Source organism: Microcaecilia unicolor, chromosome 7, assembly GCF_901765095.1.
Source record: "Microcaecilia unicolor chromosome 7, aMicUni1.1, whole genome shotgun sequence".
In the NCBI taxonomy this organism is placed as follows: Eukaryota; Metazoa; Chordata; class Amphibia; order Gymnophiona; family Siphonopidae; genus Microcaecilia; species Microcaecilia unicolor.
The window spans coordinates 108,327,228-108,429,420 of NC_044037.1; the positions used below are offsets into that span (position 1 = coordinate 108,327,228).

General features: G+C 44.6%; 1 protein-coding gene across 8 annotated transcripts; it reads left to right on the top strand.

Annotated features, from left to right (window-relative positions):
* Nucleotides 1-14,892: 14,892 nt before the first annotated feature.
* Nucleotides 14,893-96,442, top strand: CASP14 (caspase 14). 8 transcript variants are annotated; one of them, XM_030209511.1, is made up of 10 exons: nucleotides 14,893-15,028; nucleotides 15,439-15,557; nucleotides 17,383-17,421; nucleotides 30,904-31,231; nucleotides 45,930-46,061; nucleotides 66,283-66,429; nucleotides 73,467-73,692; nucleotides 82,098-82,202; nucleotides 82,302-82,411; nucleotides 96,187-96,442. In XM_030209511.1, the coding sequence occupies exons 4-10, from the start codon at nucleotides 31,061-31,063 to the stop codon at nucleotides 96,310-96,312; spliced, it is 1,017 nt and encodes a 338-aa protein (XP_030065371.1). In that variant the 5' UTR covers nucleotides 14,893-15,028; nucleotides 15,439-15,557; nucleotides 17,383-17,421; nucleotides 30,904-31,060; the 3' UTR covers nucleotides 96,313-96,442. The 8 variants fall into 8 exon arrangements, with proteins under 8 accessions (XP_030065371.1, XP_030065372.1, XP_030065370.1 ...); XM_030209513.1 differs by lacking the exons at nucleotides 14,893-15,028; nucleotides 15,439-15,557 and adding exons at nucleotides 15,616-15,703; nucleotides 16,254-16,423; XM_030209512.1 differs by lacking the exon at nucleotides 15,439-15,557.
* Nucleotides 96,443-102,193: the final 5,751 nt, after the last annotated feature.

Below are 102,193 nucleotides of genomic sequence, written 5' to 3' on the forward strand. Positions count from 1 at the left end.
AAACTTTGAAAATTATTCTAGAAGCAATAATTTGCGTTTTATTAATTTTCCTGGACAAAAAAGATGATACCTTTTTTATTGGACATAACTTAATACATTTCTTGATTAGCTTTCGAAGGTTGCCCTTCGCTAATCAAGAAATGTATTAAGTTATGTCCAATAAAAAAGGTATCATCTTATTTTCTTTTCCATGTTTTATTTTGTTTGATTTCTATTGATAACCTTAAGAGTGGACTAACACGGCTACCACACTCCTGGACAAAAAGCAATCTCACCTCGAGAAATGCTAAAAAATTACCTTAAAGAGGTCTTAGAGATTGGGGAGGATAATATCCACCCTTTTGCGCAAGTTTTTTTTTATCTCCCCATTAAAGGTGAAAATAAGAAACAATTGCAAGATAATCAACCATTAGATGTTTCAGCATTGCTGGAAACATTGGATTTGGAACAATTAACAACTACTACCCTGGTGGCTACTGTTGCTCTAGCACTGGATAAAATTTGGACCTTGAGACTTTTTTTTTTTTTTTTTAATAAAGACAAGTTTGTTTAAAGGATTTAAAGTCTGAATTTATCCTGATGTGTCGAGGGACACTCAAAAGAGACGTCAGCAATTTCTCCAATTAAAAACACAGACACTTCAAATAGGAGCAACATTATTTTTGTTACATTTGTACCCTGTGCTTGCCCACTCATGGCAGGCTCAATGTGGCTTACATGGGGCAATGGAGGGTTAAGTGACTTGCCCAGAGTCACAAGGAGTTGTCTGTGCCTGAAGGGGGAATTTAACTCAGTTCCTCAGGACCAAAGTCCACCACCCTAACCACTAGGCCACTCCTCCACATGTTTCCTTAAATATCCATGCAAGTGAAATAGGAGCAACATTTTTCCTTAAATACCCATGCAAGTGTCTGGTCAGTTACCAATCGCAGAAATATGCTTTCTATGACCCCTCTCAACTGACAACATTTATTTCAGCAAGACAAGATGGATCTAATGTCATCTAGTTGTACTCGTAATAGTAAATTAAATCTGTACACGTCCAGATATATTTAATAAGTTTGAAGAGGTTTTCTCCAACTTGTACTGCAATTTCTCCATTATAGGGCATCTTGGGATCCTCAATGTGGACTTATGAGAAATTAATAATTATTATTTTCTTGCATAGTTATAAATTTTCTGTTTTCTGATTGATATTAATTTCTCTTTTCTGTACAAGTATTATTGCTTGTAATATAATAGAAGAAATGATAATAAATAAAATAATAATAAAAAAATAATCAAATCCGTTTGTCGTAGTGACTGAGATGGTGGTTTTATATTTATTCAGCACAATAAAATATAAAAAATTATCGTGTTGCATATTAGTTTTGGAGAAATAGATTACACATTGCTTATGGTACTAGAACTGCGTCACACAATGCTGACATAAAGCAAAAGGGCTTCCTCCTGGAATATTTTAATTTTGGTATCCCACTGTTGAAGGGTGAAGAAAGCCTGATCCTTGGTTGGCCAAAAAGAGACCAAGCTGCACAGCACCAGTTTAAATACCTTCAAGTAGGAATTTTCTATCAATTAAAATTTTTTACAATCTCTTCAAATCATACCCTAAGAAAGTGCAATCTGTGAAGTACATGACATTGTTAACCTATTTTAATGATGCAGTGTCAGAAATTCAGGAAATGTGCCTAAATTAAACGGTGTAATATTTTAGTTTTTAATTTTATATAACATATGAAGTAGGGTGCTATTGAGGCGGCATGGGCATAATTATACATATATAAGAAATTATATTAAGTGTTAATTCTGTTTAAAAATCTGAGGTTTAAAAGCTTGGTGCTTGAATTCAACTTTTCACCTTGCAAGTAAAGTGAAGGAATGCCAGATGGTTCAGATTATTTAGAAATCTAGCTAAAGGTTAGAAAGGTCAGAGACAGAAACTTCTTTCACCCTTTGTGAGTGATGGATTGCTAAATGCTGGCACATCTGTATACTATTATGAATGAACAAAGCATGAGCCAGACATACTGTAGTTTAAAGCTGGTTAAATAATTCTAGATATTCTTGAATTCTGATTTCTGTGTATTTTAGAATATGTCTTATAAGGATGCTTATTTTAGAATATGTTTATTCTGTGTAGTTAATATGTAGAATACCTTTTTAAATCTAATGTTTGTTCAACTCTTTGCCTTACGTTCTGAGTAGGACTGCAGTGAAAAGGTCAGCATATGGTTTGAGTTTTCTGCAGTCCTGGCTGGTTTAATGTATGGAGCTGATAGGTGAAAAGGGTCAAGAAAAGTCTTGATTAATTATAGGTAAATGTAGGAATGGTCCTGAAAGTAATAACAGACTATATCTGTATGCTATTAAGTAAGACTGGCCCTTGACCCCTTAATGAATGCCAGAGTTCAGTTAGCAGTTAGTATGAAGTTGACTAGGAATATGAGAATGTCCCTTCGCCCCTAAATGAACTTAGTTTAAGCAATAGCTGAGAAATTAATCATAATGAAAATGTAAGAGATGGGAGCCACAATGTCTAGTGTGAGAGGCCCCAGGTCATAGGTCAGTTTAGGATATGTCTGGAACCTATGTAACTGATATTTTGAACATATGTATAGAGATGATTGGTTGAGACAAGGTAATTAATCTATTCTTTACCATCTGGAAAGTAAGGGGGGCTAGAGGTTAGAACTGTATATAAGAGGGAGCAGAAGCAGCTTACGTCAGAAGGAACAGATAGAAGAAGGAGAGCTGAAGGAAGACAGACAGCAGAAGAAGAGAAGCAGCTGAGACAGAAGCCATAACATCCAGAGAGCTGAGAGAAAGAGAAGAAGAGACTTAATGCTGATGTCCTACTTTGTTTGCTGGCAAATAAAGAAGATTTCTCCCTCATTCTGGTGTGTGCTGTTTGACTCCTGAAGTACCACAGATTCTGCTAACAATAGGGGTAATTCATGCATCAATTCCTGCAACAATTCTTGGTGTCAGAAGTGGGATCCTGAACCGGCACCCAACTGACTGAGGAACATTCGCCGGGTATGTATTCTGTATTCTGTATTGTAATCCTAGCTAGGAAACTGTAAACCAGACCCTCATAAATTGAGGGAAGGGGAGTCTGATCAACTCTCAGCGAAGGCCTTAGTAGCTTTTAGTCTAGTGGAGATTAGAAGCGAAACCGCTTGAGCTTATCTGTATCTGAGAAATCTGAAATTGTTGGGTGGGATTTTCTGTATGGAATGTGTGATGCTTGAATGTTAAATGAGTGCGGACTTCTTATAGCTGCGTTTCCAATTAACGCGAGTTCAATTGGCCAGCGACAGAAGGAAGCGATTGTTGTTTGTGTTACTTTGTGTCTCGGATCTGTGGACCCCTTACCACAAATCCAAAAACTCCCTTCCTTTTGTGTGTTGTAACTGTAAGCATTATGGGAGGGACATCATCTAGACAAATTGATACTCCCCTAGATTGTATGCTTAAGAATTTCAAGAAAGGATTTTTAATTAATGATTATGGACAGACTTTAAGCTCAAGTACTTTAAGAACCTTGTGTGAAGTTGAGTGGCCATCTATGGGAGTGGGGTGGCCCCCTAGTGGCAGCTTAGATATTGAAGTAATCCGGAAGGTCTACAGCATAATTGTAGGAGAACCAGAATATTCTGAACAACTCCCCTATATAGATTCCTGGGACAGCCTTGTGACTGACCCTCCCTCTTGGTTGAAAACTTATATGGGATCCCCAGTAAAGTTCATGTTAGGCCGTGTTCAAAGAAAGATTAGAAAATCTAAATTGGAAGAGGGAAAGAGCCCTAGGAAGCCTACCACCCAATCGGTGGCTTCCGCCCCTACCCTGTCCGAGAAACCCATATTCTCTGATGACCCCTCAGATCTTGAGCCACCACCTTATGGCCCATTGTTGGGGTTCCGTGCCACCCCCAGAGATCCACGCCGCCCAGCCCAAGCCTCTCCAGCACAGGCTTCTCCGGATAGCTCCTCTTCTGTGCAAACCCCGTCACATCCTAGGGTGGACCTTTCAGCCAGCCTCTACCCTTCTTTGCCACATTCTCCCCTGTTAACCTCCCAAGACCCGCTTTGGGCTGCACCCCCTGACTCCTCAACTCCCGACAGCCCAGCCTTTCCCTCTAGTACCCCTACCCACTCATCAGGGGCCCGGCATCCCTTTCAATGGACTGAATCACCTGTGACCACCTCTCAGTCTATGAGTACCCCTCCCCATCCCTCAGGGTTTCAACACACCTCCACTGAATGGGTTAGACCTGCTGCAATCACGTTTGAGCATGATAGGAGGATAGCTCCTAGCTCTACCTCAGGTTCCATTCCCACCTCCTCGAGAGTTCTGCCCCTGCGCCAGGTAACCACCACTCGACCGGATCCTAATAATGAGGGTCAGGTTATACAGGCACAGGCCTACCAGTATGTACCCTTCACAACCACCGATCTCCTGAATTGGAAGACGCATTACCCCTCTTATACTGAAAAGCCTCAGGCAGTGGTGGACCTAGTGGCTAGCATTATGGCCACCCATAATCCAACCTGGACTGATTGTCAACAACTTCTCCTGACCCTCTTCACAACTGAGGAGAGGCGGAAGATTTTACAAAATGCTGAGGCCATCACGCGAGCGCGTGCTCCCGAGGGGACACAGAACCTAGAGGAATGGGTTAGAGCTCGGTTCCCTCGTGCAGCTCCAGCTTGGGATCCAAATAATGAGCAGCACTATGAACTGTTGTCTGGCTATTGCCGGGACTTGCTGGAAGGTATGAGGAAAGGCATAAAGAGGCCCATTAATCTGGCAAAGGTCTCTGAAATTCTCCAAGGGGCAACTGAATCCCCTGGGGCCTTTTTAGAGCGACTAATTGAAGCCTACAGAACATACACCCCATTTGACCCTGAGGCACTAGAAAACCAGAGAATGGTGAATAGCGCATTGGTGGCCCAGAGTATGCCAGATATCCGGAAGAAGTTGCAGCGTCAGGAGGGATTCGCAGGGATGAATACCACCCAGCTAATTGAGATCGCAACCAAGGTTTTCATTAATAGGGATCAGGAGGTGCGCCGAGAGGCTGACCGGAAGATGCAGAAGAAGGCCGACCTTTTAGCGGCAGCCATTACTAATTCCACCCTTAACCGAGGTCGACCTCTAGCTAATGGGAAGCCAAAGTGGGACCCCGGACCACCAGCCAGGCCCCGAGATTCCTTCAATCAATCCCGGCCAAGGGGGGAGAATCCCAGACCAAGATTGGAGAGGGACCAGTGTGCCTACTGTAAGGAAAGAGGGCACTGGAAAGATGAATGCCCCCAGAGGCGCCAGGGACTGAGAAGGGGACCAGGAGATCGAGGAAGCCGAGGCCGAGTTCGAGAGGGAAGATATGAGCCTCCTGAATCTGACATCATCGGGATAGCCGAGATGGCAGAATGGGACGAATAGGACAGACCGGGTTCCTACAAACTGGGCTCCCAGGAACCTATGGTCAAGTTAACTATAGGGAGCCGCTCAATTCCATTCATGATTGATACAGGAGCTGAACATTCTGTTGTGACGGAGCGATTAGCGCCTGTGTCTGGAAAAACTGTCCGAGTGGTGGGAGCCACGGGGGTGCAGAACCGGAGGCCCTTTCTGACGACCCGTAGATGCCAATTAGGCTCACACACAGTCACTCATGAATTCCTCTATATGCCAGACTGTCCAATCCCTTTGTTAGGTCGAGACCTGCTGTCCAAGCTTAGGGCCCAAATTTCCTTTGACTCTGATGGCCAGACTTCAGTCTCCTTTCGGCCCCCGACATCCAGCCCTAAGGGTATATTGAGTTTCTGCTGCCCCCTTGAAGAAGAATGGCGGCTGCATCAGTCGCATGGCCAAGTTGACCTACCCCTGGCAGACAGCTTTCAGGTCAGTGGGGTATGGGCAGAAGATAATCCCCCAGGGTTGGCCCGAAATATTCCTCCTGTCCATGTAGATTTACTTCCAAGTGCCCGGCCAATCCATCTTCGCCAATACCCAATTCCCCGAAAGGCTCTGGAAGGGATCCAAGCACACCTGAATCGTTTGTTATCCCATGGAATTATTCGACCTTGTCAGTCTCCATGGAATACGCCACTGTTGCCAGTTCAGAAGCCAGGGACTGAGGACTACCGGCCAGTCCAAGACTTACGAGTGGTCAACAAATCCACTATTTCATTACACCCTGTAGTGCCTAATCCATATGTCCTGCTGGGATTGATACCTTCTGGAGCTACCCATTTCACGACACTAGACTTAAAAGATGCCTTCTTTTGTATTCGGGAGGCCCCCGCCAGTCAACTGCTTTTCGCCTTTCAATGGGAAAACCCAGTAACAGGAAGGAAGCTTCAGTATACATGGACCCACCTGCCACAGGGGTTCAAGAATTCCCCCACCATTTTTGGGACAGCCCTAGGACAAGACCTTAAGACTTTTAAATCTGAGCCTTCCAGGCGAGTTTTACTCCAGTATGTAGATGACCTCCTGATTGCAGCAGTGACCCAGGAAGAGTGTTTTGAGGCTACCAGAGAATTGCTGGAGCTACTCTTGGATGCAGGCTATAAGGTCTCACGCTCAAAGGCCCAACTTTGTCAGTCAGAAGTGAAGTATCTGGGCTTTTGCATTTCCCAGGGAAGTCGGAGACTGGATGTCAGTAGGAAGCAAGCAGTTGCTGCAATTCCCCAACCCAAGTCCAGAAGGGAAGTTAGGGAATTTCTGGGAGCAGCCGGATTTTGCAGAATTTGGATTCCAAATTTTGCATTGATGGCGAAACCCCTTTACCAGGCCACAAAGGGGGGTGAAAAGGAACCATTTGAATGGGGACCTACTGCTCAACAATCCTTCATTGCTATAAAGAAAGCCCTACTCCAAGCCCCTGCGTTAGGCCTTCCTGATGTGGAGAAACCTTTCTCACTGTATGTCCACGAGCGACAGGGGGTTGCTCTGGGTGTGCTGACCCAGATGATGGGATCCTGGCAGAGGCCTGTTGCATACCTGTCTAAACAGCTGGATGGAGTGGCTAAAGGATGGCCAGCCTGCATGAGGGCCATTGCAGCAACAGCCTTACTGGTCCAGGAAGCTGATAAGCTGACCTTGGGGCAAGACCTGGTTGTTAAAGTCCCCCATGCAGTTCTCACCCTCATGGAGTATAAGGGCAACCACTGGTTTACAAATAACCGCATGGTTAAGTACCAAGCTAGTTTGTGTGAGAATCCACGGATACACCTGGAAACAGTGGCTACATTCAATCCTGCCACTCTTTTGCCAGCATCTGAGGGACCACCGGATCATGACTGTATCCAAACCATGGATGAAGTGTACTCCAGTCGACCAGATCTTAAAGATGTTCCTTGGAGGGACCCAGATGTAATTTATTTCACAGATGGAAGCAGTTATGTGGAGAACTCCAAGCGATTGGCAGGCTATGCTGTGGTGACAGAGGACAAGGTGATAGAAGCAAGAGCCCTGCCCCAAGGAACTTCAGCCCAGAAAGCAGAACTTGTGGCCCTCATACGAGCTCTGGAGCTAGCAGCAGGACTGGTAACCAACATTTATACTGATTCCAAGTATGCCTTCACAACTCTACATGCTCATGGAGCTTTGTATAAGGAAAAGGGACTCATAAATGCCGCAGGCCAACCTGTTAAGTATGGACCTGAAATACTTCAGCTGCTAGAGGCTGTTTGGGCCCCTAAGAAGGTAGCGGTCATTCACTGCAGGGGACATCAAAGGATAGATACTCCAGTGGCTCGAGGAAATCGCCATGCTGATCGGGTGGCCAAGGAAGCTGCTCGAGGACCCTCAGCAAGTACTGTGACTCCCCTGTTCCAAATTCGACTGCAAGAATGGACGCCTATGTATACCCAAACAGAAGAGAAATGGGCTCAAGAGGAAGGTGCAGTAAGGAGACCTGATGGCTGGTTACATCTCCCTGATACCAGAGTTCTGGTGCCACGCCACCTAGCTTGGCCTGTAGTGTCTCAAGCTCATGATCTGTCACACTTAGGGAAAACAGCACTAGCCCGCCTACTCAGTCGAGTAGTGGTGCTGGAAGGATTGGATAGTCTGGTTGCCACTGCCTCTGCCCGATGTACTCTCTGTGCCCAGAATAATGCTCGTCAGGGACCCCGTATTCCACCAGGAGTTCAGTCTAGAGGACTAACACCCTTTGAGTCCCTAGTTATAGACTTCACAGAAATGCCCAGGAGCGGTAGGCTCCGATACCTCTTGGTCATGGTTTGTACTTTCTCTGGGTGGGTGGAAGCATATCCTACAGTCACTGAGAAAGCCACAGAAGTAGCTCGAGCCCTCCTTAGGGATGTCATCCCCAGGTATGGACTGCCCCTTGCCATAGGTTCAGATAATGGTCCCGCCTTTGTTGAAGCTACACTTCAGGCCCTGTCCCGCGCATTGCGCATTACCTGGAAATTGCATTGTGCCTATCGTCCCCAGAGTTCAGGGCAGGTTGAGCGGGCAAACAGAACCTTGAAAAATAGCCTAGCAAAGATTTGTCAGGAAACCCAACTGAAATGGCCACAGGCACTGCCATTAGCCCTCTTCCGCCTCCGATGCACCCCAACTAAAGGAACAGCCCTCTCTCCCTTTGAAATTGTGTATGGGAAGCCCCCAGCCATTTTGCAGGGAATTAAGGGAGACATAGGGATTTTAGGGTCTGCCCAGGTGCAGGAGCAGGTAGCCCTCTTGGGCAGGATAATTTCTGAGCTTCAGTCTTATGTGAGAGAAATAAACCCTGTCCCCTTCCAGGCTCAGGTACATTCCTTCCTGCCAGGGGATAGAGTTTGGGTGAAAGACTGGAGGCTCCAGCCTTTGGGGCCCCGATGGAAAGGACCTTTTACTGTTTTGCTTTCTACCCCTACAGCTGTGAAGGTCGCAGGGATAACTCCATGGGTCCATTGGTCTCGAATTAAGTCTGCTGGCCAGACTGAGCCCAGCACGGATCAGACGAAGCCTAAACAGTGGAGAGCAGAAAGTGATCCAGCGGAGCCATTGAAGTTGCGCTTGACCCGAACCAAAGAATCTACTAGCTGAAAAGAAGGGTCAACTGCATACTGCAGGAGCTGCTGAACTTCGGCTTCACACTGAGACTCTTTCTTGCCCTGATTCTGGCTTTCTTGGAATTTGAGAGCTTGATCCTTGTCAGTTGAGGGTCTATCCCAACTGGTATAAGAACTCAAAGACTGAGAACATTATATTAGAGTAATCTGTGATTAGCACAGATTGTTGAAATATTATTGCTTAATTAGTTTGCTGTATTTGTTTTAGATTAGGAAGAAAGAAAATGTTAGTAGTTTGGATGCTTTTGTTGTTTTCTACTCCTTGCCTCCTTTTTCCTAATACCCCAACTCGCTCCAACCTTTGGTTACACTCTGTCCAGGAACTAATTAGCCAGGCAAAGATTACTTCCCCTTGTATTGTGTGTTCCCGATTTTCTCCTTATACTACAGATGTCCCAGCTGTACCTGTCCCTGTGCAGCTCCCAGCTCTTATACCTCCCTACTTTTTGAGTTCAGGCCCTTGGAGCCAGGATTATACTTGGTGGTCCTTTTATAATGCTACTTCCCCCTCTGAATCTTCTCTAAGGCCAGTCTTTACATCTCCCTATCCAGCTTCTGGAGTGTTTTGTTTAACAAGAAGCATCTCAACTGTTCTTCCCATTCCCTGTAACTATACTAATGTTCTCCCAGAAAAGGGGGAATCTGTGTGGGTAGTCTCTCCAGGTACTCCTATGTGCCCTACTACCATACCTGCAGATTATGACCAAGGTGATTATCTGGCTCCTAACCGTACTACTGAGAAGACTATAGTGTCCCGGCCTATTTTCTACTTTCATAAGTCCCCGGGGTATGAAAGGGTTGCAACATATGAGCAGCCTGTCACAATTGGGGATTGGCACCTATGGTGTACAAAGTCTCCATTTCTTCTTAGTTCCCCCTGGGATAGGGGCTCGCATTATGGGCATCCTAATGTCCATCCTGTGCCAACATTTATTGGGAACTTTCCTCGCCCTCTCCTTGGTCATTACTGGCTTTGTGATAATGTCCTCCACATGATTCTTCCCCCCACATATGATTTTTGTGTATTGGTAACCTTGAATTATTTTCCTAAAGTTATTCCTCTCCTCAAGCCACCATCCCCGCACCGCTCTAAGCGAGAGGCCTTGTCCTTACCTTCCTCCGTTGCCACAGAGGATGAGGCGATTGAATTAGCCCTCCAGTATATTAACTCTACTTATCCTCTGACTAAAAAGAGTCTTGTAGCCCTTTCTGCCACGGCCTGGATTCCAATTGGGGGCCCGGTAGCGGGTATTACTGAACTAGGCATGGCTACCCGGAGACTTCAGTCCCTACTCCATGTTTTAGTTCATGAGCTGAACGTGGTAGTCAATGCATTGCAGGATCAAATTAATGAATTAAGTATAGTTTCTCGGTATAACCGTATGGGCCTTGACTACCTCTTTGCAGCCCAGGGTGGCCTCTGCACAGTGCTAAATTCTTCAGAGTGCTGTACCATTGTCATAAATAGGATGCATGTAGTTAGGCATGCTATGGATAAAGTCCTACAGTTGGCCAGCCTTAATGTGGAGGATTACCGAGGAGGATTAGACCTTACCTCCTGGTGGTGGTCATTGACCTCCTGGATACGTCCTTTGTTTATTTCCCTAATAGTCTTAGTTTTAGCAGGGTTGTTGTTTTGTTTCCTGGCCTCATGTGCTTCGGCAGTATGCCGTCGGACCTTAACAAGTAGGGTAATGGTGATTCACAAGTCTATTCCTAATTAGGATCACTATAATCTCCAGAGTTTGAGTTGTGAGACTTATCTCTGCATAAGCTGATTTTAGTCTCAAAGGGGGGAATGAGGCGGCATGGGCATAATTATACATATATAAGAAATTATATTAAGTGTTAATTCTGTTTAAAAATCTGGGGTTTAAAAGCTTGGTGCTTGAATTCAACTTTTCACCTTGCAAGTAAAGTGAAGGAATGCCAGATGGTTCAGATTATTTAGAAATCTAGCTAAAGGTTAGAAAGGTCAGAGGCAGAAACTTCTTTCACCCTTTGTGAGTGATGGATTGCTAAATGCTGGCACATCTGTATACTATTATGAATGAACAAAGCATGAGCCAGACATACTGTAGTTTAAAGCTGGTTAAATAATTCTAGATATTCTTGAATTCTGATTTCTGTGTATTTTAGAATATGTCTTATAAGGATGCTTATTTTAGAATATGTTTATTCTGTGTAGTTAATATGTAGAATACCTTTTTAAATCTAATGTTTGTTCAACTCTTTGCCTTACGTTCTGAGTAGGACTGCAGTGAAAAGGTCAGCATATGGTTTGAGTTTTCTGCAGTCCTGGCTGGTTTAATGTATGGAGCTGATAGGTGAAAAGGGTCAAGAAAAGTCTTGATTAATTATAGGTAAATGTAGGAATGGTCCTGAAAGTAATAACAGACTATATCTGTATGCTATTAAGTAAGACTGGCCCTTGACCCCTTAATGAATGCCAGAGTTCAGTTAGCAGTTAGTATGAAGTTGACTAGGAATATGAGAATGTCCCTTCGCCCCTAAATGAACTTAGTTTAAGCAATAGCTGAGAAATTAATCATAATGAAAATGTAAGAGATGGGAGCCACAATGTCTAGTGTGAGAGGCCCCAGGTCATAGGTCAGTTTAGGATATGTCTGGAACCTATGTAACTGATATTTTGAACATATGTATAGAGATGATTGGTTGAGACAAGGTAATTAATCTATTCTTTACCATCTGGAAAGTAAGGGGGGCTAGAGGTTAGAACTGTATATAAGAGGGAGCAGAAGCAGCTTACGTCAGAAGGAACAGATAGAAGAAGGAGAGCTGAAGGAAGACAGACAGCAGAAGAAGAGAAGCAGCTGAGACAGAAGCCATAACATCCAGAGAGCTGAGAGAAAGAGAAGAAGAGACTTAATGCTGATGTCCTACTTTGTTTGCTGGCAAATAAAGAAGATTTCTCCCTCATTCTGGTGTGTGCTGTTTGACTCCTGAAGTACCACAGATTCTGCTAACAATAGGGGTAATTCATGCATCAATTCCTGCAACACTATCAATTAAAAGCAGCAACAAAATAAAGCACAAAAGGGCCTCCAAGGCTAGAACAACGTAGAAAAAGGACAGGACACTGGCTGTGTTTCAGCACAATGTGCGCCTGCCCCAGGGGTCTGACAAAATACAATAAAACAAACAGACTACAAAATTGGAAATAAAAAAAAACATATATCCATACATATTGTGAGAAATATGTAAATATATTGCTTTTTAATTTAACATAATTGTGAAAATAACTTAGGCCCTGGTAGAAAGGAACTCTTTTGTGATGGAAGTATAACTATACTTCTGTAGGCCTGTCCTAACAGAAACTACCATATGATAGCTTTTTAAAATCATTAACAAAGGAAACTGCTAGTTTAAAGTAATGTGTGCAAGGTGATAAAATGTTGAGACAGGGAGAGGAAAGAGGTCCCCCTTTCCCCCCTGCAAGCAGACAGGCTTACTAGGGGAAAGGGGATGGGACTTAATATACTGGCTTTCTGTGTTTTTTTTCCAACTACATTCAAAGTGGTTTACATTCTCCAAAGACAAGCAGGCTGATATTCTCACAAGTGGGTGACGCCACGTCGGCCCCGGAGGATTTTAAAGCAAAATCTCAAAATCTCTTTACGGCGTTCCGTCGCGCGAGCGATCGTACTGCGCATGTGCGCACACCTATTCCCGCTCGCCGAGCGGACACGCCCCTCAGTTTTTCTTTTTCCGCGTCTGAGGAGACACGGAGTTCGTTAGGGCTTCGTGTTTTCTTCAGGTCTTCGGAGTAAATCTCTTTTTTATTTTTTCTTTTTATGGCAGGCTCATTGTGGCTTATATATACAGGTATTTTTTGTACCTGAGGCAAGAAAAAAATTTAAGTAATTGCCAGAGTCACAAGGGGCTGTGCCTCAACGAAGCTTATAAGCTTCTCTTTTTTTTTTTCTTTTTTACTACACACGGTCTGGATGTTGAGAGTGTAGGTTTCGTTGACTTTTCCAGAAGAGTGTCTCCCGACTCTTGCCTGCTTCCAAAAAAGATTTCACAAAGAGGTGTTATTCTTTTCATGGAAGAGGTTTGCCGTCTGGTGTGACAGCGAGGTCCTACATCCTGCCTCTAGTCTTATACAGACCTTGCTTGAGTTCTTTCCACACCTGTCTGAATCTGGTCTCAAGACCAACTCGGTCTGTATTCATCTTCGTGCAATAAGAGCTTATCATCAACGTGTACAAGGTCAGCCTTCAGCTGTCCACTTCATGACGTTTACTTCTCCCACAGTATTGAGAGAATTCCTTGTCTGTATCTAAGGGGGATTATTTCTGTTGGGCTTAGCACCCACAATAATTTTTCAAGTTGGCTCTTATGCTTCGGTCAGAGCCCCTATCACTCCTTATTCAGTATCTTGGGGTCTCAATGTCGTTTTCATCCAGCTGCTGCAAGCTCAATTCGGGCCACTGGATTCCTGTCATCTGAAGTATTGGACCTGGAAGGTCATTCTCCTTGGTGGCTGTTCCTTCAACTCGAAAGGTCGGTGAGCTTCAGACTCTAGTAGCTCAAGCTCCTTACCTTACTTCTCATCTTAACAGAGTAGTTCTCCGCATGCAGCCAAGGTTCTTACTGGCGCTGGTATCAGAGTACCATCTGATCCAGTCAATTGTCTTGCCAACATGCTTTCTCCCTCATCTTACAAGCCCTGGCGAAAGCAAGCTGCGCACTTTTTGCGTGGAGCAGACGAGCTCCCTCGGAAGGTCCGCCCAGTTGTTTATTTCTTTTAATGCCAGTTGCTGTCGGAAACCGCATCATTTCTTCTTAACTGGCAGATTGCATCTCCTTCATTTTTGTCCAAGCTGGACTGACTCTAGAAGGCCATGTCACGGCTCACAAAATTAGAGCCATGGCTGAATAGGTGACTAATCTAAAATCAGTCACTTTTGAAGGGATCTGCAAAGCTGTGGCGTGGTCATCAGTCCACACATTCACATCTCACTACTGCCTTCAGCAGAATAGCCGACGCGTCAGTCGGTTTTTGGGCAGTCGGGGCTGCAGAACTTCTTTGGGGTTTAGAATCCAACTCCAACCCTCCTAAGCCCATGTTGTTCTGTTCCAGGCTACACTCATTTAGATATTTCAGGTCAATGTTTATTCTGGCCTCGCCGTTGCGAGACTCTATTGACCACTGTTTGTTGTGTAAGCCTGAAAGCTTGGGATACCCCACTTGTGAGAATATCAGCCTGCTTGTCTTTGGAGAAAGAGTAGTTACTTACCTGTAACAGGTGTTCTCCGAAGACAGCAGGCTGCATATTCTCACAAACCCTCCCACCTTCCCCTTTTGGAGTTGTCTCCTCCATCTTTTGGATATAACTGAGGGGCGTGTCCGCTCGGCGAGCGGGAATAGGTGTGCGCACATGCGCAGTACGATCGCTCGCGCGACAGAACGCCGTAAAGAGATTTTGAGATTTTGCTTTAAAATCCTCCGGGGCCGACGTGGCGTCACCCACTTGTGAGAATATGCAGCCTGCTGTCTTCGGAGAACACCTGTTACAGGTAAGTAACTACTCTTTATATACAGGTACTTATTTGGACCTGAGACAATGGCGGGTTAAGTGACTTGCCCAGAGACAGGGAGCTGCAGTGGGAATTGAACCCAGTTCCCCCGGATCAAAGTCCACTGCACTAACCACTAGGCTACTACTAGCCCGCCGTGTCCACTTTTTTTTTCAACCTTCTTGGTGGCGACCTCCACGTGCAGCGGACGTGAAGACTGCCACACGCATGTGCTACTAGATCACATGACCGACCGCTGATTCTACTGGGCTGTTTGAGCCTCGCGCCGCGCGGGCAGAGAACAAGTGTGGCTGTGCTGAATTATTGAAGGGACAAGGTTGGAGGAGGCAGTACGTGCTATCATCCCCGCGAGGGGGAGGCATCAGAGAGGGTGAGAAGTTGTGTATTAAGGGACGGAAGGCTGCGGGCTAGTTTTAGGCATGAGTTTGACTGTTGTTGTTGTGCTGGTGGTGGGGGAGGAAGAGGAAGACATGGCAAAAACCACGGGGAGGGGGGATCAGTCTCCGAATGCGTGCAGACGAATTCGTGTGACCTGGTACGTTTGCCTGTATCCATATGAATGTTTATACTGTGCTCTTTAAATGTATGTCTGTGTGCTGGCTTGTGTGAATACCCTGGTACAAAATAAGTACCAGAATATATGTAAACCGCTTTGAATGTAGTTGCAAAAAAACAACTCGGAAAGGCGGTATATCAAGTCCCACCCCCTTTTCCTTTAAGCGCATAGGCGTCGGAATGGAATATGGCCTGGCCCCGCCCTACCAAAATTATTTTTGCCAGTTTCTACCTGCAGAGAGACAGGTGTTTTGTCTTGAAGCTACCGTCGCTCTGACTGTGCGTATCTGGCTGTGGCCCGCCAGCACCGGGCAACAAATCCAGAGAGCAATTAGAGGATACAGGTACTTTCCGATTTTATATCCACGCCCGTGCAGGTTGCAGCAGTGGAAATTCAAGTTCCTGTCTAAGCCGCTTTGTTTTCATTATTATTATATGTTCGTATTATTTCTCGTTATTGAAATAAAGGTGAACTGTGAACTCTTTGCAGGTGAGTTAAACATTCTAGGCAGGTAGGAGAAGGGGAACTGGTCACGGTGTTGGGAGTAGGGCTCACAGACAAGGCTAATATCAGTTGGGAATATAAAAGATGGGGAGCAGGGAGGGGTTGAGGGCTGACATGAGGGGAAAGGTGGGAACACAGACCTGGAGCTTGACGATGGGGCTGGGGACTTACAGGGGGCATGTGGGCTTAGAGATGGGGCTGAGAATGGGAAAAGGAGACAGGATAGCAGAAAGGGGCTTGTTCTGGTAGATGGAAATGGAAAGTTGAGGCTGATGGGGTAGGGAGAAGGGGACTGGGGATAGGTGCTGGAGAAAGGACCTAATGCTGGGGCTGCTGACAAGGGGACAGATGGGAAACTTGGCTGTACTAGGAGAGAGAGTAATATACTTGGGAGTAGGAGAAGTAAGCCATATGAGGGAGCTTATAGGCTGTATTTATATAAAAAGGGATGGGACTTTTTTTCTGTATGTCAGTTGAGTTTTGCCTTCTTTCATGGTTTGTTGGCTTTTGTGCTGTTGTCCATTGCTCCTTCAAGGCACCATTCCTTGGCTATTCGAAAACCTGAGCATTCTAGGCTTCACAATGCCTTTAAGGGCGAAATACTTGGAAATATTTGGTGTTCTCTGTCTCCTTCCACTGGTGGATGGACATAACCCATTAGTCTAGACTGGTTTGGTATGACTATAAATGAAAGAAAATTATCAGGTAAGACATAATTTAACCATTTCTGCGCATAGTTTTCTGGCATGCCCATGGTATGCCCATAGCCACGCCTCCATTTTGGCACTGCACAGTGCATGTAAATTCTAATTAATTCCAGTTAACGCTGATAATTTGCTTATTAAGCTAATCAGCTATGATAATTGGATGTTAACTAATTAAGTTGTGGTCACTGTTATAGAACATGATTTGATTTCCATGCCGGGATCTCAGCGAGATATATAGAGTCTAGGGCACTGGTCATCACATCTGAAAAAAGATAGTGGAATTAGAAAAGGTACAGAGAAGGGCGATGAAAGTGATAAAGGGGATGGAGATGACATCCCTATGAGGAAAGGCTAAATCATCTAGGGCTCTTCAGCTTGGAGAAGAGAGACTGAGGGGAGATATCATAAAGGTCTTTAAAATAACAGAGTGGAATGTAACAGGTAGATGTGAATTGCTTGTTTACGCTTTCCAAAAATATTAGGACAAGGGGGCACCTAATGACCCTACTAAGTGGTAAATTTAAAAGAAACCCAAGAAAATGTCTTCACTCAGTGTGTAATTAAACTCATTATTTGGCAGAGAATTTGGTAAAAGTAGTTAGCTTAGTGGTGTTTAAAAAAAGGTTTGGATACACTCCTAAAAGAAAAATCCTTAAGCCATTATTAAGATGGACTTGAGAAATTCCACTGATTATTTCCAGGATAAGCATCATAATGTCTGTTTTACTGTTCTGGGATCTTGCCAGTTACTTGTGACCTGGAAGTGGCCACTGTTAGAAATAGGATACTGAGCTTGATGGTCCTTTGATCTGTCCCAGTATGGCAATGCTTATGTTCTTATGTCTAATATCGTCATCATCTCTTAATTTATAGAATTCTACTCGATACTCGTCCAAGCCCAGGGCTTTATATAATGCACTTTTTTGATTGATAATTCTATCTCATCTTCTATGACAGGAGCATTCAAGAGGTCTTTATCTGCAGGTGTTATAAGGGGTAAGTCAATAGCTTTCAAATATGCCTCGCCATCCAGACCTAGTTCTGGTGGTGCAGCATATAGATTTTCATGAAAACTCTTAAATATAGTTGAAATTTCCACATCATTATGCGTTTTCAGACTGTTATCCTTTATCAACGTAGCTACCCTTCTGGGCCCTTCTCTGTTTTTAACAAGCCTAGCCAACAATTTTCAGTTTTATTCCCATATTTATACAACTGAAACTTTTATAACACGTCCAAGGACTTCTTAACACTTTGAAGATGCTCATTAAGAGTTTTTTGGGTTGTCAATAATTTGGACCTATTGGCTTCAGTAGGAAAGTGCCCATAGAGCTGCCTTTCTGTCGTCATTTGAGTTTCCAGTCTTAATATTGCCTTACTCTTGCTATTGCCTTTTTCTGGTGAATCTAGTATGATCATCACGTGATATGGTTTTATATAAGAGCAAAAGCAGAGTGCAGATACACAAAACTGAAAATGCTGGGTTTCAGACATGCTGGATTTCATAAAATGGGGTTGTACCTGAAGAAGGAACTGATGACTTGGGTAGGCGTAGGAGAAGTTGGAAGCACAGTGGTCCAAGTTGAAAGCTGCTATAAATACGGTAACAGATCTTTATACAAGGAAAGTAAACAAAAACAAGAGAAACAGGAAGCCTATATGATTTTCCAAACAAGTACCTGAAAAAATAAAGGCAAAATAGACTGCGTTCAAGAAATACAGAAGAATGCAAAGAGAATTGGGGAAAAGACTAATGGATTAAACTCAAAGAAGCGAATAGGGAAAAATACCTCTAGAGAGAGCACAGATGGAAGAAAAAAATGGCTAAAGATGTAACAAGAGCTGACAAGACCTTTTTCAGATATATTGGGGTAAAGAAAAAAAAGCTAGGAATGGAATTGTAAGACTGAAAGATGCTGAGAATAGTTATGTGAAGAGTGATGAGGATAAAGCAAATGTGCTAAACAAATACTTTTCTCTGTTCATGGAAGAAAATCTTGGAGATGGACCGCTGTTGGGAATGGAGTGGATATTGCACCATTCACGGAAGAAAGTGTTTATAAACGGCTTCAAAATCTGAAAGTGGACAAAGCTATGGGTCCAGATGGGATATATCCCAGGATACTGATGGAGCTCAGAAATCCTGGCGGGACCTCTTAGGATTTGTTTAATAGACCTTAAGAGATGGGACTGATTCTGCGGGATTGGAGAAGAGCTGATGTGGGAAAGTACAGGCTGGTAAGCCTCACATTGGCGGTAGGAAAAATAATGGAGTTGCTGTTGAAGGAAGAGTTAACTTTCTAGAATCTAACAGGTTGCAGGATCCGAGACATGGCTTTACCAAAAGAAAATCCTGCCAAACAAATCTGATTTCTTAGGGTGACCAAAGAACTGAATAAAGAACGTGTGTTAGATGTAATGTACGTGGATTTCAGCAAAGCCTTTAATACGGTTCCTCACAGAAGACTCTTAAATAAACAGAGGGCTGAATTTAGAACCCAAAGTGGTGAACTGCATTGGAAACTGGTTGACTGACAGGTGGCAGAGGGTGTGGTAAATGGAATCTGCTCTGAGGAAAGGAAGGTGAATAGTGGAATGCCTCGAGGTTGCTACTGGGGCCAATTCTGTATAATATAATTGTGAGAGACATTGCTGAAGGATTAGAAGGAAAAGTTTGCCTTGTTTGCAGATGACACAAAGATAGCCAATAGAATGGATACCCCAGAGGGAGTAGAAACCATGAGAAGAGATTCCAAAAATTAGAAGAATGGTCAAAGGTCTGGCAGTTAAATTTTAATCAACAACAAACAGTACTCCTGTTCTTTATAAATTACAAAATCTTTATTAGTGAAAACAAATCAGTGCATTAAAAGAATTACTAAATAATATCCCTGCAACTCACACTGCCATCCACACCAAACTTATACCCTGATCACATATGTAAATCCCACAAAGAACATTAAACATAAACCCTAAATTGCAGTTTCTTCAGTTTCTGTGTATCATCAGAGCACAATCTCAATAAAGATCAGTCGAGCCCTAAGAAAACACAAGGGCACACTAAACCCAGTTCTTAATAATTGTAGCAGATGTTGAACATTGCTGATCTTTGTATCCAACAAGTTCTCAAGTGAAGAAAGAAAAAACTCCACTGCAATATAAAGCCACTGTTTTTATCTCTGTGATAAAAAAAAACCACAGAGAAGTACTGGGATTTGCAAAGTCACACAAATCTTCTGTGATCCTCCTGCACACGGTCAAACCTTTAAATTAAAGGCAGCCAAAGAATGCGTCAGGTAAGTGGGAGGCTTCCAGGGATAAGTAAATTAAACCCACATAGTTGGTATACTCCAAGTTCCCCAATGTGAGACCGCATTTCGTAGGTCTTCTTCAGGGGGAACCACTCTTTATCACCAACGGGACCAACGTCCAGGCAAGGCATTGACCACAGCCAGAAGGATGCTATGCTGCCTTGAGAGGGGGTATAACCAGCAGAAGAACGGGGATATTGATGCCCATGTACAAGTCGTTGGTGAGGCCCCACTTGGAGTATTCTTCAATTTTGGAGGCTGTATCTTTCTAAGGGCATAAAAAGACTTGAAGCTGTTCAAAGAAAAACGACGAAAATTGTATGGGGTTGTCACAAGACTTATGTGAAGAGACTTGAGAACCTGAACTTGTATAACCTGGAGGAGAGGAGAGAGAGGGATGATATTGAACTCAAAATTGTTGCGGGAAAATGTGGGGTATAAATGTCATTAATAAATATGCTGCAGATATTCAAATATTTGAAAAGATTAATCTACAAACCTTTTTCCAGAGACAGGAAGGTGGTAGAACTAGAGGACATGAATTGAGGTTGCAGGGGGGCTGACTCAGGAATAATGTCAGGAAGTAGTTTTTCATGAAGAGGGTGGTAAATACCTGGAATGCCCTCCTTTGGTAGGTAGTGAAGATGAAAAGGGTGATGGAATTCAAAAATGCATGGGACAAACACAAGGAATCCTGTATATTTTGGCTGGAGAAAGGAAATGTTATCTTCCCTTCACATTACAAATAACTCTCCTCTTGCCCTGTGATCAGAGCTGGATCTATATTTACATCTAACCCTCCTGGACAACAAAGAAAAAGCCTACAGCAACTTGCATCAATTGGACCATCCAAGGATATCAGAACCAGAAACTATAAAGTTCATACCTGCAATCCATGAGTTAAAAATTTATTTTAACTATATAACTATTTCTAAAATTCTGAATCTGTTAGTCCTTAAAACTAAAGTCGGCCATCAATGCCTCTGCATTAAGTTTTCAAAGAAATTCACACAGACGTACTAAGTACAGCCATTTGTTTCTCTATTGCTGGAAGCCTTTGATCTCACAGGCCTGGTCTGAATGTATAGCTTTAAAAAGGTCTGTTCTTTTAGATTATTTAAAGCATTAACTCTTCATTGCCAAGTAGTAAGATTGCTGATCCACAGGGTGAACTCCACAGCCACCCAGTGAAATTTTGTCTAGGTAGCTTCTGACACAAAAAATGTGCCTTGGTCCCACAGACCATGAGACTTCGAGCATCCCAGTGGTGTGTGGGAGAGGAAACCATAATCCCCACCAACCAAAGAGAAGGCAAAAGTTCAAGAGGTCAAACACCTTTATAACAGTACAAAGATCACCTCATTGCCACACCAAAGCTACCCCCAGACCACCCTTGGGAACGATAGGACTGGTGAATGCCACATCAACTGCAAAGAAGTCCTCGGTGATCCATGATGCCATACATGAACAGCACCTTCACATCCTAGGAATAAGTGAAACCTGGCTAGATGAAAACGGGGGTTTACCACTGGCTGAACTAGGCCCAACAGGTTTCAACATCCAGCACCAACCAAGACCAGGAAGATGGGTGGAGGGGTAGCAGTCTTGATTCGGAATACAATCAAACTGCACAGAATATCCATCCCCCAGCTACATGAATCAGAATCTCTTTTAATCCAACTGGAAGCTATCTCATGGTATACCGAGCACCTCATAACAACACATTATCTGTGCAAGAACTCCTAGACCTGATTACTCAAGCGACCCTGAATTACCCTAGGCTGGTGATCATGGGAGATTTCAACCTGCACATCGAAACCCCAGATACCACCGCAGCTGCCTTTCTGGATATGACGACAGCACTAGGTTTTACACAGGTGATCCATTCTCCAATCCACAAAAAGGGTCACATACTAAACCTGGTATTCTACAAAGGGGTGGCTATCCCAGAATTCTGGGATAACAGTAATGAAATAACACTCCTATCATGGTCAGACCATTTTCTAATTCAATTTTCCCTAAGTGACCACCTGAAACAAAACTCACCTCCCAGAATTTGGAGGGAGATCAGACAAAAAAAAAAGTTTAACTGCGGAGAATTTCCTAGAGGCCTTGGACTATCCACATGTGGATGAAAAGAGAACCACAGTGTCGGAACAGACCTTAGAGAAAGCGGCACCACTGAAAAAGGTCTTATGCCCCACTCAAACGCTCACCTTGATTTTCTCCGGAACTTTGGATCCTTAAATGACAGAAACTGGAAAGGAGATGGTGTAAATCTTGCCCGGATGAAAACAGGCTAAACTGTAGGAAGCACACGACAAAGTACCACCAAGCCTTAACAGGTACCAAAAAACAGTATTTCTCTAATGCATTGCACAGGCTGCCAATTCAGCCAAGCAGTTGTTCATGATAGTAAACAGTCTACTGCAACCCCCACAACAGAACCAGCCTGCCCAGTCTAAACTGAACTGCAGTGATTTGTTAACCAGAGGTGCACAAACTTACCCACTCCTGACAAAGACAGATGGGACACTTTTAACCCAATGACTGAGGAGAGCCTTGTCAAATTCCTAAGAGACCTTCGACCAACTACCTGCTCCCTTGACCCCTGCCCATCAGAGATAGTGCAGCAAGCAATTATGGACCTCATAGAAGGTGCCACAAAAATTGTGAACGCCTCTTTCTAATGGGCAATTACCAACAGCATTAAAAAGGGCAGTGGTTCGCCCTTTTTGCTAAAGAAAAATAACCTTGACCAGGAGAAGCTTGAAAGTTACCGACCAGTATCCAACATCCCATTTCTAGGGAAACACATAGAACAATCAGTCTGAGTTCAACTTAATGATTGGCTAGAAGAGAGAAACTGGCGGGATCCACGTCAATCTGGATTCAGACTCGGTTATGGAACAGAAATTGTCCTCGTATCCCTACTAGCTGATCTCCACAGAAACCAAGACGGGATTCAACTTGGTGTTAGTACAGCTAGATTTCTCATTAGCTTTTGACACTGTGGATCATGATATCATGTTAGCACGACTTACAGAATACAAATGGAACAGTACTTGCCTGGTTCAGATCCTATCTATCAGACAAGCAACAATCCATAATGTTTGGCAGCAACTCATCACCCTCACTGTGATTGACTTGTTTGCATCACTACAAGGGTTACTGTTCTTCTGTTTGTTTGCTGTGAGCAACTCATCACCACCATGGACACTGACCTGCAGGGTACCACAAGGATCGATACTGTCACCTACTCTGTTCAATATCTACCTCAAGCCACTAGCTGAGCTGAATTGGTCAATGGACACTCAGTTCTACATCTATGCAGATGATGTGCAGCTACTGATACCCATTGAACCTGACTTACCTACAGCCTTGAATAAACTGATTACCTGTCTAACATCAATTCAAGAATGGGTTAAACAAAACAAACTTTGCCTGAACCCAAGTAAAACCGAGCTTCTCTGGGTCCCTAACACAAGTGGATACATACCTGACATCAAAATCCCTTTTGGGAAGTACGAACTCCCCCTAAAATCACACCAGGAACCTTGGAATGTAGTTAGATTCAACTCTTAACTATGATTCCCCAAATCCAAGCAACCTTCAAGAGCTGCTTCTACTATTTGTGACAGTTACGTTGCCTCTTGCCTTACATTGAGAAGGTAAATCTTATCCCAGTTGTGCATACCATGATAACATCAAGACTGGATTATTGCAATGCACTATAAAATGGTCTGACTACAAAGGGCCTGCACCAGCTCCAGTTGATTTAGAATGCAGTAGCAAGATTCGGAGAAGTTTTTGCAAAACCTTCATTAGCTACCAGTACAATACAGGGCTAAATTTAAAACTCTTTATGTCTGATCTTCAAGGCCCTCACGAAATGGCCCTGAGTACCTGAAGAATAGGATGATCCTCTACACACTGCCACTAAGGTCCTCTCAAGGACCATCACTAACCACACCCTCTCCAAAAGACATTATATGATGTGATACCCGCAAGAGAGCCTACTCCGGAGTAGCTCCCACACTCTGGAATCACTGCCTAAAGGCTCTGCTTAACACAAGACTATCTCTACTTCAGGAAGCAGGTGAAAGCTTGGCTCTTCAACCAGGCCTTTGATGGAAGAAGTAACTAACTTGTTAGTCTCACTCACACAAGGAGTGACACTGGCTGCACGTAACATGTTTATGCACTTCTATCCTAGCTGAGATAATATTTAACCATCTGTCTAACCTCATGTGCAACTTTCTTTAAATTAATCACATTACTTTCTAACTCTTCTTCCTCTCTTACTTATCTATATGTCCTATCTTTGCTTTACCCTTCACTATCAATTAAAATGGCCTATTATGTTGACATTGTAAGTAGTATACCATGTCATACTTTGCATTGTTATTTGAATATCTTTACGGCTGTAATTGCCTTATTGCTCATGTTTGATATATTACTACTACTACTTAACATTTCTAGAGCGCTACTAGGGTTACGCAGCGCTGTACAAATTAACAATTAAGGACGGTCCCTGCTCGGAAGCGCTTACAATCTAAAGGACGAAATGTCAAGTTGGGGTAGATAAGTTTTCCTGAGAAGAGGTGAAGTGGTTAGGTGCCGAAGGCGATATTGAAGAGGTGGGCTTTGAGCATTGATTTGAAGATGGGTAGGGAGGGGGCACGGCGTATGGGCTCAGGGAGTTTGTTCCAGGCGTGGGGTGAGGCGAGACAGAAGGGGCGGAGCCTGGAGTTGGAGGTGGTGGAGAAGGGTACTGAAAGGAGGGATTTGTCTTGAGAGTGGAGGTTACGGGTAGGGATGTAAGGGGAGATGAGGGTAGAGAGGTACGGAGGGGGCCGCAGATCGAGTGCATTTGTAGGTGAGTAAGAGAAGCTTGAACTGTATGCGGTATCCGATTGGGAGCCAGTGAAGTGACTTGAGGAGAGGGGTGACATGAGTATATCGGTTAAGGCGGAAGATAAGACGTGCGGCAGAGTTCTGGATGGACTGAAGGGGAGATAGATGGCTACGTGGGAGGCCGGTCAGGAGTAGGTTGCAGTAGTCAAGGCGAGAGGTAATGAGAGAGTGGATGAGAGTTCGGGTGGTGTGCTCGGAGAGGAAGGGGCGAATTTTGCTAATGTTATAGAGGAAGAAGCGACAGGTCTTGGCTATCTGCTGGATGTGCGCAGAAAAGGAGAGGGAGGAGTCGAAGATGACACCGAGGTTGCGGGCAGATGAGACGGGGACGATGAGGGTGTTATCAACTGAGATAGAGAGTGAAGGGAGAGGGGAAGTGGGTTTGGGTGGGAAAACAATAAGTTCAGTCTTAGACATATTCAGTTTCAGGTGGCGGTTGGACATCCAGGCAGCAATGTCGGATAAGCAGGCCGAGACTTTGGCCTGGGTATCCGCAGTGATTTGTGGTGTGGAGAGATAAAGCTGGGTGTCGTCGGCATAAAGATGATAGTGGAAACCATGAGAAGAAATCAGGGAGCCTAGGGAAGAGGTGTAGATTGAGAAAAGAAGGGGCCCAAGGACAGATCCCTGAGGAACTCCAACAGAGAGCGGGATAGGGGAGGAGGACGCACCATGAGAGTGTACTCTGAAGGTACGATGGGAGAGATAAGAGGAAAACCAGGAGAGGACAGAGCCCTGGAACCCAAGGGAGGACAGTGTGTCAAGAAGTAGGTTGTGATTGACAGTGTCAAAGGCGGCGGAGAGGTCGAGGAGGATGAGGATGGAGCAGTGACCTTTGGATTTGGCGAGGAATAGGTCATTGCAGACTTTAGATAGTGCTGTTTCTGTTGAGTGTAGGGGGCGAAAGCTGGATTGAAGCGGATCAAGAATGGCATGAGAGGAGAGAAAATCAATACAGCGGCTGTGAACGGCGCAATCTTGGAGAGAAAAGGTAGGAGGGAAATGGGGCGGTAGTTGGAGGGACAGGTAGGGTCAAGTGATGTTTTTTTGAGGAGTGGAGTGACCACAGCATGCTTGAAGGTGTCCGGGACAGATGCAGTGGAGAGAGGTTAAGGATATGACAGATGGTGGGGGTGATGGTAGGAGTGATGGTGTTGAGTAGGTTAGTGGGGATGGGGTCAGAGGAACAAGTGGTGGCTTTCGAGGAGGAGAGGAGATGGGTGATTTCCTCTTCGGTGATAGCAGGAAAGGAGGAGAAGGAGGCCTGGGTAGGTTGGATGACAGAGTGAGATATAGGCTGAAGAGGAGGAGAGGGAGTAGTGGAGAATTCGAGGTTGATCTTCTGGACCTTGTCACGGAAGTAGTGGGCCAGAGATTGAGGAGAGAGTGAAGGGGGGGTGGGAGCAGAGGGCACTTTGAGGAGGGAGTTGAGAGTGGCGAATAGACGACGAGGGTTAGAGCTGAGGGAATTGGTCAATTGGATATAGTAGTCCTGCTTAGCGAGGAATAGGGAGGATTGGAAGGAGGATAGCATGAATTTGAAGTGAATGAAGTCAGTAAGGGTGCGAGATTTCCTCCAGAGGTGTTCAGCCGAACGGGCGCAGGAGCGGAGGTATCGGGTGCAAGGGGTCAGCCAGGGCTGGGGATTGGTACGTCTTGTGGGCAGGGAGGTGGACGGTGCAAGGGTGTCAAGAGCAGAGGAAAGAGTGGCATTGTAAGTGGAGACAGCTTTGTCAACGGATGTGGAGGACAAGATGGAAGGGAGGAGATCAGAGATAGTAGAGGATAAGGTGGGGGGGTCAACAGCCTGGAGATTTCTGGACGTAGTAGTTAGTGTTGGGCGAGATTGAGGGGGAGGGTGCTGAAGTGTGAATGTGATACGGTGGTGGTCGGAGAGAGGAAGAGGTGAAACGCAGAAAGTGGAGGGTGAGCAAGTAGAAGAGAGGACGAGATCAAGACAGTGGCCAGATTTGTGAGTAGGGGTGGTGGGGCTCAGTTGGAGGTTGAAGGAGGAGGTAAGAGTGAGGGACTGAGAAACATACGAATCGGAAGGGTTGTCAGTATGGATGTTGAAGTCACCGAGAATGAGGGATGGGGATGAGGGCTCAAGAAAGACGGAGAGCCAGGCATCGAAGTCGGTAAGGAAGGAAGGGAGGGATTTCTCAGGGGGGCGGTAAATGACTGCAACTCTGAGTGGCAGTGGGTGGAATAGACGGATGGAGTGAACTTCAAAGGATGAGAAACTGTGAGACTGAGGTAGGTGGAGCGGTTGGAAGCTGCAGGCGGGCGAAAGTAGTAGTCCGACGCCGCCACCGCGGCCGACTGGGCGGGGCAAGTGGGAGAAAAGATAACCACCGTGGCATAGGGCTGCGATTGAGGCAGAGTTGTCCGGGGTGAGCCAGGTTTCAGTTAGGGCGAGCAGATGAAGGGAATGGGAGATGAAGAGATCGTGGGTGAAGGGAAGTTTGTTGCAGATTGAGTGGGCATTCCATAGGGCACACGAGAAAGGGGGGGAGGAGGGGAATAGGGATGAGATTGGAGATATCGCAGGATCGTTTGCATAGATGAGATGAGGATGAGGACAGGTGTGGGGGACCTGGGTTGGGATTGATGTCACCCGCGGATAGCAGGAGAAGGAGCAAGAGAGTGCGGAGAAGGGTGGGTGAGGAAAGGCGGCGAAGACGGGATGCGCTTAGGAGGAAAGGGGAAGGGTTCATGGCAGGAAGGAAGTGTTGAAGGTTGAGAGCTAGGAAGGAGGAGGAAGACAGTAGGGATGGTGAGGTGGTGGGGGACGGGTAGGTAGGGGAGGGCGGAAGAGGATAGGGATGGGTAGTGAAAGACAGCGGTGAGAGGAGGAAAAGATTAGGGAGGGACAGGGCAAGGAATAGGATGTGAATGGGGCCATGGGTAGTGACTGAGGTGTTCAAAGGGAAGGTAGGTGGGCTGGGAAACAGGCAGGTGAGGATAAGCAGTCGGGCAGGAGAGTGATGAGCTGGTAGGAAGATGGGCTGGGAGGCAGGCGGGTTACAAGGTGGGTGGTAGACAGTCGGGTGATTGGTGGAAAGTCAATGATTGGCTAGTAGGTTGAGAGGCAGGCTGGAGTGGTTTGAAGCAGGAGTTGGCGGACTAGGACAAGCTGATGCAGACAGACTGGAGTAGGCTGGGACAAGCTGAAGCAGACTGGAGTAGGCTGGGACAAGCTGAAGCAGACGGACTGGAACAGGCTGTATCAGGCAGACTGGAGTAAGATGGCTGGAGCAGAGGGCCTGGATTAGGCGGGCTGGAATGGCAGGAGCAGGTGGCTGGATTTGGCGGGCTGGAATGGCAGGAGCGGGCTGGAACAGCAGGAGCAGGTGGCTGGAGAGCTGGATCAGGCTGACTGGAGCAAGCTGGATTAGGCGGGCTGGAACAGCCGGAGCAGGTGGCAGGAACAAGCAGGAAGCGCTGGATCCGACGGAGGCTGGAGCAGATGGACTGGGATGAGTAGGAAGAGCTGGATCCGACGGAGCAGGGACGAGCAGGGGGAGCTGGATCAGGCGGGCTGGAGCAAGCTGGATTAAGCGGGCTGGAACGCGCAGGGGGAAGCTGGATCAGGCTGGAGCAAGCTGGGTTAGGCGGGCTGGAACAGCTGGAGCAGGTGGCTGGAACAAGAGGAAGAGGCTGGATCCGACGGACTGGGACGAGCAGGGAGAGGCTGGATCAGGCTGGATTAGGCGGAGTGGAACAAGGTGGGCGAGCTGGATTAGGCGGGCTGGATCAAGCTGTAGCATGCGGGAAGAAGCTGGAATCGATGGACTGGTAGAGGGTGGTGGAGATGGGCTGGAGCGAGCAGGGAGAAGCTGGAGTGGTACAGGCTGGACGAGCTGGATCAAGCTGGAGCAGATGGCTGTGATAAGCAGGCAGGTGGACTGGAACAACAAGCATGGAAGCAGGAAGAAGCTGGATCGTGCGCATGCAGGCAGATGAGGCAGGCAGGTGGAGCGGATGAGGCAGAGCAGGCAGGCAGGCAGGGAAGCTGGGCCTACAGACTGGTCAGGGACGAGATGTGGCTGATGGATTGTTTCCCACGGTCTCTGTCCCTGCCCCGGTCGGCCCGTACGCTGGATCGCCTTGAAGCCTCAGCAGATGTTGGATCGGCCGGCTGGAACGGGCTGGTGGACTCTCCTGTCTGCGCTGCGAAGCCCCGGGCGTCTCGGTCGCGTGGTCCGTACACTGCAAGTACGCACCCAGGACGTTCCGGCCGGGGAGTGCGGTGGCAGTGCCCAGGACCACGGTTGACCAGTGCGGCAGGCTATGGCCCGCCCGATCCCTCTGCGCAGGGACCCGAACACTCCGGGCACCCCGGACTGTGCTGGCCGAGGCAGAGAGACCGCGGGAGCTCTGAGCAGCCGAGCGACGGTGGGGGCAGGCCGCAGCCACGCGGCAGGCAGGCAACAGGGAGCCACCGCCGACCCGGACCGTCCGCCCGCGCCGGAGACCAACGACACCGTCACAAATGGACCCACGATGTTCCCCGTTCCCGGTAGTTCCCTGCCCGCAGTCAGCGGTCTCTCCTTCCCGCCCGCCGCAGCCACGTCCACCGCTGGACGCGTGGTCGGGCCCAGGTCGCTCTTCGCTGGCGCTGCGAGGTGGCTGCCCGAAGGTGCAGGCACAGCTCACCGGTCATTCGCCGCTGCCGTTGTTGATCGATCGGGCCTTTGCCGTGGTTCCGACGGCCCGATCAGTGCGGGGATGCACTTTCGGGTTGGGAGCTTTTCGCTAGTGCTCCCGTCTGTCCGCCATCTTGCCTACTACTATTCTTACTGTACACCGCCTGGAGTGAATTCCTTCAAAAAGGCAGTAAATAAATCCTAACAAAATTAACAAGGCATGGAATCAAACAAGTTTAGCGGTAATTAGATGGCAACACCAGTAATTGGGAAACAAAGCCAGTGCTGGACAGACTTCTACTGTCTGAGCCCTGGTCATGACTGGACAAATTCAGCTTCAGTAACTGGAGAATAAGGCCAATGCCAGACAGACTTCTACAGTCTGTGCCCCGAAAATGGAAAGGGCATATCAAGATACATATGTAGTATCACATCATACCTGTCTTCCAGGGGGTACTGGTAGGACAGTGCCTTTGTCTCACTGCATCCCTTCGATAAGAGCTTCAGCATGGATATGCACCTTAGATGTAGGAGTTTTGAGGACTATTGTGGTTTCTCCTGTCTGGTTGGAGTACATCCCAGTGGTCTGGCATGGACAATATGGAAGGGGAATTTTGGACTTACCTACCAGACTAGTTCAGTGCCCACCCATGGGGGCAATGACACTTGAGTTCTTGATCTGATAAATTCAGTAAGTTAACAAGTACCTATGTTGTAGCTGACTCTGAAGATACTTGTTTCCTTGGTGTATGAAATTCTCATTCCTGGGTTAGTGACCTTGAACGGATGATTTTGACTACACCAGGTTTGGCTTTGGGGGTGAATTGGAAACTCAAAACTTAATTGCCTTTAGTAGTCTTAGCTTTGTGTTAAATAAATCCTGCACATAATACTTGAAGGGCATGCTATATAGCAGGTCTATTAAATGTTATTAGTGCAAAGCATTTTATTTTGCTTTTCTGTTATGTGTTTGATGTTGCTTTTGACTCCTACTACTTATCATTTCTATAGCGCTACTGAACGTACGCAGCGCTGTACACTTGAACATGAACTTTTCACTTGTTTGTAACCTTTATCTTGTCTTTCTGTCTTCAATAGTCTGTTTTACCCTTATCCCTTATTTGTCCTGTCTGTTCTCCTGAATTAGATTGTAAGCTCTCTTGAGCAGGGACTGTCTCTTCTTCATGTTCAATTGTGAAGCGCTGCGTACGACTGGTAGCGCTATAGAAATGATTTGTAGTAGTAGTGCTCAAGAAACTTATATTGCTTACTTTTTAAATGTAACACTTTAGATTTTTCTTAATTTTCATTACCGTTTCTATTTGAGAAAACGACTTTGCCTGTACTAATAGTATCCATATGGATTTTATCCATTGCAAGCACCTGTTGTTGGGCTTTTCTAGCCTTGTCCAAAAAACTGTCCATCTCCCTAGTGAGTTACCAGCATAATTATCATTTATTCTCAGCATGGGAATATATTTAGGTTGAAGAATTTATTTCAGATATTGACATTTTAAGAGTAAATTTAATGTTGTTTCTATATTTATACCCTGATCTATTTTAACTATCTTATTTTTTTTTTCTAACTCTCTCTTAAATAGAGGCATATTCATCGTCCCTGGTCCTAGCTAAGGTGTCGCTTAGGCTTCAAAGCACCAGTGGCTGAAGCACTTCTGGTCACTTCACAGTTAAAGCCAGATCCCAGGAAGATTTGAGGAAGAAAAGGGTTCTGTACAGGCTGTTATCTCAAGAAGCAAGATGGTTGGACACGAGGAGATGGGTGCGGCACAGCTTTGCTGTTCTCATGGTCTGCCCTTAAAGTATTTTTGTGAAACAGATCAGCTTGATGTCTGCGCAGAATGCATAGCTGGGGGGCTCCACCGCGATCACCCATACCTGAACATGGAAGAAGCGTGCAAGAAACGCAAGGTGAGTGTTATGCTAGCACAGTAGACACAAGGTCTTAATTTTGTATAGCTGTTAGGCATTCAGCTACTTCATGGTGCGTGTGAATGGATTATTTTTCACTTGGAAGATTCCTTCTGCTGCTTTAGGATGTCAGCTTAAGTTAGAACCAGATTGACAATGGTTCCATAATCCTTGCTGCAGCTACCTGAATTTTATTTTCCATGGTTTCTGTCTTCCTCCTTCCTGTCTAGTCCTGTAATTGAAGTGAGAGTTCTTGGCTAGGGGCTGCCGACTTTGGTGTCCTCTGGAACTTGTGCAACATGAATATGAACAAGTGTCACTGTTGCATGATGACTGGAGCTCCTTTCCCCAAGAAGTTGTGAAAATTTGCCTCTGCAGTATCTCTGGTTGCAGGTGGAGGGAATAGGAGAGGGCTGTGATACCTGTATCTACAGCACTGCACAGATAGTGCTCTGGGGAGCTTACAATATAGTCAGCAGATGGACAGTGAGGATTAAACATGTTTCCTGAAACATACTCAGGATGATAGGCCAGTATTTCTCTCTTGGTCCTTCACGCCCCATTCATAGCTGTTCACATTGACATCTGTAGTAGCAAATTTGTTACAGAGGAAATAGAGCAAAATAGCTGGATTTAGAAAAAGTAGTTGTTACTACAGATAAACATTACCACGATGTCAGCACCCACAGAGGCCATCATGTGGCCATGGCATGGATAAACTCTGATAGCCATTGAAAGCGGCATTACAGAATTGGGTTTTTAGTCAGGATTTGAATGTGGCCAGGGGTAGAGTTACTTGCTGCTTCAGGAAGGTTGAGGCATTTGGTGAAGCAAGGTAAATGGTGCAAAGCTAGGATTTGGTAATGGGGAAGGTTGCAGATAATTTGCCTGAATAATCTAGGTAAGGAGCAGGAGGGTAGCGTGAGATGAGAGAAGATTTAAGGACTGAGCTCAAAAGCAGATAGTGATCCAATATAGTGATTTGAGAGGGGTTATGTGGTCATAGTGATGAAGACTGACGATAAGCCATCATCTGACTTCTGAATAGTTTGAAATGGCAGGAGATGATTTCAGTGGAAGTTGCAGTAGCATAAGCACAAGATGATGCGGGTTCTCATAGTGTGTTCAGTGAGAAAGGCACAGCTTTTGGACATGCTAGGTAACATTTTTTTTTTACTACCTAGGATAAGGCTTGGGATAGTTTTTAACATAACTATAGAAAGGAAGGGAAGTGTGTTTGGGATGAAATATGAGAAGTTTCATCATGGACATATTACGTTTTTGGTTTTTTTTTAAGTGGATCTTTTCGTCCAAGCAGTCAAGTTGAGATTTGGGCGTGAATGCTGGGAAAGAGTTCAGACGCAGAGAGGTAGATGTGAGAGTCATCACCATAAAGGTGGTACTAGAAGCTATGGAAGAATTGCAAGGAGACAAGTATATATAGAGAAGAGGGCCAACACCTGAGCCTTGAAGAAGTCTGATTTAAAGTGAGAGAACTCTGATGGAAGCTTCCCCAATGGTAACTGTGAAACAGCATTGGGAGAGATAAGAGGACCAAGACAGAGCTGAGTCATTAAAGCCAGGTAAGAGCAATGTGCCTTAGAAGGTGGTGATCAACAGTGTCAAAGGCTGCAGAGAGAGAAGGCAAAATAAGGATTGAGCAGTGGCCTTTCGATTTGATCATTGCAAATTTTTGTCAAGGACCATCTCGGTGGAATGAAGAGGGAAAGAGCCAGATTAGAGTGGATCAGAAATAGCTGAAGATGTCAGGAAATCAAGTTGGTGTATGTGAACAGAACATTGAAGGATTCTGGATGGAAAGGGCAGCTGGGAAATTGGACGGTAGATAGGGCATGTTGGATACAGTAACGCGAGGTGGGTTTTTTTCTTTTGGGGGGGGGGGGTTGCTTTTTAGAAGGGGTGTGATCATGGTATGCTTTAAAAGCTGTGAGCATTGTTGTAGTAGAATGTGATGGAGGATATGAGAGATGGGAGAAAGTGACATCATCCTTGATGGCAGTGATGTATTTAGGGGAGGTGCTTGGTGGCATATGCACCCCCTGTCGGACCCCTCCTCTTCCCTTCCCTTAAAACATTCTCAGCTTTAGTTTTAACCTGGGCAGTGGCACTTAAAGGCTGCCTGCAGCCTGCTCTGGGACTTCCTCCCTGAACCATCTCACCTTTTAGGGTAGGACAGTTCATGGAGGAAGTTTCATTACAGGCTGCTGCCTGGGAGAAGACTAAAGCCGAGAAGGTTTTAAGATGGTGGTGCGGGGGTGAGACGCACCCCCTGTAAATTAGTTCTTGGCTACGCTACTCCCTGGTGGTTACCTAATCGGTTTATGCCATTTGAATTTTACTGTATATACTTGAATAGAAACCTATTCAAATATAAACTGGAGGGGGGGGGGTTAGGTAACAATTGTTTAACCTGTCAAACAGAAACACACACAAAAGAAAAAGCTGTGGAAGTAAGCCAACTTCCTTAGCATAGCACAGATCAATCCAGGGCTTGTGGGTTGAGCCTGTCTGCCAGCAGGTGGAGAAAGAGGACACTGAATTTCACTACCCCTTGCTATCCATTTCCTGTAATGTGGCAGGGGTGGCCATTTTGGATTCACATGCGAAGGCTCCCCCACTACGCCCTAATGCTGGGGTGGATTCAGGGCCTGCTTTATCTGCCCTGGCAGCATCTGTGCTTCCCAGCAGCTCATCTGCGGGGGAGTGCCCTTTCTCCCCTGAATTCACCCTCGTGCATCAGGCATTCTCACTCAAGAGTACTCAGCCTGCTGAGTCTCCCCTTGAGGCTGGGCCTTCTAGGTCTCGGGGTGAGGGGATTGCTTTGTTGAAGAAGCCTCTGCCTTCTCAGCATTCGGACTGGGAGGTGGACTTTGGGAGGCCTCTTTAGATCTCTGCTGGGTGCTCGGATCAGGGGGACTCCTTGGAGGAGGGTGAGCTCCTACCAGATGTGGGTGGTGATCCCTCTGCGGCTTGCCTTTTTTGGACGGAGGAGCTTATGGCTTTTTTTTTTTTTTTAACTCGCTTTTGAGGTCCTGGATATTTCATCCCCGGCGCCCCAGCCTCCTTCTGCTTCTTCCTCCATCATGGGTTCTAAAAGACCCCCCCCCCCCCCCCAAAAAAGGCCTTTCATGTTCATGAGGCCATGTAGGAGCTTATTTTAGCCCAGTGGATGACTCCTCATTTGGGGCTTAAGGTAGCTTGGACCACGGCATGTCTTCTATCCGCTTCTTCCGGAGGATCTGGAAAAGCTTAAGCTGCCTGCGGTTCATTCCTTGGTTATGGTGGTAATGTAAGAAGACTATGGTCCCCCGTCCAGGGGGATACAGCCCTCAAGGACATGCATGATCGGAAGATTGAAGATGGATACAGGGGAGGGAAATATTTTTTCACGCAACAAATAGTTAAGAGGATGTGTAACAGCAGTTAACATATCTGGTTTCAAAAAAGGTTTGGCCAAGTTCCTGGATTTAAAATACATAGTCTGCTGTTGATATATAGTAACGTAGTAAGTGACAGCAGATAAAGACCTGAACGGTCCATCCAGTTTGCCCAACAGTTGCATTCATTATCAATTCAAAATTAAATCAACAATGAACATGATATTTTACACTTGATGATGGTCTTTGTTGTTTCTGGGGCATAGACCTTAGAAATCCGCCCAGCTCTGTCCTTATGGTCCAACTACTGGAGTTAACATCAAAGCTCACTCCAGCCTATCTGAATCCGTCTTGTCATATGCAGGACACAGACCATAAAAGTCTGCCTGGTACTGTCCTCACTTCCCAAATTACTGGAATTTCCGTCAAAGGTCTTTCCAGCCCATCCTAAACCAGATTGCTGTGTGGGACCCGGACTGTACAAGCCTTCCGAACACCGGCCTTAGTTTTTACAGCCAGAGTTGCCATCTAAGCACCACTTGACATGCAAGCACTCATTCAACCCTTTAATGTTTTTTTTAATACCATTCATTTTCTAATTAGAGATCCTCTGTGTTCATCCCATGCCTTTTTGAATTTCGCCACCGTTTTTATTTTCTCCACCACTTCCCTCGGGAGGGCATTCAGGCATCAACCACTCTCTCTCAGTGAAAAGTTTCTGATATTACTTCTAAGTGTACCACCCCACAACCTCAGTTCATGTCCTCTAGTTTTATCATTTTCCCTTCTCTGGAAAATATTTGTTTCTATATTAATACCTTTCATGTATTTAAATGTCTGCATGATATCTCCCTGGTCCTCCTTTCCTCTAGGGTACACATATTCAGGTCTTCCAGTTGCATTTTTGTTGCCTTCCTCTGGACCGCTTCAAGTTTTCTTAATCTTTAGCAAGGTACGGCCTCCAAAACTGAACACAGTGTCTCACCAACAACTTGCATAAGGGTATCAACACCTCCTTTCTTCTGCTGGTTATGCCTTTCTATACAGCCTAGCATCCTTCTGGCTACGGCCACTGCCTTGTCGCACTTTCATCTCCTTCAGATCTTCAGATACTATCACCCCAATGTCCTTCTCCCTGTCTGTGCATATCAGCCTCTCACCGCCTAACACATAACTCATTTGGATTTCTGCTCCATAAGGACATTACTCTGCGCTTCTTTGCATTGAGTTTTAATTGCCAAACATTAGACCATTTCCCCAGTCAGTTCTCGGAATATCTGGGGGAGCGTTTCAACACTTGGGAAGGCATGGTGTGCCTTCCAGAAGTGCGGATCCTGAAGATTCAGTTGCAGATTCGTTTGTTTCTTGTGGTCAAGGATCCATCCGCATGGACAATTATCCAGGTTCTCGGTTCCCTGGCGGCGACCATCGAAGTGGTTCAGTGGGCAAGGGCTCACATGAGGCCTCTTCAGTCTGCCCTCTTGACGCATTGGGCCCCTCAGTCGGATGCACTCTCTTGCAGGGTGCTGCTTCACAGGACAGTATGCCTCAGCCTTCAGTGGTGGTTGGATTGGTGTCGTCGGAGTCAAGAGCATGCGTCTGGACCCTTTGGACTGGTTGCTGGTGACTACGGATACCACTCTCTCCTGGTGGGGAGCCCATTGTCAGGGGCAAGTGGCCTAGGGCTGCTGGTCGGAAGAGAGATCCCACTGGTTGATCAACAGTCTGGAGACTTGGGTGATATGTCTCGCCCTGTTGGCCTTTCAATGGTTGCTTCACCTCCGGGATGTTTGCTTGCTCTCAGACAATGTGGCCGTGGTACATAGAAGTACCTACCATACATGTACCTCATTCTACCACAATATCACTGTGTATTTATTCATACTATGTATTTGTTCAGACCGGAATCGGCTAAAGCCGTTAACGGTTATATGTAAGCCACATTGAGCCTGCAAAAAGGTGGGAAAATGTAGGATACAAATGTAACTAATAATAATTATTGCCATACGGGGACAGACCAAAGGTCCATCTAGCCCAGCATCCTGTTTCCAACAGTGGCCAATCCAGGTCACAATAACCTGGCAAGATCCCCAAAAAAGTACAAAACATTTTATGCTGCTTATCCCAGAAATAGTGGATTTTCCCCAAGTCCAATTTAATAATGGTCTATGGACTTTTCCTTTAGGAAGCCGTTCAAACCTTTTTTTAAACTCTGCTAAGCTAACTGCCTTTACCACATTTTCTGGCAACGAATTCCAGAGTTGAATTAGTGAAGAAAAATTTTCTCGGATTCATTTTAAATTTACTACTTTGTAGCTTCATCGCATGCCCCCTAGTCCTAATATTTTTGGAAAGCGTAAACAGGCGCTTTAAATCTACCCGTTCAACTCCACTCATTATTTTATAGACCTCTATCATATCTCCCCTCAGCCGTCTTTTCTCCAAGCTGAAGAGCCCCAGCCGCTTTAGCCTTTCCTCATAGGGAAGTCATCCCATCCCCTTTATCGTTTTCATCACCCTTCTCTGCACCTTTTCTAATTCACTATATATTTTTTGAGTTGCGGTGACCAGAATTGAACACAGTATTCGAGGTGCAGTCGCACCATGGACCGATACAAAGGCATTATATAACGTATTCATTTTTCTTTTCCATTCTGTTCCTAATAATTCCTAATATTCTATTGGCTTTCTTAGCCGCCGCAGCACACTGAGCAGAAGGTTTCAATGTATCATCAACGACGAAACCTAGATCCCTTTCTTGGTCGATGACTCCTAACGTGGAACCTTGCATGACGTAGCTATAATTCGGGTTCCTCTTTCCCACATGCATCACTTTGCACTTGCACACATTAAACGTCATCTGCCATTTAGACGTCCAGTCTTGTAAGGTACTCTTGTAATTTTTCACAATCCTCCCGTGATTTAACTACTTTGAATGTTTGTGTCGTGAGCAAATTTAATTACCTAACTAGTTACTCCCATCTCTAGGTCATTTATAAATATGTTAAAAAGCAGCGGTCCCAGCACAGACCCCTGGGGGAAGCCCACTAATTACCCTTGTCCATTGAGAATACTGACCATTTAACCCTACTCTCTGGTTTCTATCTTTTAACCAGTTTTTAATCCATAATAGGACACTACCTCTTATCCCATGATTCTCCAATTTCCTTTAGAGTCTTTCATGAGGTACTTTGTCAAATGCCTTCTGAAAATCCAGATACACAATATAAACCGGCTCACCTTTATCCACATGTTTGTTCACCCCTTCAAAGAAATGAAATAGATTGGTGAGGCATGATTTCCCTTCTCTGAATCCATGTTGGCTTTGTCTCATTAATCCACGCTTTTGAATATGCTCTGTAATTTTGTTCTTTATAATAGTCTCTACCATTTTGCCCGGCACCGACATCATACTCACTAGTATATCATTTTCAGGATCTCCCCTGGAACCTTTTTTAAAAATCAGCGTTACATTGGCCACCCTCCAATCTTCCAGTACCACGCTCGATTTTTAAGGATAAATTACATATTACTAACCATAGTTACGCAAGTTCATTTTTCAGTTCTATCAGTACTCTGGGATGAATACCATCCGGTCCAGGAGATTTGCTACACTTCAGTTTGTCGAATTGCCCCATTACATCCTCTAGGTCTATAGAGATTTCATTGTTTCTCCGACTCGTCAGCTTCGAATACTATTTCTGGCACCTGTATCTCTCCCAAATCTTCCTCGGTGAAGACCGAAGCAAAGAATTCATTTAATCTCTCCGCTACGACTTTGTATTCCCTGATCGCCCCTTTTACCCCTCGGTCATCTAGCGGTCCAACCAGTTCTTTTGCCGGCATACTTGGTTTTCCTTGTCCCTGCCTTACCCCATTCCCCCTCCTCCCGGAGTTCCTCTGTGGCTGCCTGCCTCTAACTTTCCTCACAGTAAAAAAAAAAAAAAAAAGAAAGAAACAGAGAGAGGCTTTCTCCTGAGCTCCTGGTTCGGTGCAGCTTGACCGCAGCTTGTTTGACTTGGTCTCCTGAGGTGAGAGTGGTGCCCAGCTCCTACGGGGAGGTTCCCGCTGACAGCGCTCTGTGCGGGGTAAGTTTTGGTGCGATGGCGCCATTTTGTTTTCTGTATTTGATGGCTGCTGAAGGGGTTAAGCGCTGCTCCCACTCTGGGAAACGCAGATCAACAGCGGGGCTTCGCAGCACATGCTGCCTAGATGCTCATGCTGGCATGAGCATGGCGGGCGGTGATTCTTCCCACCCGCTGGAGTTGGCAGTGGCCTCCATCTTGGAGGCGCCGTGTGGCTCAACCCTCATGGTTGCGGAGGGGTCTGAGTTCAGGGGGATGCCTCGTTTCGAGATTTCTAGAGGAGCTTTTGCCTCCCCTTCCCCCAGTGTGGGGGGCGGATGTACAGGGTGAGTTTTTCTCCCCTGAATTTGTGCTGCTGATGCATAAGGCTTTTATGTTAAAAAGAGCACTGCCTGAGGCTCCTGACAATTCCTGTTGGTCTGGGTTTAAACAGCATTCACGCCTGATGTAAATTTTTGACCCTCGCAGCCACTCCTCTAAGGTTTTTTTTCACCGTTCTTCTAATTTTATCATAGTCTCCTTTTTTAAAGTTAAAACGCTAACGTATTGGATTTCCTGTGTATACTTACTTCAAAGCTAATATCAAATTTGATCATATTATTAACTGTTATCAAGCGTCCCCAGCACCATTACCTCCCGCACCAGATCATGCGCTCCACTAAGGACTAGGTCTAGAATTTTTCCTTCTCTCGTCTGCTTCTGTACCAGCTGCTCCATAAAGCAGTCCTTGATTTTGTCTAGGAATTTTACCTCCCTAGCATGCCCCGATGTTACATTTACCCAGTCAATTTTGGGGCATTTGAAATCACCCATTATTATTTTGTTGCCCAGTTTGCTTCCCTAATTTCCTTTAACATTTCTACATCCGTTTGTTCATCCTGGCCAGGTGGACGGTAGTACACTCCTATCACTATCCTTTTCCCCTTTCCACATGGAATTTCAATCCATAGGGATTTCAAGATGTGTTTTGTTTCCTGCAGAATTTTCAATCTATTTGATTCAAGGCTGTCCTTAACATACAATGCTACCCCTCCACCAATTCGATCCACCCTATCACTACGATATAATTTGTACCACGGTATGACAGGGTCCCATTGGTTATCCTCCTTCCACCAGGTCTCAGTGATGCCTATTATATCTAATTTTTCATTTAGTGCAATATATTCTAACTCTCCCATGTTATTTCTTAGGCTTCTTGCATTCGCATATAGACATTTCAAACTAGTTTGTTCCTATTTACATCATGCTCGGTACTTGACAGTATTAATTTGCAATTTTTTGTCTGATTTTTTTTATTTAAAGACACCTGATCTACTACGGTCTCTTTTGCAACCTCACTATCGGGATACCCTATATTCCCTGTTTTGGAAGCTTATGTCAGTCGCCAAGGGGGTACAGAGAGCGCAAGAAGCAGCCCTGAGCATGGCCTGTGAATCTACAATTGCTGTCTGCAGTGCATGTGGCGGGCTCTGCCAATCTCGAGGCAGATTTCAGTCGCCGTCGTCTGGATCTGGGGGAGTGGAGTTTGATTTCCTTCTTGTTTCAACTCATTGTTGACAGGTGGGTTCCTCCGATCATGTACCTCATGGCTACAGCCAAGAATGCCAAGGCCCCAAGATTCTTCAGTCATTGAAAGAAGCCATTGTCAGAGGGTCTGGATGTATTGGTTGAGCCCTGGCCGTCTCAGGGTCTACTGTTTGTGTTCCCTCCGTGGCCGCTCATCGGTTGAGTTTTTCAGTGCATTCAGGGTCACGGCGGTTAAGTAGTTCTGGTGGCGCATGACTGGCCACTCTGGCTGTGGTATGCCAATCTGATTCGGTTGCAAGTGTGCGATCCGATTCATTTTCCCTTAGAGGGTGGTCTGCTGCAGCAGGGTCCCATTCTTATGTCCGATGTGGCTCGTTTCTCACGGCTGTTGAGCGGGCGAGAAGGGTATTCCTCTGGAGTGGTTCATACACTCTTGAATTCTAGAAAGCGTTCCACCTTCTTGGCTTACGTGCGAATATGGTGTATTTTTGAGGCTTGGTGTGGAGAGAGAGAGGTGCTTCCCCTGCGGGTTTCGGTTGGAAACCTTTTGGACTTCCTGCAGTGTGAGTTGGAGAAAAGGTGGTTGTTGTCTTCCCTTCAGGTGCAGCTGGCAATTCTGGCTTGTTTTCGGTGCCCGATTCAGGGGATGTCATTGGCTCTCCATTCGGATGTTTCCCATTTTTTCCAGGGGGTCAAACGGATGAGACCACTGGTTCGGCCGGTTGTTCCTCAGGATTTGAATTTGGTGCTTTCGACCTTGGTTAAGGGCCCCATTCGAGCCTCTTCAGCAAGCCTCCCTCAAGGATCTTTCTGTCAAGGTGATGTTTTTGGTGGCTATTACATTGGCGCAGTGTATTTCGGCGTTGCAGGCTCTATCATCAGGAGCCATTTTCTGGTCTTCTATAGCGAGAAGGTGTCTTTGCAGCCAGTTCCATCTTTTTTTGCCGGTTCCATCCTTTTTGCCTAAAGTGATTTCTCCTTGCCATCCTTTTCACGGGAGGAGTCTTCTTCCTTGTATAGGCTTGATGTCTGTAGGGTGCTGAAGTGTTATGTTCGCCGGACAGCTGAGTTTCGTAAGTTGGATCATCTCTTTGTTTTGTTTTGGTGGTCCATGGAAGGGGGGAGGCGGTGTTGAAGGTCTCCATCGCTCGCTGGATTAACGAGGCTGTTGCGTCCGCTTATCTTTTGTAGTGTGAGGATGTGCCTGCCGTGTTGTGGGTGCATTCTACGCAGGCTCAGGCCACTTCTTGGGCAGAGTATTCTCTTATTCCTCCGCAGGACATTTGCCGGGCGGCAACTTGGTCCTCTTTTCATTCTTTTGTCAGGCATTACCGGTTGTGTGTTCAGTCCCGGCAGGACGCTTCTTTTGGAACTTCTACTGATTTGGGGAATTTCCCACCCTCGGTGAGTACTGCTTTGGTACTTCCCACTCATCGGGAATGGTCTAGAGCAGATGGTAAGGAAGGAGAAATTAGATCTTAGCTGCAAATTTGCTTTCCTTGAGTCTCTCCAGACCATTCCCGAACCCTCCCGAGAGGAGTGTGTCATCTTGGTGGGGTGCCTGATGCTTTGAGGGCTCCAAGTGGCTACTGTGATGTCACATTCTCATTTGGTTGGATGACTGGTGGGTCCCTTCCAGGGGTTCCTGAAGAGAGTTTAGTTATTTTTTTTTTCTGTTTTGGGGTTTTGTGTTTCTTTTTATGGTACTTGACTATTCGAAATACTGAGCAGGTCAGGGTTGCTTAGCCCCATAGGTGTCACTTCTCGATGGTTCTCAGTCTCCCTCTGCTGGTAGGAGTGCATATTACCCACTCGTCAGGGGTAGTCTGGAGAGACTTGAAGAAAGAGAAAATTAGCAGGCAAAATCTAATTTCTCCTTGGTTCCGCCCTCTCTGACACATCACATATGCTTCAGAGGGGTGGTACTAACAGGGCCTCCATGAGTGGATAGACTCGAAGATTGAGTGTTCTGGTGCCGGGCCTTGTACTAATTGATTGGGGCCCGGACTCTCAAGCAGGTTAGCAGGCAGCGAGAGGAAATGGGACTCGGGGGGTAAAAAAAAAAAAAAAAAAGTGCTGTTACGCCATGACGGCATGTACCGGCACAAAAAAGCACGGAGTTTTATCGGCCTTTTCAGAACGTTCTGAAACGTTCTGAGTCATCCAGAGATCTCCACATTTTTGGTGCAAGAAAAGTAAAGGTAACAAATCCCTTTTGGCTTTTGTTTCTTTTTCAAGGGCTGCATAAAGGTAAAGTGGCCTCCAAATCTTCAATAATCCAGTGCATTGAGGCTGCCTGCATTGTTCATGGAAAAAGGTTCTGGAGATCTTAAAGGCTTCTTCCTCCCGAGCTCAGGCAGCATTGTGGCTAGATTCCCAGGCGGTTGTGCCAGAGGATATTTGCAGTGTGGTGACTTGGTTGTTGCTAAGCATTACAAAGTTCACCTGAGCCTTTCATTTCATTTGAGTCGGAAAGCCAGCCGCAATTGATGCGACTTTCTAGTCCCCGGAAGCAGGCCGTTCGACCGAAACGCAGTCTTTAATATGGCCATCAGCATCGGGCAGTAGAGTTTTTCTATCGGCACTGAAACTGCAGATGAAAAGTAGTCACGATTCATTTGTCTCATGTTTTATTTTCTCAAGGTTTTGGTAGGATTTTATAACTAGAAAATGCTGTTTTTTTTCTTCTTTTTTTCAAAAAGCTAGTGTGTAATACAGTACACATTAATATATGGTCTTTCAATAAAGAAATATTTCATTTGCATGGAGGCTTGGTTCCGGAATGGCAAGTGGTTTGATGCTACGCAGTAGGCTCAAGGGTTTGGAATAGCTGAGTGCTATAGGAGACCTAGCCTGGCCACTGATTTATATCTGATACTTCCGGTTCCTTTTTTCCTCCTTTTTTTTTTTCCTTTTTATTCACATCACAGTTTCTTTTGTTCCTTTTTTCATATATGAAGCATTATAAACTTGACATACTTGGGGTGGTGATTCAGGGGCCTGCGCGCTCTCTCTCGTGTATATCATTCATCCAAAATTGGGGGCATTAATGATGGGCTTTCTTGATGTGTGCTTTGTGGACCTAGCTTAGTTTCTCTTCCTCCATCTGCTGATAGGAAAGGGCCACAACCCTCTGGTCTAGGAGGACTCGAGGAAAGGAAATTAATAGGTATGACTAAATTTCACCTTATGGAGGAGGCAGCATTGTTGGTTAATGGAGAGTACAGTGAATTCCTTTTTTATTCTGTTTAAATATAACAGATTTTCTCCAGGCTTACTTATGTTGGCCTGTGTTGTACTCAGCAGCTTGTAGAATGGGGGCATGTTTTGTTTGAAAATTTATGAAAACAATACCACTGAAGGCTGCAGGACCTCTTTCAGCATATGCCGGTTAAGCATTACTTAAAAAGAAAATGTTAAAGATGATCTGAAGGCTGAATCTCCTGTGTATAATATGCAAACCACTTTGATTATAACCACAAAGTCAGTATGTCAAATTCCATCCCCTTTTCTTTCCCGTTAATGAAAGTTTTAAAAAAATGTATACAATTCTTAATACACCCCTGAGCAAAAACTTAAGCATTTACTTAGGTGGGAGGTTACATAGACATTGAGAGAGAGCAATGACAATATACCTTTTTGAAAGAAGCTCAAGATCGGCACTTGTGAGCTGTATGGTAGAAAATGAGTATAAAATGTCATATAGATGGTATTACACTCAGAGGGGAACAAAGCTGTTGCAGAATTGATCACATTTGTAGTTGCTGCAGCCCACATGGCTATGGCAAGGCCTGGAAGCAGATGGGACCACCTGACCTAATCTCAGTTGAAAGGCTGCTCTAGCATGTCAACTGGATGTCTAAATTATCAGCATTAAATCTGGATAGAATTGAGCAATTCAATAAAATATAGGCCCCCTGGATGCAACTCTCTGATAATGATGTGGCAATAGACTGTAAGTATGGCAAGGCTTATTTTAAGAGCACGAAGAAAGATTATATAGGCTGGTGATTGTTTAGCAACCAGGGCTTTTTTTTGAGGGGGTACTTGGGGGTACTGAGTACCGGCACCTTTTCCATTGTCTGCTACAATTGGCCCATGGACCCCAAGTTTTAATGAAGGGAGCTCAGGCTCTACACACCAATTCTGCCTTGTCATAGATTCTGTGACTGGTTGGAGGGGGCCTGCCTATTGTGGGGTGGGTCCTTCAGTGGATTACCCCACCCCTGAAGGGTGGCCTAGCATTTGAGTATCGGCACCTTTCTTGCTAGAAAAAATACAGTGATAGCAACTGAGAGCAGCAAGGCTTTGGGGAGAAGTGGGGGGGGGGGGGGGAGGATGTTAAAATTGTTCAATAGCTTGACTCATGTGAATTCAGTGTTGTGTTTATGTAACATGACGGTAGATGCTGATGGATCTAGTAAAAACTTTAATGGAAGAAAGGAGGATGTGAGAGATGGAAGAGATTACTATAGCAGGGAGGAGAGTTGGTGGGGTGTCAGAACAATTAGTGAATTTTAGTGAAGGCAAGAAGATGGAAAATTTCCTCTTCAGAGATTTTAGAAAAAGCAGGAAAGTGTTTCAGGGGTTACAGGAAAGGGAAGGAGAGCATATGAAACTCTAAAAAGGGAGAGAGCTAACATCGCTGTCTTTTTGCTCTCAACTGTTCTTCAGCAAACTGAGGTGCATGCAGATGATGTAACCCAAGAATTTACACGCAGAACCCTGTTTCAGATTGATAGTGTATACAAAACTAGTCTGATGGCTCATACAGAAGTTTTTTTTTTTCCCATGTCAGGATGTTGCAGGACCAATATTCACAGCCCCTGGAGAAACTCTGTCATCTTACAACAGCACCACCTATAGAGCTCATGGTATATAGTCCCTAGCTGTACGCAGTGACTGGGATGAGTGAACTGTGAAGGGATATAATATAGAGGAAATATCACCAAGTAGTTGCAAATGAAGGCTTATTATACCAGATCCCATCCCTGGTTCTAAGTATGAAATCCAAAGGAATGGGGGACCATCCCCTCTTTAAAAAAAAAAAAAAAAAAAAAGTATCATCTTGTCATTAGTACTACTGATTTGTTTTGTTTATAATCAATTTATACAACTTCTTGGGGGAGGGGTCTATTCAAAGAGGCATATTTTCAAAGCATTTAGACTTACAAAGTTCCATAGTAACCTATGCAACTTTGTAAGTCTAAGTACTTTGAAAATGAGTTCCAAAGTGATTTAAGTGGCCAGAAACAGTTCTTAATTAGGGCTAACCAGTCATTTTCAGTGGCATTTAACCAGTTAGTGCCACAAGCAAAACTGGCTCTTTCAGGAGCAGAGTCGGCACTTGACTGATTAAATGCTGATATTCAGCACTTAACTGGCCAAGGTTACCACTTAAATTTGTCTGATTTTTATGCAGTCCTATCTTTATGTGGTGCTGAATATTGTATTTAACTGGCTAGGGTGTAAGTGGCTCCAGAAACCCAGAAATTTAATGCGAATGCCTGGACGTGACCCAGCGTGAAGTTTCTGGGCATAATGTCAGCGGCGAGCACAAAAATGCTGAATGCCACCTGCTGAAAATCAACCCCTTGGTTTATAAGTTTCATTTCTTAACATGTACATTTTTAATGCAGTTCCTTACTTGGAATTGATTTTATTTTATTTTATTTTTTGAGAGTACAGCAGCAAGAGCAAGTATGCATACCTCTGCAGCGCTCCATTTCGCTACCCCCTTCTTTCAACACCGGTCACATTACCTCCCTGGAGCAAACAGTACAGAGACAAGATAGCATGAGGGAGAAGCACAAAATTGAAGTGAGTTCAACTTTTTTTTTCTTCTTCACAGTATTTCATTAGTGTTAGAAAAAAATTGAACAGAGACTATGATGACAGATAAAGACCATAAGAACAATTTTCCTGCCAATCTACTACTTTTTGCAAATGCCATAGAGCCATGATCCTTACTATTTTTTATGCAGGCACCAATTTGGCAAAGAAAAAAATATCTAAATTTTAGAGCCGAAGCTGTCATAGGATAAGGTGGCTCTGGGCAGTGGGGCTAGGAGGTATTCCCCTTCCATGATGCAACCAGCATAGATGCTCAAGCACACTTCGAATAAATCATGTAACAAACATGAAGTCTTCTGTCTGCCTTTGTTCCTCAGCTTAATCTCCTTAAGACAAGGACTCTCAACTTAATCCTCGGACACACCTTGCCAGTCAGGTTTTTAGGATACCCTCAATGAATATGCATGAGATAAATTTGCATATAATGGAGGTAGTGCATGCAAATCTGCATCATGCATATTCATTGTGGATATCATGAAAACCTGGCTGGCAAGGTGTGTCCCGAGGACTGGGTTGAGAACCTCTGATAGTCTCCATCTTCTCAAACACTCCCATATACTTCCTCAGCCCCATCCCATCTAGTCTCAAGTCTTCCCTGCTTTTCTCAGTAGTCAGCTTCCTTCACCCTGTCTCCACACCCAACTCTTACAAATTAGCTTTCACACCAGTTTATTATTCTGCCCCTCAAAATCCTCAGAGGCTTACTGCCCTAAATCAGGTGTTGGTTCTCTTCTGGTACTGTGTGGCTATCTGCATTTGAGATGCCTGTTGCCTGAATGCTTCCACTGTTTGCAGAGTCCCACAATGATACTGTGTGGGAGCTCACGCACTGCATGGTTCTAGGGTTGCCAGCTAGATTTAGATTTGCCTGACAGGGTTGATCCAGTCCTGGGCTTACCACATTACATGCAGGGACTTGTGGTTCTGATTTTCCTATTGGATTCCCAAAGAAAAGCAAGGATACAAGTCCCTGCATGCATTGCGGTAAGCCCAGGACTGGGTGAGCCTTGTCAGGTAATCTGGATCCAGTTGGCAACCGTACATGGCTCGAATTTGCAGAGAGCTGTAGTGTTGGAAGACAACAGAGCAGTTGTTTTAGAGGGTTGGAGGGAGAGGTGTGTTAGAACAATGACATAAATCGGGGTCACGTGATGCCACAGGACTGAGCGGACGCCTGTTAGCTCAGCTCCCCTCCCCTCATCTTAGTTATCTACTTAAACCAACAAAAACGGTGTAGTGGCACTTTCTACATTGCCTTGTAAACCTCATTGAGAGCGAGGTGCTGCGGTTGGTACGGTTTCGGAGGGGCCCCGGGTATCGGAATGCCGGTAAGACGCTGAGGTCGGGGAAGGAGAAAAACAGTGCCGTGAAAAATTAAAATGGCGTTGCCTTCCTCACCCCAACAGCGCTCTGATCTGGCACCGGTGCAGCTGCACGAAGATACGGTACGGGTGTCCATGAGGCACATGTCACAGTTTCTGGATGATAAATTAGCTAAGCTGCATGCAGGACTGGATGAAATAAAGGATTGTATTGTCAGCCATGCTGCCAGAATACAGCATGCGGAGGAGCGGATCTCCACCCAGGAGGGTCACATGGCTGCGGCGGAGGGGCCGATAAAGTTAGAACTGAGGATTCAAACGCTTCTAGACAGAGTGGGGACCAGGAGAACGGGGAGAAGGAATAATATGAGAATCATTGGTATCCCTGAGTCTGTTCCTGACGCGGAGCTAAAAAGTATGGCGGAGAGCTGGCTCCCTAGGGCAAATGGGCCTCCACTCAGAGACAGAATGGTTTGCGGTGGAGTGGGTACACTGAATTGGCCCGAGAAGGGAAGAGCCTGGGAGGCTGAGGGCAGTGATTGCACAGTATCTGAACTATGCCATCAAAGCTTTACAAAAAACAGTGCATGGTGGAGTACAAGGGAAAGCAGTTGCTGCTGTTTCAGGATTTTTCTGCTAGGGTAACGGAGCAGAGGAAGATGTTGGCGCCATATTGTTCTAAGCTGTATGAGAAGGGAATCAAATTAGCTTTTCCAGTACCCAGCGAAGGTTTCAAATTACCTATGACAACCGCCTTTTACTCTGACAAAGGTAGAGGAATTACAAGCTTTCCTGGGAAAGATTCCATCCAGCCAAGAAGAAAGGGGCGAGGCAATGCAGTGAGATTCAAGATTGTTACAGTATTTTAGCTTGTTTGGACACAAATCAGTTTAACGCTTATCTCACAGAGGAATGGAGATGGCCAAGTGCGCTAGGCAAAGAGGCCGGTGCGCTTGGTTTCGCATGCTTTCAGGGATAATTGATTGCTCAGCAGAACCAGCGCTGGGTCTGTGGAGTAGTGGGCGTGGCTGAGATTCGCTGAGTGTCTTGTGCGTATAGAGAGGAGCAGTGACTTCTCCTTTTGCTATTTGGAGTGTTTACTTGACTCAGGTGGAAAAAGAGGGCGGAGTGCTGTGCGCGCAGAACAATGGATATCCGCGAGGCACCTATGACTTCACTCTGCTCGAGTGATCACAGTTGGGAGACACTGAAGCGACCGATCCAGCTGGCTGGCTGACTGCCTGCCTGATGAGATAATCTGCTGTTACATGGACTGAGGTTACTTATAGGCAATGTTTACTTGGTACTAATGGCTACTTTAATGAGGAGTCTGCCTGGTGTTTTGTTTAGTTGATTAAGTTGCTTATCTGGGGAGGGGGACGGCGCTGTTTGTTATCGGGAATAATCTTTAGGGTAGGGAGGTTACTAGAGTGGGTGAGAAGGGAGGGATAGAACAGTGGCAGAATGTACTAGTGGGGGTATGGGTTCTGGTAAGTTGTGTGGGGTGGTGGTGGGGAATGTATGTGGAACAGAATGGGGGCATGCATGAGGGGAATGTTTGGTTTGAAGGGGTAGATGAAGGCAGGGGTGTAGCCAGACAACAGATTTTGGGTGGGCCTAGGCAAGAAGTGGGTGGGCACCAAGTGTTCTCTTCCCCCCCCCCTCCCCCCACCCAAAAAATGATCTCAGCTGGCAGAAAAACGCTTCTTTCCACTTTGGCAGTCTGCAGCAGGCATGCGCAAGTGCTGGTATCATGGACAGTAGGGTTTTCATTGCCATCAGGAGGAAGTCTTCAGCTGGCAGAGCTTGGGATCCCCACCAACTACCGCTAAACGTGTGCTACTGTTAGGTGGGCCCCTGCCCACTCAGGCCCACCTGTGGCTAGGCCACTGGATGAAGGAGTTGACCAGCAGAGTTGTGTAGAGAGTGGAGGAGGGTGGGTTTTGGGGTTGAAGGGAGGGAGGGATAAGCTGGGTAACGTGAGGGGGGATAAAGAAGAGAGGCAGAGCATTCCTAAGGTTGTCAATGTAGTGTTGTTGCTATGTTCACAAATGGAGAATTTTCCTCAAGGAGTGGGGCTGCTGGGACGTTGCCCTGGGGAGCTATGCTTTCAGTACTTTTGTGTATTAGCTGCACTCTTGTGTTGGGGTATGGGTAGTATTAGGCTGGCATCCCTTAACGTAGATGGTATTCATTTTCCACTCAAACGTAAGAAAATCTTATAGTAAACACATGAAGGTGGATGTTCTTATGATTCAGGAAACCTATTTATCAACATCAGAACATCTCAAATTAAAACAAGGTTGGGTGGGACAGCTTGCCTTTGCTTCATATAATAGTAGGCAAAGATAGTAGGCAAAGAGGAGTAGCTATTCTCGTGCACAAATCACTGGATAGTATATGCCACAAAATTGTTCAGGATCCCGAGGGGAGATATGTTATCTGGGCAGATGTTTTGCAGGGTTTCAGGGTTGCACTGTGCTCTGTTTATGCTCCGAATGTTTACTCACAGAAATATTTCTCCCAACTATTGGCTGCTTTAGCATCACTACAGGATTATCAGCTGGTTGTAGGAGGAGACTTGAACATCACAGCAGACCCACTAATTGATTGTAAGCCATCGAAAATGCGGCCCAAGGGCCGGGCTTGGTGGATGTCTGGGAGGGTCTTGAACCCAGATGCACGGGAATACACTTCTCCCATATCCACAAGATCCAGTCTAGATTGGACTACATCCTGCTGCGGCCAGCTCTTTTTTCTGTTAGCTTCTCTGCGAGGATTGAGGATGGGGTGTTGTCAGCCCATGGGCTAGTGTGGGTGGATTTGAACCTCGTTCGGAACAGAAATAAAGCGGGCTGGTGCATGAATCCCACCTTGATGCGGGAGCCTGAGTTTAGGGAATTCCTCCAGAGGGAATGGGGGAATTCTCTGAGGACAAGCAGGCTGCTTGTTCTCACATATGGGGTGAGTCCATGGCAGCCCCGGGTCCGGAAAACCTTCTAAAACCTTTGAGCGTGTGGGTGTGCGGCCATCTTCCCGCCCATCGCGCAAAAGTCCCGCTTCAGTCTTCTTTTTTCCGCGGTCAAGAGCGGCTGTTTACGGCGGTTCTGTGCCCCAGAAAAGAAGAGCCTTCGTTTTAGTCGGCTTTTCGCCGGTTTTTTCTTCTCCGTCGTGCTCGTGCACGAGTGGTTTTGTTTTTTTTTTTTTCTTAAAAAAAAAGTAATTTTCCCTTTCTTTAGTTTCTTTTCGTCGCCGGGTGCGGCCATTTTGGCCGCCCGTACGGGTTTTCTTCCTTTTTGTGCCTTTTCTTTGGCACCATCGCGAATTTTGATTTCGCCGCCGCTTTTTTTCCCGTTGATGACATCGAGGCTCGCCAGCAGCTTCAAGAAGTGCACTCGGTGCAACCAGGTAATCTCAGGCACCGACCCTCACACATGGTGTATCCAGTGCCTTGGGCCCAACTATCGCCCAGACACATGTAAGTTGTGTCTTAGCCTTAAAAAGCAGACACAAGCGTCGAGACAAGCTCCACGGGAACGCCTGTTTGGAGCTTTGCCCGGTACTTCGGCGTCGACATTGGTACCAAGGTTGGCGGTGTTGTCGGCACCGGAGAGTGCATTGACCTCGGGAGCGTAGGTAATGGCTGTCCAGAGACCAAGACATGCTGGCAGCAGTGAACCATCGAGTGGGTCTCCACCTGCGTTGAGGGCTCCTGCGGTACAGGCCCATCGGGACCGACCCCTTTCGGACCCGACCCTGAGGAGGCGTGTGGATTCCACGGCCTCGTCGGTACCGAGGGGTACCGGTGACGTGCCTCGAGCGTTCTCTTGAGGCTAGAGTAGCAGAGTAACGCCCATTTTAAAAAAAGGCTCCGGGGGAGATCCGGGAAATTATAGACCGGTGAGTCTGACGTCGGTGCCGGGGAAAATGGTAGAGGCTATTATTAAAAACAAAATTACAGAGCACATCCGAGGACATGGATTACTGAGACCGAGTCAGCACGGCTTTTGTGTGGGGAAATCTTGCCTGACCAATTTACTTCAATTCTTTGAAGGAGTAAACAAACATGTGGACAAAGGGGAGCCGGTTGATATTGTGTATCTGGATTTTCAAAAGGCGTTTGACAAGGTACCTCATGAAAGGCTACAGAGGAAATTGGGATTGGAGGAAATGTCCTATTGTGGATTAAAACTGGTTGAAGGATAGGAAACAGAGAGTGGGGTTAAATGGGCAGTATTCACAATGGAGAAGGGTAGTTAGTGGGGTTCCTCAGGGGTCTGTGCTAGGACCGCTGCTTTTTAATATATTTATAAATGATTTAGAGATGGGAGTAACTAGCGAGGTAATTAAATTTGCTGATGACACAAAGTTATTCAAAGTCGTTAACTCGCAACAGGATTGTGAAAAAATTACAGAAGGACCTTATGAGACTGGGAGACTGGGCGGCTAAATGGCAGATGATGTTTAATGTGAGCAAGTGCAAGGTGATGCATGTGGGAAAAAAGAACCCGAATTATAGCTACGTCATGCAAGGTTCTACGTTAGGAGTTACGGACAAGAAAGGGATCTGGGTGTTGTTGATAATACACTGAAACCTGCTCGTTGTGCTGCTGCGTCTAGGAAAGCGAATAGAATGTTGGGTATTATTAGGAAAGGTATGGAAAACAGGTGTGAGGATGTTATAATGCCGTTGTATCACTTCATGGTGCGACCGCACCTTGAGTATTGTGTTCAATTCTGGTCGCCGCATCTCAAGAACTAACCAACTTCCGCAAACTACTGAAGACCCATCTCTTTAATATGGCATACCACAAAGATCAACAAATGTGAACATACACCACTCCTCCACAAATATATAGAACTGTCTTATAATATCTGCTTGTTATATTACTATCATGTTTTATCTTTATCATTATGTTACCAAAGATTCTTCTGTAACACTAAATGTCTATTTCCTAATATATTTCCACCATTCATGATGTATTGTAAGCCACATTGAGCCTGCAAAAAGGTGGGAAAATGTGGGATATAAATAAATAAATAAAGATATAATAGAATTGGAAAAGGTGCAACGAAGGGCGACTAAAATGATAGCAGGGATGGGACGACTTCCCTATGAAGAAAGACTAAGGAGGCTAGGGCTTTTCAGCTTGGAGAAGAGACGGCTGAGGGGAGACATGATAGAGGTATGTAAAATAATGAGTGGAGTGGAACAGGTAGATGTGAAGCGTCTGTTCACGCTTTCCAAAAATACTAGGACTAGGAGGCATGCGATGAAACTACAGTGTAGTAAATTTAAAACAAATCGGAGAAAATGTTTCTTCACCCAACGCATTATTAAACTCTGGAATTCGTTGCCGGAGAACGTGGTGAAGGCGGTTAGCTTAGCAGAGTTTAAAAAGGGGTTAGACAGTTTCCTAAAGGACAAGTCCATAAACTACTACTGAATGGACTTGGGATAAATCCACAATTCCAGGAATAACATGTATAGAATGTTTGTACGTTTGGGAAGCTCGCCAGGTGCCCTTGGCCTGGATTGGCCGCTGTCATGGACAGGATGCTGGGCTTGATGGACCCTTGGTCTTTTCCCAGTGTGGCATTACTTATGTACTTATGTAATCTGCTGTGCCGGCTACTTTGATAGCCAATTTTGTTTTGGAACCTGATAGAGACTGGGTGCTAAAGCTTTTCTTTCGTAATAGAGGTATTTTTGAACTGCAAAGTTCAGGTATTCCCGGATGTCTCATGACCCACTCAAAAGAGAAGACGGCAATTTCTTCTATTGAGATCTCGAGTATTATGACTCAAGACCTTGTTTTGATTGAATTATTCTTGTAAGTGTGTTAAGTATCAATCTGTGAAATGTCTTTTTTGAGCCTGATCAATTGTCTACTTTTTTTTTTACTCTAAGAGCGGCAAGTCTATGCCCTGTTCACCTGAACCAGTAAGGACTTCCACTCCATAGGATATTTTAACTGCCCTGTAACTTCTGTTAACCTGGTTTACTTTATTTAAGAAGGCTCTTAAAACTGATCTTTTTCAGCTATTTAATAAGTGATGTAATTTTGTTTCTTTACTTTTCTCTTGGTATTTAACTTTAGCTCCCTTGGAATTCCTAGTATTGTATTTGTAAACCACATGGAACACTAAAATTTGCGGGTTATAAATGTCTAAATGTATATGTATTTAGGTTATATTCTTAGGGTTTAATAATTTTTATTGATGAATGCAGATATAAAACAATTCCATGTCATATTTTGGCAAGAAACATTTCAAACCTATGCTAATACAGTTAAACTGCTATCAACTTTTCTTCGTATTTCTCCCCTCCCCCCCTTTCCGTTTTACTATATTAAGTAAAAGTGGCATATATATGCTAAAGCGCTGTACAGAACTATTATCAATAAAGCTGCATATTAACTTTGAAATGTATCAAATAACAACCTGAACATTATGCAACAAAATGTAAAAATAAAATATGAACTACCGGCGACATTCTGTAGCCTTGGTGTTTTATTTCATTGCTCTGTAATACTATAGCTCTGCCCGCCAACCAATTAACACCCACATAGCTGGAGAATCACATTGCATCCATATGGTGCCACTATCTCTGTCCCACTCCCATATTAGGTTATATTCTTAATACAATAATTTCCTGGGATTTTTCCTCCTCCGCCCACCTCTCTGGCTTGAATCCTTTGATAGTGGAGGATTTTGCTGCTTCATAGGCAGTTTCCGTCCAGGAACTTCTGCGTAAGTAGCATGGCGTTGTTTCCCTGCAGGAGTGAATGAGTGCTTACCTTCACACATCCACTTTTCCCATGAAGCATTTGAATGTGTGATTTACAGAAATGTCCAAAGGCTGCAGCTTGTAAGTCCACTGGGTATGATAGCGATGTGTGCCCCTGCACTATGTCCATGCCTGATTTAAAGATATAACCTTTGCAGCCGATTCTTTTAGCATCTTTTAAATTATTTTCTTCATTTTATCATAGTAGCCCTTTAAAAAATTAAATGGTGCTGAGTAATTTCCTTTGTGGCTTCTCTCCAGATATTAGCCCAAAGTTGATCATGTTATGATCATTGTTTCCCAGTAGATCCAACACACTTACCTCTTATACTATGCCCTGCATTCCACTAATGATTGGATCTAAAATGACTCCCCTCTCTTGTTGGTTCCTGGGTCTTTTTTTTTTGCTCTGAGAAGCAGTAATTTATTATTATATCTAGGAAATTTACCTCCATAGCACCCCCTGATGTAATATTTATTGAGTTAATATTGGGGTAATTGAAATCAACACTCAAAAGAACCTGTAGAACTAAATTACAAAACTATATAAAGAAAATTCTACCAAACTATCTCTATCGTAGGGATTTCTTGGCTACCACCCAAAAAATGTGGAGAAAAATGACCTCAGTAAGAAAAAGACACACCTTTACCACAAGGCAAGAACCTTGAAAACAAGGTGGCTTACAATAATCATTGGTCATTAAAAAACAAAACAAAACTCCACATATAAATACACAGTAACATTATGTCATATGGTAGTACCCGTGCAAAGAAATACCCAAACCATACAGAATACAAAACAGGAGAAATTGTCAAATGTATCAAAACCCAGTCTTTTAAATCAACACGTCTCAGTCATTACAGTACTTATCTTTAGGCGATAGAGCAGCTTTTAAACTAGAGACTGAGGGAAGGCCGACAGTCGCTCAGAAGCGCATGGTTCAGAATAAGGTATCTTTTAAAGATACCACCAAAACAGGGAAGATAGGGTATCCCGATAGTGAGGTTGCAAAAAAAACCATAATAGATCAGGTGTCCTTAAATAAAAAATCAGACAAAAAATTGCAAATTAATGCTGTCAAGTACTGAGCATGATGTAAATAGGAACAACAAACATAGTTTGAAATGTCTATATTCGACTGCCAGAAGCCTAAGAAATAAGATGGGCGAGTTAGAATACATGAAAAATTAGATATAATAGGCATCTGTGAGACCTGGTGGAAGGAGGATAACCAGTGGGACACCGTCATACCGGGGTACAAATTATATTGTAGTGGATCAAATTGGTGGAAGGGTAGCATTATATGTTAAGGAGAGCCTTGAATCAAATAGATTGAAAATTCTGCAGGAAAACAAGACACATCTTGAAATCCCTCCATGTGTAAAGGGAAAAAGGATTGTGATAGGAGTGTACTACCGTCCGCCTGGCCATGATGAACAGACGGATGTAGAAATGTTAAAGGAAATTAAGGAGGCTAACAGACTTTGCAACATGATAATGGGTGACTTCAATTAGCCTGATATTGACTGAGTAAATGTAACATCAGGACATGCTAGGGAGATAAAATTCCTTGACGAAATCAAGGATTGCTTTATGGAGCAGCTGGTACAGGAAGCCGACAAGAGAAGAAAAAATTCTAGACCTAGTCCTTAGTGGAGTGCATGATTTGGTGCAGGAGGTAATGGTGATGGGGCTGCTTGATAACAGTGATCATAATATGATCAGATTTGATATAAGGTTTGAAGTAAGTATAAACATGAAATCCAATACGTTAGCGTTTAACTTTCAAAAAGGAGACTATGATAAAACTAGTAAAAAAAAAAAAAAAGCCCCGTTTCTGATGCAAATGAAACGGGGGCTAGCAAGGTTTTCTTCAGAGTATGCATGTGGGAGTGTGTGTGTCCCTGCCCTCTGCCCTTTCTCCCTTCCCCTGTGCTGTCTGTCCCCTCTGCTCTCTGTCCCCCCCCCCCCCCCCCCCCCCCCCGAGTCCTTCAGTGTTAAGTTTCCTGCTGTTTGTGTTACAGAGAGAGTGAGGGCATCTGCCCTCTCTCCCCTCCCTCCTCAGAGTCCTTCACTGTTACAGAGAGCGCGATTTCGTGCTGTGCTGTGTTTTCCTTCACTGTTTGTGTTACAGAGAGAGCGAGGGCGGGGCAGACACTCATGGGGAAACTGGATATCTCTACCGCTTCACACTTCCGGCTGGAGGCTTCATTTAGAATGGTGGTGGTGCCTTTTATATATAGAGATGAGAACAACGGTTAAAAAAAAACGTAGAGGAGCAGCTGCGAGGGTCAAAAATTTACATCAGGCGTAGATGCTGTTTAAAAAAATACCATCCTAGAAGTCCAGGCCAAATATATTCCATGTATTAAAAGAGGGAGGAAGGGTGAGAGGTCACGTGATGGCGTAGAGGAGAGCAGCAGCAAGTTGTCTTTCCTCCTGAGCCCCTTCCCGGTTCTCCAACTTATACAATGCGAAGAGAGACGGGAAAGGAGGAAACAGTAAGCTTAACGTTTCGCTAGTATATGGATCCTTTCTTAATTCGCGCAGAGGCGGGCATGCCAAGTAAAACAGGGAAAAAAGAAGCAGCGAAGCCGCGCGGGCCTCCCGAAGCCAAGATGGCGCGGAGTCCCGGGGCTGAACCGTCATTGTTCAGCGAGCTTCAACTGCAGCAAATCATAGCCGCAGTTAAGAGCGCGACGGAACCGCAATTTGCGCTTTTGACACAACAAATGTCAGTAATAGATAAAACGCTGGAGGAAACAGTACGGCGCACAGGAGAACTAGAATGCAGAGTGGCTGAGACGGAAGATCGAGAGACAACAATGGCGTCGTCAGTGCAGGCCCTACAAAAGTTAGTAAGGGAGCAGGGCCAACTGATAGACGAACTGGAAAACCGCTCGCGTAGATCGAATATCAGACTTGTGGGCTTTCCAGAATCCGTTCCGGACCAAAATTTGTCGGCGGTTCTGGAGCGCTGGATAAATGCTGAACTAGCGTTGAAGGACAGCATAGGAAAATTATGCCTGGAACGGGCCATAGACTCGGCCGCAAACAAGAAGGTGCGCAGCGCCCCAGAGTGATAATAGTGAAGATCCACAACTTTCTACATAAAGTGGAAATCCTCCGGGGCGCAAGGCAGAGAAAAGACGATCTTAAATATGAGGGCCATACTGTGAAGATATTCCAGGATTATTCTTGGGCATTACAACAGCGTCGCCGAGAATTTAATCATATTTGCAGTGTGCTATACACCAAAAAAGATAAATTCATGTTGGTATACCCAGCTACATTAAAGATCCATCATAATGGGAAATGGCATGCTTTCACAACACCTAAAGAAGCAGCAGTTTTTCAAAAAGCAATGCATGTAAAAGCAGAATCTCACCAAGACTAAAACAAGATTCACGAGCACAATTCCTTGGAAAGGAGACCATGTGGATTACAGTAAATGGAAGAAGTTCATGAGTCTAAGAGGCAGCGACCAGGAGTGTGAATGGTGGCAGGCAGCCAGACTCAGACATATTCACAGCCATCTCCACCATAAATCAGACTTGGGAGGTGATGGAATATAATACCATTCTGAGTAAAGGATCGAGACTGTAAACGAAACAAGCTAAAGGTTCAAGTTTGAGTTACATGAAAGTGTTTGTCTGTTAAGTTAGCATGTTTAAAAATGAGAAATTGCAACTGTCTACAAATGTCAAGATCATATGAGGGGAGCATAAGGATTTGGGGGAGGACCGGGGGGGTTATCACAACGACCTATGATCACCCAAGATCTAGGGGGAGACGAGAAGGGTAAAGAGGGGCGTAAGGGAAGATTCGGGGTACTTCTGGGAGGGAGGGAGGGGAAAGAACTTAGAGGGAAGGATGGGGAAGGGATGGGAAATGAATGGAGGGGGGGAGGGGGATAAGGGAGGACAGGGACTACATTTAAGAGATCAGGAAAAGAACTTAAGTGAGCAAGGAAGGCTCTGTCCTTCAGACAACACCTTAGGTACACAATATAAACCGATGTCCTCAGATCAGGCAAAACAAAATAGAAAGGATCAGGGTGAGGCTGGGCGCCCGATCCTCCATTACAGAACTTTAGCATACAGGAACCTAATAAAGGATGTTAATGGCTAAAACCGTTAGATTTAATACCTGGAATGTAGGAGGAATTACCTCTCCTATCAAACGCGCTAAAGTGTTGACAGCGCTACGCAGGAAGCAAACCGATATAGCATGCATCCAAGAAACCCGCCTATCCCAAGTAGAAAACCAGAAATTAAAAAGGAACTGGGTGGGTGAAGTATATGCCTCTCCAGCAGAGGGTCGAAAAGGGGGTGTAACTGTTCTCATACGAAAAGGATTAGTATCAAAATCAGAACTAATAACAGTAGACTCGAAGGGTAGATATGTACTATTACATTTATGGCTGCAGGGCAGAGAACTACTACTGCTAGGCCTTTATGGGCCTAACACATACGACAAAAACTTTTATAATCATTTGATACAGTTATGCAGGCCGTACAGATCTCTGAAGCTTATGGTCATGGGAGATTTTAATTTGGTGGCGCGACCTATGGAAGACTGTTCAGATCCAAATAGGGCTCATAGGGGAGGCCCAAGGGCTAGGACATTATCATCATTTATGCGAGCCTTGAGCCTAGTTGATACTTGGAGAACTCTGCATCCGGGGCAGAAAGATTTCACTCATTTGTCGAGAGCTCACGGGACGTATTCCAGGTTAGACTATGTCCTAGTGGCTCGCTCATTGTTTCAGAATGTGACTTCAGTGGAAATAGGGACTGTGGACATATCAGATCACGCCATGGTTTGGTTAGATTTAGAGGCACCAAAACACTACCAACAGCATGGAAGGGGATGGAGGTTCCCGGCCTACCTATATAAAAATCAGGAATTTGTAAAATACATACAGGCAAAGTGGGATGAATATGAGAAATTTAATGGGCAACATAGAGATAACCCCGCATTATTTTGGGCTACGGCAAAAGCAGTGATGAGGGGTGAGGTGATCGCATATGTAAATAGTAGAAATAAGAAAATCTCTAGAGCTATTATAGATCTAGAAATGAAATTACGAATAGCTAAAAGGAAAGTTATAAGATCACCAACAGGGGCAAACAGAGACAATATGCAGTCGATGCAAGTAGCACTAAATTCCCTCTTACACGAGAGAGCTACACGGGGACTCTTATATAACAAATACAGACTCCAAAGATTTGGGAATAGGACGGGCCCAATGTTAGCGGGGATGGTTAAGACATGGGGGAACCACCAGGTGATCACAGCATTGAAAGATGACCAAGGGAAATTACATCATACGAGTGAAAAGATTGCAGAAATTCTTAGACATCATTTCTCGGGGATATATTCAACACCAAGTAAGAGTGATGTAGGAGAAATAAATCAATACTTGAGACAGGCTCATCTGCCAGAGCTAACTCAACAAGAGCTGGAGTCTTTGAATGGTCCAATTACGGGCAGAGAAGTACAGGAATGCATAAAGTTTTTAAAACTAAATTCAGCGCCCGGCCCAGATGGATTGTCGGGAGAGTTTTACAAATTGCTCAATGCAAAGTTAGTTAAACCATTGATATTAAATTATGAGCAGGCAGTACAACAGGGACAGGTGGCGGATTATGCCAACGAAGCCCTAATAGTCCTTATAAAGAAACCAGGCAGAGCAGAGGAACTCCCAGACTCATATAGGCCGATATCCTTAATAAATGTAGATTTAAAAATATTATCAAAGATAATGGCAAACCGCCTTTCTAGGATACTACCCAGGGTAATAAGTACAGAACAGGTGGGCTTTGTTAAAGGGCGGCAAACCGTAGGAAATGTCCGGAGACTTCTAATAGGAATGGCCTCATGCCAGGGATCTGAACAACAATCCCTGGCAATCAGCCTAGATGCAGAAAAAGCTTTTGACAAGCTACATTGGGATTATTTGTTTGCCACCCTACAGACTATGGGATTCCAGGGCTGGTTTGTTCGGGCACTTCAAGTATTATACACAGATCCAACAGCCGCAGTGTTAGTTAATGGGATTAAAACCATCATTTCACATAGGTAGGGGGACACGCCAAGGCTGTCCGCTCTCACCACTTTTATTCATACTATCCCTGGAACCGTTGTTAAGGAGGCTATGCCTCAGGACGGATATTATGGGAGTGGAAGTGGGAGATACTGTAATTAAAACACTAGCATTCGCAGATGATTTACTAGTCCTTCTTAAGAACTCTAGATCCTCAGTACCGGCACTACTACAGGAGATAGAATCCTACGGGAGGCTCTCTGGGTTTGTGCTGAACAGACAGAAGTCACAGGCACTTCCAGTATATGGGATACCATCTGAAAGGGGAGGAGGGGAGATACCAGTGCTACCAGAGGGGACGCCCTTGAAGTACTTGGGAGTATATATCCCTCAGAACTTAACTTATCTTTATGACAGTAACGTTCAAAAGCTGTTACGGGACACAAAAGATAGACTGACTACATGGCAGGGATACCCATTGTCATTGTTGGGCAGAATAGCCTTATACAATATGGCAATAATACCTCGCTGGTTATATGTTTTTCAGGTTCTGCCGTTGTATTTGAAATATAAGGATGAGAGGCAACTCAACAGGCAGTTGCAAAAGTTTCTGTGGAATGGGAAAAGGGCTAGACTCCCCTTAAAGACATTGCAGGTGCCTGTTGAGTATGGAGGCTTGGGCCTTTTAAGCATTAGGCAAATGACAATTGCAAGTGGGATGAGGCACATAGCAGACTGGTATAGGAACACGCAGGATTTTTCGGCCACCTCGGTGGAGTTGGCTCTGACTGATAATGTACATTTTAGTTGTATGCTGCATGAAACAGGGAGAACCCTGCCTTATGAACTTGGACGATCAATGATAATGCCTACAGCGAAGAAAGTTTGGCGATGGGTTTGCAAACTTCATAGATTCAATGCGGAAGCAACTCCATTTTTGTCCATAAGCGGAAACCCAGCTTTCCCAGCAGGAGATATGTATCAGATCTTCAAGAAATGGCAACAGCGAGGAATTGAGTATGTGTACCAGATTATAAATGAACAGGGACGCCTGATGCCCTTCAAGGAACTGCAAGATAAATATTCTCTTCCAAATACAGATATCTTTCATTATGGTCAGTTGAAGCATTATATTGATAGCCTGAAATGGCAAAACTTGGCTGAAGATGTACAGGAAGAACTGGCCGCAGCATATTCCTTATCTGCTCAACAAAAAGTTTCCTTGTCGCTCCACCATAGACACATCAGAGACACTGCAGCAGAACTGCCTTATGAAAGGCTAGCTCAGGCCTGGTCCGATGAACTAGGGGTAACCCTATCACAAGACATCTTCAAAACCCATGTTTTGAACTTGAAGAAATCTACAAGCTTTGTTTGGTGCTGGGAACTACAATATAAGTTTGCAGTCCGAATGCATATAGCCCCCAGACGGGCATTCCACATGGGCTTGTCCCCGGCAGGGGAATGCCCCAAATGCAATCATGTTGGGGCCACGTTGGGACATATGTTTTGGACATGCCCACATATTACAAAATTTTGGAGACAACTGTTAACAAATATATCACAGATGTGGGATACTCGCTGGATTTTGGATTACAAATTATTGTTCGGTCACGTTAAAATTGTGGCCCCAAAACCTAAAGGACTTAAAGAATTCACAAACAGGGCGGTCATTGCAGCCAAGAAGGTGATTCTGCTGGAATGGATGGCATCGAAAGCTCCAACTTTACAACAATGGAGGACCCAGATGATAACTTTAATGAGAATGGAGAGATTTGATATAGTGCAGTTGGACAATAAAAGAGGACAGCAATTTGAACGGAGATGGGCACCATTCTGGCAGACGTTAACGCCAGCAGCACGGGGACATCTGTTGAATATATAACAATGTCAAGGAAGGAGGATAGAGAAATATTGTGTAAAGTAGTCTCGGAGGGCAGGGAAAGACGGGTGGGAGGGTTAGGGAGGGACTGGGGGGGAAGGGGTGATAGAGGGAGGGGGGAAACAGAAAATGTATGGAACAGGATGATTATTGTATAGTCAGCTGAAAGTGCTGGAACTATCGTAATAATGTGCGCTTGAATTGGTGGTTGTTTCTAGCTGATGTGTTATGTTATGTCTTGTTTCAGAATAAACAGATTTAAATATAAAAAAAAAAGAGGGAGGAAGACCAAACGACAGCCGGCATGGTTAAGAAGTGAGGTGAAGGAAGCTATTTAGAGCTAAAAGAAAATCCTTCAGAAGATGGAAGAAGAACCGACTGAAAATAATAAGCAGCAGCATAAGGAATGTCAAGTCAAATGCAAAGCGCTGATAAGGAAGGCAAAGAGGGACTTTGAAAAAAAGATTGCGTTGGAGGCAAAAGCATATAGTAAAAATTTTTTTTAGGTATATTAAAAGCAAGAAGCTGGCAAAAGAATCGGTTGGACCGCTAGATGACTGAGGGGTAAAAGGAGCGATCAGGGAAGACAAAGCCATATTGGAGAGATTAAATGAATTCTTTGCTTCGGTCTTCACCGAGGAAAATTTGGGAGAGATACTGGTACCAGTAATGTTATTCAAAGCTGACGAGTCAGAGAAACTGAATGAAATCTCTGTAAACCTAGAGGATGTAATGGGGCAATTTGATAAATTGAAGTGTAGCAAATCTCCTGGACCGGATGGTATTCATCCCAGAGTACTGGCAGAATTATAAGTAATATGTAATTTACCTTTAAAATCAAGTGTGGTACCGGAAGATTGGAGGGTAGCCCATGTAACACCGATATTTTAAAAAGGTTCCAGAAGGGATCCAGGAAATTATAGATCAGTGAGCCTGATGTCGGTGCCGGGCAAAATGGTAGAGACTATTTTATAAAGAACAAAATTACAGAGCATATTCAAAAGCATGAATTAATGAGACAGAGCCAACATGGATTTACTGATGGGAAATCTTGACTCGCCAATCTATTACATTTCTTTTGAAGGGGTGAACAAACTTTTGGATAAAGGCGAGCCGGTTAATATTGTGTATCTGGATTTTCAAAAGGCGTTTTACAAACTATCTCATGAAAGACTCCAGAAGAAATTGGAGAGTCATGGGATAGGAGGTAGTGTCCTATTGTGGATTAAAAACTGGTTAGAAGATAGAAAACAGAGAGTAGGGTTAAATGGTCAGTATTCTCAATGGATAAGGGTAGGTAGTGGGGTTCCCCAGGTGTCTGTGATGGGACTGCTGCTTTTTAACATATTTATAAATGAGCTAGAAATGGGAGTAACTAGTGAGATAATGATTAAAATTGGACTTTGGGAGGCTGGGCGTCTAAATGGCAGATGATATTTAATGTGAGCAAGTGCAAAGTGATGCATGTGGGAAAGAGGAACCCGAACTATAGCTACATAATGCAATGTTCCACGTTAGGAATCACCGACCAAGAAAAGGATCTGCTCAGTGTGCTGCAGCGTCTAAGAAAGCAAATAGAATGTTAGGTATTATTAGGAAAGCAATGGAGAACAAAGTGAGGATGTTAAAATGCCTTTATCAGTCCTTGGTGCGACCGCACCTCGAATATTGTGTTCAATTCTGATCACCGCATCTCAAAAAAGATATAGTGGAATTAGAAAACGTACAGAGAAGGGAAACGTAAATGATAAAGGGGATGGGACGACTCCTATGAGGAAAGGCTGAAGCAGCTAAGACTCTTCAGCTTGGAGAAAAGATGACTGAGGGGAGATATGATAGAGGTTTATAAAATAATGAGTGGAGTGGAACGGGTAGACGTGAATTGTTCGTTTACTCTTTCCAAAAATACTAGGACTAGGAGGCATGCAATGAAGCTACAAAGTAGTAAATGTAATACGAATTGAAGAAAATATCTTCACTCAACGTGTAATTAAACTCTGGAATTTGTTGCCAGAGAATGTGGTAAAGGCGGTTAGCTTAGCGGGGTTTTAAAAAGGTCTGGGCGGCTTCCTAAATTGACTTGGGGAAAATCCACTTTTGTTTCTGGGATAAGCAGCATAAAATGTATTGAACTTTTTTGGGATCTTGCCAGGTATTTGTGACCTGGATTGGCCATTGTTGGAAACAGGACGCGGGGCTTGATGGACCTTTGCTCTGTCCCTGTGTGGCAATATTTATGTATTTATAAGTTCAACCTTGTTCCCGACAGGGGAAAAGGTCCATAAATGGCAGGAAACTGTTAGACCAAAATGTACCAAAAAGACCGCTGTAGACTGGAAACTTTTCTTTTGTTGGCGTCTTCAAGATGGTTGTGGGACATGCAAACATGCAGATAGTTAAAATCTCAGGGTGACTATGTCATTCACAATGAAATGACGTCATATATAACTCCTACTTACAGATTGTAAATATTAAAAAAAAAAAAAAAAAAAAACATGCTATGCATCCTTCATATTAACGCTTTCCATTCTATAGCAACATTTGATCCACGAGGGATAACAGACTGTAAGGAGAATATCCAACGCTTCTTATGCTGTCAAACAGATGCTGTCAAACAGCTGTTTGATCTCACCCCGACATTCAGTGACTATCAATTGTTCCAAAACCACATAGCATATGGATGAAAGCTCATGGTTTTTCAACGAAATGAGCAACTAAAGGTTCCATTAATTTCTTAGATTGAATTAAATATTTATGCTCAATAAGGTTCATCTTTAATTGTCCAGATGTTTGTCCCACATAATACACATTGCAAGGACAAATGAGTACTGTATGAAACAGTACATAAATAACATTGCAAGAATTGTAAGTAGTATTAGCATGTAAAGTGTATCTTCAGTTAGTATAGACATCCACAAATTCAGACATCCATGAGGGACACACTTCAAAAGGTCTGATCCTCGGATGGAATGTCAATACAACAGCCCTGTGCTAATGATGCACATTCTGGCCTGTGGGTGATGCTCACATAACATTATTATCCCCGCTGTTGTGACTTCAGGGGCCACAGGTTTGTTTCATTGACATCACACATAACAGAAAACACAGAGTAAGATCCACAACAGTGATGATGACCTTGTGAATTCAATTAAAATACTGCCTTCAATCTTATCTAAAGACCAAGTTTATTCCAAAGGTTCTGCATCGATATGGTATAAAGAATTCCAGATGGCTTGGATTAGAAAAAGTTTGGGAATTCAACTTCATCGACAATTATCATCACAATGCTGGGAACCTTTTTGGACTAATATTTCTAAAGTTACTAGATCTGCTTCACTGACTCAAATCTATATACTTTGTTAGCCACAGAGTTATTTGGACTTAAGTATTGGACGTTTGCTTGGGGTCTTGAAAAACCTGAAAAGGGCACTTTTCGTCATAGTTTATATGATTGTAAAGTAGTAGCCCTTTTTGGACCTAAGTTTGGCGTAGTATTTCACAGATATTTGCCTTGACTGAGCCCCTTTCCTTTGTTAACAGGATACTGGGCTCGATGGACCCTTGGTCTTTTCCCAGTGGCATTACTTATGTACTTATGTTCCATGCTTTTGTCACAAACATTGCTTGAAGATCATAGTAGTTTATTTGACTTTACTTGCTATACAAACTGTACTATTCTCTTGGAAAAATACAAGTGCTTTTGTTTATAATACACGGTGGAATACTGTCTAACTGCTAAATATTGAAAGGGTTTCAGCTGAAAAAATGAATACTTTGGATATGGGCTCCGCTACAGTCCTGTTGCGGCTGATCAGAAATTCCTTATATCTGTACACTGTCTTGTAAATCATTAATATGATGAATATATTTTCTGGCACTGTATTTGGTTGTTGTATTAAGGTTTGTCTCTTTAATTTTTGTTTGGTCACAAAGAAAATTCAATAAAAAATAATTTCAACTAAAAAAAACCTAAACTCACATTTATCAGTTTTAGATAATTATGGTAACTTGGTCTACAGAGAATTCTATTTCCTTGTTTATAAGTAGTTTACTTTTGTGATCTTTCTTTGACCAAAGGTATTATAAGAAATTCTAGATATTGCAAATAGTGCACCCTCATGCTTTTTACCATTTTGTTCTCCAGGTGTATGACTTTTCTGGGGAGCGTTTGGCCCTCACACTGTGTGTGACTTCAGGGAGAGCTGGAGCTGAGGCAGACATTTTTGCCCTCAATCAACTGTTCTTTCGCTTAGGATTTGTCAACAGGATTGTCCGGGATCCCACAGGAGAGGTAAAACTGTGAAAAAGCGATATGTATGTAAAAGGTAGTACCAGTTCCCTGAAGCAGCGGCAAAAAACTAGCTGTCAAACATTGGCTATTGTTGGAGTGTGCCTGATGGAGTGAGACTGCTGACTGAATAGCGATTTTTAAGCTAAGTGCTGTTTGCATGATTTAAAATACTTGTTTGTGCCTATGATAGAAAAGTAAGGTACAGAGGTTTTAATTCTAGAGGCTTTTTTTCCTTTTTTGGGGTTACATTGCATTTATAAAAGTAATAAGTTTAAAATTATAAAAGAATAAAAATATGATTCATACCAGTGAGAGTGTCTGCTGGATTGTGTTTTACTGTAAGTAATACTCTAGTCCTAATTGATTTATTATATGATGGATCTCACACACACGTAATAAGGGCAGTTTTCCAAAAGTTGTTTACCCAGTTAAATGATCTATTTAAAACTTGCCTGCTCTTCCTGTAGGTAAAAGTACGCATTGATGATTCAGTTTCTGTGGCTGTTGAGATATTTGCTGCCTGCCCGAATCTGTTTCCCTATGCAACTGCCTAGGTCTTGTTTAACGGTTGGGTTGACTCTGGGCACAGAAAGCTTGCCAACCAAGGTAGTTGTAGCCGAAACATGACATAATTCAGATAAATTTGGGAAAGATAAGAGGGCCACGGTAAGGACAGGTGAACAAGGGCGGCAATGTAAAGAAATAGAGAGGACAAGGTCTTGAATAAATATGGATATTATTATTTGTAGAGCATATACAGATAACACACTTTTCGGGTGTTATTGGAGTACCTGACACTTAGTAGAAATTCTGAAAGAAATGGGTCTCAAACAAGACTAACATTTAGAGAGTGAAGTGTCAGAAGCAAATGTGTTCCCCTTATCCTTGAATCCAAACCCACAACGCCCAAATAATAGAAAGAACTAACTCCACAGCCAAGTATTGTAAAATAGGGCAATTATTTTTTTTTACAATATCTGCGAAGATAACATGCAAGGAAGGCAAGAATATAGACACATCAGGTCTTATCATAGGAATAGCTCAGAGCAAACATACAGAAATCCCTAACTAGATTCCAAAGTAAAAATCACTCTGAACCCCCACAGGACGTATATAAAGGAACATGGTACACTAATACAACCTGATGCTGATCTCTAGATGGACCTGACTGACCATCTGAGGGACACGCTTCAAAAGGTCTGATCCTCGGATGGAATGTCAATACAACAGCCCTGTGCTAATGATGCACATTCTGGCCTTGTGGGTGATGCGCACATAACATTATTATCCCCGCTGTTGTGACTTCAGGGGCCACAGGTTTGTTTCATTGACATCACATTAAGGGGGCACCTTGGCAAAGGGCCAGGGTTTTATAAACAATGTGCAGTTTTTTTATAAACAGTGTGCAGTTTTGGCAGCCACAGTGTCTCTCCGGCTGCAAGGGTAATTTCAAGAGGCCTTGGTTGTTCTGGTCATGACGTTGATTCTGATAACAACCTTGTTATTCTAGTACATTGGGACCCTTGTCAGCAGTCTTTGTATGCAGGGTCAAGGCTTCATCAGATAACAGGCTTTAGAGATGAAAAGTCTGAGTCTGCATAAAGTCAGGTTATTAATGCCGGATAGTGCCATGTATTATAATCCCATATTTTTTTGTTACATACCTAGTGCTTCTATAAGTATGTCCACTTACCTGGAAGAATATAAAGCTAAAATGGGAGGGTGATAAAACTAACTTGTGCTGGGTGGTAGTTTGGCCATATCGAAAGTGGCAAGGTAGACCATCATGGAAGAGAGATGGACTTTAGCATGTTGAGTATAATGGGAGGAGTTTGTAGGCTGCTTTATAAGGGTGGAAGGATGACTTGGCTTATGTGCCTAATCTAATGGCAAAATGGGTAAGGAGGGGCTGACCTGGAGACTGATTGGCATTGTTGTACATTCCTAGGACAGGTATTCGGCTTCCTGGGTCATCCAGGGCTAATATTGCCTTGGGGAAAAGGATGCTCAATTATTCCATAGCAGTGACACTTAGTATTTGGATTTAGGACCCATGATTGCAGGGTTACAGTGGGAGCCTGAATGTGTGCCCCAAACTGAAGAGACTTTCTTGCTGCAGTGCCTGGGTTAGTTTAGTTAGTAGGAGATATAAAAACAGGGGCATGATCCTTAGGTAGTTGAAAACTAAGGGGCCAGCGCAACATGGTTAACTTGGCAAGAGGGCGTCGCCCGCTGAAGGGCGCTACAAGCCATGCTTACCGGCAGCTCCCAGTCCCAGCCCTCTTCTCAGCTGCTAGGTCAGCATGCAAGGACCAGGCCCCGAACCAGGTGGGAAAAACCGGAGTTCATAGTAATGGGACCTGGACAGTAAAGAACCAAATCGGACTCCACCAAAGAAGAGCTAAGAGGAACAAACTGGATCCAGGCTCTAAGCAGAGAATTGGGGCGTGCAAGAACCGGTTCCGCAACAGAGAAGTGGAGACCTGGAGGACCAAGAGATGAATGCCGCAGCCCCCAGTCTCTACCTGCCCACCCTCTGCCCCCTTCTCGTTTCTGCCACCCAGCACCCTACACTTTTAAAATCTTTGAATTACCAGTGCAGTGCCAGCATCTGTGAAAGAAGCAAGTTGCCTCTCGCTGTGTCCTGCCCTCCTGTGCTGTAACTTCCTATTTTCACCAGGGTGGGATAGTGAGGGAAGGCCCGAGGCAACTGGCTTCTTTCACAGACATTGGCTCTGTGCTGCTGATTCAGTGATTTTTAAAATGCAGGGCGCCAGGCAGTAGAAATGAGAAGGGGGGGCTGCTGAGGGGTGGGCAGGTGGGGACTGGGGGCTGAGGCTTGAACTAGCAGATAAAATAGGGGCTAGGACTGGAACTTGGGCTCAGATGGGGACTGGAGCTAGAACTGGGGGCTAAGAAGGGGGCAGATGGTAGAATGAGTCAGGGGCTGAATAGGGAGGCAGGTGGGAGAATGGGTCTGAGGCTGAGAATGGGGGCTGTAATGCAGGGCAGGTGGATGAAAGGACAAACTGGGGGGCTGAAAGGAAGGATAGGTGGGATAAGGAGGCTAAAACTGGAACTGGGGACTGAAAAGGGCTAGGACTGGAACTAGGGACTGAAAAAGGGATGGGGAGAAAGGGGATGGAACTCTGGACTGGTGGGAGAAAATAATGGGGCTGGAACTGGGGGCTGAAAAGGGGGGCAGGTGGGAGAAGTGGGCTGGGGCTGGAACTAGGGGCAGGTGGGATAATGGGGCTGGAATTGGGGGCTGAGGCTTGGCAGTGTCCCTGATTTAGGTGCTAGGAGAAGGTGGCTGGGGATGAGGTGGAAGGAGGAGTGATAGAAGTGGTCTGATGCTAGAGCTGGGGAAGCGAGAAGGGGAGATTAGGGCTATCAGACTGGGGATGTGGGTGGGAGAAGAGGTCTGAGCCCTGTCAAGGGGCAGTTGGGGGGGTTGAGAGCTGATGCAGAGGCTGGAAGATGGAAGAGAAGGGCAGATAGTGTGTGGGGGATGGGGAGAAGCAAGGGTATATGCAGGACAAGGTGAAGATGGCGGGGCAGAGGGATGGGTAGTGGGGGTTAAGGTAGAAGAAAGAGTAAATAAACATTGGAGAAGAAGGTAGGTGGATGGAGAAGAGGCAAGAGCAAGTGATAGGGAAAAAAGCAAAAGAGACATGGATGTGAAGAGGGTGAAGGACAAAGGAATGGAATAGATCTTTGAAGGAGGTGAGAAAGGATGGAAATAAAGTTAAAGGGAAAATGGGAGCCTGAAATAAGGGAATAAGATATAAAGGGACTGAAGAGAAAGTATGAGAGAAGAGGCAGGGGCAAATGATAGGGAAAGGGGCAAAAGAGAGTTATGAAGGATGAAAGGGATAGATCTGAGGGTGGAAAATTAAAGGGAAAATGGGAGCCTGAATAAAGGGGATAAGACATAAAGGGACTGAAGCTGGAGAGGGGATAAGTGGCAGGGAAGAAGCTGGAGGTTGGCAAGAGGCAGAGAATATAAGCTGGGGAGGCAATGAATACAGAAAATCGAATGGGCAACTTGAAAGTAAGTGAAATACTGGAAATAGGAGACGGGGAAGAATAAGACAGGTAGAAATGGGAGAACTAGGGAGGTAAGTGCAAGAAGAAAAAAGTTGGTAAGTAGGGGACTGATAGAGACTTAAGATGGGGGGGGGGAGGAATAAAATGTAGTTACCTGTAGGTTAAAAAAAAAAGCAGATAAGAGAAATGGAGACAAAAATGAGACGCATGGATTCGAGTCACAGGTAAATATAAGATTAGAGAAGATAGACAATGAAAAGCAGAAAGTGGAAATTAAATCCTGAAAAAGGACTTAGGAGAACACCAACAAGAGGATGTAGTAATGACAAACCACTACCAGCCCAAGTGGAAACACAAAATGGTCAGACAACAAAGGTAGAAAAAAATTTGATTCTTAGTATTTAGAGAAATGTAGATTTCTTAACTTTTTTTGCAAAAGGAAATGCCTTTCTTTTTCTCTTTGCTCAGTTTTCCACTGCTTATAATCTGGGTTCTGGGTTTTCAGTTTCATTTGTCTCTTTTTCTCTCTGTCAAACTAGGTTATGATGATTGTTCTCCTTTTGTAATCACAGAGAAGAATTATTTTAACATGTAGATTCTGTGTTCAGGTGTTCTTTTTCTAGTTGCAGGTATTCTGATGTTCTAGAATATTTGCCGTGCTGACTTTCATAGGTAGGGTCAGTGCAGCTTGAGTGCCTATTTGCAAGGTTTTGTGTTACTTCTCAGTGTCTGGTAGTGAAGGAGTTTTTCTCTCATTCATGTGACATCAGAGTTTGAACAGAATGTTTTTATAGTTATACTTCTGTTCTGTTCCTGCAAGTTTTATTTTGGTTGATATGGGAATGTTCCATGTAAGTGAATAATTACACTCTATGGGGGCAATTCTATAGTTGAGCATTACAATTTGGGTGTACTAATCCAGTATAATGGCATCTGTGCACCAAGATACTGTTAGAGAAATACTAACTTAAGTTGGCATTGATGCAACTAAATCTAGGTGTGTGTAAATTATAGAGTAGTGCCTATCTGTAGCAGTCTGTTATAGAATTAGAGAGTATGTGATTTACAAAAAAATTGAATAAATGTAAACTGATGTGGGAACTTGGGAACTGAAGGTGAAATGGGGGGAAGAGCTTAGATGCCCCCTGGAGGGGAGGGGAGAGAAGTTGCTAGATGGGGGGGTGTTGATTGGGAGGAGTAAAGAGAGAGGAGATGCTTGATGGGTAGGGGGCGCTGACTAATAAGCCACAGGGGGGTGCCCTTTCCTACCTGGAAATGGAGGTAAAGAACTTACTTTTCCAGCTAGTGCCTCTTGGAACTCTCCAGTATTTCTCTACTGCTAGCAGATGGTAAAGTTGTTCAGGCTGGTGATTCAGGTTCTAGACCTAGCTCCCCAGTATGCAGGTTAAGATCACACTGGTTGAGCTTAATGGCCTTGCTTCTGGAACTCAGTCTATGGACCTTACTCCACTAGAGCATGGAGCTTGTGAGCCGCCTCTCCAAGCCAAGCAGCTAAGGGTGTTCATCAGGCTCAGTCCGTATGGGGCCTGTGAATGTGGGGGTGGGAGACCCCATCCCTCCCCCCCTTTCTCACCCCATAGTTAGTTCCACTAGGGCTTGGAGGTTTAAAAAAAAAAGCCGCCTTAGCAGAGCTTTTTCCCTGTATGTTAGAGACATAAAACTCTTCCCAAAAAAGAGAGAGTGCCACAGATCCATCCTCAACCTTAAGGGAGTCAACGTGGCTCTCAAAGTTCCATGTTTCAGAAAGGAGACCTTGTTGTGTTTGGTCCTAGCCTCTGTGCATCCAGGCTTGTTTCTTACATCCCTGGACTTGGCAGAGGCTTACCTCCACATTCCTATCAGAGCCAGCCATAGGCAGTTTCTTTGGTTTTGCATGCTGGGCAGGCACTTCGTTTTAGGCACTCTTCAGGCTGGCAATGGCACTGCGCACCTTTTTCAAGGTGATGGTAGTGATTGCAGCACAGCTCTACTCCCAAATTATCTGGGTCCATCCATAACTCAATTGGTTGATCAGGGAGATCTCAGAGAAGGAGTCAGTCAGCACTTGAGCTGGGTGTTGAACTTTCCCCAAGAATCATCTCAACCCCCCCCCCCCCACACCCTACCGAGTTTAGATTATCTGGGAGTTCTGTTTGATATGGCAAGGGGGGGTTGTCTTTGTCACCAAGGAATGGATTCTCAATAGCACAGGCTGTGTGTGGTAGTCATGGGACTTTCTCCAGCTCCTTGGACCCATGACTGCAATCCTGGAAGTGGTTCCATGGGCTCAGCCCACATGCCAGAATTTTGAAGCCAGATTGTACCTGTCATTGCTACATTCCTTTGCAAAGAACTACAGTATTAATGTTCTAGCCAGAGACTGGATGGTATTTGGCAGCGCTGTCATTCAGGAGACCTTGTTTTTGCCTTCCAAGTAAGATTATCCCACTTGTTCAGACTAGTGTGTTAAGGGCAAGAAGAAAATTTACAACAAGCAATTACTTTTTGTTTGCTTCACACTCATGAGGACTTTTTCTTCTTCCTTTTTTATTTTGTTCAGTAAGGAAATTTAGTCATACATGTTAATTTCCTTTCCTGGAGGACTGCTGTACCAGTCTGGGAAACACTGTGGAAGACTGGCTATATCAAAGTCATTGAGTTCTCTATCTCTCAGTTAGTTTACATAGTGCCTTGTTTAGATAGGCTAATTGGTTAATTATGCTGCTGTGGTGGATGGGGCTTTGGTGTAGCACAGAGGACCTTATGCTGCTTTGGTGGTAGCATACTGGAGAGTTCAAAGAGGCATTGGGAAAACTCTGTTCTCTACCTCCATCTGCTGGTAGGAAAGGGTCGCAACCCACTTGTTTAGACTGGTGTGCCAGGACTCAAGGAAAGGAAATTAATATATATTTCACCTTATCTATTATGTTGCAATGACAGAAGAGATGGTGCTATGTATAGCTGATCTCCTATGCTCCCTGTACCAGGGATTCAAACGGGAGCTCCTGGCATTCCGCGGATGGGTTGAGTCTCGTGGTTCCTGTATCAGCTGTTGTTTTGTGGTGCTAATGGCTCATGGCAGGCCTGGGATCCTCATTGGTAGTGATGGAACCACAGTGAATCTAGAGCAACTCTTCCAAGCAATGGATAATCAGAACTGCCCTGCCCTACAAGGCAAACCTAAAATCTTTCTTATCCAGGCCTGCCGTGGAGGTGAGTCTTGATCAGTATGTGTATGAGAAGCTATTGATATTGTAAAGTGTTTAGAGGATTTGCAGCTGTGTATGATATTTTTAAAAAAATGCATTAAACAAATAGCTGTATGAGTGGTGGGACTGTTTATGAGGAAGGTTTCTGCTCGTAATGTACCTGTCATTGGGTGGTGGGGCAGTAGGCATGTGGGAAGAGAAATGAGGGTTTCCTTATCGGTGTCCGACCAGATAAATGGGTTGTGTCGCCCTGCCAGCATATGGTGCCAGAGAGTCAGTTCAGAGCTGACTCTACTCCCATTATAAGGGGCTGATGTGGCCTTCAGCAACTAAACCTTTCTCTGGCTCCAGCAGATGGTATAGACATGTGGCTGGCTGCTGCAGCTAAGAGTGGGCCACACCCTGGAAGGTTGTAGGGCGAGATTCCCAGTGGAGTCTAGATAGAGTACAGGGAATGTTGCAGACAACTGTCATTTAGGGCTGATTCCCTTCCCCTTGGGAACAGACTCAGCTGGAGGATGAGTTCCCGCATTTGGTGCCTGGTGACTGTTCACCCTGGGTGGGTCCAACAGCAAAGATTTAGACTTGGTCAGAATTATGAAGTGATTTGCAGTACACCTCTCTCTCCCTTCACTTGCTTCCAGTATGTCTGGAAAAAATAAGAGATGACACGGTGCAGGTAAGTTACAGCAGTTCAGTGTGTAATGTGCATGGAATAAGACTAGTCAGCATTCCTGTGTTGGTGAGATAAGCAGCTATTTTATTTGCACTTTGCACCAAAAATTCATAAGTGAAAATTGCCAGGCCCTTATCTCTCTCCTTTCCTTCTGATAGATATGGGGCTACATACCTACCCTCCTGCATGGCAGAGTCTGCACATCTTCAGTTCTCTACTGAGTTAATATGTCAGCAGTTGTCATCTGCAAATTGGTTCATATCACTAGTTGTTCCCATTTCCAGATTATGTATAAATGCTAAAAAGCCATCCAGAAAAAAGCATAAATTTTTCTGAAAGTCTAGCCGCCGCCTTCGATAATGTGCTCGAGCCGCTCACCCGCTTCTCTGCAGAAAACTTAAATTTGGCGAGCTTCTTCCACGCTGCCATCAATTCTGACGTTCCCTGTTGCTATTTTGGAACTGCAGCTGAATAATTTGTGTGCGTATGCTTAATTTTATCCCCGCTCCTGCGGAGCTAAGGAGTCAGGCTTCCATTCCTCTCCGTGACATCACTTCCTCCCATCCTGACAAGTGTTCTTAATGCTGAACTTCAAGCAGAAGATTAACTTTATAACTCGTGTCATCTTTTCTTATAAAGTTTCCATGGATTAACATAAGAATAGCCATACTGAGTCAGACCCATGGTCCATCTAGCCACGTATCCTGTTTCCAGCAGAGGTCAGTGCAGGTCACAAGTACCTTGGCAAAAACCCAAATAGCAGCAGCATCCTCTGGCAATGAACTCCAGAGCTTAACTATTCGTTGAGTGAAAAAAATATTTCCTCCTATTTGTTTTAAAAGTATTTCCATGTAACTTCATTGAGTACAAAGACAAGGGGTCACTTTTTAAAACAGTAAAAAATCTATTCACTTCTACTTATTCTGAAGCCCTCTCTTTTCCAAGCTGAAGAGCCCTAACCTCTTTAGCCTTTCCTTATATGAGATGATGTCAAAACACATACGGGTTGTGAAAAATTGCAGGAAGACCTTAGAAAACTGGAAGGAAGACTGGACATCTAAATGGCAGATGAAATTTAATGTGGACAAATGCAAAGTGATGCACGTGGGAAGAATAATTTGAATCATAGTTACCTAATGTCCACCTTAGGAGTCAGCACTCAAGAAAAAGTTCTAGGTGTCGTTGAAGACATTACGCTGAGGGTCTTCTGCCCAGTGTGCAGCAGCAGCCAAAAAAACAAACTGGATGGTAAGAATTATTAGGAAAGGGAATCAAAATAAGACCAAGAATATTATAATGCCTCTGTATCACTTCATGGTGCGACCTCAGCTTGAGTATTGCATTCAGTTCTGGTCACCGTATCTCAAAAAAGATATAGTGGAATTAGAAAAGGTTCAAAGAAGAGCGGCCAAAATGATAAAGGGTATGAACTCCTTCCATATGAGGAAAGGCTAAAACTCTTCAGCTTGGAAAAGAGACGACTGAGGAGGGATATGATTGAGGTTTATAAAATCCTGAGTGGTGTAGAACGAGTAGAATTTCATTCTTTCAAAAAGTACAAAGACTGGGGACTCTTAACGAAATTACATGGAAATACTTTTAAAACAAATAGGAAGAAATTATTTTTTCATTCAAAGAATAATTAAGCTCTGGAGCTCACTGCCGGAGGATGTGGTAACAGTGGTTAGCGTATCTGGGTTTAAAAAAGGTTTGGACAAGTTCCTGGAGGAAAAGTCCATAGTCTGTTATTGAGATGGACATGGGGGAAGCCACTGCTTACCCTGGGATTAGTAACATGGAATGTTGCTACTAATTGGGTTTCTGCCAGGTACTTTGTGACCTGGATTGGCCACTGTTGGAAGCAGGATTCTGGGCTAGATGGACCATTGATCTAACCCAATATGGCTATTCTTGTGTTCTGGGTTTGTTCATTGGGCAGCTGCTTTTTCTCTTTGATCTTTGGAAGGGGCTTCTCCTCTGAATGTTTCCCTCTTCTCCCTCCATTGGTATTTAAAATGGGGTTTAGGAGTCTTGCCTACTAGTACTTTGTCACCTCTAGAAAGTTCAGTGCCTGAAACCTCCCTTTCCAGAAGGAGGCGATTTCAACAGAAAGATGTTGCAGCGAGAAACATTCTGGATTTACTGATTGGATACAGTAGAACCCAAAGGGCTAAATACTTATGTCCATTGGGGCTGTTTCTTTTGATGGGATAGCTGGTGCGGAAATACCGGACAGCTGTTTCCGGTTCTGCAGTTATTAAAGAACGTCATCGCCATGTTGTAGGGTAAGAGAGAAGGAACACACAGACACTGCAGCCAGTAAGTTTGTAAGCCAGGAGCATTTTTTGTAAGTAAATGAGGAAGCGAGTAAGTGACATGGAGATTGATTTCATACTTTCTTTGTATCAACAGATTTGATGATACTCCCCCTTGACAAAGCGTAGCGACAGGGCCGATCTTAGCAAGTGTGGGGCCCTATGCAGACCAATTTGGTGGGGCTCCACCAAAGCTCTGCCCCCACTCTAGCTCCACCCTATTGATAAGATTATTCCATTTTTAGAAATTTTTTTTTATTTATGAAATTTCAAATAAAGACAAATGAAGCTAAACTTGTACAAAAAAACTGATTGAAATAATAAGCACAATGCTATCATGAACACCCCCCCCCCCCCCCCAGAAATTATTCAGTTCAAGTCCACTACAATTAGTAGTTCCAATTCTCATAACCCCGGGGGGGTCAAGGTGCGGACACACAATCTCTCCACTGCAAAACACTATACACAGACTTGTGCAAAAACACACTCATAACCTTACCAAACCATAACAGCACTAATTCCAAGGACAGGACGAGCTACAACCTTATGTGTGGAAAGGCAGAACTGTAATTACACCAGGCTCTAAAACACCATTACACTACCTCGTGAAAAAAACAAAACGGGCTGCAAATACTACACGCTAGCAGGATACTGCACCTTGATCACACATGAAAAACATATGACACAACAGATATGAAGGCAAAATACTGACTGGAAAGTTACCTCAAGAAGTCAGACTCAGCATGCAGCAATACTAGAAAAATTGAAACTTACATGCAAAATATCACAGATGCACATTTCCAAAAGCTGACATATTCCAGTTAATAAATTCTGAATAAAACTTTTTTCTACCTTTGTTGTCTGATCATTTAGTTTTTCTATTCGCTTTGGTCCCAGTGTCTTCTGTTTTATGCAGTGTCTTCTTTCCATTTGATATTTTTTCTCTCACCGTGTCCACCATCCTCCTGTGTCCTGTCTACCATCTGTAGCCCTGTCGCTATCCTTTCTCCAGTTTCAGCATCTGCCTTCAAAGTGTTCCGATCCAGCCCTTAAATTCAGCAATTTTCCCTCCAACCATATCCAGCATTTCTCCTCACTCCCCTCCATCCATGTGCATCTACTTTCCTCCCCTCCCCTGTTTCATGATGCAGCATCAAGGATTCAGTCCTAATATCCAAGTTTGCCTGCGTTGTGCAGTAGTCATCTGCATTGATGCCTTCCTATGCTTTCCTCCTCAATGCTTAACTTTGCATGCAAGAGCAAAAAAAATGCGGCACTATATTTTCATTTTTAAGCCAACGTTTTCAATCCTGCTCACAAATCCAGAGTTTGGTTTATGATTAACTTCAGTGCTTTGGCTTGAAAAGAAAAAAACCCACCACAAAATAAGCACTTTATTCTGTTAAACTCTCTCCATGCTTCTAGCCAAACTTAATGGAATTGATTAAATGGATGTCTCCATTGGCTATTTACGTTTAATGATAACATTTTGAATCATGTAGAAGGCATGTAGAACCAGCTGGAGCACTCACCTTTTTGCTTTTGCTGATGGTTGATCTCCATGGGAGCAGGTATTCAGACATTGATTTACTGCAGCAATCATTTGAAGTTGCTGTGCAGACCAGCATGGCTCAGAGTTTGAAAATGTGAAACAAATCCTTGGTGAGCTTGTCTGTGCCCTCCTCTGCTGCCTCTGCTCATGTCATTCCTCTTCCATATTAGGCCGCCTTCCACGCCTTCTCCTGCTGCTTCATCAGAAAGGCGGGTCCCTCCCAGAGCCCGAGGAAAAGGCAGAGGCTGGGGCAGGAAGGGAGTCAGGGAGCTATTGTTTCGCAGCCTCTTGCCAAGTGCGTGCCCCCCCTCCCCTCTGTCGGGCTCTTTGCATTCCAGCTTCCCCACTTGCTCCTGCAAAAGTTTCCCCCTCCAGATCCAGCAGGTCACAGGACAACTGGGAACTTTGCAGGGTGTGTGTAGGCACACGGGGGCCTATAGTGTGTGCAGAGGGTCACAGTTGTCCATTGGAGTTTTAATACTTTCCAAAAATTCCAGTTGCAGGGAAGATTTTCAACCAGCCCCTGAATGAAGCATACATCCTAGTCCTTGGAGCCAGAGGCTGGACGTTTTCTTTCCTTTGCCTTCCTTGGTTTGCAGCATGCTACTGAAATACAAAATGCACTTCCCTTCGCTCGTTCGTTCCCTCAGTGCCCCGTCTTCTTCTGACATCATTTCCTTGGGGGCGGGACACTGAGAGGGAACAACGAATGAGCGAAGGGAAGACTGGTGGGACGTCAGACAGCGTTTTTACTGACGCTGCCAAGCTGCCTGCAACGGAGGTAAATTAAATTTAAATACCGCCAGAGCGCTGGGAATTGGGAGCGAAGGAGGCGTGCCGCGCGGGGCCCCCTTAAGCGCGAGGCCCTATGAGGTTGCCTCGGTCGCCTTGGCCTAAGACCGGCCATGCGTAGCGAAACAGGCACCTGTCGGGGTGTAAGAGCACACCAATATTTATTTATTTATTTATTGCACTTGTATCCCACATTTTCCCATCTATTTGCAGGCTTAATGTGGCTTACAAAGACCTGTTATGGCATCACCATTTCAGGGTACAAAAAATACAATTGGTGTTACAAAGATATCAAGGCTAACAAATATGAACAGATAAGTGTTGTGTGACCAAAAAGTTATTATGAAGTTACAATTATACACATGTCTGAACAATTTGAAAAAGATAGAGATAGGTGGGGGAAGAGTCAATGATTGAAACATACACATGAGCAGAGATTCACCGTGAATGAAAACAGCCGTGTTAACTATATGAGACTCTACCTCACGTAGTAAATCTATAAAGCTAACTCGTTATATATTCTCTGCTATTTTGTATCTGTTTGGACTATCCTAGGAATAAGCAGTGTGGGTTTCCCCTAGTCCACCTTAATAATGGTTTATGGACTTTTCTTTTTAGAATCTTGACCAAACTTATTTTTTTAACCCTGTTATACTAACCACTTTTACCACATTCTTTGGCAGTGAATTCCAGATCTTAATTACATGTTGAGTGAAGGAATATTTTCACTGATTTGTTCTAAATGTACTACTTAGTAACTTTGTGCTTTTCGGAAAAGTAAAAGCTACTACCTCCCTTCATCTGTCTCTTCTCCAAGCTGAAGAGCCTTTCCTCATAGGAAGTCATTCTTCACCTTGGATAATTTTGTTTTCCCTTCTCTGTATCTTTTCTCATTCTATTGTATCATTTTCTTTAAGACGTGGTGACCAGAATATTCGAGGTGTGGTAACAGCATTGAACAATACAAAGGCATTGTAATATTCTCTGTTTTTATTCTTCATTCCTATTCCAATAAGTCCTACCATTCTATTTGCTTTCTTGGCTGCTGTTGCACACTGTTCCTGAATGGTAACTCATAACGTGAAGCCTTGCATAATGTACCCATAGTTTAACTTGTTCTTCATTACATGCATCACTTTGCACTTTCTCACATTGTTTCATTTGCCATTTGGATGCCCAGTCCCCCAGTGTCATAAGGTCCTCTTGCAGTTTTTCACAACTATCTTGTGACTTGACAAGATGACTTTGAGGCTTATTTTCGAAAGAGAAAAACGCCCAAATTCCGACCTAAATCGGGAGATGGACGTCTTTCTCTTGTGGGTGCCCAAATCGGTATAATCAAAAGCCGATTTTGGGCGTTTCCAACTGCACTCCGTCGCGGGAACGCATAAAGTTGATGGGGCGTGTCGGAGGCGTGGTGAAGGCGGGACTGAGGCGTGGTTATCGGCTGAGCAGAGATGTGCGTGCTCGGCCGATAATGGAAAAAAGAAAGGCGTTTTCAGAGAGAATTTAGGTCACTTTTGTTGGACCCGTTTTTTTCACGAACAGGTCCCAAAAAAGTGCCCTAAATGACCAGATGACCTCCCCTGACTCCCCCAGTGGTCACTAACCCCCTCCCACAAAAAAAAAACCGAATGTTAAACACTTTTTTCCCAACTTGTAAGCCAGCCTCAAATGTCATCCCTAGCTCCATGACAGCAGTATGCAGGTCCCCGAAGTAATTTTAGTTTAGTTAGTGCTGTGCGGGACCCATGCAGAGAGGAAAAATCGGAAGAAAAAAAAAAAACAAGCAAGTGCAGTCAGGGACGTCTAAATTACCAGGATAGTAAAAGGGGGAATCGAACCAGCAACCTTCTGATTACAAGCTCAGTGCTCTAGCCAGTGCACCACAGATTAGACGTCCTTCCCTTTCCATTAAGTCCCTCCAAGTTTCTGTCAGCCAATCACCGCTGTTTAGCTGACACAGATGTCAGCTAAATGAGCTGTGATTGGCTGACAGAAACTTGGAGAGACTTAATGGCAAGGAAAGGACGTCTAATCAGTGGTGCACTGGCTAGAGCACTGAGCTTGTAATCAAAAGGTTGCTGGTTCAGTTCCCCCTTTTACTATCTTTTAATTTGGACGTCCCTGACTGCACTTGCTTGCTTGTTTTTTTTTTTCTTCCGATTTTTCCTCTCTGCATGGGTCCCGCACAGCACCAACTAAAGTAAAATTGCTCTGGGGACCTGCATACTACTGTCATGGAGCTAGGTATGATATTTGAGGCTGGCATAGAGGCATCTCAGGGGGACCAGTGCACTACGAATGCTGGCCCCTCCCACGACCAAATGCCTTGGATTTGGTCATTTTTGAGCTGGGACACTTCGGTTTCGATTATCGCTAAAAAACAAAAACACCCAGCTCAAAAAACGCCCTAATCCAATGTATTTTCGAAAAAAAAGATGGACGTCCATTTTTTTCGAAAATACAGTTCGGCCCGCCCCTTCACGGACCCGTTCTCGGAGATGGACGTTTTTACAAATGAGCGTTCGCGTTCGATTATGCCCCTCTTTGTGTCAACATCAAATTTTATCACCTCGCTATTTATTCCTGTTTCTATGTCATTTATAAATTTGTTAAAAAAACAGCCATTAGTTACCTTTCTCCATTGATAAAATTGATCATTAAACCCTTTAACCACTTCTCAATTCACAATAGGGCACTGCTTCTTATCCCTAGACTTTTTAATTTCTACCAGAGTTGTTCATGAGGCACTTTGTCAAATATTTTATTAAAAGTCCAGATACACAACCTCTACCTTCAGACTATCAGATTTGGCTTTAGTGGGAAATTGGAAACCTAAAACATAATTGTGTTTAGTGTCTTAGCTTTGACATAGGATACTGAAGAGTTGAAGGCAGCACCAACCCCCACTATAAGGGGAATGAAGTCAACTAGGAACTGTTTTTCTCTGTCTCCATCTACTGGCAGAAAAACATAACCCAATTGTCTGGACTAATCAACTGGGATGCAAAGAAAGAAAATTAACATGTAAGACTAAATTTCACCTTTTTTTTTTTTTTAAACACTTTCAGAGCAAGAGGACCCAGGCATTATGTACACTACTGATGCTCTGAGCCATCTGTCTAAAGTACTACCTACGCACACAGACAGCCTCTTTATCTACTCCTCTCAAGAAGGTGAGAACAGGCTTAATTTTGTGAGTGCAAGAAGTAGACAGAACACTATTTTGGCAAGCAGAGCATCAATTTCTCATCCTGTATTTTGGTTTCCCCAAGGATACGTGTCATATCGCAGCGAGACAGAAGGCTCTATCCTCATTCAGAGACTGGTGACGGTTTTCTTAAAAGGCTTTTGTGAGTTTCACATCCTGGAGCTTCTCACTAAGGTGACAAGGAAGAAAATTAATCAAAGGTTGGGGAAGAGAGATGAGTGAAATCTTGGTTGGGGTAGATGCAGATGTCAAAGAAATTGTCATCCCTGCTGCTACTACCATTTTTTGGGATAGTTCTATAAAGAGTGTCCATGCATATATATATTCTAAGGAGGCAGTGACACATTTTGTTTCCCATTGTAGCTGTTTTTCCATTTGTTTGGTTGTTTGTCAAGATTTCTTAAATAATTTTCTACAAGATGATTCCTTATCATCCCCCCTGACCAGTCCAGACTGCTTGGCTTGCCTTCTTCTACCAGCAGATGGAGACTAAGAACTACACAACTAGTGGCAGCAAGTATCCTGTGCAGTCCCTCACTGCCCAATATTTCTCAGTCTCCAGCAGATGATAGTGGGCATCCTGTGCAGTCTCTTACTGGTTGGGATAGGCCATGTTGGGGTGGGGTGTAGGTAGCTAATCCATTTGAGCTTCCTCCCCCACATAAAACTAACATAAAAAGAATATGTTAGTTTAATAAGAAGTCTACAAAGAACCCAAAAAAGGCTGTGGCTAGCAGGGTTCGGGGTTTACCTTTCCAAGTGGGCCAGGGGTGTTACACCCAGAAGTCTGGATTCCTCCTCCACCCAACTGCCAGAGTCTAGCTGCTTGTTCCTTTGTCCCCCACTCTTCAAGTCTTTGGAGGGGACTTTAAGTGCCCCTGAGTACAATAACAACCACATTGTAGAAAAAATTTAAAAACACAATTTACAGCAGGGCTGATTGTGGCAGCAGTCAGGGACATTTTCCTTCAGCACCATGAGACAGTTACCTTCAGAGGCAGAAGCTTCTGTGCTGGGCGTTGGTTTGTGACAGGGAATCCTGGTGGAGGTCTGAGGAAGTTCACATTAGGCATGTAAGCTTCAGCAGGACACATAGCTGTACATGTTCTGACTGTATGGTTATATTCTGTTTGTGGTGTGCGCCACTCACCTACTGTCGACAGCCGGTGTCACTGCTGTGTTTGCACACAACTAAAGCCCAGTTTAGAAGCCAGATGGCTGAAGGGGAATTCAGGCAGGATATGGTGGCAGCTTGAGGAACTGTATCAGGTGAGGGCGTGCCTCTTGTTGAAGGTTCCATTGTTGGCGGGAATGCGGTCATTTGAGATTCCCAGCCAGACAAAGCAGGGTCTCTGGTGCTGGCAAGACAAGAGAGTCTGGGGGCAGATTCAGGAAGGCAGGTTTCTCAGAGGGCTTTAGGTCAGTTTTCTGAAGTTTTCCTAGAAGTTTATACTTCCCGTGCACAAAGCCTTGTGCTTTTGGGCTGGGATCGGTGAAAATCAGGCAGCAGTGGGCAGGACCTCAAAGCCCCTTAGAGAGAGGGGATCCTGAGGGTCCAAAAAACCTCGATGGAGCTCAGAGGAGGATCTCTTGGATTTAGAGTTGGTAGCTTCCACTAATTTAATTTGGTCTCGGGGGAAGTGGATCCCTATTCTGTAGGCAGACTGGTCACCAGAGAATGAACCCCCCTCCCCTAAAGTGATGACGCTGCAGTAAGTCAGCTGTTTCATAAGAAAGAGTTGCCCTTCCATTGTGCAAGTTCTCTTACCATCAGGTTAGGGAAAGTGGAACCCTTAGGTAGTAAAGATCAGGAAGACCATCTGTTAGAGGGTATTAGGAGAGACACTGAGGGCTTCTTGGTACCTAGAGCCATCAAGGCCGTAACTGCTCTAGAGTAGGATACTACAGATATGTGGTTTAAGGTGGCCAGGTCTGTGGCCTATCTCTATACTTTCCCTAACTCAGAGCAGGAGGTCTTGCGATTGCCAAAGGTGGCTGTTCTAGTGTCAGTGGTAACGAAAAAGACTACCCTCTCGGTGGAAGGTGCTGCTGCCATAAAGGATGCTCAGGTCCAAAGGATTAAGGTGCCATTGAGGTTGGCTGCCTTATCTTTGCAGGCAGTGGTCACAACTGGGCTGTTGGTCTGGGCCTGTTTCTGTTAGATGGAGGGCTTACCCAAAGGAACCCCAGAGAGTAGCTCAGGTTCACTGCCGGAGGTCACTTGTTTGGAGATGGGCCTGGTCTTCTTGACATATTCTTTATATGACCTTATTTGTGCCTTGGCTAAGAATACCTTGCTGGTGGTCCCTGTGGCTTAGGGGGCTGGGTGACAGCTTCTAAAGGTCACTTGAGCAGGTTCCCCTTTTAAAGGTAAATTGTTGTTTGGTGAGGAACTATAGAACTTGGTGAAGAGTTTGGAGGATTCCAAGACACCCCACCTGGCAGAGGTCTGTTCTAGAGCAGCTAGACCCTCTCAGACTAGGGGGCTTCAGAGATATTAGATAGTACAGGCCTGGAAGAGGGAGTGGGTTGCAACATAGCAGATTCACCTGCTGAGGACAGTTCTTTTATGGCTTATACAGAGAAGGCACGTATACTGTGTCCAGGATCATGGGAGGTGCCACAACATTGCAGTAAAGTTTTTGAGGTCCATTTTCCAATCTTTCTGTTGGTGTGTTGGGAGGGGGGGCTTTAAGCAATTTTACTATAGCTGAACCCATATTACTTTGGATCAGTGTGTCCTGGAGATCGTCGGAGACAATTACACCCTGCCAGTCCCACTGAAAGTTGCTGTGGTCTCGGTGACTCTAGAAAGGCTGTTGAAAGTAGGAGCTGTGTTGCAGGTTCCAGTGCAAGAAAGGTCTAGGTGGTTACTCCATGTACTTCACAGTCCCCCAAAAAGAGGAGGAGTCCTTCCAACCCATTCTGTACCTCAAACATATGAACAGGTCTCTGAAGGTTCCACATTTTTGAATGGAAACTCTAAAATCAGTAATTGTGATGATCAGGAGTCGGGAATGCCTCACTGCTCTGGATTTGAGAGGCCTATTTTCACATTCTTATCTGGGAGGAGCACCTGCAGTACCTGTGGCTTTTCATTTTGGGTCAGTGCTTTCAGTTTTCAGCACTTCTCTTTGGTTTGACCACAGCCCCAAGGATCTTTTCAAAGATCATGGTGATAGTGACAGCCGCCTTGCAATGAGAGAGAATCCTGGTTCACCCGTACCCAGACAACTGGTTGATCAGAGCAAAGTCATTTCACGAGGGCAAGCAGGCTACTACTTGGGTGATAGGTTTGTTGGAAGACTTAGGCTGGGTGATCATTCCATCCAACAGCAAGTTGCTTCCACGTCAGACCTTAGAATATCTGGGATACCCGCCAAGGAAAGGTATTTCTGACCTAAGGCAGGTGAATCAAGTTGCATTCTCAGCTCTGCAGGTTATAGTGGAGGCAGTGTCCTATGGCCTAGGATTATCTATAAGTTCTGGGGTCGATGGCATCTATTCTGTAGCTTGTAACGCATATGCGTTCCTTGTAATGGGTGCTGTTGGTCTCCACTGAGTCAGGGAGGTGAGGGCCAGTGTATCATGGTGGAAAAAAACATGGTTTGTCCCTATTCTGAAGATAGAATCCCTTGACCCCTCAGTCACTAGTAATTTTTGGCCCATCTGTAATCTTTGCTTTCTATCGCAGATATCTGAAAAGTTAATATTATCAGCTACTTGATTTTGTTGAAAAGACTCATTTCCTACTCTTATCAATCGTGCTTTCGTCAAAGGCACAGTATGGAAACAGTTGTCTTGGTGGCCCTCGGTGAACTTCACCAGGCCTTGGACAAATGTAATGTCAACCTCATAGTATTGTTGGATCTTTTGTCAGCTTTTGATCTTGTGAATCACTCTCTTCTGTCTAAGCTTTCACAATTAGGTAGTTCTGGTTCTGGTACCTCATCCTCGTACCCTCTCGTATGTTGAGTGCCAAAGATTTGTTCATTATACAGAATCTTTGAATTGCAGGCCGTCTTTTTTTATTTATTTATTTTTCGATACTTTATTTAGAACATCGGAACAGAACATACCAATGCAGAATGGAAGAACAAGAAATTGTATGAGTGACTCCATGCTAGATAAAGAATCAAGTAAAGGATTGCTTGCTCTAACTGAAGCAACTAGAACAGAAAGAACACAATCCTGTCTAATATCAATTTTAATTAAAATCCCTTTCAAGCCATGCACACCTTCTGACACCATCCAAAACCCCACCACCCATCCAAAAAAACCAACCAGTCACACCCCTTCTCCTCCCTCTCCCACCCCCCACTGTGAGACCTCATGTATCTTGCTCACGGGAAGTGAAACCATCCAGATACTGTCGTCATGAAGCAATGTATTGGTGGCGCTGTAGCCTGCCATGCGTGTGATAAGCAGAGGTTTCAGATTGGGCCATTTCTCACATTTGTTGCTCCCACCGCATCACAGGGTGCTTCTTCAGATGCCCAATACTGTAAGAGTTTTTTTTACCAATAGCACAGAAATATAAAGGAATTTGCGGTAGGGGAAGGAAATGGCTTTTTATCCACCCTGGGCCCTTAATAATAAGGTCACATAGAGGCATATTTTCAAAGCACTTTGGGAGGCTAAGTTCCATATGTTTCTATGGAACTTTGGGAGGCTAAGTGCTTTGAAAATAAGCCTCATAGTCCCAGTCAGCCTGGCCAGGCACCATCTGATCCAATACCGCTAAATTCCGGGCAGTCTAGAAAAGAATAAATAAAGGTTCCCATACATCAATCTAGCATCTCCCCTGACTACCCCTAATGGATGTAATCACCTGCTTCTTCCTACAGGGTCGTCCTAAATTGGCTAGAAGCTTACCCACTTTCCTGCCCCATCGGTGAAGGTGATAAGGATAGAAATAAAGATCCTGAGTGGCCCTTTCATTCAGGAGAGCATCAAATTGTTTCCTAACCACAGTAAGCTGTTTGGCTAAGTCATCTAAGCAGGACATATGCGTGTGGCGCAAGGAGCTGAGTTCAGCTAACAAGCATAGAATCTCCACCTCCTTGTGTTCCTGCCTGCTCTTAGTGTAAGCAATTATATGTCCCCTCATAACTGCCTTAGTTGCTTCCCAGTATGTAATGGAACTAACATCAGGGGTATCATTGTTGCGTTGATAGTCAACCCAGTGCTCACATTGATAGGTATGAAACCTAGGTATAATGATAAGGAAATTCCCACACTCTGTCTTTAGGATCAGGTGCAATAGACAAGGTTAACACTACCGGAGAGTGATCACAAAACTCCAGGGCTAAAATCCGCACATCTGCCACCCCAGAGAGCAGCAACCTAACCAGAAAATAATCAACTGGCATAAACCCTATGCGTTTCCTGGAGAAAGATGAGAGAGATTGTCAGCCCATGCCTTTTGAAGCTGTAAAAGAATCTTTTTCTTTTTAATGGGCGAATTGATACTGCAACATTCAAGGTAACTATTTTCAAATTAACCATTATACATAAAGTTAAAAAAAAAAGAATAACACAGTATCAAATGTGAAATTTTCCAGCAGCCCCCCCCCCAGCCAGACCCACTGGTTAAAAAAAGGACATAGATTAGTTTTGTACACCCAGGCTAGACATGAAACCCCACTGCTAAAACCAGCTGAATTGCCCCCTTCCCCTACTAGAAGCCTTACAGTTAACCCCACCCCCCCTTCACAGTAGCACACACATGCATGCATCCTCCCGAAGGACCTAAAATAAAGAGCAGCAACCATCCCCTAATGAATGAGGTAGCAGAAGATGTCAATAGCCAGGATCTCAGGTGCCCTCTCTTGACCCCCCTAACAAGGGGCCAGTATTACATTGCGAATCTACTCGATTTTTCAAAGGTCAGGGTGCAGGCGTTTCTGTAGAAAATAGGAAAAGCTGCGCAACGGGATTGAGCGTAAACAAAAACCCATATTGTGATCTTGTTGACTGCAAGCCAGGCATCTTGCGGCTCTGCAGAAGACAAATAGCACTGGTTGTCATCGGTGCCACTCCTGGTGTTTGCAGTTGGTCACAGCACATCTTCAATCTCCCTGGGTCATCCCAAGTGAGAACAAAGGGGATGCAACAGTCGAAGGCAAACCACAGTAAAGTCTAGAGGATCAGCAATGCTGATGACCATAGTGGCAGGCAAAACCAGATAATTCATTAAGGGCTATACACAACTGCAGACTAAAGCGCCCCTGCTGCTCACCTGCACACTGCCACCCCAGCAGCCACTTGGGAGGACTCCATTACCAGCAAGTTAGTCAAGGCTCGTGCTCGGACCAGTCCAATAGACTCTTCTTTCCATGACTCCAGCACATTAAGGCTATCTATAAATTTGTTAGCAGCTGCCTTACCAGGTAGGTGTAAGAGCTTGCCGCCATGCCACATGTTCAGCTTGGCAGGATATGCTAAAGAGAAGCGCACTCACCTGCGGTACAGCACTGAACACACAGGCGCCAGTTCTTTCTGCTGAAGGGTGATCCGGGTTGAATAGTCATTGAAGAGCAGAATATTAGCATGGTTATAGTCCAAATGCTCCAACTTGCGGTAAGCCTTCAGGATGGCCTACTTAGCCCAATTAAAGTTGCAGCCGATGGCCGTTTGGGGCCAACTGTCAGTGTTTCGGCATGCCCCTATCTTGTGGGCTCTCGCACAACAAAACTTAGTGGGGGCACCATCCAGACCGAGGTAGGTGAGTGGGAAGCCAGGTAGAAAAAGTGAACAGCTCTGTGTTGGAAACTGCTTCAGGAAGGCCCAGAACTTGCAGGTTATTCCTTCGAGCCCTATTCTGCTCCTCTATACTGTCGTGTAGCTCAGTATTCTCCTTTTGGAATAAACCCAGCTGGCTAGCCATGCGTGTGGCCTCATCTTTCCACTCTGATACTCGCCATTCCTCCTCGTGATCCTGTGGGCATGGGTATTGAATTTTTCATTGATTTCATTCACTGCAGTGTAATTTATTTAAATGATCCTCAAGTGCTACAGTCATAGTCTAAGAAATCTCTTGGGCTCATTTACCCACCAGTGCGGTAATCAGCGTGGTACCATCCACCATCTTGTTTGTGATCGGCCGTGCTTTTCGTTGGGCATTTTTGGAGTCTTTGCTGGCACACCACGGTGTCCTGACACTGCACTTCAGCCATCGCTGCCCTTTGTGCTCTAGCAGTTCCTGTGGAGTCAAGATAGGAAGAAACCTCCCTCTAACTAGTGATATTTAGCTGATTTTGGCAGGATTCCCATGGAGCTTGGCTCTGGTGCTGCTCACTATGAGGCAGGTATCACGTGACCCCCTGCAGGCCTCATCTTGTCTGCTTCACCCGGTTCCCTCCTTTCTGTCCAAGGTAGTGTCCTCTTTTCATGTGAACCAGTCAGAGTCTTTTCCAGTTTTTCAGAGATCTTCAGCAGGAAAAGATTCAGCTTGTCTCCACCATTTAGATGTGGGCGTTGTATTGTTACTTGAAGAGAGGACTGAGGAGTTTTGATGATCAGACCACTTCTTTGTGGTGTTTGGAGGCTCCAGGAGAAGAGAAGCTGCCTACAAAGCGACTGTAGTACATTGGCTTAAGGAACCAATAGCGTTAGCTTACTTAGAGAGAGGCTGGCAGGACCCTGCCATACTGAAAGCTCTTCTGCCAGGGTTCAAGTTTCATCTCGAGCAGAGCATAGCTTGATCCCTCCACAGGACATTAGCAGAGTGGCCATGTGGTCATTGTTACATTCCTTTGTGAAGCATTACAGGTTGGATATGCAGGCATCTCAGGATGTGGCCTTTGGAGCTGGTGTTTTGTGATCTTGTTTGACATGTTCCTGTCCTTGAGAAGTATTGCTTTGGTGCTTCCTAACCTGTTCTGGTGGAACGATAAGGAAGGAGAAATGAGATCTTACTCGCTAAATTTCTTTCCTTGAGTCCTTCCAGACCAGCCAGAACCCACCCCAATATACAGTATACAGTGATGTGAAAATGTTTGACACTCCCCCCCCTCCCAATTGCCCCTATTGCAGTGGTTCCCAAACTTTTTTGGTTCACAGCACCCTTATAGAGCAATTTTTTTGCGCCCCCCCCCCCAAAGGTCTCCCCTTCCTTGTAGAACCCTCCTCTCCAGCACACCTCTCCATTCCCTGAAGACCCCCTCCTCCCAAAAAGTCCAGCACACCTCTCCATCATTGCAGACCCTTCTCCCTGAAAATCCAGCACACCTCTCCCTTCCCTGCAGACACTGTCCTCCTGTAAGTCCAGCACACCTCTTGTCTTCCCCGCAGACCCTGTCCTCTTGTAAGTCCAGCACACCTCTATCGACCCCGTCCTCTTGTAGGTCCAGCACACCTCTGTCTTCCCCCCCCAGACCCCGTCCTCTTGTAGGTCCAGCACACCTCTGTCTTCCCCGCAGACCCCGTCCCCTTGTAGGTCCAGCACACAGATTTGATTGCAGCCAGCCCTGTTGAATCTAAATCTCACTATATATTGAACTTTTACCAAGGGAGAGAAGGTCAACACCAAATTTCTACAAGAACACTATGGCACAATTAAAGGGTATTCCAGAAGAAATGAGAAAAAGATTGTTGAACTATCCCTATCTGGAAAGGAGGTTGCAAAACCGTTTCTAAGACCTGACAAAATTTCTCCAAGGATGTAGTGGCAACTCCGTCTGGAAAGTCACAAACCATAGCCTCAGATAATGTCATTGTTCATGTCTCCACAATAAGAGAGAGACTGGGCAAAAATGGAATTCACGAGACAGCAGCAAGGTGGAAACTGCTGCTATTCATGAGTAACATCAGTACTTATCTCACATTTGCAAAAACACCCCTGGATGGTCTCTCAAGCCTTTTAGGAGAATGTTCTATTGACAGATGAATCAAAAGAGGAACTCTTTGGATAACATAGGTCCCTTTGAGGTCTGGCATAAAGCAAATACTACATCATAGCAACAGTCAAACACAGAGGTGGTGCGGGGATGTTTTGCTGCCTCAGGACCTGGAAAACTTGCCATTGTTGAAGGAATCATGAGTGTACCAGAAAATTCTTAAGGAGAATGTCCGATCATCTGTCCATGAGCTGAAGCTAAAGTGTCATTGGTTTATGCAGCAAGACAATGAACCAAAACACAAAACATAGTAACATAGTAAGTGATGGCAGTCTGCCCAACAGTCACACTCATTATCAATTCATGATTAAATCAACAATGAATGTGGTATTATATACTTTATCACGAGTCTTTCGTTGGCTTTTCTGGGACATAGACCATAGAAGTCTGCCCGACTCTATCCTTACGTTCCGCCTACTGGAGTTGCCATCAAAGCCCAGTCCAGCCTATCCAAATCTGTCTTGTCATTTGCAGGACTCAGACCATAAAAGTCTACCCAGTACTGTCCTCGGTTCCAGCTCTGAAATTGCCATTAAAGCCCTTTCTAGCTTATCCTAAACTGAATTGCCATATACAGACACAGATCTACAAAGTCTGCCTGGCACCAGTTCTTTACAGCCAGAGTAGGTGTTGCAGCGTCACTCACACATCCACCCCCTGCAGACATTTAAGGGTTGTGTGTTTGTTTTTTTTAATTTATTTTTGTTTTCTACCATCTGTTTTCTAAATAGAGTTCCTCTGTTTCATCCCACGCATTTTTGAATTCCGTCACTGTTTTTTGTCTCTACCACCTCCCTCGGGAGGGCATTCCAGGTATCAACCACCCTCTCCGTGAAAAAGAATTTCCTGACATTACCCCTAAGTCTACCACACCGCAACCTCTGCTCATGTCCTATCATTTCCCCTTCTCTGGAAGAGGTTTGTTTCTATATTAATACCGTTCAAGTATGTAAATGTCTTATCATATCTCCCTTGTTCTTTCTTTTGTATTGGCTATACGTATTTAGGACTTCTAGACTCTTCTCATACGTCTTATGGCACAAGCCCCATATCATTTTTGTCGCCTTCCTCTGGACACTTCTAGTCTTTTTACATCCTTAGCAAGATACAGCCTCCAAAACTGAACACAGTACTCCAGGTGGGGCCTCACCAGCGACTTGTACAGGGGCATCAACACCTCCTTTCTTCTGCTGGTTACTCTTCTCTTGATGCAGCCTAGCATCCTTCTGGCTACAGCCACCGCTTTGTCACACTGTTTTTTGCTGCAAGGTCCTCGACACCATCACCCCAAGGTCCCGCTCCCCCATCAGTGCATATTAGCCTCTCCTCCTGGACATAACTGCTTCCTTGGGTTTCTGCTCCCCAAATGCATCACTTTGCACTTTTTGCATTAAATTTTAATGCCAAACATTAGACCATTCTTCTAACTTTTGCAGATCCCTTTTCATGTTTTTCCACTCCAGGGTGTCCAATCTGTTACAAATGTTGGTTATCATCTGCAAAGGCATACCTTACCTTTTAATCCTTCAGCAAAGTCATTCACAAATATATTGAACAGAATCTGACCCATCACTGATCACTGAGGCACTCCGCTACTCATCTTTCTTCCTCAGAGTGAATTCCATTGACACCACCCTCTGGCATCTGTCCAACCAGTTTCTAATCCAGTTCACCACTTTTGGTCCTAACTCCAGTCTTTCAAGTTTATTCAAGAGCCTTCTATGAGGGACCGTGTCAGAGGCTTTGCTGAATTCAAGTGGATTACATCTAGTGCATGTCCTTGATCCAGTTCTCTGGTTGCCAAAGAATTCAATCATATTCGTTTGTTGAGCACCCTTGGATGTGTCCCATCAGGCCCCATCACTTTGTCCACTTTTAGTTTACCTAGCTCCTCAAACACAATCCTCTGAGAACAGTCTTGGTCTACCATACATCCATCCCCATTTGCATTTGTTTTCTTCGGTCATACCCCGGCCTTGCATCCGTGAACATAGACAGAAATGGTTGTTAAGCAGTTCAGCTTTATCATTATCAGCTTCCACATTTCTTCCCCTCAGCTTTGAGCCTCACAGTGCTATTATGGCATTTCCTCCTGTTGCTTACATATCTGAAAACATCTTATCCCCCAGTTTACCATATTGGCTATCTTTTCTTCCATTTGCCTCTTCACTTTCCTGACAGATTTTCCAGCTTCTCTTAGCTTATCCAGGTATTCTCTCGCCTGTCATCTTCTTTCTGAGTCATCTTATAATGTATGAAAGCTAACCTCCTTTCTCTTACCTTTTTGGCACTACGTTCAAGAATCAAAGTGGCCTTCTTTTCTTCTTTCCTTTGTGTAATTTATTAACATAAAGGTTAGTTGCCTTTAAAATAGCTCCTTTCAGTCTTGTCCACTGCTGTTCTACTTCCTTCAGCTGTTCCTATCCTAACTCTTTCTTGAGAAATTCCCCCATCTCAGCAAAGTTAGTTCTTTTGAATTCCAGGACCCTCAATCTCGAATAAGCCCTCTCCTCTGTCTTAATATTGAACCATACCATTCGGTGATCACTAGATGCCAGATGGTCTCCCACCATGACATCAGAAACATTCTCTCCATTTGTAAGCACCAGGTCCTGAATTGCTCCATCCTGAATCAGTTCCGTTACCCACTGCTTAAACAATTCTTCCTGTAGGGAATCCAAGATCCTTTTGCTTCTGGACGACCCCACAGCAGGGACGCCCCAATTATCTGACATATTAAAATCACCTGTCAGTAGTACTTCCTTTTTCTTAGCTATCTTGTGGATGTCTTCAATTAAGTCTCTGTCCATTTCTTCTGACTGAAGTGACCTGTATTTTACTCCAGTGTAAATACATTTTCCTTTCCCTCTTTCTAGTTTAACCCAAAGCACTTCTTCCGTACCCCACGTGTCCTGCAGTTCTGTCACTTTAATATTATTCTTGGCATATAATGCCATTCCTCTGCCCTTTTTTCCTACCCTGTCCTTCCTGAATAGATTATAGCCAGGTATAGCTATATCCCAGTCATGGTTCTCTGTGAACCACATCTCCGTGACCGCCAATAAATCCAAGTCTGCTTCTATCATTGAAGCCTCTAGATCTTGAGTTTGTTTCCCATATTGCAGGCATTGGTATACAAGGCTTTCCAGATGTTGCTCTTTTTTCCTCTTCCAAGGGGCATTCGATATCCTACCTTCCTGAGGGTTATTTATGGCTTTGGGCCTTTTTTACCCATCCCCAGCAAGTTTAGTTTAAAGCTTAGCATTTTAGCCAATCTGTTGCTGAAGACACTCTGTCCCTTCTTGAAAGATGGACACCATCACTGCTCAGTAGCTCTTGAAAAGTCATCCCATAGTTAGGAAACCAAAGCACTTGTGTCGGCACCATCCACGCAGCCACACATTTAGCTCCAGGATGCAAGCTTCTCTCGTTCGGCCTTTACGTTCAACAGGGAAGATCAATGAGAACACCGCTTGCGCACCTAGGTGCTTCACACTCTGACCCAAATCCATGAAGTCCCATTTGATATGTTCAGTAGGATGGCCAGCAGTATCATTCGTGCCAACATGGATGAGCAGCATAGGAGAGTGGTCAGTAGTCTTGATGAGTCTAGGCAGTCTTTCTGTAACATCACGAATCTTGGCACCAGGCAGACTGCACACCTCACTGGACAACATGTCTGGTCAGCAGATAGGTGCCTCAGTACCAGCAGAACCCCTCAGAAGTGAATCTCCAACCACCACTACCTTTCACTTCATATTGGTCACTTGACCAGTGGTGTTGGGCATTTTGATTTTTGTTTCCTCCTGTTTTTAAATGTTTTCTAGCTCTTCTGCCCTCTAGGGCTGTGAATCGATTCTTCAGTTCAACAGGAGATGGAGTTGGAGTGTTGATCTTGCAGGAACTGGTGGCCTAGGTCCAGCTGTGATCTGTCTGCTCGAGATTTTCTCTCCCTTTGCTGGAAGTCCCCAATGGTTTTCAACATGCATCTCTGTGATGAATTTCACAGATGTTTCTTAGTCTTGCCACCTCCTCTCTTAGTTCTTGTACGTCTTTCATGAGGGATTCAGTGTGCATACATTTATCACATGAAACCGGAATCTTGCCTTGGTCCATGCATTCAGTCTGGACAGAGGCAGAAGCTGTAATGAGAGCTGCAACTTTAAGGGCTCGTTGTTTCTTTGCCATACTTCAAGTATAGGAGCTGTTCTACTTGTGGATAAAGGATATGAAAAATCAACTATCAAAGTACCAACCCTATTTTTTTCCCTACACCTGTTCTGTGGGATATAGGAAGCAGGTAGGTTTAGTCTAAAATCTCTAAGAACTTGTTCAGATTTATCTGTGGGTTAAATTAAATGTACTTCCTAACCTATTGATGGCATATTCATTGATTTTAGGTTTCCCTTTCAGGGTATAGGATTTTTTTTTCCTCCCCTAATTTAGTGTTTGGTTGATAGTGTTTGAGGGATTGTCTAGAGACCCAGGATAACCTGATCTCAGTCTTCTGCTTTATTGAAATACTGGCTAGTGAGGAACTACACAGGATACTTAGCGTGATGTCACTAGCTCTATAGTTCTCAATCTTCATCTGCTGGCAAACTCATCTGTCTGAATTGGTTGGAGGAACTCAAGGGAACAAAATTAGCAGGCAAGATCTAATTTATCCTTTTCTTCAATGACTCCAGGATAGTCCTGGACAGTTGGGGGTCCTTTTACTAAAGTAAGCTAACAGATTTAGTGTGCACTAACAATTAGTATGCACTAAATAAGATGCCCATAGGAATATAATGGGTGTCTTATCATTTAGCACACCTTAGTAAAAGGACCCCTTGGTGACCTGAGATGTAATTATATAATTTGTACCTTATTTAATTTTGCAACTGAAACATACCATTACTCACAGCTGTGCAAGAGTTGGTGAGAGCAGTAGAATTAAAGTTTTCTGGGTGCTTTTTTTGTCACTTTTTATTTTTCATTGTATGAGGTTTGGTGCTTAAATATTTTGTTAATTTAATATTTCATATTTTTTGTTTTAATGCTTGGTAGGTGATCCGAGAGGTGTCTGATATTAATATTCCCACCAGGAATCAACAGCAGCGCAAGAGTACCCCACTGGTGCAGTACACTCTGCGAAAACTGCTGTATCTGAAACCATCAGGGATGGCTGCTTAACCCCTTTCCCCTCTTTGTCACACCTCTCCTTATTTCACTTATCCTTTCTGATTTTTTTTTGAACTCTTGTTTATTGGCACCAGTGCAAATTTACAGTTTGTAGTCATGTTATACAAGATATAATAAAGAAACTTTCCAAGTGTCTGAATTGTTCATACAGTGCATTTTATAATCCACAACCGAACTCCTACTCCCTCATCCCCCATTTCTTCCCCATCCCTTAACAGTTCAAGATCCTACTTCGTGCAACTGGAGTGAGAGAGTACCAAAAGGGAGACCATGTCTTACAAAACTTATGCCTCTCTTGGAGGCTAAATCTGCAATTCTCTTTTTCTCTATAGAGCAAAATTGTATCATAGACGATCTCCATCGTGATACACTTGGGGGTTCCAGAGTTAGCCACAGCTGCAGTCACCCGCTTTGCCATCAAAACAGTTCTCTTTAGAAAAGCCTTAAGACCCGCGGGTGCCGATCCCTGAATCCTGAAATCATCAAACAGCTGCCCAGGGGTTGGCTGCCAAATGATACTCCACATATGTGAGACATGTTTACTCAGTCAGACCCAAAAGGGGTACATCAAAGGGCAGTTCCAATACATATGACCCAAGTTCGCATCGCTGTAAGTACACTTTGGACAATCGTCAGTGTTTCACAGAGTTGCCCGAAAAGCTCTGTGCGGGCAGATGTGCAGCCGGAATATGAATTTGTATTGTAGTTCCCACCAATTAGCATTCTCCATCATATTATACGTAGACATTAAACAAGCTTCAAATTGCCCCGGTTGCAGGTTCGATCTCAACTCCTGGTTCCAGTGTTGGGTCACTGATGAATAATCGGATGATTTAATTGAGTCTCATAAATGTCTATGAAAGTATTTCAGAGGTACCCTCGATTGAGCATCTAGTCCCAGTATTTCATTAAGGCTTTCCCAAGATTCCACGGTTAGTGCAGCAGAAGGCAAGGAGTTAACATAATGATGAATTTGAAAATAAGCAAACACATCTCTATGGTCCAAGTCAAATTCTTCACATAACGCTTCAAAAGACTTGCTAGCTCCTTGCTCCAACACCACATGATATAAGAAATGAATCCCACAGGAGGCCCACTTTCAAAAAGAAGGGGAGGAGCTGCCCGCTGGGAATGCCAAGTTGTCCTGAATAGGAAGCAAGGGAGAAACCTCTCTGTTCAAGTTATGGAATTTACATAACCACCTCCACGTCTGACGTAGCGGTTGGAAAATAAAATTATAGGGTCCTAGTTTGTCTGCAGGAGCATTCAGCCAATATGCAAAGTTTAAGGAACCAAACAGAGAGGTTTCGGTGGGTGTACAAGAAAAAAATTGAGTGGAGAAAGGTGTCATTTACAACTGGCTATAGAAAACAAACGGCGATCCAAGAGTCCCAGTCCCCCTTTGGCACGTGGAAGCATCACCCTAGATAACATCATACATGCCCGCTTCCCCTGCCACAGAAAAAAATTTAGCTTCTTCTGCAGCCACTTTTCGTCCCTAGAGTGTAACAGGAAAGGGAGCAATTGAAATATATAGATCCATTTTGGAAAGAGAATCATATTGTATAACACTATCTGTCCTAGTAAAGTTATTGGCAGTGCTTGCCACCCCTGTAGGGTTTCAGTCGCTCGTCGCTTCAGGGGTCCCAAATTATCAGTGTAAAGCCGAGATAGGTCAGAAGGGATATAAACGCCTAGGTACTTAATTGCATTTTGTGCCCATTGGAAGGGAAAAAAACCTTCCCATTCTTCTCGAATCTCAGGTTGTATTGGTAAAGCCGTTGACTTTTGTAAATCCAAGGAAAATCCAGTATAGAAACTGAATTCATCCAAACACCTCTAACAGCTGTGTAATGGAGGAACTCGGCTGGGTAAGAGTGAGAAACATGTCGTCAGCGAAAGCCAAGACTTTTACTGGCTGTGCTGGCAGTGATACACCAACAATACCTGGGTCTGCCAAAATTGTTTGTAATAACGGCTCCAGATATAATAGAAATAATAGTGGGGAAAGGGGACATTCTTGTCGAGTGCCCCTGTGAACTTCAAAAGAAGTAGATTTAATCCCATTAACCAATAGACAGGCAGAGGGGCTTCAATATAGTGCTTCCATCGCTTCAATAAACCCCCCCCCCCCCAATCCGACATATTTAAGAACTTGGAATAAGTAATCCCATTGGACTTTATCGAACGCTTTTTCCGCGTCTAGGCTGACTAATAAAAGTGGTTCATTAAAGGATTGACTATGGGCAATGGAAAGGAGGACTTTCTGAACGTTTAGGGTGGCATGGCAACCTCGAACAAATCCCACCTGGTGGTCACCCACCAGGGAGGGAATGTGCTGAGCCAATCTGTCTGCCATCACCCGCGCTAAGATTTTTATGACCACATTTAGCAATGAGATCGGCCTGTATGATTCTACCTGGTCACGCCATTTGCCCGGCTTGGGGATGAGAGTAATAAGGGCCTCATTTTCGCTTGGGGAGAAGAAGCCGCGTTCAACCACAGAGTCATAATAGGAGATTAAGGGGCCACATATTTGGTGAGATAGGATTTTGTAATATTTGTTGGAAAAACCATCTGGGCCAGGAGCCGACCTCAGTGGAAGAGATTTGAGTACTCTTTGTAGTTCTTGTGCTTGAATTGGCAAAGATAACTGTTTTGGGGCTGACTTGCATTAAGCGTGGCATACCTGCATCTGCTAGATAATCCCAGGCCGAAGGTCCCTGTTCTCTCTGCTTCGAAGAGTAAATTGCTTTAAAATAATTGTGGAATGCCATTACTGTCTCATCTGACCGAATTAGGTGTGCCCCCGTAGGTGTTGCGATAGACGAAATAAATTGGCGAGGCGCCCACGTCCTAGCAACCTGGTCCAATAACTTCCCTGATTTGTTGCCAAAATGTTGAAAATGAAAAGACGCCAGGCGAGCAAGTGTTTTTTTGGTTTGTTTGTGAATGAGAGAGTTTAAAGCCACCAGTGTTGACGACATTGTCTCCCTGTTACCCTGTGTGGGGTTAGTGACATAGGCTTTCTTGGCTGCTCTATAGGCCTTTTCCAGGCGCAGTTTGCCTGTCGCCAGGCGTTTAGCCCGGGCGCACATAAAGGCTATTATTTCTCCCCGAATGACTGCTTTGGAGACTTCCCAAAATATTATCGGTGGCTCACAAGACTCTGCATTTGTATCTTCATAAAATTTCCATCGTTCTCTGATGTGGTCAAAAAAGTTCTATCCTGATAAAGATAAGAGGGAAAACGCCAGAATCTAGAAACTGGGCCAAATCAGGAGATGGTCAGATATCTCCATTGGTCCTATGAAAGCTGTGCTAATTCTAAAGAACCATGCCTGTGAGAGAAGAATGTACTCTATACATGGCCAGGATTGGTGGGCTTTCGATTGGTGGATATAGTCTCGCGTGGTGGGATGAAGTAGACGCCAAGGGTCCATTAATTGTAGGGTTTTACACAGTGCCAGGATCCCCTCCCCCCATCCTACCGCCGGGAAAACCCAGGGAGACAATCTATCCAGGGTAGGGTCCATCACCTGATTAAAATTACCAGCCCACACCCAAGGCGCATCTGCATACTGGTATCCCAGTGCTGCGAGCGACTGAAAAAACCTAGGACAATAGGCATTAGGGCCATAGGCCACACACAGATAAAACTTTTGCCCTTGATAGTTAAGTTGAATCAATACTACACGTCCCTCTGAATCCTTATACACTAATCTGGATTGACATGGGAAGCCCTTCTTCAATAAAATGGCCACTCCACTCCGATTCCCAGAGGAAGAAAGATAGCAGTCCCCCACCCACTGTTGGCGCAGCTTCATATGCTCAATATCTGACAGTTTGGTTTGGCAGCACCATGATGTTTAAGTTACGATAATATCTTGTAACGTTTTACAGGTGAAGTGGTTCCAGATACGTTCCAAGATATTATATGAAGTTTGGAATTACCCATCAACTCTCTGGGTAGGGAAACCACAAAGCTGTCCCAACCAAATCAAAGGAATCCCCAGAAGCCCAGCCTCCCCCAGGGATGTGCCCATGGCCGTCAAAGCAAGGAACCGCCAGGCCATGCTATCCAGTCTACTACAAACTTGAATTTGCACCATCATGTTCTCGCTCACTCCATCCCAACCAAAGCTTCCTAAAACCCATCCCTCCCATTCCCTCATCATTCCTCCCTCCCACCCTCCTCCGCACTGACCCACCAACTCCTCCCCCTTTAAACAAAGACAGTGACACGAACCCAACCAGTGAACAGACCGCAGGTCATTCTCAATGCCATAAGGGGAAACCCCCTCTGTTTACTTTAAAGAACACATTTAAACGTTTCACTCTTTATTTATTTATGTATTTATTTATTGCATTTGTACCCCACATTATCCCACCTTTTTGCAAGCTCAATGTGGCTTACAGAGTGTTGTTATGATGCAGTCATTACTTGATCTTAAATACAGTCGATAATAGGCTGAAGGTAGGTGTTGTAAGAGGTGTTTTTGATGCACCTGAGTAGTTTGAGGAATGATTTATTAAGGATGTCTTTAGTAGGCTTTGTTGAAGAGATATGTCTTCAAAGATTTGCGAAAGCTGGTTAGATTGTCCATATTTTTATTGAATATTGTCCATATTAATCATAGCCAGATTCAGGAGCTTAGCTGTCCTCCAATTAAGATAGTGGTGGTCTCAGGTACTTCAGAGGACGGTAACAGTCTTGTCGGCTACCCTGGCCCTTCCAAAGATTTTAACCAGGACTGGGCCTCCTCAGGAGTGTTAAAAGAATGCCAACGGTTGTTGTGTTGAGTCTTAGTATGGCTGGATATTGTAGAGCAAACCGCATATGCTTAGTTACCAAATTGAGAACCTGTAGAAAAAGCTCTTTTGATTGAGAGAGCCACCGAATAATCTTAAAATATCCGGACTGGGTGGCCCTCGAATTGTATCTCCTCCGATTTGCTTTTATATTGGTGCAAAATCTGTGCTTTCTGGGAGTAGCGATGGAATTTTGCTATCACTACTCTTGGCCTGTCTCCAGTCATACCCACCGGTCCCACCCGGTGTGCTCTGTCCAGATGGCTTGCTCTGTTCTCCCACAGAGGGGAATTTCTCCAACAGCCAGGCTTCTAACCATGATGATAATGTAGAGTCTCGAATGGACTCCGGGAATCTTACAAAACGCAGGTACTCCCGCTTCGCTCTATTTTCCAGGTCTTCAATCTTCAACTGCTGGGTATGGGTCAAGGCCTCCAAGCGCTCTATGCTTTCGGTGTGGGCCTGCCTGTAACATATCTTCCACGTCGGAGACTCAACATTCGAGCTCTCCTGTCCTGCGGGTCAGCTCCGATGTAGCTTGAGTCATCCCTGCTATTTGCTTGGAAAGTTGTACAAATCTGGGGTCTAGTGCCCTCACCACCGCTTCTGTGATCTCGGGGATGAAATCTGAGCGAGGCTGCATAGGCGGAGGGGAGGCCACCATTTTGTCTTCTAGTTGTGTTCGATCCTTACCCCTTTTTGGCGGTTTAGCAGACATTGGTTGCACTGTTCTGGTCAAACATTTGTCCATACACTCCAGTCTAGTAGAGGAATTGATATTTTCTTAAATCACCTTTTTTTTTTTTTTTTTTTTTTTTAAGAGTAAACTGGTGGAGGGAAGGGATTTCCAGAGCAGCTCGCTTCAAGCATGTCCGCTGCTGCTCACAGCATCATGTGACCTCTTTTTTTTTTTTTTTTTTTTTTTTTTCATTTTTAAAAATTTGTTTCCACCATACCCTATGCAGAGAAAGGAACCTACCTCCTCCTCTAGGAAGCCAGTAAAACTCTTTTTTTTTTTTTTTTCTTCTTCTTCTTTTTGGGATAGAGGGTTATGCTAAAA

Coding starts and splice junctions, on each gene's coding strand:
- CASP14 (XM_030209511.1), top strand. CDS start 31,061: ATGGTTGGACACGAGGAGATGGGTGCGGCACAGCTTTGCTGTTCTCAT. Junction 46,062..66,282: donor GGGAGAAGCACAAAATTGAA/GTGAGTTCAACT, acceptor TTTGTTCTCCAG/GTGTATGACTTTTCTGGGGA. Junction 73,693..82,097: donor TATCCAGGCCTGCCGTGGAG/GTGAGTCTTGAT, acceptor AAACACTTTCAG/AGCAAGAGGACCCAGGCATT.